This window comes from Mesocricetus auratus, unplaced genomic scaffold (genome assembly GCF_017639785.1).
Source record: "Mesocricetus auratus isolate SY011 unplaced genomic scaffold, BCM_Maur_2.0 Super-Scaffold_100003, whole genome shotgun sequence".
Lineage (NCBI taxonomy): Eukaryota > Metazoa > Chordata > Mammalia > Rodentia > Cricetidae > Mesocricetus > Mesocricetus auratus.
The window spans coordinates 40,559,473-40,703,651 of NW_024429188.1; the positions used below are offsets into that span (position 1 = coordinate 40,559,473).

The window sequence follows — 144,179 nt, forward strand, 5'->3', positions numbered from 1 at the left end:
TTTATTTTCACAATGAATGATTTAGAATAATTTTAGCCAGACTTTCTCGAACATTTGTGATGTCAGAGCAAGAGCATAAAATGGAGGACCATGTATCATAAGCCTATGTGCTTAAAAGTTAAGCTTATACACGTGTATATTATACATTACTATATATAACCATTATCATAACTTGACAAATTCACCTTATAAATAACCTAGGATGCCAAACTTGTAGGGAAGGTGAGAAGAGAAGCCAAGGCTCCCTCTCTGTTTAGACCACAGGATGGAAGTAGACCAAACCTCCAGGTTTTATTCAGCCATCCTGGAAAAAGTCTCTTCATCTACCTCATTATTGTGGACTATTATTTTAAGATTTGCTACATTCATTTATGCTATGGAACATGTGTTTAATGATACAAAGATGTGTTGCATTCTTTTATGCTGCATTTGTTTAACTCTCTGAAGCTGTGTTGCTTAGCCTGTCTAAAACATGCGATAAAAGAGCTGACTGTCTAAAAGCTAGACAGGAGAGAGAAATAGGTGGGGCTGGCAGGCAGAGAGAATAAATAGGAGGGGATATGGAGAGAGGGGAACACTCCTCCACTGCTGGTGGGAGTGCCAACTTGTACAGCCACTTTGGAAATTAGTATGGAGATTCCTCAGGAAAATGGGAATCAGTCTACCACAAGACCCAGCAATTCCACTCTTAGGCATATACCCAAAAGATGCACATTCATACAACAAGGACATCTGTTCAACTATGTTCATAGCAGCATTATTTGTAAGAGCCAAAACCTGGAAGCAACCTAGATACCCCTCAACTGAACAGTGGATAGAGAAAATGTGGTACATTTACACAATGGAGTATTACTCAGCAGAAAAAAAAACAATGGAATCTTGAACTTCGCAGGTAAATGGATAGCACTGGAAGAAACCATCCTGAGTGAGGTAACTCAGTCACAAAAAGACAAATATGGAATGTACTCACTCATATATGGATTTTAGACATGGAGCAGAGGATTACCAGCTTACAATCCATACTGCCAGAGAAGCTAGGAAACAAGGAGGACCCTAAGGGAGACATACATGGTCCCCCGGAGAAGGGGAAAGGGACAAGATCTCCTGAGCAACTTGGAAGCATGGGGAGAGGGGAGAAGAAGCTAAGAGAACGAGAAGGGGAGAGAAGGACATGAAGAAGTAGGAAGATTGAGTCGAGGGAAGAATAGAGGGGAGCAAGAAGAGATACCATAATAGAGGGAGCCATAACAGGTTTTTTGTTGTTGTTGTTGTTTTTTGTTTTTGTTTTTGTTTTTTTACGAGACAGGGTTTCTCTGTATTGTTTTCGAGGGTGTCGGTCCAGCCCAGCCTTGAACTCAGAGAGATCCGCCTGCCTCTGCCTCCGAGTGCTGGGATTAAAGGCGTGCACCACCACCGCCCGGCTGCCATTACAGGTTTAAAGAGAAATCTGTCACTAGGGAAATGTCCAAAGATCTACAAGGATGACCCCAACTAACAATCTAAGCAATTGTGGAGAAGCTACCTTAAATGCCCTTCCCCAATAATGAGATTGATGACTACCTTATATGTTGTCCTAGAGCCTTCATCCAGTAGTTAATGGAAGCAGAAGCAGACACCCGCAGCTAAACACTGAGATGAACTCTGGAATCCAGTTTCAGAGAGGGAGGAGTGATGAGCAAATGGGTCAAGACTAGGTTGGGGAAAACCACAGAAACAGCTCATAGACCTCAGACTGATTGCTGGGAAACCAGCATAGGACCAACACAGACCCTCTGAATGTGGTTGTCAGTTAGGAGGCCTGGGTAATCTATGGGGCCTCTGGTAGTGGATCAGTATTTATGCCTAGTCCATGAATGGACATTGGGAGCCCATTCCACATAGAGGGTTACTCTCTCAGCCTAAACTCACCGGGGAGGGTCTAGGCCCTGCTGCAAATGATACGACAAACTTTGAAGATCCCCCATGGAAGGCTTCACCCTCCCTGGGGAGCAGAAAGGGGATGGGACAGGGAGTTAGTAGGGGGCAGGGGAGGAGGGGAGGGAGAGGGAACTGGGATTGACACGTAAAACAAGCTTGTTTCTAATTTAAATAAAAAAAATAAATCAGACTGAATTCAGTCAGGGAAGCAAGCATTATGAGATGTGGGAAAATTATTTATCACAGAAACTGAGAGAGGGCAGTGAGTAGAATGAAAAAAACTACCCAGCATTAGTCTGAGAAAGCCCAGCACATCCAGATGAGGTAGAGAAGGAGAAAGTAGGTCAGAATACCTGTAGGAAGCTGCTCCTACTTTTGTGCATCTGGGGTTGCTCTTAAGAGTCAACATTTGGAAAGAGGAACTGGCCACAGAGACAAGAACAAATGTAAGCTGGGAGCTGCCATCACCTTGCATAATAATGTGTCTTGTGTCAGTCTTGCCTTCCAAATCTTCCATAAATTTCTCTTTGAAGGGGAGGAGTTGAGAGACAGGGAACTGGGATTGACATGTAAAACAAGCTTGTTTCTACTTTAAATTAAAAAATCACCATAAAATTACAAGCAAGCATTAAAAAAATTCTCTTTGTGTCAACTCTAATCCAGGGCCTTAAGGGAAGGCGATCCCAGGAATGTGATTCCAGTGACCAAGTTGGCACTCTACCACATTAGGAAACCCATGGAGAATCTCCCAACAGAACTCAACTAGCAAACTAGCATGGTACCCAGAAGGGTACAAGATAGACTATTGGACTGAAAGGCTAAAATGGATCTTTTAACAGATCCAGCAGGAGTACTGTTCTGGCAGCTACTAAGAGCTTTCCTGCTGGGATGGAACTGAGGAAGTTATTACTTTGGCTAAAGGAGACTCAGGATAACGGCTTTCATTCAGAGTTGAGGAGTATGAGTCAGCAGCCAAAATTCCCACAGTACTTTGGTAAAACCACACTGAAAAAAAGAAACCTTTTCCCACGTGGCCCAAGTATACACGCATCTTTATAGTTCTTTCCATGCACTGTGTCTGGGGGATGGGGTGTATCACCTTAATACAAATTAGGAAGGCTTCACATTGCTAAAAAGCACAAATTCATTATCAATAGTGCTTACGTGGATGCTGGTAAGGAGATAACTTCTTATAAAGGATAAAATCTTATTAGAGTCAATTAAAGTATATTTAAATGCTTTATTTTCCTTTTTAAAGAAAGTTCTTGCTGAATTGTACATCAATACTTCAAGGTTTTTGGTACTTTTCAATCTTTGGAGTGGAAAAAAGAAAGAAAATATTTGTCATTCCAGGAGCATAATCAGTTGAGCCAGCACACAATGACATAGTTAATTCACCAACGGAATTTGTTGCCATAGCTCCAGGGAGGGACAGGGTAGATCAAACAATGGCCTTCTTTACAACTAACTGCAGCTTTCACCACAACCTGCCTGTCCCCACACAACAGCCATCAGAGCCAGTCCTAAGCACAGCAATTGTCAATGAGCAACAGCCCAGAGGGGACAAGAGGATGCTTGTGACAAATCAAATAAAGCAAAGGCACTGGACAACTTAAATCTGCTTATCCAATAAACTAGACACTCCTAGTCCTTTGGAGCTTATCTGTCAGCACTGGGCATAGCAAGCTGCATTGACCTTTTAGTCAAGTGTCTCGTATACATATAGAGCCACAAAAATTTCACCCTGTGTCTTAAAAGAACGTGTTGAGGGGAGAAGACCATAGAGAGAAAAGAAAGTTTGGAATGAAATGCACCATGGACAAGGACAGCTGCACTCCCAAATTCTCACGCAAGGTAATGCCAATGCTTTCTTTTTGTTTTTGCTTTCTTGAATATAAAAATTGATTGGAAAACAAACTCCTATGTATGTGAGTGTGACAGATCTGTGTCACATTCACATTGAAAATGAAAGTAGTACCCTCTTTATCTTGAGGCGATTTTTAAAAGGGAGAAACAAAATGTGGCTAATGTCTGTTTCTCTTGCCTCTTGTAAGTTATTGTAAGACCCTTGGATAGATTTACACAACAGGACCAAGCTTGCTTCCTAGAAAACAGTCAGGTAAATTGGTGTGGTGATGGCTCATGCTGTAAATTGAAACACTCAGAAGACTGAGGCAGAAGGCTGACAGATTCAAGGTGAGCCCTGAGTTACATAATAAAACTCTCAAGAAGAAAATAAAAGGCAGGGGCTGGCCTTGCAGTTGAGTGTAGAGTGTGTGCTTAACATACATGAGGCTCTGGGTTCAATCCCCAAATCCAAACTCAAAATACAGATTAAAAAGTCAAATCAGTATGAGGAAATGTAGGTAGTTTGAGGCAAAAAGGATACCTAGAGAGCCTGGGGATATTGAAAAAATAGTTTAATAAAATGCTACCTTCTAAAGTTGCAATGTCATAAGATCTTTATTTTTTGAGGCAAAGTCTTACTAATAGCTCAAGCTGGACTTAACTTGACTATGACACTACAGGTGTGCCTCACAACAGAGGCTCTCACCCAATTTCTAAGGTATGTATTATTTATATCCTCACTTTTAAGTTAGAAAATTGAAGCTCCTTGAAGTTAATTGTCTAAGAGAGTAAAGGGAGACCTGGATCCTAGGATCCAGTTTCCATTATAAATAAAACAAAACAAAACCAAAATTTATTCTGCCAAACAAGGAAGCCAGCTACACGTAACTATGCAAAATTATTATTTCATTTGTTTTAATTTTGTGTGCATGTGTGTGTACCTGAGTGAAGATATGTGCATCACATGTGCGCAGGAGCCCACAGATGTCAGAAGAGGCATCAGCTTCCCTGGAAGTGCAGCTATAGATGGTTGTGAACCAACATATAGGTGCTGGGAACTGAACCAAGGCCTTCTGCAAGAGCAGTAAGTGCTGGCTCTGAATCTCTAAGCCATCTCTCCAGCCCTAGCTATTTAAATTTAAGTTAATTAAAGTTAACTATAAATTAAAATTCAGTTCCTCACCAGCACTAGCCACATCTCAAGTGATCAGTAGCTACATATAGCTCAAGAGACTACCTTTATTTGAACAATGTAATTATAGAACATTTCATAATCACAGAAAGTTCTATTAAATAGGAAGGTCTTAAACTATATACTTCTTTTAAATTTGTTGACCCATATTCTGAAAATACATTGCAGTTCTGTTACACGTAATATAGATTTTAAAATTTACATTAAAATCTCATTCATTTGAAGTCTCCTCATTTGCATAGTGCCAAGTTAACTTTGATCTGCAAATTAATAATATAGACAAGAGTCAAGGAGATTGTTAAATGCACTTCAGAGACCAAAGATTTTTAAGCACCATCAAATAACTCCAGAAGCACTCACTTAGTTGCAAGCAATTGATATGATAATTACACATCATTTTTATTTATTCATTAAAATAGGGATCCCCTAAGGTGCCCTTGTAGAGAATAATGTGGTTAGCCTACTTATTTCTAGTAACCCTTTTGCTGTTTCTTAATTCTGTGTAAAATCATTTTATGCTACTGACTTTGTTCTCTTCATTTGGAACATACAGTAAGTTGGTAACAAAAAAAAAAACTGTGCACTGACATTTTGATCACTTCAAGAACCACTTCCAAAACCCTTCTTCCATTATAACCCATGAGACCTGGAAGAGTGTTTCCAAGGGTCCAGTGTACTGCCTCTAACTAAGCAATTAAGTACCTGTTAATTAGGGACAGGTTTTTCAAGATCCCACTTGCTCAAGTGGTCTCTGGTTTTCCAAACAAAACGCATGAATCCAATAGAAAACTGCCTCATGTTTATGTCTTTTGTTTGTACAAATCTTTGCTTCCAGGAATTTTTGGGGGAGATAAGGGCTTGTTTATGAGAAAGAACTAACTTCTGGATATTAGGAAGGGAGAATAGGAGTGTGACTTGAAAGTAAATCGGCTGACCCCCTTAGAAGGGAGAATTGGATAACAAAGCGCAAAGAACTTCAAGATATTTTGTTTAGAAAACAGCACTTAGTCCTTAATGTGTGTGTGGGTGCGTGCATGCGTGTGCGTGTGTGTGTGTGTGTGTGTGTGTGTGTGTGTGTGTGTGTGTTTGCCATTCTAGGATCAAGTCCAAGGCACTGTACAATCACTCTGCCACTGTGCTTGCCTGAGGTAGTTTCTTACACCTTGGTAAAATCAGTAATATCAAACATTAATGCCTTTTTTCTTGTCGTATATTCATTGTACATTGTTCTGAATTTCATAAGGACATATCCATTTAAGTATATAATGCACTTTGAGCACATCCCTCTTATGCACCAAAGAATATTATCTGTTGTTTCTTCTTTTCCTTAGTGAAAATGTCTAGCCCACAGGCCATCAAGTGAGACAAGAAAAACTAATAGAAAAAATTTAATGTGATATGCACTAAATATTTATACTTTATATGGAAGCCATTAAGCTTTTTAGAATCTGCCAGATTTAGAACTTTTAAAATAACTGAAGATTTTTTAAAGCCACCTAAGGGAAAGTCTGGTGTAATGGCACAAACCTACATCTTAGCACTTTTGTATAGCATGGATAATAAAAACCCAGGGACAGGTATCAGGGGTAAAAGCTGGAGGTAGTAAAGCAAAACAACCAAGCCACTAGAGTTCTTATCTCTACCAAGGTACAGACCAAAGGCGTGATCCTGTCCTCAGTGTGACTGCAGACTGAATACACTGCACTCTGTCTTTGCCTACCTTATATTTCTCTCTAGTGCTGGAATTAAAGGTGTGAACCACCACCACCCAGCTTCTATGCTAACTTGTGTGGCTGCTGGGACTAAAGGTGTTTTCCACCACTTCCTGGCCTCTATGGCTGTGACTGGCTTTGCACTCTGATCTTCAGGCAAGCTTTATTTGTTAGATCATAAACAAAATATCGTCACATTTCACATTTTTGTATAATACAAAAAGGTTATAGCTAATATAAGAAAAACAATATACAATAAGTATAATAACTATATACAAAAAAACAGGCAATAAATACATCAACAATGTCTAGTTCATTTGACAAATTCAGAGAAAATACTCTGCATCTATCCTATCTCGGTGAGTCCAAAAGGATGTACCTAACACACTTTCTATTCTATTTTGCACTAGCAAATCATCTTTTAATGTCTCTCAACCTTATACACTTTACATTTCTTTTAGTGCATTTCTTTTCTGAATCTGGTAACAAGAAAAAATACAACTATAAAGTCTTCAACTCCCTCAGACACCTGAGAAGGAAATAATAACTGAATAAGCAGGAAGTGCAAGCAAGAAGCTTCCAGAAAATGTGAGAAATGAGAGAAACAGCTGACTTCCTGGACAGTCATTCAAGATTGCTCTGCAACATGGGGCATCCATCTTCAGCCTATAGGCTAGCAGATCTGACAGACTTTTCTATGAAGCAGGAGTTTTTAAAGACTGTCCCACCTTGTCTTGGCAAGGTTTGTCAGTCACTCTCTTTTGTGTCCTGCTTGTCCAATTTGGACAGCATGCTGTCAGCAGTCGAGGCAAGGGCACTTTTGCCACAAAGAAAGTAAACTCCATGTGGAATTTCTTCAGTGCCCAGCATCTTCTCTGAAGTAGATTTGTGCTGCCAGGAGCAGTCATGTCTCATTATCATAAAAAAGAACCTATGTTATTAAAACTCGTTAAATGCCAAATTCTGCCAGGCAGTGGTGGCACATGCTTTTAATCCCAGCACTTGGGAGGCAGAGGCAGCCTGTGATTTCGAGGCCAGCCTGGTCTATAAAGCTATACAGAGAAACCCTATATTGAAACCCCCCCTCCCTCAAAAAAAGACATTGTCTGTAGATCTCTGAAGTGCTTGAAGATGATCTGTCTATCTAAAATGTATCTCTATTTGACCTTGTAAACATATCTAATATGACTACAAATTTAATTGTAATAAGTGACTAATTACTAAACTGCATTTTCTATTATCCTATATAGTTGGTAATAATAATTTTCAATTTGCATTACATTGTTAAATGAACTGTATAGGTACAATACCTTCAACAAGATTAGAAACATATGAGCAGTATGTTTTAACAGAAGTAATCTCAAATGTGTATTAATATATAAAATTTGAATACAATATACAAAAGTCTAATCCAATGTAAAATATTTAAATATTTAAAATATTTAAAACTAGTAGTTGCTTTTTAGAATTCCATTCAATAATCTACCTTTTGTTCTTGTCACAAGTACAGCCTCCCTTTTTTCTTTTCAGAGTATATTCAATAATTGACCCTTTTATCCTATCATATCTGTATCCCCTTTTTTCTTTTCAAAACAAGGACCATGTTTAGCTTTCTTCTTTGTTTTGCTTTTTTTCCATGACTATAACAGCTTGTAGACAATCCCCACCTACATCCATGACATAACGCAATGAGTGACCAAAAACCACCTACCCCACCTCTTGGGAATGTGGGTGTCATGTTCTTAAATTTACTTCCTGCTTTTGGGGTGATAGCATATTTAGGGGATCCTGAAAAGAAAAATTTGGGTTAATTGTCAAATCCTGGGGGAGGTAGTTGTATCATTTGTTATCCAGTCTCTGCATAATGGGAAAGTGCATGACTTGTCTCAAGTCCTGGCTAGAGTAGTCTGAGGCTGGATCATCTCAGCTAGCCTCCTTGAAATCATTCCTAGCAGTTTGTAGTCCAAAGCCGATCTTTAGTGGGTGTTGTTCAGATTGTGGGATCCCATCATCCTTTGGAGACTTCAAAGGCTGCTGTTAGGCATTTTCTTGGTTTATCGCAGAAAACTGATAGAGACTCAAACCCGAAATCATGTACATTTTTCTAGAATTAGTTAGTATGCTATATGACCATTAATATCATGACAAACCTTTAAAATACATATATATTACTCTTATAAAATTTTAGATAATATTTATACCTTAAGAAAAGCTTCAATGAGTCAAAATAAAAGCAAAGGATTATGAGATTAGTGGCAATACAATACTCCTTTAATTTTTGTTTTTCTTCTGTCCCATATAAGGTGGCTATTCTGAAATGAAACAGAGATTTTGGATTTTCCTTTAATAAGAATGCTTGGGTTTAGAAAATGAGAGAGCCACACTCCAATTCCAAAGCCAGCATTAAACTTTAGTTGACTGGGACTATAAAAAGACCATTTGCATTATATATCTGTAGAGAAAGGAAAAACAAACATTTGTGAAGATTTATGAAATTTTATCATGTTGGAAATGTAATATAACAATAGGTCAATTTACTCATTTTCTTGGGACATTTATTTCTGAATGATTTGTCCTTTTTCTTCACATGTCTCATTTGACTAACAGTCTTCAGATTCCTTAGCTGGATGCCTTCATTCTCTGAAAAGACAAAAACAAAACCCTACCCCAATGATAATTTTGGGATAGTTCTCTTTTGGCAAGTTATAGCTGATAAAATGAAAAGTTTTTGTTAGTTTCATAGGTTAGTTTAGATTAAACAGCCATGATGCTTAATGAACTATCATCTCTCCTAATTAAGAGGTCTCTCTTGTTCAAATAGAATCTTTACCAGTTTTGATGGTATCCATAACTCAGAAGCAAAACCCCTTCCCCAACATAACACATGTCCTGTTTTCCATTTTGAGATCAGCACATCTTTAAAGTATGCAGGCTGATGTAACTCCGTAGTTTTTTCTATTTTCCAATGTCTCTCCACAGCTGTCATTCCTTTCTCATTAGCATTTAAAAAATTCAAAGTTAACAAGCTATTTAAAATTAAAATAAAAAAAGAAAAAAGAAAATTCAAAGTTAATAAGGCATTATGCAATCTATTTCTGAGGGGTCTTTATTATCCCTTTCTGTTCATTTAGCATATTCTGTAGAGTTTGGTTTGATCTTTCTATAACTGCCTGCCCTATAGGATTGTGTGGTTACCTATAATATGCTTTATATTATAATAAGTAAAAAACTGTTTCTTTTTCTTAGAGACATATGTTGGATCATTGATTGTCTTTATTTGTACAGGTATACCCATGATGGCCATAACTTCTAGCAAGTGTGTGATTACCAAATCAGCCTTTTACAAACTCAAAGCAGTTGCCCATTGAAAATCTGAATAGGTATCAACGGTGTGGTGTACATATTGTAATTTTCCAAATTCTACAAAATGGAACACATCCATCTGCCAGATTTCATTCCATTGAGTACCCTTTGGGTTACTTCCTGCAGGTACTGGAATTGTGTTATACAAAGAACAAGTAAGACATTTTCTTAAAATTTCCTTGGCTTGTTGCCACATGATGGAAAATTCTTTTTTTAAAAACCTTTGATATTGACATGATGTTTTTTATTTTTTATGAAATTCTGAGGCCTCCAGCACATTTCAATTTCTGCATTACCTTGTGCTAGAGGGCTTGGCAGACCCATATGTAATAGGATGTGATATATATATGGGATGATTCCTGTACCTGACTATATCTTGTGATTGAATAATTAATGAAGTCAATTCTGTATCATCTAGTATAAATTCAGCAGTTTCCATATGTAAAATAACTCAACATATTGTGAATCAGTAATTATGTTGAGAGGTTCTTTATGACCCATTAACACCATGAAAATATAATTCTGACTTGTGGACAGAATTATAAGTACTTAGATCCACTTTACTTAAATTTTCTGATTTGTAGCCTGCCTTTACTGATTTATTTGCATCAGTGTAGAATGTACGGCTCCAATTATTTGTGTTTCCAATACAATGTAAGGAAGAATCCAGTCAGTTCTCTTTATAAGTTGAATACTCTTGTTTTTGGAATAATTGTTGTTGACATTCCCCCCCCCAAAAAAATTACTACAAACTCTTTGCCAGGGTCACTTTCTACCCATAATTTGTCAATCCTATTCTTATTAAAGGCCCTATAATATCTGCTGGGTCTATTCCTACTAATTGACAAAGTCTCAATTTTCCTTTTAGAATTAACTCAGAGACCTTTTCCACAAGAGTTTTAAATTTTTTACTTGGTTTATATGGCAAAAAGATCCATTCTAAGATAATATCTTCCATCTGCATTAAAATTTCTGTAGGGTAATGCTTAGAGGGTAATATGACCAGAATGTAGTTAAGCTTTGGATCCACATGTACAATCTGTAATTTCTCTTCCACGAAAGCCAAGAATCTTTCAGCTTCAGCTGATAATTTCCTGGGACTATTTAAGTCCTTGTCACCCTCTAAGATTTTGACCAAATTACTCACTTCATCAGGACCTATTCCAATAGTGGGTCATAGATGGGAAATGTCTCTTAGCAATCTTTGAAAGTCTTTAAGAGTTTGCAATCAATCTCTCCTAATTTTCACCTTTTGGGGTCTAATTTTCTGTAAACCTATTTTATAGCCAAAATAATTAATAGATTCTCCTCTTTGTATTTTTTCAGGAGCAATTTGTAATCCCCAACAAGGCAAATTTTTATCTACTTCTTCAAACATTCTTTTTAAATTATCTACATTTTAATCAGATAGTAAAAAGTTATCCATGTAATAGTAAACTATTGAGGAAACTGCTTACACATCATTTCCAATGGCTGCCACACAAAATATTGGAACAGTGTGAGGTTATTTAACATTCCCTGTGGGAGAACTGTCCATTGATATCTTTTAGCAAGCTGTGAATTATTTTAAGTAGGCACTATGAAGGCGCATTTTTCTCTGTCTTTTTATTTTAAAGATATAGTGAAGAAACAATCTTTTAAATCAGTAACTATAAGAGGCCATGCTGTAGTCAACAGAGGAGACAAAGGAATTCCAGACTATAGAGAGCACATTACCTGAATCACCTTATTAACAGCTCTTAGATCTGTTACCATTTTCCATTTTCTAGATTGCTTTTTAACAATAGGAGAATTCCAAGAACTAGTTGATATTCCAGTATGCTGAGCATTTAATTGCTCCTGTACCAGCTATTCTAAAGTTTGCAGTTTCTCTGTTGCTAAAGGCCATTTCACAACCACACGGGTTAGTTCATCAATCATTTTTGCCTATGGCATCTTTGAAAGATCAGCAGCTGTTGTGCCTTGTTCTTGTACAACCTGAATGGCCAGTGACTGTTCTTTATAATGCATTCTAATATTTTTCCCAGAAAAATAGTTAATTTATGGTTGGTTTCTAAGATTGGGGGAATGTTAATATGAGTATTCCATTGCTGTAGAAAATCATGTTCCTACAAATTCATTGCTTTATTAGCAGCATATGACTTTAATTTTCTTCTCTGTCCTTCTGGCCCTATAAAATCGACCAATCTTGTGCTCTGTTGTCCCTGAGACAAAGTTCTAATCCCTAAAAGCAGAACATTTACCTCCTGAAGAGGCCAATTTTGATGCCAAGATCCTGGTGAAATTATTGTTATATCTGTACCTGTGTCTACAATAGCAACATCATTTATTCATATTTTTAATTTTGTTCTTTGCTCATTTGTAGAAGTTTGCCAAAATACTTGTTTATGGTTTCTCCTGAAATTTTCTCTCTTCTATAGCTGTTCTATTATCCAGAGCACTATGGTTTTTACAATAGGCATTAGGTTATTTCATTGTTCTGGGAAGGAGTTTCCTCTATGATGACAGGACACAACTGAACCGAATTTAGCATAGAGCCCTTCGAGAGACCCCTCAAGGAGTTTCCCTATGGCAAAGGGTTACCTTGAATGTCCCCTGTTGACCTACATTCATTAGTCTAATGCCTGCCTTTGCCACACCTTCTGCATAGCCCAGAAGGGAGGAGTGTTTTGTTTGGACTATGCTTAGAAAAGACATTGTTTCTAGGAATGCCTTCTTAACAGTCCCATTTAAGGTGACCTTGTGTGCCACAATTGAAACATTTGACATTCTGATTTTTCTTCAAAGCTCTTGAAATCAACTCTACTATTCAACATCATCATGGTCATGAGATTTAATATTGATTATATCTTGGACCAATTCCTCAAAAGGTGCTGACCTTGCCTTTAAAGGCCGAATTATCCTTTCGCATTCTCAAAAGCCAAATATTCAATTATTATTGGTCTAGCTTCTGAATTTGGCACCATTCTATTTACTGCTGAAGCCAATCTTTGTAATAAATCCATGAAGGCTTCCTCTGGGCCCTGTGCAACTTTAGTGAATGATTTAATTTTCTTTCCTACTTCTTCAGTTCTGTTCCAAGCATTCAAAGCTGCTGTGAGGCATAAAGCCAGGGTATGGTCATCATAAAGAGACTGGCTTTCTATGGTAGCATAATCTCCTTCTCCAAGAATTTGAACTCGGGAGATTTTCACCCCTCTGGCTTTACTCCATTATTTAATAGTCTCAGCCTCTTTTCTGAACCAAGTACTCCATTGTAATTGTGGACCATGCTCTAAAACAGCATTAACCAAGTCTATCCAGTCTGTAGGGATGACTCTATTACAAACTGACCACAAGTTTAATGTCTGCTTCACAAATGGTGAATGCATGCCATATGAGACTATGGAATTCTTGAATCTCCTTAAATCTATCATTGGCACAGGAGTCCAATTAGCTCTAACAGAACCTTTATCATTTGGCAATTCCTGTAAGGCTACTGGATATATTAAGTCTGGTTGTTTGAAAACCTTAAGCATTCCTCTCCAACCTTATAATGCAATGCTGAAATTGGTTCTCCTTTAAATTTCTCTGCCTGGGTTTAAATATCTCTATGATCTGCTTTAATAAGTTTTTCAAAGGCCAGCATCTTGGCACTCAACCAACTTTTTTAGAGATAAACAAAGAATTATCAAACTAACAACAAAGATTATCAAAATGATAATTAACAGTATGTCAATCCCAGTTAACGATTATTCATTCAATTGTTCCAATTTTAAAGCACCCATTGTATAATCATACAGAGCCCTAACTCTCTCCATTGTAAAACTGTTTCCCCCTGTTTTTGAGATTTTCAAGACAGGGTTTCTCTGTGGCTTTGGAGGCTGTCCTGGAACTAGCTCTTGTAAACCAGGCTTTGTCTCGAACACACAGAGATCTGCTGCCTGCCTCTGCCTCCTGAGTGCTGGGATTAAAGGTGTGCGCCACCACCGCCCGGCCTGTTTCCCATTTTTTAATGTGGGAAAAAGTCATTTAACTAATCCTTTTCTTTAAGAATTCCCAGTTGTCTTACCAAATCTGCTGACAGTGTCAGTGAACTGTGAGGCATAGCAAGTCTGATCAGAGAACTAGCATGTGGTCATGAGCTGAGAGGGGCTTTAGGGAAAGCTGTAACTCAGGGAGGTGGGGAGAGAGGGAGAGGGAGAGGGAGAGGGAGAGGGAGAGGGAGAGGGAAAGGGAGAGGGAGAGGGAGAGGGAGAGGGAGAGAGAGAGAGAGAGAGAGAGAGAGAGAGAGAGAGAGAGAGAGAGAGAGAGAGAGAGAGAGAGAGAGAGAGAGAGCTGTCTGAAAAAACCCACACAGATTGTGTGGAAAAAACACAGGTAGCAGGAGTTGGAGACAGCTGGTCCTGTGACATTTGGAGCCCAGGTGCTTCTAGAGTTTGGGTGGAAGCTGGAGTCTGTTTTAGAGAGACTACAACAGGAAAATCCCTAACTCGCTCAGAGGCTTGGGGAAAAAAACCTAGCCGTCTGGGCAGTGACTTCTGCAGGAGCACCACTTGCAGCTCTGGCCTGTGCCAGTGGCTGCAAAGCCACAGGCAAACGACATTTTCCTGAATTCATACCCCAAAAGTTGGATGACATCTGTAGCACAAATAATAAAAATTAGGGTAAAAGCTGAAGATCAGTAAAACAAAGCAACTAAGCCACTAGAGTGTTCTTACCTCTACCAAGGCTCAGACCAAAGGGGCGATCCTGTCCTCAGTGTGACTGCAGATGGAATACACTGCACTCCTGTCTCCTGCCTTATATTCCTCTCTAGTGCTGGCATTAAAGGTTTGCACAGCCACCACCCAGCTTCTGTGGCTAAATCGTGGGGCTGCTGGGATTAAAGGCATGTGTCACCACTGCCTGGCCTCTATGGCGGACTAGCGTGGCTCTCTTTGCATTCTGATCTTCAGGCAAGCTTTATTTGCTAGATCATAAACAAAACATCACCATACTTTTGGGAGGCAGGGGCAGGGAGATGTCTGTGAGATCTAGGCCAGCCTGATCTACATAAGGAATTCCAGGCCCTGTCAGGGACACATAATGTTACCTTGTCTCAAAGACAAACAAACAAAGCCATATGAAAAGAAAGAAACTTTTTTTTTTTGGTTTTACGAGACAGGGTTTCTCTGTATTGTTTTGGAGGCTGTCAGTCCAGCCCGGCTTCGAACTCACAGAGATCTGCCTGCCTCTGCCTCCCCAGTGCTGGGATTAAAGGTGTGCGCCACAACCGCCCGGCTGATACTACCTTTTTATTCTAAAGTATTATTAGGCCTTCTTTCCTCCATCTGTTAGTAATCCCTGTACATGAACCTTATTATTTCAGGAACAGTGAGTATTCGTACACCCTGCAGCTAACTCAGCACAGTAATGTGTTCTTTGGAGAATATGGTAGATTGCTCCAAGGGTCAAATAATTAGCAGATATAGAACCACTGCCATAGATTGCCTGGCGTCTACTTCTTCCTCTGAATATTAACAGGCTGAGAACAACCTGACTCTTTAGAGCTCAGTAGCTTCTCTCTATACCTCATCCATTGTGGTCCCCCAAGGCAAATCTTGGTGGGTCTAAATTTTCTAAATCCCCCACCCTGCTCACTAAAGTGGCCCAGGGATCAGGCAGAAAGACAGGAAGCCACAGGATCTAACCTAGTGACTAAACAGGGTTTTCCTATGTTCCCTGACACTGAGATCTATGAAGGAGAGTCTTGTTTTTCCCTCTTATTTTTCTTTTTTTATTCTGAAGGACCTGGAGTCAGCTCTTAAATATTCATAGAATAAAGAAAATGGCAGAATTAGCATAAAATTATGTTTTTTTATTTCAACCTTGCCTTGAGTATTAAAACAGTTCTCTTTTTGCCAAGCACAATGTAGCATGTACATAATCCTAGTACTTGGGATGTTGAGGAAGGAGTATTGCCACAAGTTGGGGGGCTGCCAAGAGTTCAAGGCTAGCTTGGGCAGCAACAGCAAGAGCTGTTTCAAAACCACAGCAAAAATAGTTTTCTTTGTTATTCCACAAATGACAAAGTCTCTCTCACATGTGTGTACAAGCATAAAAAGACAGATACACATGCTATACACCCAGAGAAGTAAGCAAGAAATTTCAAAAATTGGTAAGTATGGCTTAGGACAAAGAGAACTATATCTGTTTCAAATGTTTTTTCAAGACAGGATTTCTCTGTATTGTTTTGGAGGCTGTCCTGGAACTCACTCTGTAGACCAGGCTGATCTCAAACTCACAGAGATCTGCCTGCCTCTGCCTCCCGAGTGCTGGGATTAAAGGCTTGCGCCACCAATGCCCAGCTTCAAATCTATTTTTAAACACTGGTTTAAAACATGAATAAAAGAACAAGAGGCCAGGGAAATAACTCAGTATGTAGAATAACTTTTTATGAAAGCAAGAGGACCTGACTTCCCAGGAGTTTGTTAGACAGCTAGCCTAGACAATATGGTGAACTTCATGTTTAGTGAAGGGCACAGTCTCAAAAAATAAAGTGGAGAGCAATACAGAAAGACACATGATGCTCTCCTCTGATCTCTGCATCACACACACACACACACACACACACACACACACACACACACACACACTCTCTCTCTCTCTCTCTCTCTCTCTCTGAAAAGAAAAAAAATTGACAAATATAATTAATTTATTTTGAAATAAAAAACAAGTATGATTAGAGTTTTTAAAATTTTTACTAAAAAACTTAATCTTAAGTTTTTAATTTTTTAAAAGTTCTTTCCATTTATCCATTTGTGTAGTGTTCTGTCTGCATGTATGCCTGAATGCCAAAAGAGGGCGCCAGATCTCATCATGGATGGTTGTGAGCCACCATGTAGTTGCTGAAAATTGAACGTGTGTGTGTGTGTGTGTGTGTGTGTGTGTGTGTGTGTGTGTATGTGTGATGATAGAGATTGAATATTGGACCTTGAATTATACTATCTACCATTGAGCTACATGCCTCCAAAACCCAAACCAATATCTAAGTGTTTGTTAAACATAGTCTTGAAAATGGAGACTTTCATCTGGAATCATGGCTTCTGATAATGCTTAGGAAATTTGTGTTGAATAAATAAAATGAATATAAATTGCTGTTTATTCTATATACTTTTTCTTGCACAGGAAGACTCTGAAGTTTCTCCATCTAGAGATCATTCAGGAGAAAGAATCTGTTAGAACCAAGCCTTTGAGGCATAGTTCAATGTTAAGTAGACCAACTTCAACTAGACTGCAACCTCCAACTTGATTGATATTAACATTAGTACCAATAACCAAGATATTGGGATTGTTATTTACAAGGCTCTCCTCCTCAAAACCTGTGTGATTACAAGGGTTGCCATAGGAATATAATGTCTGAATACTTATAGCTACCACAGAGGGCAGACTCATTCATTTACAACTCCTGCTTGGCTGTCTCAGAGGGTGGGAGTGAGAGGGATAAGACTTGTACATATATGTATCCCATGTGGCTGTTATACTTTTGTCTAGGGTGGCAGTGAAGTACCTTTTTTGATACATTCTTGCTAGGTGGCCAGGCTGGCCTCAAACTGTCAATCCTCTATTCTCAGCCTCCCAAATGCTAGGCTAACTGCATGTACCATCAAACCCAGCTTGAAGGACTTTCTTAAACTATCACACAAATAATTCATGATAACGTCCATCAAAGTTTTGTAGGGTTTTCTCCATAGTACAGAGTGGAAGAGAGTTGCAATCACTAGGCTTGGAGTACATATCTTCTTACTCTATACAAGAATATATAATAGTTCAGTTCATTGAAAAATAAAATGGTTAGAATGAAGCCACATTTTGAAAATGATAAGTATATACATTAATCATTTATTGAAATACAAAAGCTACTGATTTGCCAGTGCTTTGATTGGGCCGCTGAGAAGTGTTCTAAAGCCTTGTCTTATTTTCATTAGGCAAGCACATGTGCACTGTCTGTGGTTTCTGGTTTTTATTTTATTCTAATTGGAATTACATCTTAAGATACTTCAAAAATATTTTGAATACAGACTCACTAGATAAGCCTTTTGTAATTTTATCTCTCAGCTTTTACAGTTGTCTTGGCCTCAACAAGCAATTCAATGGCAATTTTCCGAGTCATATAGCTACATCTTACTAATTCAGTTTAATATAAGTTTATTTCGCATATTTTCTTGCCTAGTAAATGTAGATTTATTAAACAAAAGCAAGAAAAGAAGGCCTGAGAACACAAGGGCCTTGAATTTTTTTAAAAAAAATTGTGACAAGGTCTCTGTAACCTAGGCAGGTGTTAAACTGAAGATCTTTCTGCCTTGATCTCCCAAATGCTCAGTGTGCTACCATAATTGGCTGGTTGTGCTATAGTTAACTAGACTCTAAGACAATTGTAAGTTCAGCGGGCATACACAGGTTTTAGGGAAAGTTCAGTCAAAGCAAAACTATCTAGTGATCAAGAGTAGCTGTTTGCCAGCTGTAAACTTTCAGACAGTTCTTGGGACTCCTGAAAGAAATGGTCAACATCATTGGTTAGTTTTGCAGATTGGTTAACTTGGCACTTATTTAAGAGAACCATGTCTGTTTTTCAGATACATACTGCTAAAATGCTAGTAACCAGGCAGGACAGAAAATGTTTTGTAGCTGACTTCTACTCTTTAGGTCTACTGTATCCTAAAGACCTATATGCGTTGTAGTAGGTCATTAAGAGATACAAATATGCTTTTTTTACACTTTTTATTATATATTTAAATTAGAAAAAAGCTTGCTTCCCATGTCAGTCCCAGCTCCCTCTCCCTCCCCCCAGATCCCCCAGACCCCCACCCAACCCCCACTCCATTCCGCAGGGAGGGTAAGGCCCTCCATGTGGGATCTATAGACTCTGTCACTTCGTTCCAGGGAGGGCCCAGGCCCTCCCCAAAGTGTCCAGATTGAGAAAGCATGCCTTATTGTGGGATGGGTCCCCAAAGTCCATTTGTGTGCCAGGGATAAATACTGATCTAGTACCCAAAACCCCATAGATTGCCTGAGTCCTCACTGACATCCACATTCAGGGGGTCTGGATCAGTCCCATGCTGGCCTCAAAGCCATCAGTCTGGGGTCCAAGATCTCCCCCTTGTTCAGGCCAGCTGTTTCTCTGGGATTCACCTGCCCAGTCTTGACCACTTTGCTCATCACTCCTTCCCTCTCTGTCACTGGGTTCCAGGAGTTCAGTTCAGTGTTTAGCTGTGGGTGTCTGCCTCTGCTTCCATCTGTCAGTGGATGGAGGTTCTAGGATGGTATGTAAGACAGTGGTCAAAATCATTATCAGGGAAGGGCATTTAATGTAGTCTCTCCACTACTGCTTAGTTTGCCAGTTCGTTTCATCTTTGTTGATCTCTGGAAATTTCACTAGTGCCAGATCTCCCCTCAAACATAGAATGGCTCCTTCTATTATGGTATCTCTCATCCTGCTCTCCTCAATTCTTCCCCCAACTCAACTTTCCTGTTCCCCCATGTCCCCCTCTCCTTTCCTCTTGTCTCCCTCTCTGTGTCCTGGCTCCCCTTTCCCTCCCCCACCCTGTGCTCCCAATCTACTCAGGAGATCTTGCCTCATTCCACCTTCTCTGGGGTACCATGTATATCTCTCTTAGGGTCCTTCCTGTTTCCCTGCCACTCTGGCCTTGGGATTGTATGCTGGCACTCCCCTGATTCATCTCTAAAATCCATATATGAATAAGTACATACCATGTTTGTCTTTTTTTGACTGGGTTACCTCACTCAGGATGGTTTCTTCTAGTGCCACCCATTTGCCTGCAAATTTCAAGATATGCTCTTTAAAGATTTATTTATCAGCCAGACGTTGGTGGAGCACACACACCTTTAATCCCAGCACTCGGGAGGCAGAGGCAGGCAGATCTCTGTGAGTTCGAAGCCAGCCTAGTCTACAGAGCTAGTTCCAGGACAGGCTCCAAAGCAATACAGAGAAACCCTGTCTTGAAAAACAAACAAACAAATAAAAACAAAAGGATTTATTTATTATATATATATATATATATGAATGTTCTATCTGCATATATGTGCCTTTATACCAGAAGAAGGTGTCAGATCCTACTATAGATGGTTGTGAGTCACCATGTACTTGCTGGGAATGGAACTCAGGACCTCTGGAAGAGCAGCCAATGCTCTTAACTGCCATGCCATCTCTCCAGCTTGCAAAGACCTATTTATTTTATTTTATCTTATCTTATTTGATTGACACTTTTTCATTTATTTTACATACCAGTCACAGTTTCCCCTCCCCTCACTCTCACGTCTACCCACCTCCCCATCTATTTCTCCTTCGCCATTCAAAAGGGGCAGACCTCCAATGGGCTTGAACAAAGCTTGGTACATCAAGGTGCCATAGGACCTAGCTCCTCCCCCTGCATCAAGGCTGGGAAATGTAATCCAGCGTGGGGAACAGGTTCCCAAACGTCAGCTAAGTGCCAGGGACAGGCACTAGGAGCCTCACTGTAGGCAAAAAACTGTTACACACATGCAGAGGTCCTAAGTCAGTCCCATGCAGGCTCCTAACTGTTGGTTCAGAGTCTGTATATCTCGCAATCTCAGGTCGGCTGTCTCTGTGCTGTCTCTGTGGGTTCCCTTGCAAGGACACCCTTGCAAGGACACATTTTTAAAGACACAGTTCACGCTTAAGGCTACACTGTTTGGAGGTGAATACATATTTAAGCTCTTTATTTCTGGGCATATAGCATTATAGTCCTCAACTCCAAGATACCTCACTTTATAACAGGGATGGATGGCGAATGATACATAATGGTTTCTATTTAATAATGACCTGGTAGGCAGCCAGCACCTAAATGGAGATTATCTTTTTGTTTCAAAGACAAGCCCTTGCTCTATATCCCAGGCTGGCCTTGAACTAATGGCAAGCCTCCTAACTCAGTCTCCTGAGAGCTAACATTGTAAGTATGCACTGCTACACCTGGCTGAAATGGGTTATTTAAACAAAAGAAATACAACCTTTGTGGAGATGAATATGTTTATACTAATTCTCCCCATTGGCAAAGACAAGGATTAAAGAGCTGTCAGAAAAAGGTGTATCCTCGCCACTAGTTACTTAAGAGATGCCCTGCCTTCACATTCTGTTTATGAAGAAGGTAGCCAGCATGAGCTTGGAATTTGGTATTTGAAACTCAAAGACAATAACAGAACACTACTCAGACTTTTGTTTCTCACAAAGAAATGAATAACAATTTAGGGCCACCAAGCTAAGGTAATCATATTTTGAATGATTTCTCCTGAGCATATCTCTGATAACCTGCTCATGTTTGGGTTAAAAAAAACAAAGAAAGGCAAAGTTAGTTACTAAGAAAAAGCTTTCTCAAAGAATTCCAGTCACCTTAACCCAGTGTTTCTTATCATTGCTGCTGCTGCTATGTGAGGCTAGATAATTCTGTATTGCAAGGACTGGCTGTGCTTGGTAGGATACTTCAAAAGATCCCAGGTTTCTAACCATTAAATGCCAGTAGTATCCCTCTCCTTCAAGTTGTGACAACTACAACTGTCCCCTGAAATTGTTAAATGTCCCTTCCGGGGTAAAATTACCAATGCATCACCTACTGAAATAATTGCTACCTTCCTTCTCACTCTCTGTCCCCTGGGGCCCTACAGGGTTTGCTGTTCTGGAAGCTCAAAACAAAACATTTCATAACAGGGTCATGTATGCTTTCCATGGGACTCTTGGAAACGAAATGGACTGGGTCAAAATTACTTGTCCAGACAACAAGCAAGGGCTGTTTGCATTTCTGTACTGGGGAGCACCAGACAGAAAGAACAACTGGATCTAGTAAGGTATTCATGGAAGATGCTCCAGTAAGCACTTGGCCTCTCACTAATCACAAGCCCTTCGGAGTTGGCATTGATAACCTCTTTGTATCTTGAGGGAACTGAGGCTTACAGAGGTTAAGGGATTTACCCAACAACATACATTTTAAGATTTGTTTGTATTTTATGTGTATGTGTGAGTACTACATATATGAGTATACATCATGACCTGGTGCCTGCAGAGGACAGAAGAGGGCGTTGGATCTCTTGGAACTAGTGTTACAAGCAAATGTACACTGCCATGTGGGCACTGGGAACCGAATCAGGGTCCTCTAGAAGAGCAGGCACTGCTTGTAACTGCTGAGCCATTTCTCCTGCCTCAAGTATTTACCTTCTTTAAAATTACTATTTTTTGTTCAAGAAAAGCTTCAAACTTCTACACATTTAGATAAAACTGTCTACTCCCATGTTTAATGTTTCTGTGCTCCTTACCTTGCTTCAGCATGATCAACTCATAACTCATCCTGCTCATTCAGGAGATCCACAACCTCTATATTATTGACATTCTGGGTGGAATAATTGGCATGCACATGCACACCACAAAGGCTAGGCCAAGGTCTGGTTGATTTGACTGGTCAAAATACAGTGAGCCACTTTTAGATTCAGAGAGTTTATCACTCACATAGTCAGCACAACAAACAATGGCTGATGTCACTAATTTCCCATAGCCCCTGTCTTCCACAGGAGACTGGATAATGCTGAAACAAAACAGGCCAAATGGCCTGACTCCCATTGCTGAGAAGCCCAATGAATACTGAAACTATGTATTTTGGCTTTTGCAGCTTTATACTGAGAGAGACAAAACAGAAAACACAGTGCCCAAAAGAAGGGAAGAAGTGGTTAGAAACCACCTTGCGACAGAAGCTGGTTTAAAAAGAAATAAGGATCCCAGAGGGAGACAGTGTGAAGGCAGTCCCTCACAGGTCTTCCAGTCTCCCAGCTAGCAAGATCACAAGGTCTTCTCTGATATTCTTACATGCTGCACCTCAAGCCTCTGAGTGATCCAAGGTCTTCAACAGCACAGTGGAGGACAACGTCTCTGTACAAGCTAGGATGATCAGGAACATCTGTACCTTCACTCCATAGACTCTTGCAGCACCATCCTCCAAGTTGACAGAAATGTCTCTAGAGACCAAAAAGGTGCAGTCATTATGAGGGAAAGCAGCTTTGTGCAATGGAAGCTGACTAGCAGAAGATAAGTCATCCAGGGAGGTTCAGGCAAGAAGGCAGCAGGAAAAACACTGTTTCAGAATGAGAGACAGTTCTTTTCCATCAAAGGTCTGTTTAAGTTGTGCCTCTTCTACATACAGAATATGCCCAAGCCACTTCCGATCTCAATTCTCAATCCTCTCTGGGCTGTAATATATACATATGTACAGCTCTTAAAAAAGAAAAGAACCAACAACAAAAACATGGCAGTTGGTATACTGGAGGCACTTGAGAAACAATTTTTTGCTAGTACCAGCTATTATCTTTTGGAGATTTCACGCCACTCACAGAGAAGAGGACTTAATGAATCCATTTCAGCTCATAGTGCAGAGTAACTTGTGTTGCAGTGATGGTAATGCCACTTTCTGAAAGACGTGTGGAAGATGTGAATACAGTTTTCTTTTCTGGCTATGGATAATGCTCAGAGGCTAGCACACACTCTGGTGCTGTACCATTGAGACAGAGCTGCACCCCCAGCCAGGGTATCATCTTCAATGTGTGTTTCCTGATGATGTTCTACAATGACATCTTCTAACTGAATAAAATAGGAGATATATGGGGTCCCTAAAAGCTTTTATGTGGCTAATTTGTATCATTAAATGTCATCCAAACTAAATGAAAAGCTTTCAATAAGAAGGCTATCCAAAGAGAGCAAACTGATCAGATCATTGCAAATGCTGAGGTACTGAAGCAGTGTAAGGTAAACGGAGGTGCTGAAGTGCCACAGCTCTGAATTTCAAACCCAGTTTTGCACAAGATCTGAGACCCCAGGACAATCATTTAATGTCTCCAAGTATTGCTTGTTATCTGCAAACTGGGTATAGTGCCTGCACCTGACACACAGTAGGGTCTCATAATCACTGAGTACTGAAACTCCAAGCAATATATTTTTCTGAATATCTCATATGAGATATCAGCTCAGGCTCCCGCTAAGGAATATACAGTAGGCAGAATAACAGGATAGTGGCCTCCCAAAGATATCTGCCCTATTCCTCAGAAGCTGGGACAACATTGCCATACATGGCAAAAGGGAGTCTACAGATGTTATTTAAGATTTCAAGGTAGGAAGAGTATCTCTGGATTATCCAGATGACCTAAGACATCACCAGAATCCTTCTAAGTGAAAGTTGAAGGCCAGAGATTTAGAAGACGAGATTATTGATGCAAAACTTCAATGATATTATTGCTAACTTGCCCATGGAAGAAAGCAGGCCAAGGAATATGAACAGCATCTAGAAGTCATCGAGGGAAGGAACCAGATTATCCCTTCAAGCTTCCAAAAGTGAAACATGTGGCTACATTGATTTTTTAATCCATGAGACTCACTTTAGGTTTCTGACTTTGATCCAGAACTTTAAGATAAATATTTGTATAGTTAAACCCATTAGCTTTCCGACAAATTGTTACAGCAGTTATAGGAAGCTAACAGAAGATTCAACCAACTCACTCTGTGGGCATTCAAAGATTCTGAGTACAGGCTTTTCGAGACAGTCACATTGGAAACCAGATCATTTAAAAATCTGTTAGTATAAAATCTAAGGATCATAATAACAATCTAATTGCAAATGAATGCATCTATCCTGGCCTCTGGTCTTGCTTGCTTATTTGCTTCTCAGATTCATCTCTGTCATACTTGGATGACTCCTGGGAAAACCCTCAGAACTCTAAAGTATATGTCGCAGTATTGGGAAACTGAGTCTGAGCATGGTAGTGCACATCTGTAATCCCAAACCTCAGGAATTAGAGTCAGGATATTTGTAAGCTAGTTAGTTCATACCTGAACTGAACAGTGTGACCCTGTCTTTTTCTTTTAAGAAAGAATAAAAGTCGGTGGTGGTGGCGCACAACTTTAATCTCAGCACTCGGGAGGCAGAGGCAGACAGATCTCTGTGAGTTCGAGGCCAGCCTAGTCTTCAGAATGAGTTCCAGAATGGCCAGGGCTACACAAAGAAACCCTGTCCCAATAAAACAATAAGCAAACAAACAAAAAGAACAGAATAGAACTTATTAGGGCAGATACTAACCAAAGAAGACAGATATTTAAGTGGATATAAGAAAATAAAAATTGGGGGATAATATGATAACAGTATCAAAAAAACGCATCTCTAGCCGGGCGTTGGTGGCGCACGCCTTTAATCCCAGCACTCAGGAGGCAGAGGCAGGCGGATCTCTGTGAGTTCGAGGCAATCCTGGTCTACAAAGAGAGTTCCAGGAAAGCCTCCAAAACAATACAGAGAAACCCTGCCTCGAAAAACCAAAAACAAACAAACAAACAAAAAAAAAACACATCTCTGACTTAACACTTCTACTTATAAGAAAAATCATTCATGTACTTCAATCCTTTCATGGCTCCCGTGGTTGCATATAGAATAACGTGGTGATGGTGGAGGAAGAAAGCAGTACACATTTAAGGTGAATAATGAAGACTAGCAGGTGATCATACCCGTTGTAGCTTTGTCTAGACTTGAACCTGGTTAAATGACCTCAGAGGTCCTTCACCCACTTATGGTATATTTAATTTTCATTGAAATCACTGAAATTGTTACTGTGATTAGAAGTTGCAATAAGCTGGTGTCTGGCTTTGTATGTTCATTGAAACTACCATTCAATTTTGTGGGTTAAGCAGGCAAAAATTTCACAGATACATGAAATTAAGCTATTAAATGTAGAAAACTCGAGTTTTATCTACTGTGGTGGTTTGAAAGAAATTGGCCCCCCAAAGGGAATGACCTTGTTGGAGTAGGTGTAGTCTTGTTGGAGGAAGTGTGTCACTGGGGAGACAAGCTTTGGAGTCTCATATATACTCAAGATACTGTCCAGTGTCTCAGATAATTTCCTGTTGCCTGCAAGATGTAGGACTCTCAGCTACATCTTCAGCACCATGTCTGCCTGCACACCGCCATGTCCCACCATGATGATACTGGACTGAACCTTTGAAATGTAAGGGAGCGAGCCATCCCAATTAAATGTTCTCCTTTACAAGAGTTGCTGTGGTCATGGTGTCTCTTTACAGCAATAGAAACCCTCACTAAGACATCTATTGACATTCACTCAGTGAATTTAGTATGTAAAAATTTTATATTTAAAGTATACTCAAATCCAAGTGGGGAATTTTTACCCATTTTTGTCTATAGAATTATGTGTTTCAGTCACGTTAGACTCAAATCCCATGAGGAAGGGACCAAAATTTACACAGCATCCTGAGTGTGATGGCAGCAGTACTTGGAGTTTTGATTAAACTGCACTACATGTGTGATTATTACTTGTAAACAGATGATTAGGTATTAATTAGACAATAAGTGATTGTAAAGCACTTAGAATATAAAAGTGTTTATAAATACCACCAAGTGATAGCAACAATAATTCTTTACTGACTACACAGCTGCTACTGTCAGTAAGAATGATTTTTTTACAGCTAATGGCAACTCTAATTTCTGCCCCAAATCCCTGTTATATCTAGTTTACAACAGCAAAACAAAATATATCATACTTCTACTGAGTTTAATCATCAATATTTAGATAAATGCATTGTATTTTGAGAAAAAATGTATTTCTTTTCAAGACTTTCTGCAACACAGGTACAGCCTGCTCTGCTGCCTGACAACGTGGAGTGTCAAATATTTTTTTAAGTTTTTAATTTACATTTACTTATTTATGTCATGTGTGTGTGTGTGTGTATGCACACACATGTGTCTGTCTGTTACTCACATGCCACAGCATGTGTGTGGAAGTCAGAGGACAACTTGTAGGAGTTGATTCTTTCCTTACACCATGTGGGACCCATGAATCGAACTCAGGTTATCAAGCTTGGCGGTGCCTTTACCTATTGAGGCAGCTGGCCAGCCTGCTTATTTTCAATATACGATGTTAGATCAGAGTCAGTCGGTTTGATGCTTGGCTCGATGCACTTGCTCCTTAGAGCTACAAAACTGTACTCAGAATCAGTATATTTTGGTCAAACAAATGAGTAGGCTAACTCTTTCTTGGTTACTGTGGAAGTCGAAAAAGAAGAAAAAATGTTTTTTGTTTTTGTTTTTTTGTTTTTTACAAGACAGGGTTTCTCTGTATTGTTTTGGAGGCTGTCGGTCCAGTCCGGCCTCGAACTCACAGAGATCTGCCTGCCTCTGCCTCCCGAGTGCTGGGATTAAAGGCGTGCGCCCCCATCGCCCGGCCAAAAATGTTTTAAGAATGAAGCAAAGCACTTTAGTTCTATCTTCTTGAACTTTTTTCTTAAAAAAAAAAGTTTTGAAGTTCTGTTATGTCCCTCCCACCCAGTAGCCTTTATGGATCACAGCCTTGTATGAACCTTGTTTTTAACAAAAAAGTTTGATTTTTCTGTCATAAGTCAATGTGAGTAAGTTCAGATCCATGGCTGTGCAGATTTGAAATGAACTTTATGAATCAAAGTGAAGAGTGCTGCATGTTTCATGACCTCAATAGAAAAGGAATAAAGGATATAGTGGATGAAGAGATATGCCAGAATCACCCACTAATTTTGTTAACAAAGTAAATCTAGTTATATTGGACAGTGAACCAGCATAGCTTAGTGGAAAAGAGTGTTCAACTTTGTTCAAGGAATCTGGACTTTCACCATTTACTGTGTAATGCTGGCTAAGTCACCTAATCACTCTGAATCATTTGAAATTTTTCAATATTGAATTTTGTGTTACATTGATATCACCTAATGAGTGAGAGCACCACAAAAAGGGTGAAATGCTTTCCATTGTGAAATATTGTTTATTACCATAATTTTCCCGGAGTCGATGAAAAGGATTTGTGTGTAGGTTTCATTACTTAACATAGTTGGTTTTTTCCAGACTGTCAGAGTTTTTAGCCCTTAATCTTGAGCCACAGAGGGACAAATGGAGATGTGATTCAAATGAAATTCAAAAAGAGAGGGAGAAGTTATAGAATCTAGGTGTGCCTCAGGGACAGGTTTCTTTTGGCGGGGGTGGGGTGGGGAGGAGGCAGGGTTTCTCTGTGGCTTTGGAGGCTATCCTGGAACTAGCTCTTGTAGACCAGGCTGATCTCGAACTCACAGAGATCCACCTGCCTCTGCCTCCCGAGTGCTGCGGTTAAAGACAGGTTTCTAAACAACCTGCCCCCGTATATTTCCTCTGCCTCTGATAATTACAGATAGTAAGCCTCACTCTCATTCCTTACTTCAGCTTTCTTATTTCTTTGCACTGAAATCGACATGCCTTTCTAGTTGCACATGTGCTAACCAGTCCTGCCTCACCCCTAGCTCTTGATTACTTTTAGAAGGAAGGTAACGTTCTTTTTCCCAATTACAAGAGTAATGCAGCTGCTTATGGTGACACGTGCCTGTAATGTCAGTTGTGAGGAAAGGGGATGGATAAAGCCAATACTAGGTTGGAATAGTATTAGTAGTCATGGTTATGGCTATACAGCTGACTCCCTGGACAACTAGAAGCCTAAGCTTAGAATGAGTAAGAGTCTGACATAGGTGACTCAATGAAGATCCGCATCTTGTGGAGAGGCAGCCTTTGGTTTGCTGGGATAGGGAAAGAAGTACAGGAGAGGGGAGGGGCCCATCTTGAGATAGAAAAGGCTGGGGGTACAAGGCTGTGGTCCAGGCTCTGGGACAAGAGTGCTTAGGAACCAGCTAGACATCAGAACTCAGCTAACTAAACAAGCAAACTTCCTACCCTCTGGTGAGCCTCCTATTCTAGAGAATTAAAGGACCAGTTAAGAACCATATCAACAGCTCAGTGACCCAGAATGCCCTGGGAGTTAGGTGCTTTCCAGTGTGAACATGTGCCTGTAGCTCAATGTTTCCAAACTTTAGCATATGGTACAACTCCTACTAAAGCAGGGCTTTCTCTTAAAGTCAGAGTCCTGGCCTTCACTACCTCAGTTTCCCACTCAGTAAATCTGAGACAGGAGAGAATGTCTGATGCATTGCTAGGATTGTTGCTGCTGCTCCCCAGGACACAACACTTTGAGAACCACTTCCAAATGGCCAAAAAAGAAAAAAAATCCAGATGGCAAATACCAAGAATAAGAATGACAATGGCACTCTCTCATCATCCAGCATAGGTGGAAAGGGGCTTTTGAATAATAATGAAAGTCTAAAAGCCTGGGTGAAGCCCCAGGGTTTCAGAATGCCTATTCTAACTGTATAGAAAAGCTCACTGAGATGTATAGAGTTTGGGACTCACAGAGTGGCTTCCTTAATCTAGTTGTACGATATTTTTATTTGTAAGTTCCCTACAAGAAAGTGATTTTTTTATCTTAAAATATAGTACAGGGTTTGCTTCTTACACACTGACCACCTCAGTAGAGCGAAACCTGTAGCTTGAAGTGATTTGTGCTTCTAGAAGGGCAGGTAGACTAGGAAGGAAAGGGCCCCTTTTGAGATGACCCAATAGTTGCTGGGGTTTTGCATCACTGGAGTTTTCTTTTACTCCAAGGTTTTTACAATTATGTGTGTGTACATGTGTCTGCAGAGGGGGTAGTATATGTATGTGAATGCTGGTGCTTGTGGAGGCCACAGGCATTGCATCTCCCTGTCTAGTATGGATGTTGGCAACTGAACTCATGTCCTCTGCAAGAGTAGCAGTGTGTCCTCTTAACCACTGAGCCATCTTTCTAGTCCCTAGAGTTCTCTTAAGCATAGGCAATATACTGTCAAGTGATGCCATCCTGACTTAAATGGCCAGGTTTTTGTTTTGGTTTGATTTTTGGAGACAGGATTTCTCTGTGTAGTCCAGGCTGTCCTGGAACCTACTCTGTAGACCAGGCTAGCTTCAACTTCAAGAGAACTGCCTGCCTGTGCCTCCTGAGTGATGGGGCTATAGCCATGTGATACCACATTGGCTTTCATTAGCAGGTTCTTAATGGTCAACTTAAGTAATACTCGGTTGCAGTATTCATTTTTCTTCTTTAAAGACACTAGCCCTTTGTTTACTTGAGGAGTAATAAAAGCAGTGTCTCTTTATGTTAGCAGTGCACATTCGAATTCATGGATGGTGATAATGTATCCATTTGATCCTCCAAAATTCTATGAAGAAGACAGGACTAGTTTTTTTGTTTGTTTGCTGTTTGTTTGTTTTTCAAGATAGGGTTTCTCTGTGTAGTCCTGCTGTCTGGGTACTCAATCTGTAGACCAGGCAGACCTTGAACTCAAGAGATCTTTCTGCCTCTGCATCCCAAGTGCTGGGTATTTTTAGTCTATCCTTTGAAGTACTATTTCTCAAATTATGGTCACTGTACTTTCGGTGCTAGAATTACCTAGAAGCTCATTAAAAATGCAAATGCAGGCCCCATCTCAAACCTACAAAATTTGGTTTCGGATCTGTCATGGGACTAATAATTTTCATTTCTAAAACATTCCCTAGTGGTGATTCTGATGTTATCACTACTGGTCCCAGACCACACTTGGATAGAAAGCATGGTTAGAAACAAACAGGAAAGATTCAGAAGCACAGCTTGTCTTAAGTGGATTCTCCCTTAGCTCCCTTTCTGCTATATTTGCTGCATCTCTGCTTCCCACCCTACATTCTTCAAAAGTCAGCTCCATTGCTTATGAACTGTGAGACCCTAAGCAATTACTCTAAGTTGCAATTTCCTTACTTATAAAATGGAGATAATAATAGGATCTGCTTTGTGTTCTTATGAAGATTAAGGAAGAGCTAAGTAAAGTACTTGGCACTGCACCTGTGCTTAATAAATACTAGTGATTTTATGTCTTACTAATATTAGACACTGCCTTTCACTAGAACAAATACCTTTACAATTCTTTCCTTTGAACATGTGTCTTCAGAATGCCCCCCTTAAAGTGACCTTCTAGGCCAGTGTAAACAAACACTAAGGCACATCATTTTGCGGTTTTTTTCAGATTGCCATAGGCACTTGGATGAGAGCAGTGTGCTTAGGAAAAGGGACTTGGAACTGATAAAATGAGAGTATAGGTCCTAACTATAGGGGTTAAGTGTACTGTAGACAAATGACAACAAGACTAAGAGGGAAAAACTGGCTGAGGGAGGAAAAGAAAGCAGTCAGACCTCAGAGGCCGGCTGTCAAAGACGACCTACTTCCTTCAAAGTTCCTCTTGTAGCAGCCTCAGGGATAGACTCCAGGGTTACAACGGGCCTTAGGTATCCGCCAGCATTCCTGTTTTATGTAGTTCAGAAAGTGAACACTCATCTGCCTCAGTGAATTCCCTGAGAAGCTCTCACAGGCAGCTGGCAATTGGACCAGTGGGTTTGGGGTTTTAAAGTGGCTCTGTAAACATTCATACATTCATGCCAGGGACATGATCCTCTATAGCTATGCTTTTTCGCGAGGCGTCTGGGGCACTTCAGGAAACAGCTTTATCTTATCTGCGAAGCGCAGGGAGTCCTTACCAGACATGGACAGAGACCTTCACAAGTGAATTAAAAGCAAAAAAACAAAAGCAGCAAGTTCAGGCCCCGTGGGTACAGCAGGCCAGCCAATGGGCCCCGGCATCTCCCAGGTGGAGTGGTACTATGATGACAGTAACCAACCAGAGCGCTCCATGCAAATGAGGATACTGTATCCGCACCAGAAGCTCCAGTGCTGTCTGGTTGTTATAGTGATAAACTGAGGCCCTGCCTCTGGGCTTCTCCGAGAAAGAAAGGGGTGGTGTGTGTGTGTGTGTGTGTGTGTGTGTGTGTGTGTGTGTGTGTGTGTGTGTGTGTGTGTGTAAGGGGGGTAACCTTTTTGCTTCCCCCCAGGGAAGACAAAAAGAAGGGAAGAAGAAGGGGGATGGGTAGGGAAGAGAAAAATACGTGACAAAGAAAACATTCTCTGCCTGGGAGGAGACTCCCAGAGGGTGTAGAGCTGGAGGGAGCATTCACTGGCCATGCCAGTACTTACCACTGATGCTGAGTCAGAAACAGGTATCCCAAAATCCCTTTCCAATGAGCCTCCCTCAGAAACCATGGAGGAAATAGAGCACACATGCCCACAGCCTCGACTGGTAAGTAAAGACAAAGGACGGAAATGTATGCGTGGCTATGGCACAAAAGAGTTCCTTCTGTGCCCGCAGCCGGCCAGGAAAAAAAAAGATGCTTTCAGGATTTTCATGTAAATGAGAATGGAGCGGCAGCCTAATCCTCCTCAGCTGTTTATACTTAGCTCCTATACCGGACACAGTTCTCAGCTTACAAAGCATTATTGTATTGGCTGGGTAGGAAACGGGCTTCTTGGGATATGGTGTGTTTTTTGTGCTTTGGGAGGAGAAAGAATGATCTTTTCCCCCCTTTTAGGTGCATTGTCATCTAGAGGTAAAAATGCTACAGTACAGTTTTTAAAATGGTTTTCTTCTTCACAAACCTTGGACAGCTTTCCTGGTGAAGTTCTAAATTCTAGCTCCGGAATGATCTGTCCTCAACCGGCTTTCTTTCTTTCATTTTCTTTTTTTTTAAAAATATATATCTAATGCCTGTTTTGGACAAAACGAAAAGGACATGGAAGCAAAACTCCCTCATTCCTTTGATATTTTCAAAATAAATAAATAAATAGTCCTTCGAGGATGCATGTGGAAATAATGTGCATTTAAAATGAAGCGTGAACCTTTCCGGAGGGTACTGAAGGTTTCTAATCAGGCTATGGCAACCTGGAGACGCTACATTTATTTAGAATAGGGACGCATGCCTTTAAGAATGAAAGTATAGAAACGGGGTACTGGTGCTTCCGTCTCAGCAACTGCAGCTCCATTGATCAGCTTCTCTGCCTCTGGTTCTGATCCTTTAGATTAATTAATGGGGAAGTTTCTTCTCCAACACTTCAGCAAAGTAGCCTCAAGGAATTAAAAGCATGTCAAATGGGTTGTGGGTTGACTGTGGCTTGGAGTCCTATAGAACTTGGGGAAACTGCTCTTTGAACCCCCAAATTCAGGACATACACTGGAGTTATCCTTTCTTCGGTGATTCTCCCAAGTTAAAATGTAAAGTGTTTTGATTGGCTGTGGAGTTTGACACGAGAGAGATGGTCTTTTTAAAAGGATTTTTTTTGGTGTAGAATTTTCTGTGAGCTTTCACATAATCTGGATTTTCAGATTTCAATGCTAGTCCATTATGGAAGTGTTATTTCTTAAAAAGGGGTTTGAAGGCAGGATCAACTTTCTGAAATCAGAAAAAGAGGGGAAGTTATATTAGAGCAGTTTCTGTGTTTTAAAGAATGTTTTAGGGTAGCTTAATATGAACTCTTCATACCCCTTTATCCAGTGACTGAATGACAAATTTCATGCAGCATCTGTGCACTTATGCCATGTCAATTGTTCTGATAAGTTAGTTACTTATCAATTCACGCTTAGCAGTGGGAACAAAGTGATCATTAAAGGTGTGTTATATATATAAAATCTTCCCTTTGACACAATGAAGGGTCATGGTTAGGCACTAAGCCCAGAACAATATACCTGAAAAGTAGAAGCTCATTCCTGTAGAACATACTCTTCAAGGGAGATATAGTCGCGTCTGTTTTTTATTTTCCCGAGGGGTATGGTGATACAAGCATAGTAGAGTTATGAGATGTATGTACCAAAAGTGACCTTTTGAAATTGGCTGTTTAAATACCAGCTTAAAGTAATTTTTTTGGTTTTTAGAGACAGGGTTTCTCTGTAGCTTTGGAGGTTGTCCTGGAACTAGCTCTGTAGACCAGGCTGGTCTCAAACTCACAGAGATCCACCTGCCTCTGCCTCCCTAGTACTGGGATTAAAGACGTGTGCCACCACTACCCCACCTTAAACTAAATTTTATTAAGATTCTTTTTTTTTAGGAGCAAACCTGGATAGCTGCAGAGTTGGTTATGTTCTAAATTTTGATTATGTTCTAATTTTTGATTATCACATCTAACTTTCCTTTGCCTGGGATTTCACTTCAGTAACTAAGGCAAATATTAACTACTTAACGAAGGGTGTTTTTTTTTGATGAAGAAAAAGAGTGGCACAGGAAATGTGAAATTACCATTTGGTGTTTTTTAGTTCTTTCTGTTGATCATGGAACATTGCTAATAATTCTATCATTCTAATGCTATAAAGTCTGTGTTTTTCCATTCACCCAAGATAATCATCCCTAATCATATGTGGGTCATTGATGAATGATACAGCCATTAACAGTGCATGGATATTGAGTTGCATAAGTAACTTTGGAAAGTTCGTGAAGGATTTGAGAGAGGTCTGCTTAGGAATAAAACTCCATATTCAAATTTCCCTTCTGATATCAGATCTTTCCTCCCAGTCATTGAAAGGAAGACAGAAGTTGACATTTCCTGAATAAAGAAGGCTTTAAAGCGATCTATGGGTGTAAATCTATAATATTGATGTTATTGAATCATACTTCAAGGTGAAATTTTTCTGAAGGGGAAACATCTAGTCTTCCCAGTTGCTTTATTCTATATTGTAGAAAATTTCAAAAGGAGAGAACTGAATAGAATAAACTAGCACTGCTGAAGAAATTACAAAAGTAATCACCAAAAACTATTTCACTTTTACGGTTGTTTATATTTTAGGAGTATACCCTTATTGTCTTTATTACTATGCTATCCATTTGGAGATGTTTCTGGGAACTTTTCATCATTATGATATTGACTCTTGACTAGTTTTCTGTCCCTTAATGTGACTCAGAAGCTTGGATGTAAAGAAGAAAAACTGAGTGGCCTTGTGTGATATGATGTAATAACCCTGCTTGGAATCCTAACTCCTAAGGGAGGAGCACTCCTTTCAGGCATGGACTGTCCTCAAGTCTCCCCAGCCCTCTGACCATGCCTAGATGAATCCTCTGGGACCAGTGGGGGCTCTATAAACCCTTCCTAACAAGGACCAGCTGTCCTAAAAGCTGTCTGCCTGAGGATTTAGTTAATGACCTTGGTCAAGTTCTTCTAAGGGTACATTCTGTTGTCAGAAGAAAGCTGTAATTCTAGCCTACAATAGTCACGTCCATGAAGATGGATGTGGCGCTGATCAACTTAGAAGGCCTTGGAAATAAAAAAAGGGCAGGTTCAATATGACACATTAGCAGGAGTTCATTTGGGGTTTTACTTCAAAGTGGAGTAGTGCCAAGAGACTGCTGTCTTGCAGAAGGTGTATTATGTCACTCGGGATGTAGATACTTAGCCACTGGTACTCAAAAAGATGAGTGGATTTTTTTTACTAGTACCATCATCTATTTAGCCACTTAGAGCAGCATGCATTTTAAAAGCAAGATGCTTTTAATGTGCTGTATTGGTGCAAATAAATGAACATAAGCTTCCTTGGTTATTTACTGTGGCCAATTGGAATTCTGCCCAAGGTTATTGTTAGACATATTCCTGCTGATCCTTGTCCAAATGCAACATCCATTTCTTACAGATTGATAATAGTCAGGTGTATTGCCCATGGAATCAATGAATTTATTCCTCTTACTATTCTTCCAAGAACCCATTTGTCTAATGCTAAACTCCTTATGGAAAAAAGCTTAAGTCAAATAAAAAAATCAGTAATTTGCTTTATTTTGGTGTTTGGGCATATATAAATCACAAGGTCATCTTTCAGACAATTTGGATTATTTATTTATTTATTTATTGTTTTTTTTTTTTGGAGACAGGGTTTCTCTGTATTGTTTTGGAGCCTGTCCTGGAACTTGCTCTGTAGACCAGGCTGGCCTCGAACTCCCAGAGATCCACCTGCCTCTGCCTCCCAAGTGCTGGGATTAAAGGCGTGTGCCACCAATGCCCGGCTTGGATGATTTAAATATCAAAATAATACAGGACTTTAGAAAGTAACTGAGCAAAAACTCAGATCTTACCAAGTAGATTCATGGCCAGCCAAGGGGTGACAACTTCTAAATACACCAATATACCAGGTGACATGGAGAGAAATAAAAGATAAGACTCCACAGCTCCCACCTTTAATGATCATTTTCTCTTAATAGAAGACAGTAGTCTGGTATGTGGATGTGTGCCAGGATGCGGAAATTCCTTAAGGGAAGCTTTTTCTAAGTGTGACTTTAATATATTGGGCTTTCTTAAAAGCTGTATTTTATCCATTGGGCAGAAGTACTTCCCAGCAGGGAAGAGTCTGTTTACCTTATCCCCAAGTTAAGAAAAGTCCCACCATTTGAAGGAAAGAATCTATTTTCTGACTCTATTTTCTTTTTTATTTAAATTATATATAATTATATATTAAATTATAAACAAGCTTGTTTTACATGTCAATCCCAGTTCCCTCTCCCTCCCTTCCTCCCCTCCTCCCCACCAATCCTCTATCCCATCCTCTTTCTGCTCCCCAGGGAGGGTGAGGCTTTCCATGGGGGATCTTTAAAGTCTGTCATATGGTTTGGAACAGGGCCTAGACTCTTCCCCATGTGTCTAGGCCGATAGAGTATCCCTCTATGTGGTGTGGGCTCCCAATGTCCATTCGTGGACTAGGGATAAGTACTGATCCACTACCAGAGGCTCCATAGATTAACCAGACCTCCAAACTGACATTCTCCTTCAGGGGGTCTAGAGCTGGTTTCCCAGCTATCAGTCTGGTGTCCATGAGCAACCCCTTGATCAGGTAAGCTGTTTCTGTGGATTTCTCCAGCCTGGTCTTGATCCTTTGCTCATCACTCCTCCCTCTCTGCAACTGGATTCCAGAGTTCAGCTCAGTGTTTAGCTGTGGGTATCTGCTTCTGCTTCCATCAGCTACTGGATGAAGGTTCTAGGATGGCATATAAGGTAGTCATCAATCTCATTATCGGGAAGGGCATTTAAGGTAGCTTCTCGACTATTGCTTAGATTATTAGTTGGTAAGCCTTAACTATATTTTGGGACAAGAAAAGCATCAATCTGGAGCTAGGGAAATGATTCAGTTGGTAAAGAGCTTGTCTTGCCAACATGAAGACCTGAGTTTGATATCTAGCCCCCAAGCAAAAGCTGGGCATGGTAGCAAACACCTATAATCCCAGCACTGAGAAGGTGGAGGCAGGAGGATCCCCCAGACTTGCCGGATAACCAATCTAGCTGAATTGGTGATTTTCAGATTCAGTGAGAGATTCTGTCTCAAAATACAACATGGAGGGCAATTGGGAAGGACATCCAATGTCAATCTCTGGCCTCCAAACTACACATGTGTACCCTCACATGTGCAAACACACACACACACACACACACACACACACACACACACACACACACACACACACACATGCAAAGGATCAGTCTGTTATTTAGGGTCTCTTAAAGACCTGTTGTGAGTGACACACTCCAACCATTAAAGTAGTGCTATCCAATGGAAATACAATTCAAGCCATATATGTAATTTAAAGTTATCTAGGAGCCACAGTTTAAAAAGTGAAGACAATTGTAACAATATATCTTATTATTTAATGTCATATGACAATTATGTCAATCTGCCATCTATATACAATTATTATTTTTATATATTTGTGTGCATATGATGTGTGTACGTAATTGTGTGTGAGGGTGCATGAGATGGTACATGATTACAGATACGTGCCACCACATCTGGCATTCACATGGGTTCTGGGGATCTGAACTCAGGCCATCAGGCTTGGGTGATAAGCCCTCTTACCCACTGAACCATTTTCTACTGTTTTATGCATACAAAGTCTAAAATCCAGTACATATGTTACCCTTAAAATCCATCTCAATTCAGAACAGACTTTCAAGTGCTCAGTGGCCATATATGACTTTAGAGGAAACTCAGACACCTTTTTGCTTAGTCCAGTTTATGATGAGCTCTGAAGATTCACAATAATAAGTACTTTTTATAGTGTACAATTCATGTAGGGTTGAGACTGTAACTCATTGATAGACCATTTGCCTAGCATCCATGAAGACCTAGGTCCAACCCTCAGTACTGCCAAAAAGAAGAAGCTTCAGTGTTTAATGCACACATACATACACACAGTCATAACAAATGTTGAACACCGCCTCCCATTTAGTACTCTTGTATTTTCTATGTTAATCTATTCTGTTTCAGTTAGTAGGCTATTGCACTAGTCTACATGAGAGTTAATGAGTTTAAGGTTATGGGGTAAGTGGGGAAAGAAAAATGGACAGAATTGGGAGATATTAAAGAGACAAATGCATGAGGACTTCATGATTTAGTCTGTGAGTGGGGCATGGTCAAGGAAGACTAGTTTTCCTAGCTCCAGCAAGTGGGTACCAGCACTGCAAGTGAGCATCAGGAAGGAAGAGTATGTGGGTGATGTGGAGGACACCATGGGGTTTTCCATTTACTATTATCTATTAGTGTTTGTGGAACTCAGGGGAGACTTTTAAACTGAAGTTAGAGATTGTAGAAGAGCATAGAAGAGATGGACATTACATTGATGACAGTGAAAGTGGGTCACTTTCTGGGTACAGAAGGATGTAGAATGACATAATCATCAGGAAAGATGCCTCAGGATAATACTAATGGTGGATGACTCACTCCTGTAATACCAGCACTTGAAGGCTAAGGTGGTGTCCTGACTAGATTTACTCCAACTTGACAAAAGCTAGAGTTATTTGGGGAAAGGGACTCTCAGTTGAGAAATGCCTCCAAAACGTTTGCCTTGGACTCGGTTTGGTGGTACATGCTTTTAAACCCCAGCACTTGGGAGGCAGAGGAAGGTGGATCTCTGTTTTTGATGCCAGCTTGATCTGCATTAGCAAGTTATAGGACATCCAGGATTATAGAGAGACCGTGTCTCAAAAGCAAAACAAAAACAAACAACAAACAAAAATCCCCAAAGATTTGCCTATAGGCAAATCTGTAGTGCATTTTCTTGATTGATGATTGATATGGGAGGGATGTGGCTCATAGTGCGTGGTGATAACACTGGGCTGGCAGTTCTGGTTTGTCTAAGCAACCAGTAAGCAGCATTCCTCCACAGCCTCTGCATCAATTCCTGCTCACGGCGTTTTATCACAGCAATAGGAACTCTAATTATGAGATGGGAATATTAACAAGTGTGGGTCTAGTCAGTATCATGTAGCAAGACTTTGTTTCAAAACCAACAACAAAAACCTCACATAAAACAAACAAAATCAGTTAGGCATGGTGGCACACACCTTTAATCCCAGCATTTGGGAGGCAGAGGCAGTCGGATCTCTGTGAGTTCAAGGCCAGCCTGATCTAGAGTAAGTTCCAGTACAGCTAGGGCTGTTACACAGAGAACCCTGTCTTGAAAAAACAACCAACCAAAACAAAAAACCCAAATCCAACCCAAACCAATCATCAGTCACCCCCAAAAAACCCTGTGACAAGGCTAACTCTAGGGATCTGTTTTAGTCAGGATTACTATTGTTGCGATGAAACACCCTGATCACAGGCAACTAGAGGAGGAAAGGGTTGATTTGGCTTACATATCCCAAGTCACAGTCTGTTGAGGGAAGCCAAAGCAGGCCCCAAGAGGCAGGAGCTGATGCAGAGGCCTGTGCTGCTTATTAGTTTGCTCAGCCTGCAGTCTTATAGAACTCAGGACCACTAGCCAAGGAATGTCCCAACCCACAATGGGATGAACCTCCCTGTTGCTGGATTTTCTGTCCTGCCAGGTCCCACCGCCCTTGAGCCCCAAATGAACATATGGATGCTACATTAATTATAAAACTATTGGCTGATGGCTAGGGCTTCTTACTGGCTATTATTAACCCATTTCTATTAAAGTATTTTCACATGGTCTTGGCTTACTGGAGAATGCCCGGACCTGTTTCTCCTTTGGCAGCTACATGGCGTCCTCTTTTCCATGCCTCTCTGCCTACCCTTCCCAGAATTCTCCTTGTCTCTTCATCATGTCTACCTTCCTGCCTCTACTGGCTATTGGCCAAAAAGTGTTTTATTCATCAACCGATAAGAGAAACACATATATAGAAGGACATTTCCCATCACCTCCCCCCATCAATCACTAATTAAGAAAACAAACTAGGTCCCTCTATATCAATCAAGAAAATACCCCATAGACTTGCCTACAGCCCAGTCTTCTAGAGGAATTTTCTCAATTAAGGTTCCCTTCTCTCAGATGACTCAAAAGTCAGGGCTCTTCCACTCCTCATATCTGTTTCGTTTTATCCATTTGGGACCAAGATAGGTTGAATGATCCTATGGTAAGACACACTGGCTAAATATGTGTAAGAAATGTTCACAAAGTACTTTGAAATTTTACATTAATCTTGTACAAACCACTCTGACTTCTGCTTTTTGTCTCAGATACCTCCTCAAAAGATTGAATGTATTCCAAATTGTATTTGTTATATTCTATTCATTGTTTAAAGAAAGCTATGTTGAATCTTCTCTTCATGTGAACAATACCCTCCTAATTTACCTGTTTCATAATACTGAAGTTTCAAACATTGGCTTTTTTGGAGCCTTGGCAGTATCACATTGAATTAGAGGAGTTTTCTTAACAGAGGCTGTCCATCTAAGTTCAGTGCTTGGGGTTAAAATCCAGCAATGGGAAAAATAATAGTCTTGAAGTTCCTGTGCCTTTAGCTAATGCCTGAGCAAAGCTTCTCAGTGACTCTTGGTGAGATAAACAAAGAAAAAGAATTATTCCATGGGATCACAGGGGGCAGGATGAAAAGCAGAATAGAAGGAAGGTAGGAATGAACTACCTTCCTTCCTGGCATTGCAAGCCAGGCCTATTTTCTTCCAATAATCTCCCAGGTAACAGCGTCTACCTTGCTAGGGTCTGATTACCCGTTGCTGGCCTCAGACCATAGTATTATTGTTTTAACATTCCTACTTTCCTCTTTATCCCAGCATGAACTGGGTTATAAGGAAGGCTGGAGAAGCTGACCCTGCTTGGGGAAAGACAGTTTAGCACTCAATGATCTTGAGGGCAGACTTGAAAACACAGTGATTAGAAAATAAAGCATTGAGCCCTGGTAGTGTAAGCCTGTGTAATAATGTGCAGAGCCGCACAGGGCTAACCTATTGAGCAGGATTCATTTTCATATAATCTCCTCCCTCCAGCCAAAGTCTTTGACTTGGTGTTTTTGTTTTCCACTCCGTAATTCATGCATGCTGAACCTGACATCAGTGTAAAAGGACGCGGAGGGTTATTTAAATGGGCATTAAAGAAAAATAACAACAGCAATAATAGGTTAATAGAAACATCATGAATGATGTGTAGAGCTTATTGCCAAATGAATGATGTTGAAAGACCATTCCTAGGACACACAGGTTTCTATGCTTCATCTCTAGTATGCCTAATAGTGACTGTAGGCACAATCATATAATAATAAATTGTATTGTAGCTCTAAATTGTTTAGTTATAAGGTAATTGTTCTATACTGGTTCCAGGCTGGATATCTTACTCATTTTTCTCTGTAGGTGATGGAGAAATGTTACAGCCATTCATAGTCACACTGTATTGGGCACTGCATTGAATGCCCTATATGTGTTAAACACATTTAAACAGGTCACAGACTCATGAAATAAGAACTGCCATTCCCCACATTATAAGAAAATCAAGAAAAATCCCAAACACTAGATACTAACCAATTAAGCAGAAGTTTCAAATTAGACCTATCCAACTTGTAAACTACATGCATGTCTCAAACCAGTGAGCCTCGAGTTACCTGCTCAAGCCCCCAGGGAATTCGGAAACAATATGTGTGTGGATGTGGTTTGAAGAATGTTGTATTTAGCCCGCCCAAGGAACATTTTTAATTTTCAGAACTAGAGCTGGAAAACAAATTTGATAGCTAGACTTTTGTAATAAAATTAGAAATTCAAGTAGGTACTATTTTTTGGAATGTTGGGGAATGAACTCTGACCTTTTTATGTTAGGTGTGTGGTCTATCACTGAGCTACATCCCAGTCTCAAAGCAAAGAGAATGAAGGAGGGCCATGGGATGGATGATAGCAAAGTCTATGACTTGATGTGGATACCCTGGATACCCAGGTTTTTAGAGGGGAAAACAAAAGAGCTGTTGTTAAGGCCATTTACTCCTCCCCCATATCTGCCTATCTCCACAGGAATTCTGGCTAAATTAGTCTTCTTCACCCCCACAGTCTCCCAGGATGGAACCCTGGGAGGCAGATTTGAAGGCTAATGGAGGAAGATTCCCATAAGGAAGACAGAATGATATTCTTCATATAGGTGGGAGATCAGGAGTCCAAGGACAACACCATCACCTCATTGATAATTCCATTGTTTCCCCATAAAATAATAACTTAATTTTGGCTAAAGAAATAATATATTTTGCAGAGTATATCTTCTTTAGAGCATATTTGTCCACTGCTCAGAAAAACACTTTTATTATTAAAATCCAATCTTGCACGTACTTCAAGCTGAAACATGTTAGAAATAGCTGTATTCAATCTGACTGCGTAGCAAACCTCCCACACTACATAATTTGTTCTAATGCTTGTTTCTTTCAATCCTCAGCAATGTTTTCTGTATGTCTTCTAAACATATTTTCTGACAAAAGAATGCATTTTCGTTTGACATCGGGTTTTTTCCCCCTCCTACCTGTTAGAGTTACTTGTTTTACTGTGGCAGGAAGAAGAGGTTTTTTTTTCTCATTTAAGCTACAGGAAACTGAAAAAATACTTCTAAATATTTATCATTACATATCACATTATTTTTAAAGTGTTGGGTGAGTATCCCATGACTTGAAACATGAAAATTAAAAGAACCATTTGTCTTCATGTTATGAATGCTTCATTTTAGAGTACTACAATAATTACAGTAGCTTTATATTGCCTCCATTAGCTGATATCTTGAGTTATGATATATGCTCAAACTGGAATGTCTTGGCATTTCTAATAGTCTCCTGTATAATCATTTTCATTGCAGCTGTCTTCTTGTTAGATGAGATTAAGTCGTCATTGGTTTTACCTGATCATGTGGCTGACGCAGAACTCATACAGGGTAAAAAAGTCAGCTCTGTCATTCTTCTTCCGTTTCTTCTTCCTCTTCCTCTTCTGTGGCTCATTATTTTTTGTTTGTTTGTTTCGTTTTGTTTCATTTTGTTTTGTTTTAAAGCAGGTTCCAAAATTGACTTCCAACTTGCTACATAGTCAAGGATGACCTTGGACTTTTGGATCCTCCTGCTTGTACCTCCCCAATTCTGAGATTATAGGCCTGTGACACCAAGCCTGATTTTGTGTGGTTCTGAGGATCAAATTCATGGCTTTGTATATGCTAGGCAAGTACTCTGCCAACTGAGCTACATCCCTAATCCAAGGTCTGCCATTTTTTGTTTAACCGTGCTGCTTTCCTATTTGGTTGTAAGAAATGTTTTTGGAAAGACTCATTATTTTTTTCTAATTATGTGAATGTGTATGTGTATGTCCAGGGGTATAGACACATGAATGTGAATGCCCTCAGAGGTCAGAGGCATGGGATCCTCCTGGAGCTGGAGATATATGCAGCTGTGAGCTACCTGGATGTGGGTGCTAGGAAACAAATTCAGGTCCTCTGCAAGAGCAGTATAAAATCTTAACCACGGAGCCATCTCTCCAGCCCTTCATTGCAGGAAATGTTTTAAGCCACTAGCCGCTCTTGTGAGTATCTGTCTAGTTAAAATTGGATATCACAGTCTACAAAGGCATTGATCAAAGCCTAGTCAGGCCACCCAATTAGGACTCTCCCTTTAGAACACTGACTTAGGTAGGGTTTCTATCGCTGTGAAGGAGCTACTTACAGTTCAGAGGCTAAGTTCATTATCGTCATGGCAGGAAGCAAGGCAGCATGTAGGCAGACATGGTACTGGAAAAGAAGCTAAGAGATGTTACATCTTGGCCTGCAGGCAACAGGAAATGGTGTCACACTGAGCAAAGCTTGAGCAAAGGATACCTCAAAGCCCACCCCCACAGTGACACAGTTCCTTCAACAAAGCCACACCTACTATAACAAAGCCACATCTTTTAATAACTCCACCCCCAGTGAGCTTATGGGGCCCTATGACATACGAACTACCACAGACACCATATATACTTTACCATGACAGGAATGGAGTCCAGTGTAAATCCACATGTTATAATTAGGTATAAGTAGGTGGCTGGAGAGGTGGTGGCTCAGAGGTTAAGAGCAATGGCAGCTCTTCCAGAGGTCCTGAGTTCAATTCCCAGCAACCACATGGTGGCTCACAACCAACTGTAATGAGATCTGGCAGAATACTGTATACATACTAAATAAATAAATCTTAAAAAAAGAATTATGTATAAGTAATGCTGCCTTTCTTGAATACTGAGGTGAAAAGTAAGTATAAATACAAGTGCAAGAGTCATGGTCCACCGCATTGAGCTCTTTTTGCATAAGTACCCAATAATCCATACATTCCAATTCTCACCCTTGGGTGCTGTTATAAAGGGGGGATCTGCATTTGTACACTGTGTGTTTTGTCCCTTATAGAAATGCTCTTCTCAGATTTGTGTGTGTGTGTGTGTGTGTGTGTGTGTGTGTGTGTGTGTGTGTATGGGGGTGGGGTTCTGGGGCTCTTCCTTGCATAGAGAGTGCTATGGAGGCAAACCCACAAAACAAAACTCTCTTTATCTAGGAGCTGTTATTGAACTTGTAGGGACTATGATGACATCATGCAACATATCTTTTTTTTCTTTTGGTTGTGCTTTTTTAAGACAGGTTTCTCTTTGTCACTTTGGAGTCTGTCCTGGAACTTGCTCTATAGTCCACACTGGCCTCAAACTTACAGAAATCTGCTTGCCTCTGCCTCCTGAGTGCTGGGATTAAAGGTGTGCGCTATCACCACCTGGTTGCAACATATCATTTTTTTGTTTTGTTTTGTTTTTTTGTTTTTACGAGACAGGGTTTCTCTGTATTGTTTTGGAGCTGTCGATCCAGCCCGGCCTCGACCTCACAGAGATCTGCCTGCCTCTGCCTCCCAAGTGCTGGGATTAAAGGCGTGCTCCACCAATGCCCTGCACAACATATCTTTTAAGGTAGTACAGTGCAGGAGATTTCTTCCAGAACTTGCCACCAGGAATGCTGGGCTCTTCTCGATGGCTTTTTTTCTTTAACATAAGAACAATGATGCTACCTGGTACCTTTATTCTCCTTGTTGCTGGACTGCTTAGAGTTAAAGTCATCTTTGTAGTCCACCTCTCTAAAATGCTGACGACTACAGCTCGCATGCCAGCACACCCGTGTGCTTACTTCCCTCTTGATCTTATCTTCTGATGTTTAGAGCTAGCACCCGCAGACTAGCACATGCCAGGTAAGCATTCTGTCACTGAGCTTCGCTTCCGGCCCGTACCCAGAGTCTATTAAAAATATATCTATTTATATGCCTTATTTCCCCAAATAAAGCAAGTTTTAAACTGCCAATTTTTACTCCTTTTAAGCCACTTGAAGATTTTAAGGGCAGGAAGTGGGATAAGAATATAATATGTGACTGATGCTCATCATTAGCTCCTCAAAGCTCAACTGCCTAAGAAAGCATAACTTAGAATAAGGAATTTCTTGCCTCCAGGTAAAGATTCTTTTCTTAGTAGCAATGCCTATCAATGCCAGGCATAGGAGGTCTGTTAACTGTAAGCTGCACTTGCATTTTAGAGCTGGGACATGGGAAACAACAGCCAACACTGATTATAAAGCAAGATTTATTGGGAGACACCTCTTAATCTTGAACCCATTAAAATGTGACGGATGGAAACAGACATTTTATAATCAGTAAAATGTGATTTCGGGTTTACTTCTAGGCTTCTTCATGCTATTTGAAAGTCACTGTTGTGTGTTCCAAAGGGAGCACATAGGAGGGGCTTGCAGTTTATGGGTGGCATTGTTTTTAGAAAGCCCACATCCCAGGGCTTAATACAGCTTCTCCAGAGGCCAGTGATTAATAGTCCAACTCAGATGCAGGTGCTTAGACATTCACTTTGTTTTCTTTTTAATTTGTGTTTTTTGTTTTCGGGACAGGGTCTTACTCTGTATCCTTAGCTGTCCTGGACCTCTCTATGTAACCCAGGATGGCATCAAAATCACAGATGTACACCTGCTTCTGCCTCTCAAACTGGGATTAAAGGCACACACCATCACACACAACTGACCTAATTGTTATGTTTTTATAAACTAAACTATCAAACCCACCCCTGTTAGTCATTCCCTCTTTTCTAGTGCCTCCCATATCCCCTTCAGCATGTTTCCCTCTAAACTTCATGTGCTTTTTTAAAGTTTTAAGCCCACGGAGTCCAGTTAGTACTGCCTGTATGGACACAAGTGTGGGACCATTTGCTGGAGCATGATCAGGCTCTCAGGTGTTGCATCCCTGAAGAAAACCGACCCCCATCTCCCAGAAGCTATTAATTGCCAACAGCTCCTTGGGTAGTGGTGGTATAAATGCACAGTCACTGCGTGTTTAGAGCTACAACAGCCCTCACACGTCCAGATGACTGCAATGAAGTAGTTGTGTGCATTTTTTTTCTTAATGGAGTTCTTACAAGGCAAATTTAAATAAAGTTGCAAATGCATTTTCAAAAGATATTTCAGGTAACTTTTTAACTGTGCTGTATTGTTTTGCTTTTAAACAGCTTCAACCTACTTATTCCCAACAACAGAAAAGTGGGCAAAGGACGGTATTCTCAGAAGAAAATACAAAAGGCTAATAAACATTTGAAAATGTTCAATCTTTCTTGTAATCAAAATAATGCAAATTGAAACAGCATGATGCCATTATTTGGTCTATAAAATTGACAAAGATAATGCTTAATGCCAGTGAGATGGCATTTTTTTATATATTGTAATGTGAGTGTAAATGATTCAGCTTTTGTAGAAGGCAATTTACCAATATATGTTAAAACATTCTTCAAATGTTTATGTTTAAAATGTTTACACCCCTGATCTAAGTAATTTAGCTCCTAGGCATCTATCCTAAGAAAATAATCAGAGATTTACAATTATGTTTAGAATGTTACTTAAATTAAGAAAGCAATTTTAAATTAACCCTTAACAATAGGGAACTATTTATGATTTTTCTTTTTCAAGGATTTATTTGATTTTTAATTATGTATATGTGTGTGTGTGTGCGTGCGTGCATGTGTGTGCACAGGTGTCCCTAGAATCCAGAAGAGGGTATCCAATTCCCTGCAGCTGGAGCTACAGGCTGTTGTGTATTGCCTGATGTGGGCGCTAGCAACTGAACTTGGGTCCTCTGCAAGAGCAATATGCAGTTTTAAACACCAAGCCATCTCTCAGGCTCTACGTATGATTTTCCTATTCAGTGTGATATTTTATCGCATTCCAAATTAGTGAGGTTGAAAACTATTTAAATGATATGATAAAATAGTCATGATGTGTGGGGTGAGAAAAAGGGCTTATGCAGTGAAATTCTTAAGTTATTACTGTGCGTACATGGCAACCCAGAAAGGCCAGAACTAGACCTCAAGAGTATTAGTAACAGTTAGTTCACTCTGGAGAACAGAATTGCGGGAGACTTGTTTGCTTCTCTTAACTTTCCCTAGTTTTCTAAAATATATACTGCGATGATACTATGCACACTTTGTTCCTGAGTTTAATGCCTGTTTCTGTCTTTATCAGTAATCACCTTTTCTAGTTACCATTCAACAAGTATTTCTTCAGGACCTGCTCTATGTCAGGTACTGCAGGGAAGTAGAGCTAACAACAAGCCCTTGTTTCCTTGGAGTTTCCATATAGGTAGGGAAAGATTGGCCACAAATTTAGTGTCTCCTAATCTGCCAACTTGGACCCTTCTTCTACCTGCATTCATGCTTTTAGATGTTATAATGTAAATTTATTTCAATTGCTTTAGATATCACTTATATTCATTCATCTTCCAGACTCCTATTGCCAACTTAGTCTTCTGTCCCAAACTTCAGAATTGTACACACAGACCTGACCTCCCTACTTAGAGATCTAACACGAATGTCAGAGTGAAGCAGAACAGAACGCCAAATCTTCACATCTGTCCTACCACAGATTTCCCCTTCTAGTACCTTTGCCATCCAAAGAATGGTAACCCAGGTGGTCCAGCTCTTCTGCCTAGTTACTTTGGAATTATTCTAGCTCCTTATTTTTCATACTTTGTATCTATTTAATTCCAAATTTTTTTTATCCAAAGTCTATGTAAAATCTGATTTCTTATTACGTCTACAGCAGTGGTTTTGTTTCTACCTTACATTTCTTAGTATTTTTTCTCAACACACCCACTAAAGTCCTGTAAAAGCACAGTCAAAGCTAGGTGTGGTGCTGCATGCCTGTAATCCCAGCATAGGAGAAGCTAAGGAAAGAGAATCAAGAATTCAGGCAGTCACCAGATAAATAGTGAGTTCAAGGCCAGCCTGAGGTACATAAGACCTTGTCTCAAAAAGAGAACCAAAACCAAAAACTAGACAAATGACTCATTGAGAAAGGGTGCTTGCTGGACAAGCATGAGAACTTGAGTTTTGATACCAGCACCCGTGTTTTAAAAAAAAAAGATGTAGTCACATGCATGCATAGAGCCCAGTGTCACAGTGGGGAGAAACAGGAGGATTATTACTAGCTGCCAGCTTAGCTCCAGGTTCAGCGAGAGACCCTGTCTAAAAGAAAAAAAGACAGAGAGTGCTGGAGGACACCCGACATCCTCCTCTGGCCTCCAGATACACACACACACCTACCCACACCTACACATATACAGCACACATACATAAAGATACCCACACCCACAGCTCCTCCACCACGTACTTAAACAAAAAGATTAGAACATGCTTGTTTGCTTGCTTCCCGCTTCTTTCTCCTCTTCTACCGGGAATTGAAACTACGCTCTTGCCCACCCTAGGCCAACACTACCATTGAGGTACATCCCAAGCCTCTTCTTACATTTGTTTGGAGACAAGGTCCCACTAAATGGCCCAGGCTAGCCTTGAAGTCACTCTGTAGCCCAGGCAGGTCTTGAACTTCAGTCTCCTGAGTAGCTGAAATTGCAGACCTTTTTGTTTGTTTGTTTGTTTTTGTTTGTTTGTTTGTTTTTTCGAGACAGGGTTTCTCTGTATTGTTTTGGAGGCTGTCCTGGAACTCGCTCTGTAGACCAGGCTGGCCTCACACTCACAGAGATCTGCCTGCCTCTGCCTCCCTAGTGCTGGGATTAAAGGCGTGCGCCACCAACACCCGACACTGAAATTACAGACCTTTAAATTTTCTTTCTATCTCGTTTACTCTTGAGCTTTCCTTAATTTTTACATAGCATGTAAATCACCATTTAATACACTATATATATTTTAGGGATTTTCATTTTGCATTCAGTGAAATTCTTAGGAATGATTCCTTGTTGGTATATTACTTCTTAATATGTACACACTATAACAAAATGAGAAAATGGATACTTCTTGGTGTTGAGCCATATTCTGGGCCTCATTAGCCTCCAGTCCATGGAATCCTGCTGGTAAGGCTTTCATATCAGCTACCTGATGTGGGATTTTACATAATCAATGACTCAATTCATGAATCTAGTGACTTGTGTATGCCAGACCTATGTTCAACTGTTAGATGCTTTGTTTTTCCTTCTATTTTATCTTCAAAAAGGCCAAACTGTTGTGACCCTAAATTAAATCTGGATTTTAAATTATGTTTAGATATGAGAAAACAGAATTTTTATGATGTAATTTTTAAATTCTCATTTTTGTTTCTCAATCTAATCAGTTCAGCAGTTGTCAGCCAGTGATGTACAGTGCATGAGTACAGTACTATGTGTACTTTTTTGCACTTGAGTAATAACTGTATCACATACTTTACATAGTACATAATAGCTCTTTCTGTATGCCCGTGCATGCGTGTGTATATGTGTGTGTCATTATGTGTGTGTACATGTGCACACACGTGCATTTATACATGTCTTGCAAAAGTCTTGATTGTAGCCCTAGCTGCCCTTGAACTCCTATTTGACCTAATCTGGCTGGGAACTCACGAGCCTCATGTCCTTGAGTACTCTCTTCCCTTCTTCCCTTCTGTGCCTGTATACCCCACAGCTTTTGTTTCAGGTAAATGTTTGACAAGTCTCAGTCAAAGAGATTCTACAAAAGCAATGTTCAATAAAGACTATCCTTTCCTTTATGGAGGTTTTTGGGACTATGGCTTTCTTATGGCACTGTGGTACAGTTTCCATAACTGAAGCACATGCAACAAATGGGAAACATTTTCACAAGTAATGTTTGGGTGTTCTGAGATCTTAAGTTGAGCAAGAAGAACTTTTACTGTGGCCTAGCACCAGCTCCTTAGTCTTGCAAGGCCCTTGCACATGTGAGGCTCAGGGCCCTGGGCCAGGGCTTCTTATTTATTGAAAGTCCTCACTCATGCTGAACAACAGTCTCCCGTGCTTCTCCAACTTTCAATTTGGCCTATGGTTCTCCAGAGAGGTATGGTGTATGGTTCTGATGACCCCCACTGTTCTAGTTACTCAGTTTCTATGATTTGGGTGTTGAAAAGCAAGTGACATTGGTTACAAATATGAAGTGACTGGAAATTCTGAATGCCTTTTGAACTACTATCTTCTGTTGTTCTAAAAGGACCACTCTTCGCTTTGGTGGGTTGCTGACCAGAGTCACTTGTCTTTGCTGCCTTTCTTATTTGTTCCTTTATTTACCTACCTTGCAGAATCTAACATCACTTAACTGTGTAGTTTGTGCCAATAAACACTAGAAAATATGATCTGGGTGCCTTAGAGCCAGTCCAAGCTGAGGCTTGCAGTGACTACATGTGAGACATCTGACACATGCTTCTCGGAGTTGGGGTAAAAATATAGGCCCATGCTTTTACTACTTCTTCAGTTAATGGTTTGGGTTTGTCCTTCCTGGGTATCAGTTAATGGTTTGGGTTTGCCCTTCCTGGGTATCAGGCGTTTCAGTTTTGTTTCTGAGGTCTCTTCGTCCTGTCTAATAATCTTGAGTATTTCCTCAGTTCAGAGGGAGCCCCAAAGGCAACTGAGTCTAAAAGATCTACCACTGCTGTGGCTTCTTGTCATCAGTTGACATCACTGTTGAAGACAGGTTCTGTATAGTTCACTGGGAATTGTACCTATTTTGCAGAGTTGTTGCACAAACTAAATGAGCAAATATATTTGACATTCTCTCTCTCTATATATATATACATATGTATATATATATCACTATGTGTACAATCAAGGATTTAGTTGTTTTACTGTGTTATTGGGTCCCATTTTTGTGTCTTACAAAATGCCTATGTCTGGAATACATCAGAGGATACGAGTAAACATTTTGGCTTTGCTAAATATTGAGGACTAGGTTGGGACTTTGATTCCTTATAGATATCTAGATAGTTCAAAGGCCAGGTTGGCCCCATCCTCTCTCCTCCTAGAAGATTCCAGGTATCTCATTCCCTATTTTTCTGAGGTTGGTCCATTGCTTATATGTGGAAAAAACAGAACCCAATGAGCATAGATTCCTTAGTAGTCAAGTGATTTGTTCTGCTCCTGAAAAGGTATTTCTTTTTAATTGTAATCTACAGTGTTCACACTGAAAAAAATATTACTTCAAGTCACAAGAGGTAGTTGGTATTTGCCAGGCCACCCCTAAGACTTGGTTAATATAGAATTTAATTATTTTAATTTAAAATTTATTATTATTAGTAGTAGTAATTTGTGGGTACAGAGGTCATACTTGTAGAGGTCAGGAAACAACTTTGTGGAGTCAATTCTTTCTGTCTACCTGGGAATTGAACTCGGGTTTCCAGGCTTGCATGGAAAGCACCTTTACCCACTGAGCCATCTCATTACTCCAATATAGTGTTTAATCCTCAACCCAAAAGCTATTCTGTGTCACTCTGAAATCTGCTGGAAGGCAGGGCTGTCACTTGTTTATTTTTACATTGTCCCCGATCCAAGCATAGTTGTCTTGTATATTACAGAAATTAACCCTTTCCATGACAACAGCTGTTACAGGGGCTCACACACAAGCACTCTCATGCACTTCGGGGTTCTGTCTGTCTTCCATCTCTTCAGTTTTCTCATTTCCCTACTTCCGGGTCATGAGAATCAACAGCAAGGTGCACAGTACGCATAAACTCTATCTTCAACTTTCAGTAAATATTACTATTTTAAAAATGTTCTCTCTGTTTTAAATGCCACCTTCCTTATGAAATGACAACAGTTTGTCTGATAAGTTTTGCGACTAGTACATAAAATATTTCTAAAGTTATTTATTTTAGATCATTTGCTAAAGAGTCACTGTTCATATATACACACACAATGAAACAGCTAGGTGTGGTGGCACACATATCTAATCCAAACATTTGAAGACTGAAGCAAGAAGTTTATGAGTTCCAGGTTAGCCTGGGCTATATAGCAAGCTATAGCTAACCTAGGCTAGCATGATAGTAAGACTCTATCTTTAAAAATCCCCACAATAACAACAACAAAACAGGGGGCTGGAGAGATGAGGTTAAAAACACTGGCTGTTCAATTCCCAGCAACCACATGGTGGTTCACAACCATCCGTAATGAGATCTGGCGCCCCCTTCTGGCCTGCAGGCGTATATGCAGACAGACTGCTGTATACATAATAAATAAATCTTAAAAAATAACAAAACAGAAATAGGTAATGATTTCTTAATAGAAGATATTCCCCTGTGGGTCTGGAGAGATGGCCTGGCAGTTAAGAGCACTGGCTGCTCTCCCAGGAGGCCTAGGTTTGGTTTGCAGTACCCTTGTCAGATGGCTCACAACCACCTGTAAGTCCAGTTCAGGGGATTGGCTGCCCTCTTCTGGCTTCTTTGGGTACCCACATGCATGTGGTTTATTCACACACAGACATGTGCATGGGCACAAGCACACACACATAAAGGCACTCTCATTTGTAACCACTACTAATTTGGATTGTGTTGTCAAAATGCACTTATAAGTCCTCTTATTTGTATGGACAACTACATTATCCATCATTGTAGAGAACACGGTGTCTTGGAGAACATGGTCTCATCAAGAGGGTACATGTCTGCTAGCCCTGTACCTGGGAAGATGAGGCATGATGAGTCTGGGTTCAACTTGGTTTGGGTTATACAACTAGCCCCTGTCTTTAAAAAGAAGATTTAAAAAGCCAAGGACTGGGCTAGTCTTATCTCTACATCTAGCCTCAGATTTTAGTATAGATGGCACTTGACACATATTTGAGTGAATGAATGAGTGACTGAAGAGATATGAATAAATGAATGGCAGAAGTAAATCACATCCCCTGTTCAGACGTGAAGATCCTTCCTCGGTTAAATCTTCCCAAGTTAAGGAATAGCATCTGTCTCCATCTCTAATAAGCAATTCATGCAGCACTGTGAGTAATGTTTACAGTGACTAGTGAACCTTAGCTTTAAAACAACAACAACCGGGGATAATGCGGTGGTGGCTGTGGTAATGACATAGCTCAAAGACTGCAAATGGACAACTCTGGATTGCCCTGTTTATAAAAACACCACCCGCTTTGTCTTCCTCTGTCTGGAGAGAGTGAGGTTTTCATTTTAAGAGGCTGACTAAAAAATGCAGGGCCACTTCCTGGGCAGGCTTCCAATTGACTACATCTTTCTCACAGCATTCCCCAGAGCGGCAGCCCAAGCTGCCTGGGGCGGGGCCTCTAGCCATTGGTAGCTGGGGAAGCTACCACAGGAGCAGTTATCTGCAGCCCGCCAGAATTACTGTGCTTTTAGGCTCTCTCCGGGTGCAGACACCAGCCTTGGCCTTTGCACTGAAGAGACGTCAGTATTTGTGATTGGTCAGGCTGGTGTGTGTGTGTGTGTGTGTGTGTGTGTGTGTGTGTGTATTACAGGAGATGTCGTGCCACGATTCCGAATATGAGGTTCCTTTCAGCCGAGTGTCCCGGGTGTGGGTGAGTCTAAATATCTGAAGACTGCCCTTGTTGGTTGGGAAATGTTCAAAGCTGGGCATTATGATTTTCCAAGGGCATGACTTAGCATATTTCTTAATCCTACTGAGCGTCGGTTGCCTTTTCTGTGAAATAGGCATAGGATGATGGCATCCTGTGGAAGGATAGGAATATGTGTGCAGCATAGCGTGTTGGGAAGCCAGAAAGAGATGACAGCTCCAAAGCAGTTCACCTAGCACCTGGCATATGGCCTGCACTGTGCAGCTGCTCTTTCTTCTTTTTTAAGACACGGTCTTACTCTATAGCTCAGGTTGGCCTTGAACTTTCCATCATCCTGCCTGAGTGTTGGGATTATGAGTGTGAGCCACCATGCCTGGCTCGCTCTTAATATTCCTGATGCATCAGTTAAAGGGGAGGGGGAAGGGACTGTGACCACGCTTTGTTTCCAGGAGTACACTGTTGCTCTGGCAGGCCCAGCAGATATTTTCTACTTCCTCCCTATCCCCTCGGGTCTCACTCTTTGAGGCCTGAATCAGTGTGGAACACTGAGGAACTCACTCCATAGCTCACGCTGGCCTGAGACACTCTGTGAGCCCCCCCCCCCCGACTTGGCTTCTTGAGTTGAACACTGGGATACAGGTGTGATCCGTCAAGGCCTGCTATATTATTCTTAGTCGTACTTACCTACCAAACAGGAAACTTCAAGGAAGGTTCACGGTGCTGAAGAAATGTTCATCAGAATGTGTTCATTTCCCTTCTCTGTCTTCCCTTCTAGACCCTGACTGCACCAGCTCCATTTGCAGATGAATCCAGCTGCCAGTGCCAAGCACCTCATGAAAAACTGACCATTGCTCAGGCCCGCTTAGGAACACCAGGTAAGGCTGCTGTTCTCATTTCTCAAATGGACTTTGTCTTGACACTTGGAGTATCACAAAGCATTACATGAGCAAGGCTCACTTTTAGAGTGGAATTTTGTGATTATAGCACAGCGCAAGAATGGTGAGCATTAATGTTGAGAACTATGGGTATGGTAGCTTGTAACTGTAATCTCAGCACTGAGAAGGCTGAAGCAGGAGAACTACTATGAATTTGAGGCCAGCATGGGTTACATCGGGAGTATTCCAGAACAGCCTGGGCTGTTGAGTGAGACCCTATAAAAAAATCAAAGCAAAAAATCAAAACAGTAGTAATGACTACAATCAAAGTAGCCAAGGCAAGAATGGAGGAGAATATAGGTGCTTAAGCCCCAGCCATGGCGTTTATGAGTTCTACAGACTCTAGCAATTCATGAAAAAAGATCTGGATTCATCTTCTCATTTGCAAAACAGGAGCAATATCTTGCTCTGTGTGGTTTTTGTGACAGGTGGATTCTGTTAAAAGTACATTTTTCAAGGTGTTGAAGAACTAAGCCACTATAATTGTAACTATTCTGAAATGCCTTCATTTTTATGTTTTAAGTGGGCCCTAAAAAAGATTGGGTTCTGTTCCAGAAGTGTATTCCTCTATTCATTCCTTTAGCCAATTATAAGAAGACCAGTGGGAAAGGTATGTAAAAGGAACTATAAAGGGCCATTTCTGCTTCCCAAGGGCTTTCACAATAATTAAAGAGACTAGACAGCTAGACATGAGGGAAAAGCCACAGGCACGTGTTTGGATGTACAACACTGATGATAAGTGGCAGTTCAGAGAATGGCACATTCATATGGCCTGGAGAGGTCAGGCAAGACTTCAGGGAGGGAGCAGAACCTAGCTGGTTCTTTTGGGAGATGTTTTGGACCATGTCTACAGAACATAATAACTTCTGGGAGGGTAGAATAGGAGCAGTGCAGGAAAGCACAGAGACTGACAGTTGTCTGTGAGTAATTGGTTAGGATGGAGTGCAAAATAAGACTCGAGTGGGTTAAGCTTTGAGACATAGGAAGCCATCACAGAGTGAGCTCCTACTGCCACTGTGAAACCAACCCAAGCTTAAAGGAATGCATGGGGCAGGGGCAGTTTATTACCTGACAGTAGTAGGAATTTATTTATTTATAAAGATTTATTGGGCTCTGAGCTGTGGATCAGTGTCTATCCCTGGTATACAATCTGTCTTCATGTGCCTATAGCACAAAGAGAGATGCTCTCTCAGCCTGGACTCTTAGGGGAGTGCCTTGACCCTACCAAGAGTAAAATGATAGACTCTAGACATCCCCTATGTGGAAGGATTTGGCAATAGGGTGGGAGGGAGGGTGGAAGGGGAGTGCGGGAGGAGGGGAGGGAGAGGGAACTGGGATTGACATGTAAAACAAGCTATTTAAAATTAAAATAAAAAAATAATGTAAATCATCAATTAAAAAAAAAGAAATAAATGGTAAAAAAAAGATTTATTTATTTTATTATGTATACAGTATTCTGCCCGAGTGTATCCTTGCAGGCCAGAACGGGGCACCAGATCTTATTACAGATGGTTGTGAGCCACCATGTGGCTGCTGGGAATTGAACTCAGGACCTCTGGAAGAGAAGCCAGTGCTATTAACCTCTGAGTCATTTCTCTAGCCCTGTAGTAGGCATTTATTAAACTTGTACAAGGTGCTAAGGTCTTTATGCATCTCTGGCCATTTTCCTCTCACAACTCAATATGGTCAGTACTTTCAGTATTTGGCACATAAGGAAAAGAAAAGAAGGCTTAGAGAGCTTGCAAACTGCGCAAGTTCCTTCAGTTGGTAAGTGGCAGGACTTCTCACACTGGAACCTGTATCACAATCACCAGGAAGACTTGTGGACATACAGATGGCCGGGACTCCCCACTGGGGTATCTGATTCTGTTCACATGGGGTGGGCCCCAAGAAGCTGCAGCTCTGACAGCCTCCCAGGTACTGCTGCTCTCTGGGAACACCTGTTGAGTAGAAGAGCTGAAGTCTTAGCTCCAGAATGCTGTAGAATTTGAGCCTCTGAACCCCGACACTCAGCTTCCTCTTTAAGGACATCCCTCAAAAGCGTTGAGGTCATTGATCCATTTTTATACTTAAGTGTGTAAGATTCAAGTATGTAAAGAATCACATGGAGGAGCTGGAGAGATGGCTCAGCAGTTAAAAGCATACATTGCTCTTCCAGAGGATCCAGGTTCAATTCCCAGCACCCACGTGGCAGCTCACAGCTGGCTGCAACTCCACTTCCAGGAAGTCTTCTGGCTTCCATGGGTACCGGCATGTACGTGGCACACATACAGACAAGCAGGCACACACACATATACCTTCAATAAAAAAGTATTAAAAATCCTTAAAGAAAGAGCTTCCCTAGTCTCCCCCATTCCTCTGCTATCAGACCAAGAATGGGGGATGGCCATCTGCATTTTTTTTGTTTTTTGAGATAGGGTTTCTCTGTGTAGCTTTGGAGGCTGTCCTGGAACGTGCTTTGTAGACCAGGCTGGCCTCGAACTCACAGAGATCCTCCTGCCTCTGCCTCCGGAGTGCTGGGATTAAAGGCGTGCTCCACGAATGCCTGGCTGGCCATCTGAATTTAAAAAACAGCCTGGATAATCTGTAAATTGGTGGTTAGGGATCACATACTGAGAAATACTGGCCCAACAATAAAGTCAAGAGCTTTCTAAATGCAAATTCAGGTGTCTATTAGTAAGCTTTCTGTCACGCTGATAAAATTCCCGAGAGGGAGTTAGCAGGAGGAAAGATTTAGTTGGGCCTCAACTCCTTGTTTCCATCTCCCAACAGAACTGTCACCGGGGGAACCAAGCCTTCAATATAGGAGTTTTGGGGCAGTGGAGGTGAGGGCCGGAGGGGTGAGATCAAGATCCAAATGAAAAGAAAGTGATTATGTGGAAAACAGAATTGAGCTGAAGTTAAAAGATAAGCTTCAGATGTGAGCAGAAAAGGACCTAAGTTCTGTAGATGTTAATACGCAGCTTCCCGATAGGCTGTCCTGTCCCCATCTCATTTAATCTTTGAAAAATCCCAGAAGACTAGAGAACTGGTGTCCTAACTGGGTAGACCTAAGATTTCAAACCCCTACTTTATGCAGCACAAGGACCTACCCTGTAGAGAGCTGTCCTCAGCCAGCCTTGGGGCTAAGTGAAGACATGCTCAGGCCCTGAGCTGGAGGGCGGGGGTGTGTGTGAATACAACGGAGAAACAGTATTTCATTGTAGCCATTTGCTGGGTGTTTGCAATGTCTGTCAATTCATAGTCTCTCTCCCTTCCACCCTCCTTCCCTCCCTCTCTGCTCCCTCTTTCCTTTCCCCTTCTCCCCCCTTGAAGAGACCAGGAAACCAGGTTCACTCTTTGCTTTAGGCCCTGCAGGAGTTTCCAAGTCTGGAAATTGCTGACACATTACAATTTTAAAACGTGATCTGACTGCTAAATCAACTATGCAGATAGTCTTCAAGTTTACTAAATGGCCTTTTCCCCAGTAATTATGTCATCTTTCTTTACTTTTCTTTCTCTCTGCTTCCTGAATTCATTTATCCTGATCACCTCTGAATCATTAACAAAAACTTTCACAAAACTACCATCTGCTTTCTTGTGAGATTTTTATATCTTAAAACAAATTTTCCTCAATTGAATTGCAATTGAATAAGAGCATTGAAATCCAAGATCCCTCATTAGAGAGTTTGTTATTTCAGAGCATTTTCTGTTTACTGCGTCTTATTTAGAATACAGTATAATCCTGTGAAAGCAGTTCTGTTTTTTTCAAAAATAGTATATAATTGAAAACAGTTGAAGTTCTCAATCTGACATAAAAATCTCCATATTTTTATTGGAGAAATTTAATTTATTAGCAACATTGCTTCATCTGAATCTATTAATGTAATATTTCTTTATGTTCTAAATTAATGGTGTTGGGTTGCATCAATAAATAATCACAATTTTAAATCTAAACCCTAAGTCGTTTAATAGAAGTTTTCAATTCTCCATTTTGGGGTTCATGGTGCTGAAGTTGGAACTCAGGCCCTTGTGCATGCTGAGGAGGCACTCTGCCATGAGGCCATACCCCATCCCCTAAACATTTCATTTTATAGCATTAATATAATACATGCATGCATTTTTAAAAGTCAGCAGCATTCCTAGGTTTATACAGAAAATCGGCATGCTGGTGAGATGATTCAGTGGATGAAAATGTTTGCTGCACTATCATGATGACCGACTTTGAGCCGTAAAACCCAATAGAACTGAACTGCTCTGATGTTATCCTCTGACTTCCATGTGCATACTGTGCAGGCATGCATGTCCTCTCTCTCTCTCTCTCTCTCTCTCTCTCTCTCTCTCTCTCTCTCTCTCTCTCTCTCTCTCTCTCTCTCTCCTCCACCTCCTTCTCTTTGGCTTTCAGAATGGAGATACCAAAAAACAACAACCCTCTTCCTCCATTTGTGCCTGCTTTATACACTACATTGGTGCAGCCCAACCACTCAGCATTTCTTTCTGATTAGAACGAAATGGGTCTCTCGTCTGGCTCAGCAATAGCATCCTGCAGGACTAGAAAGGACTAGAGTATGATTAGATGTTTCTAACCCAGAGCACCACCACTATATACAAAATCGATACATTGACTGACTTCTCTTGTGAGTCACATGCCGACTCTCTTATATCACAGAGTGACCTTGTACAATGGTATGCTGGGAAACATTTTGCCTTCCAAGATGAAATGAGCCTTGCATTTGCACATGTCTGGGGTGAAAACATCCCCCCTATCACAGCTCACTTCGACCACCTATGGACTTTGGAATTGGAAAGAAGAATGAGCAGCAATCTGAGCAGACACCAAAAAGCATTACTGTCTTTGAGAACAGGACTCGGGGCTTTCTTCAGTCCTGAGGCCTTGATGTTCCCACCAAGAATGTGATAAAGAGTAGGACTTTAAAAGCTATATCCATATACACGTGGCTGTATGTGGTGGCACATGCCTTTATCCCAGCACTCGGAAGGCAGACAGGCACATCTCTTTGAGTTTAAGGCCAGTCTGTTCTGCATAGTGAGTTCCAAGCCAACCAAGGGCATATAGAAAGATCCTGACTAAAAAAATTAACATGAAAAAGAGAGTTTGTAGATTAGAAGCCTGTTCTTACCCTGCCATTTCCATCATTCAAGGAACAGAGCCTATATGAAACAAAGCCTCAGATACAAATGCGAGGGCAGAGAACCTCAAAAAGATCACATGCTGCATGACTGGGTGCTTTTTATGTCTCTATTCAGCTCACTGGCTCACTTCCATTCTTTTTTTTTTAAATATTTTATTTGTTTTTTATGTATGCAGTATTCTGCCTACAGGCTAGAAGAGGACACAAGATCTTGTTATAGATGGTTGTAAGCCACCATGTGTTTGCTGGGTCTTGAACTCAGGACCCCTGGAAGAGTAGCCAATGCTCTTAACCCCTGAACCATCTCTCCAGTTCTTCCTTCCTTCCTTCCTTCCTTCCTTCCTTCCTTCCTTCCTTCCTTCCTTCCTTTTTTTTTCTTTTGGGTTTTTCCAGACATGGTTTCTGTGTAGCCTTGAAGCCTGTCCTGGAACTAGCTCCTATAGATCAGGCTGGTCTCGAACTCACAGAGATTTACCTCCCTCTGCCTCCCAAGTGCTGGGATTAAAGGTGTACACCATTACCTGGACCCTCACTTCCATTCTTGAGGATGATTTTTTCCTTTCTTAATAATCATCTATTTTTAGTTCCTGCCTCACTTAAAAGGCATGGCTATTTCTCCATCCATCTTTCTGGTGGCTGCCAGGATTTCTCCCTAAACTCTACATTGTCCTCAGGTCTCCTTCTGAGTCCATTTCTAAAGTCTTTAATTAACAAGATGAAGACAGGTACACACCACTGGCTCAGACATCTGGGGAGAAGGAGCTCTGTTTTTGTCTTCCTTGTTAGGTAACACTGTGTGTTGTGTTGTTGAATTCTTTTGTTGTTGTATTTTGATGCCTTTATGAGTCTATTTTTAAAAAATTAATTTCATGCACTAATGTTAAACTAATAACATGTGGATATTGTATCTTCTGTAGGTAAACTTAGCACTGTAATGATGGAAGGTAATGGGACTTCCTTATTCAGCAGTTGGGTTAATCGTGTCTCTTTCTTCCGCAGTTGACAGGCCTGTTAGAGTGTATGCAGATGGAATATTTGACCTCTTCCACTCAGGTCATGCAAGGGCACTTATGCAAGCAAAAACACTGTTTCCCAACAGCTACTTGTTGGTAGGAGGTAAGAAGTGCATTTTCTTTGTCCAGAAACTCACTTATAATATGCTTCCTGAAAAATATCCCTTTCAGATGTCTATTAATAAAATCTGACATTGTTAATGTTTCCAGTTCAGCTTATACCACCTCACTTGTTCACTACCTGGAATTCAAAATGACATTTAAAACCATAGGAGAAATGACATTATAAGACTGTGTACCATTGTGCCAGAGATGGGGGGTGGGGAGAGAGACAGATTAACGATACCACCTCATATTTTCCATTAATGCTTTTCTCCTGATATTTGTGACATGATGCAATTATGTTCCTAAAATTTTCTAGAGGATCAAGGAAAATGCATTACTCTGATTTCAAATCTTGGGGAACCAAAGGGGTTTAGGATGATTGGTGGTGCACAAGGTCGCTATCTACTTTATTTGTGTGCGACCTGTAGCACTTAGGAAGGTGTTATGCTAATAAGATAGACCTAATCACTTATATAACCAAGTACAGTGTGATAAAGAAATGGAGAATTATACATCCAGGCCCTCTTGGTTCATAATGAAGGAGATGACTTTCTTCCTAAAAGTATAGAAAGAGAAACATGGTTTGGCATAGACTGATGTTTCATCCTCCAGAAGGGTTACCTATTCTAATTTTGGTGAGAATATAGTAATTGACTGTGGAGACGTGCATGTCACTTCTGTAGCTCTGGAAGCAGTACACCCATCCATTGTGATTAGTTTCATATCTACCCACTGGGATCAGTTTCTGTGGTGATACATTGGACTAGGCACTATAAACCTTGAGATCCCCAAGAGGGAGAAAAATGCAGAGCCAGGACATTCCAGTATCTAATATCATCTTATATTATGCAAGTATTTTTTAAAAAGCCACTCTCTGGAAATTTCAGAGGGAAAACTTGCAGATTTTGCTAAGGGTACTAACCATGTGACTATTAAATAGAGTTCTTTGAGAATGACAAGATGATAAAAGCAATGGCTAATAGGCAAATCATATGAAGGGACCCAAAGGAGAAACTACTTCTTGCTTTCTTTCTTTTATCCTGTCTCTAGAGTGAGTACTGCTACCTGGAGTCTTCTGGGCTACTGGAGACCTGGGAAGATCTCTGTAGCATGTGGGTTTAAGTCATTTAGGTGATCTGAGCTCAGAGGTGGTTTGGTATGGGCGGGTCACAATTAACTATGTGACCCAGAATTTTAAACTCTTACATGGGCCCACATGAGCCTTGGCAAGTTGTCACTTTACATTTTGCTGCCACCGGTGCCTTGAGGTTTCTTCCTGTGGATTTCTGGTCCAGTAAGTTGTGAGATAAATATATATAAATATAAATATATAAAAATATATATTTATATTTATATATAAATATAATATAAATATTATAATATATAATATAAATATATATAAATATATTTATATTATATATTATAAATATATTATATATATAAATATATATAAATATATATAAATATGTATAAATATGTATAAATATAAATATATATAAATATATATATATATATATTCTTCCTCGCCTTCTCTCTTCCTTTCCCTCTCTTCTCTTTCTGTCTCTCTCTCTCCCCACTTTCTGCCTTCATTTCTCTGAAAACATGCCGGTTTTTCAGTTATTTCTTCCCTTTTACTTTTCACAATGGTGTAGTGATATTTATGCTCTTTAACATGCCACACCAGAAGCCAGAAATACAACACTGAAAATTTAAAACAAAATTATAACCAGATATGCTGGTACATAACTGTAATCCCAGAACTGGGGAGGTTAAGTTAGGAGAATCTTGAGTTTTAGGCTATCCTGGGCTATATAGCAAGATCCAGACCAGTTTGAGCTACACAATAAACCCTGCATATCCAAAACAATTAAATTAGTTACTTCAGTTAAATAAAATTGTTCTCAGTCACTTAAATGCCTCCAGTGGCATCTAAAAACTTTGAAATATGCCATTATACATTTACAGAATACAAAAAACTTTTAATTTTTGAATACTTTATACATTTACCCTTTTCTCCTCAAATTTGTTCTTGCCTATAATTTTCCTAGTGTGATACTTTAGTGCTTGTAAATCTTTTAGTTGCTTTTATCATAGTCTCTAAATGAGAAATACACCTGTAAATCAACACACAACCAAGTACCACATTATGCATTTTGATAAGTGATTGTTAAACATAAAGATAAATGTGATCAGCAATTTCTCTCTTAATAAAATGACTAGGATAGTCTTATTTATGGATGTGCCTGTGGGTGAATATAACATATTGCCAGATTGAGGCAAGTTATAACAATAATTTTGTTTATGTTTTCATTGCTGTAGTGAGTACTGAAATATTTGTTCACACAAATGTACTGGTGGGAATGGAAGAAGTTAGTTAAAGTGATATCACTCAATTCCTTGAGTTCTTTCTGAATTATTTGCCCTAACTCAGAAAACCAATTTATTATTATTGCCACTAAAACAGTCTTACTTGTTTGTCAGGTGGAAGTTTGATAAGATCTTTTGCACAGAATGGATTGAAAATGGTCTGACCTGCAAAGAGATTTATTATAAGCTTTTAGAATCATTTGTTCCTTCCCTTTCTGGGAAATTATAACAAAAGGTTTTATCAAGATTTATCAAATGGCTCTTAATTATCACCCTTGCTTCTTTACTTGAAAGCAACTTATTCAAGCAGATACATGAAAAAAGAAAAGATACATGAGAAAAGAAATGGAAGTATTGGTAATTGCGTTAAAACATTACCAATCCAACAATCTCTGAAAAAAATGTTTTTGGCATTTACTTTTAAAACAAAGTGCTGGGGCTGGGATTTTAGCCTACTGAATTTGCAGAACATACCTTCTAATTTAATTAGCAAAATGAGTCCTGTAGATGGATTTTTCTTCGTGCTGCCAGATCACAAACAATGATGTGGAGACCTCATATTAATTATGAAAGCTTGGCCTTAGCTTAGGCTTTCCCCCAATTAACTCTTATAATTTAATTAACCCATATTTTTTAATCTACATTTTGCCTCATGGCTTGGTTACTTCTGATCTACACCATATATCTAAATTCTTTAGAATCTCATTGGCATCTTTCTGCCTCTCTTCTTCCCAGAGTCCTCTCTGTCCCCGGAGATCCTGCCTAACCTCAGCCAATCACAGCAATATATCTTCACAGAGTATACAAATATCCCACAACCGAATAATTATTGTCAGATTTACTAAAACCCGGAAACCAAAAAATGGCTTTTAATGTAGCTATATTAATACAATTCCAAGAAGCTTTATGAAAAATACTGAGAAATTATTATAAAACATGTTATATAAAATAGAATCATTCAAGATTAAAACAATAAAATGCAACAAATGTTATAAGCAAGACAATGAGCCAGTATCCTTAATTTGTTGCAATGTGGTACAATTCATGGATAAGATTATCTGGTATTTATAAGAGGAATACAGATTTTTAAGAATTCTTTTCCTATTTTTAATAGCGTGTGCGCATGTGTGGAGGGGAGGCAAGCGCATGCGAGTGCAGGGTCTTGCATATCCCTAGAGCCGAAGTTACAGGTGTTTGTGAACCAGGTTGTAAGCCAACTCATGAGGGTGTTGGGAATCGAACTCAGGTCCTCTACAAGAACAGTACTTGATCTTAACTGCTAAGCCATCTCTCCATCCTGCCCCCCTCATTCCTTGAGACAATCTCACATGAGAAAAAAGTTTGATTTTGGTTTTGGTTTTTGGAGACAGGGGTTCTCTGTGTAGCCCTGGCTGTCCTGGAACTCACTCTGTAGGTCTGCCTGCCTCTGTCTTCCAAGTGCTGGGATTAAAGGCATGTGCTACCACCATCCAGCAAGAAATATGTTTTTAAAGGCATATTATTCTGAGCTAGGCATGGTGGCACACACCTTCAATCCAAACACTTGGTAGGTAGGTGAGTCTGTGAGTTCCAGGCCAGCCTGGTCTACAGAGTGAGTTCCAGGACAGCCAGGGCTTGTTGCACAGAGAAAACCTATCTCCAAATAAATAAATAAATCAAAATAAAATAAAAGGCATGTTATTCATTCTTTAAATAGTGTGCGTGTGTATATGTGGGTGTGATTGTAATGTATGGCTTTCAGGAATAATAGCATAAAATTAAATATAAAAATCATAAATAACTCAATTATCTTTAGTGGGTACCATGATTAAAAGTTCCCTATGTACTTAAAGAGAGAAAGAGGCATATTACTAAAAATTAATTGTAGGTAACTTTATTTTTCATCAGGAAGAGGTAGAAAACAAACATTTTAGAAGATGAAATTAGATATGGTCTATCTGTAAATGAGATATTTTATGATGGGAATTTATAAAATAGGGTCTCATCTTCCTTTAAAATAATGCATGTAAAATATAATGTAATGCATATAAAAATAATGTGAATGTTTTACCCAGGCCTTTATTGTAGTGTATCTTAAAAATTTTATAATTCTGGAAAATATTTCAGATATATTTTTGAGATGCAGCAGTACCAGCCTATACAGCTTTGGCTTATTAAAGTGATTTTGAAGTGAATAGCTGGAAAAAATGCTTACTCTTAACTACAAGAGAAAAGCCATTTTTAGGATTCAATATGAGTGTTGAGAATAGCTGGAAAAATGCTTACCCTTAACTACATGAAAAAGCTATTTTTCACATTCAATATTTCTTTCTAGTGCTCCTTTTGCTTTGAATTCCTGGACCTTGCCCCTCAAGATCCATGCGTTCTTTGATAATACACAAGAGAAGCAGAAGCAAAATTGTTAGGCCAAAATTTGCATCATTCTCCAGTCTACTCTGGTTCCTAACACCAGCTTTCACCTGTAACAGAAGTGTGTGGCGGGGGGGGGGGGACAAGGAGGCACTAGAGTGGTGATTCTCAATCTGTGGGCTGTGGGTTGTGACCCCTTTGTGAGTGGAAGGACCCTTTCACAGGGATCGCATAGCAGATGTCCTGCATATCAGATGTTTACATTGTGATTCCTTACAGCAGCAAAATTACTGTTATGAATTAGCAATGAAAATAATTTTATGGTTGGGGTCACCACAGCATGAGGAACTGTATTAAAGGCTTGCAGCATTAGGAAGGTTGGAAACCACTGCCCCACAGGTTCATGGTGCTCTACATGATTTTTAAGGTTTGTGTTTAAAGTGTTACCCCTCACCCTTTGCAATACTCCACAGTGAGGTTTGCACGGTGCCTCTTTTGGAAACTGCGATGAGTGAAGTTGCAAATATAAATAATTTCTCGGGTATATCAAGTTGAAGAAATTATACTGCTAGAAGTTGAGGCTCTGGACATTGTTCTCAAGTACCCTGCCACCTCTGCATGCCCTTGGGGCTATGTGGACCCAGTACAAGGAGACCTTTGTCTTAGATTATCTTTTCAGAGTGTCCCAAACTAACTTAATAGCAGACAGCTCTGGCCTGAGGAAAGTCAGGACACATTTAAAGAAAAGCTATTCTGTCTTGTTGGTTGAATGGGTGACTCGCAAGCGTATGTGTGAACAAATAAAAATGTTTGTGCTGAACTTAATGAAGGGTGTGTCATACTAATTACATCTAGGAGTAGATTCAGTGTAGGAATTTCTCTGGATGATGCTAAGCTAAGTTTTCACTCATAAAGACACTGTTGTTTGTCCAAGTACATGGACAGGTTCTTGGTGGAAGTCCTTGGTGTTCAGCCGAAATTATTTATTTAGTGTGTGTGTGTGTGTGTGTGTGTGTGTGTGTGTGTGTGTGCAAGTGTGGACATGTATGTGCCATGACACATGTGTGGAGGTCAGAGAATTCTTGGAGGAGATGCTTATCTCCATCTACCATGTAGGTTCTCAGGACTCGAACTTGGCTGCAAGTGCTTTTCTGCTGAGTCATTTCGTTGGTCTCCAGAAAAAAAATTAGAAACTGTGGTTTACTTTTAAACTTTAGTAACAGACACCTCCATATTTCCATTACGATTACAATACTTGCATGTATGATTTTAAGCATGCAACCAGTAATGATTTGAATTTTTGTCCTGTACAATCTTACCCTGTTGGCAGCATTTTAATGAACTGAGACTATGTACTTACAAAGTACTTTTATCCATTTTAATATTAAGGTGCAGCTCAATACATTGAAATTTTATAGCAGAAAGGATTTTTTTAATCCTAAACATTTTTGTTCTTTGATTTAAGTATTTTTATTTTATGTGCATTGGTGTTTTACTTACACATATCTCTGTGTGAGGGTGTCAAATCACCAGGAACTAAGGTTACAGACAGATGTTAGCTGCAGTATGGCTGCTGGGAACTGAACCTGGGTCTTCTGGAAGAGTAGTTGGTGCTCTTAACCACAGAGCCATCTCTCCAGCCCCAAGCCTAAACATTTTTTAAAGGATAAGTTCCACCAACACCTACCTCTACTTCAAACAAAGGGAATAAAATAAAATAACAAATAAAGTATTATTACTACTATAATGGTAACTTCTAGTATACTAGATGTAAATATTACTTCACAAACTTGAGTTTATGCTTTCTTGTATTTTTACTAGTTAAAATTAAGTATTCCTCTATAGCTAAGGGTATTTGGATCTATGGTAGACCACTTGCCTAGTATACAGGAGGCTCTAGATTTGACCCTCACTTGTCACATGAAAATGTAAAGAAAACAGTGAAAACCATTCTTAAAAAGTATTCTTCTAATATTCCACTTTGCATGGCAGATGGGAAATTAAATTTCTGTCCTTATTACTTCATTCTGCAATCAAGTGTCTGAAACGTCTGTACAAAAAGGAGAGGGAGTTCCTACTCCTCTCTTCCACTGTCCTCTTTATCCAGCTCCATACAGTTGCTAGCAGAGAGTGACGTCATTCCACCTTTCTCAGCTGAGGGACTTGAAGTCTGCACCCAGATGTGAACTCCAATTACTAGAGACATCCATTCTTCATCTCATCTAAGGTTCTGCCACTAGCCCTGATTCCTGTGGTTTCTATAGACATTTGACCTTTTGTCCACTGCTTAAAGGAATCTTCTCTTTTGCTATCTTCTCCCTTATACATGTTTCCCAAGGAGCTCTAGCCAGGAAGCAAACTGTCTAACAGCATCTTGAACATTAGCACTTCTACAAGAAGTTTGTAGCAAGAACCCCGGACAAGCAATTGGAGTTAGGGTAAGGAAAAGACAGCACAAAGCCCAAAGGAGTATTTCCACCAATGCTCCTATATTATTACTCTTATTAATAAATGGCTAGTTTTTAAAGCATTACTCTTCATTCATGTGATTCATCAAAAGGAACTCTTAAAATTTCACCCTTGTTCAAAGACCAGACAATTAGAACAGCTTTCCCAGTAAAAGAGGAGCAGAATTGGTATTAGAATCTGAGTCTTTGGGGTCCAAAAATTCAAGTCCTGTGCTATTTTTTCTCTCCTGTAGGGTGCTTCACTTTGAGCACGGTGAGCTGCCAGGATAGGTTAGCTGCAGCACAAGCACCCAGAGTGCAATGAATTCGTCCATGGAAGGCCACTGCTAGGAGTGCTCCATCTGGTTGTCAGAGTGCATTTGCCAACACTCAAGAACAACAATGCTGCTTTGGGCGTAATTAATGTTTAGACAATGCAGGTCAGCATGTTCAGCTGCTTCTCGAGGTCACTTCTGAGTATGAAAGGAGCTGTGTGTTGCCGTAAACTGTAAACAGGATGTTTGTTTTCTCTGCGGTCTATTAGGAGACCGTTATCTCAGTCATGTAAAAGTCCTAAGAAATTGCTCAGGTGCAGATTCAGTAAGGGGGAGCATATAGGCTGGACCTGGTTTAGTGCTCTCTGAAATATAGAACTGACAGATCTGAAATCCATTTCTACTCAATATGATTCCTGATGTAGTATCGTAATAAAATTTTTATAGACCATCTACAAACCCCTCGATCTGTTTTTAAGTAGAATAGTGTGGCCCATACATGGCTCCTATTTATGAAACCAAAAGCTGACACAATCAGTGAATCACTGCATAGTCATTATGGCCCTACTACCTGCCCTACCTCTGACCATGATGGATGATTTAGAGACAAGCAGGTCTCTTTATTCAAGCTGTTCATATTATGCCTCAGGAGACTTGCAAATGTTGTAAGTATCAGAATCACCATGTATCTTGTCAAAGACAGAGCTGTGTGGACCTCACCAGAGATACACTGAATCAAAACCTCAAGGAGCAGCACAAACAAACAAACACACACACACACACACACATACACACACACACACACAGAGAGAGAGAGAGAGAGATCATCACATACACGCAGACACACATACAGAAATATTTTTTTAAAAATTCATTAGATTTATTTAACTATTTAAAAGGTGCTCACTCTAGGTGATGCTGGCCAGATAAAGAACATTCCATGACACATGCAACCATGGCAAAATATTCCAACAGACAGCCATTATAGACCAGTTTTTACTCCAGGTGAAATTTATCAGGAGTAAGGATGAGTTTTTTTTAACTAAAAACATTGATAATATGCAAATAGTTACCCGCCTTTGACAAAGGAAGCAATGTAGTCACATAGGTAACACTTCTGCTAACTGCTTCTACTTTACTTCCTCTGCTGCACGTTCGGCTATACAATTTTCTAGATTGCACCATGGTTTTGATGCCGGCATACTGTAAGTGACTGAAACAAAGTGGTTTTGGTAAAGCTGACATTGACTCCTGTGTAACCTTAAAAATAGAAATGGCTATGGGAGCCATTGTGAGTTAATGTGAAATAAAATATCACACACTTCCGTTTCTTTTGACACAGGGTCTCAATATGTAGCCCTAGCTAGCCTAGAACTCACTATGTATTCCAGGCTGGCCTGGAACCCATAGAGATCCCCCTGCCTCCAGAGTGCTGGGCCTAAAGGTGAGCACCACTATGTATGATTCAAACATCTTTCTATTTAATAAGCTCCTTGGGTGATTCAGCTATGCAGGTGATGTTTTGATAATTTAAACTGCTACAACAGAAAGCATCTCAGGAAGTCTTTGTTGAAGATATATGTATAGGGCTGGAGATATGGCACAGAGGTTAAGAGCCCCGGCTGCTCTTCCAGAGGTCCTGAGTTCAATTCCCAGCAACCACATAGTGGCTCACAACCATCTATAATGAGATCTGGCGCCCTCTTCTGTTGTGCAGGCATATATGCAGGCAGAATACTGTATACATAATAAAATCTTTTTTTTAAAAAGAAGATAAAAGTATATAGGCGCTATATAGTTTGTGTGTTTGTGTACCTACAGATTCATTTGTCTCATGTGCATATGTGTTGTCAAAGTGTACCTGCTGATAATTTATTGATTTAAAATAATAATTAACATTTATTGAGAATCTTTATACATCACACACCATTAATTCACTCAACAAATCTTTGTTAAGAACCTACTACAGGGGAGCTGGAGAGATGGCACAGTGGTTAAGAGCACTGACTGCTTTTCAGGAGGACCCAGGTTCAATTCCCAGCTCACAACTGTCTGTAACTGCAGTTCCAGGGGATCTGACACCAATGCACATAAAATTAAAAACAAATAAATTAATAAAAAGAACCTACTATGGTCAGGAACTATTCATCAGAAAATGAAAACAGCCACACTGGCCATGGTGGTGCACACCTATAATCCCAAAACTTGGAAAATTGAGGCAAACAGATCTCAAGTTAAAAGTCAGCCTGGAGCCGGGCGTTGGTGGCACACGCCTTTAATCCCAGCACTCGGGAGGCAGAGGCAGGCGGATCTCTGTGAGTTCGAGGCCAGCCTGGTCTACAGAGTGAGTTTCAGGACAGCCTCCAAAACAATACAGAGAAACCCTGTCTTGAAAAACCAAAAAAAAAAAAAAAAAGTCAGCCTGGGCTATACATTGAGTCCCTACCCCCCCCAAAAATACAGTCTATACAATTATATGCACTGCACAATACTTGGTAATGATAAGAAACAACTATCTTTTTTAAGAAACAACTATCTTATTGGCTTAAATATTTATTTTACTATATTATTTTGTGTTTGAGGCAGGGTTTTGTTATGTATCCTAGGCTGGCCTCAAATTCATGATTCTCCTGCCTCAGCTTCCCCGGTCCTGGCATTGTAGGTATGTACCACCAAACCCTTGTTATACTCTTATTTTCTATTGTTAATTTAGAGTATACCTATTTATTTAAGTAGCTTACTGTAAAACATTATTCATTCTTACATGGGTAGCATGTCTGTGCATCTTGTATTTACTTTGTCTCTTGGTTTTGTCAAAAGGCAACAGCTATGGACCTGGACCATCTAAGTTTGTATAGATGCATGCTTCACTGTTTGTATAGTCAGGAAATCAACTAGCAATGAACTTCTCAGAACTTGTCCTTGTTATTAAGTGGCACGATTACTATTATTGATGTAATACTTGCCTATATTTATTAAGTACAATTTGATGTCTTGATCTATATATACACGATAGAAATCAAGGTAATTGTATCCACATGATGACATATCCACCACCTTACATATTTCACTTTTTTGTTTTTGTTGTGAGAGTGTTTAGAATCTGTTTTAGCACTTTTAAAAGTATACCAAGCTTTATCATTAAGTGGTCACCATGCAATACACTAGATGACTAAAGTGTACTCCTCCAGTCTAAGTGAAACTTTGTAGCCTTTGATCAAGAGCAACCAAGGCCAATGGAATATTTCCATAAATGATAACTTGGTTGTTAGATTGTGAAGGGGCTCTAAAGGCAAGTTTTCTGGATGCTGAGCATATCAGTTGGCTACACTTACTCTGTGGCTAGATTTGGTTCAGGGGATAGAACATAATTTAGTTCCAGAAAAAAAAAGAAGATAGTCTTGTCTGTAAATTCTACCTTTTGTCCTTAAGATCAGAGTTTTTACTATGTGTACATAATACTTCAAAGGGAGGGGAAATCTCCTGGCAAGAAAGTGGCAAGGGCAGCTCTGACCTGGTTCAGCAAGATTCTCAGCAGGACCTGGGTAAATAAATACTACATATAGGGACCTTTCATCCTGGCACACAGGGAATACTAGGAACTCTGCCTTAGTCAACCAAAATGTAGGTAAGTATGATCTTTGTTTAGTTCATTTTAGAACACTATTAAGTAAATCTTCAAAAAAGAAAAGACTCACTTCTTTCTAAGGCTGAATAGTAAAGGAAATTATTATTCCTAACTGAGGGCTTTAGAACCTGTGACTTGACAGCACAGGGTGTTATGGGAAGGTTGAACTCTGTTAGATCAGATTTTCTATTGTATAACTCTCACCTCTTCGTTGAGCGGCCTAATGTGTAATAACTGGATCTCTATCTCCATCCATGAAATAGATCTCTCTCTCTTCCCTCTCCCTCCCTCCCTTCCTCCGTGTGTGTATGTGTGTGTGTGTGTGTGTGTGTGTGTGTGTGTGTGTGTGTGTGCGCGCGCGCATGTGTCCCACCCTGGTTACTTAAGTACAATAATTTTGTGCAAGAATTGGAATTGAAATTGATTGGTTTGGCCCTGTACAGTACAGGCCTCTTGGCTCCTCTTCTCTCTTTCCATTGTCCCTTCATCTGGTTTCCTCTGGTCATTTCACTTTTGAATGTTATTCACCGGAGTGAGCCAGCAGGATGAAAAGATATGAAAGTCACATTAGATAGTGTGCAGAATAATTTTAATAAAAGCCTCAGAAGAGAATGCAGCTATAATTAACCGTAAAAGGAAACTCCAAATTCCTAGTGGATTTAGGTTTGCTCTCTTCTCATACTCCTTTGTTCCTGAAAAAACAAAAACAAAAACAAAAACAAAAAAAAACCCTGAGCTCAATTATGCCAAGCACCTAGTGAAAGCACACTCCTTTTGCTTTGCCAAAGAAACCAGATCTACCGCAGGGTGAGTGGCAACAGTATTTAATACCTTTGCCCATTTCAGTTTGCAGCGATGACCTCACTCACAAATTCAAAGGTTTTACTGTGATGAACGAGGCAGAGAGATACGAAGCCCTCAGACACTGCCGCTATGTGGACGAAGTCATCCGAGATGCACCATGGACTCTCACACCAGAGTTCCTGGAAAAACACAAGGTACTTACTTGTCTTTCTCCCACATTCTTCCTGTAACCGGACCAGGACTCTGGCTCTGTAGCTGAGACTGCAGGAAACCAAGAGACTCTCCCTGTTTCTTACAGGGGAAGTTTTAGGGGCTAACATGTGGCATCACTAGAGGTAACAGCTCTCTTTTGCCCAAAACTAAGGACTTGCCATCTTTTCCTTGTCTTGAGTGCAGGTATTAGAGCCGGGCTAGCCAGGTCCAAATATTGCTTCCATCTTCCTCTAGCTAGAGAACCATGAGCAAGGTTCTTAATCACACTAGATTCAGTTAGACTATAGAACTGGATGAGACTGCTGTCCTCCTTGTGGGACCATTTTTAAGGAGCTAATGAAAGAATCTAAGTAAAATAATTGGAAAGCTGGCTGGACTGTGACAGGAGCTCCAAGGATGCCATTGTTCCTGCCAGTACCAACATCATTGTTGGTCCTCACAGCCTCACAGGCATCCTTAGGCATGGAACAAATGAACACACATCTTATCTGGGAGGTCAGGGGTGAGACTTTAAGGAAAGAACTTTATAGCAATGATTTTGTGACTCTGAGATTCCTACTGACATAAGATTTTTTATTAGTTGAAAACATGAGACATTCTTTTGATCTGCATCAAATTATGCTCTTTGTATCTGCCTACCAGCCCCACACTAGGAGCTATTCTTTCCTTTTATAAGCAGTACAAAAAATAAGATTAAGCTGTTCTAAGAATTTTCTTTTCTATTTTTAAATTAGCAATGCAGAAGAGAATAGAGAACACTGATAAATGTGCATGGGTAATAGCAGAGGAGACAATTTCCTGGTGAGAATGAAAAGAAAAGAAGAAAATCTACAATATGATTTACTACCAGTAATCATACTTTTTTTTACTTAGCATATATTGTATATTCAACATATGATAGGCATTTTAGAGGATACTAATAATGACCATGATGAATGCCATTTATTATTTACCATATGCCCAGCACTTTGCGAAGGACTTTGTTATTATATAAAGTGAGTTCAGTGTCATGGCTACCCTGAGTTGTTATTATTATTATGCATTGAAGAGGGAGAAGTAAGCTTGACTACTGAGGACAGAATTAGTAACAACAATAATGAAATATATATTGAGTATTTACCATGTATCAGTTTCTATTTTTAAGCAATTTTACATATCATTTAATTCAAAAATTCTTTCTTGAATTTGCACCCCAAAGGGTATTGTCTGGAAACATTTTGGTTGCCATTGCTAGAAAGTGCCACTGACATCTAGTGGGTGGAGGTATGAGATGCTGTTCAGTGTCTTCCAATGTACAGGACCCCTAGACACACATACCCAAGATTATCTAGCCCCTATTGTCACTGGTATTAAGAATCCTGATTAAATTCCTTCTTCCAGTTTATGATTTTATAACGTGTAAGTGGTAGGTAGCAATGCTACCCTGGCAAATTAAAGTGTTAATCTAAACGGCCTCTTGAGGTGGAATAAAGGCTGCCTGCAAAGGCCTCTAAAAGCTGTGCAGACAATGTTTAGCTGGTGTAGTAGGAAACAGGGGTGAAGATAAGCAGGCATCAAGACCAGAGGAAAATGGTTCAAGAAGGCATATATGCTAGTTACTTATCTCATTGTTGCCACAAGATACCTCAGCAAAGCAACGGGAGGGAGGACTGATGAAGGAGGGAAAGAAGGAAGGAAGGACTATTTTGTAAGCTCCAAGGGATACAGTTTATCACGACAATGGATGTGTAGAAACAGAAGCAAGGAGCATCTGGTCACACTGCATCAAGAGTCAGGAAGTTGCTGGGCGTTGGTGGCACATGCCTTTAATCCCAGCACTCGGGAGGCAGAGGCAGGTGGATCTCTGTGAGTTCGAGGCCAGCCTGGTCTACAAAGTGAGTTCCAGGACAGCCTCCAAAGCCACAGAGAAACCCTGTCTAGAAAAACAAAAAAAAAAAACACAAAAGAGTCAGGAAGCAGAGAGCAATGACAGCTTGTGCCCTGCTCACTTTCTCCTTTTGATTTGGTCCAGGAGCCAAACCCGTAGAATGATGCCACCCACATTGAGGGTGGGTCTTTCCCCTCAGTTATCCTAACCAAGAGTTCCCCACAGCCATGCTCAGAGATGTTTCCATGGTGAGTCTAGATCTCAGTGATTTGATAATAAGATTAACCATCCCAGGAGGTCAGCCCACCTGACAGTAGGATGGCTTGGAGAGGAAGTCCAGAAAGACGTTGGTATCATAAGTCAGATGACTGGGCCTGCTTCTGTGAGGCTGATTGTGAGGGGCTCTTGAAAGTTGTCACAGCTGCTCTGATGAAGATGGTTAATGGCTTGTTTTACCCAGAGGACAGCATTTTACAACTGCTTTATTTTAAAAGGCACTGGGGGGAGAGTGGGGGAGTCGTCAGTCTCTTTCAAATCTACAAACCTGCCCATCCATGCCAATGGTAATGTCCTTTCTCTCTTTCTTCAACAGATTGACTTTGTGGCTCATGATGACATTCCATATTCCTCCGCTGGTTCTGATGATGTTTATAAGCATATAAAGGAAGCAGGTGAGGCATTTTCCTCTCTAGCACAGCATACAAGCATAGGATGATAGCTGCTCTAGGCCTACAACATGTATACATGGAGTGTTCTAAGCCTACAAAATATATACACGGAGTGTTCTAGGTCTACAACATGTATACACGGAGTGTTCTAGGCCCACAATATGTATACACGGAGCGTTCTAGGCCCACAACATGTATACATGGAGTGTTCTAGGCCTACAACATGTATACACGGAGTGTTCTAGGCCCATAACATGTATACACGGAGTGTTCTAGACCCACAACATGTATACACGGAGTGTTCTAGGCCTACAACATGTATACACCGAGTGTTGGAATGCCCACTATCACTGGAGCAGCCAGGTGTGTACAGTCCTCTTTGCAAGGACTCGCTCAGAACTCAGGAGAATTTGGTAAGAACTGGGGGCCTGACACTTTTCAGTCCCAACCTTGCTTGTAAGGAGTTCGAAGAAAAGAAATCTCACACATTTCCAACTTTGGAAAAGCTGAGCAACAATGTGCGGAGGGGAATGAGAAAAAACCTGGTTGGTGCATGAGTTACATCATGATGGGTCATGGCATGGGGGATGAATATCTTCTTAAGATCGGAGCTGCCAGCCAACATACAGATTCGTGAAAATAGCAGCAGAGACAGACCAGGTTAGAATCAGCTAAGAGACCCCAAGGTGAACTGCATTCCTGCTCAAGAATTCCTTAGCTACCTTGGAGATCTGGTAGTAGTTTCCTCCCTGAGTGAGTAGTCTCTAGTAAAGGAGGAATAACAAAATGACTCCCAAGGTAGTGATTTTAAAAGGCTGATTTTGCTCATGACTTTTGTGGAGCAGGATTTTAATGGGGAAATTGTCGGGGTTTCTTTTTTTTTTTTCGAGATGGGGTTTCTCTGTGGTTTTGGAGGCTGTCCTGGAACTCGCTCTTGTAGACCAGGCTGGTCTTGAAGTCACAGATATCCACCTGCCTCTGCCTCCCGAGTGCTGGGATTAAAGGTGTGTGCCACCTTGCCCAGTGTGTTTCTTTTATTTTTTTGTAACAGACTCTTACTCTGTAAATCTGGCTGGCCTAGAAATCATTATGTATATTTGGCTGGCCTGGAACTCCCAGAGATGGCCTGCTCCTGCTCCCCAAGAGCTGGAATTAAAGGCATTTGCCACCTTGCCTGTTGTGTGTATGTTTGCTTATTTGTTTTAATGTAGCACTGAGAATTAAATCTACAGCTTCTTATATACTGGACAAGCCCTCTACCGCAGGCTGAGAGCTTCTTGCTTGACTCTTTGGAACTGCCGTAGCTAGATGCTGATAGGAACTGCAGTCATCTACCTGTAAGGCAGGAACTCAGTTGTGTTTGTCACTGGGGCACCAATACATTGTCTCCATGTTGCCTGGGTTTCTCCCAGCATGAAAGCTGGGGGCAACTATCTAGAGAACAGGCAAATGTAACAGATTCCATGAGGCCTCCTGTGGCCTGCCTTGGGAATCACACACCATCATCTATAGAACCTTTAAGTATAAGCAAGTCACTGAGGCTAACCCAAATTCAAGGGCAAGGTAATGTGGGCCTCTTTGAAGAGTTCTTTTTCTATATTCTTATTTTGTGTATGTGTATGTATCTCTTTCTAAAACATTTGCTTTTTAAATGTATTCCTTGAGGATTTCATACATGTATACAGTGTATCTTGATCATGGCCAACTCAAATACTCTCTGCAGCCTTCCAAGCCCCCCCCCAATACCCTCATCTTCTACCTGCATGGCCTCTTCTTTTTTAAAAAATGCAATCCACTGGGTCAAATTACTGCTGCCCATGGGGCCATGCAATGGAACATAGACAACTTACCGACGTGACCCTTCACCACGGTTCACTCTCTAAAGTAGAGTCAGGTGGCGGTTTGTTTCCCTGGAAGTGCAGGCCTAAAACTAAGGGTATGTGACTTCGTTTGCCCAGCGATCCTTCCTTATGGTCCATGAATCTGCTCTACCGAGTCCTCACCAGGAGGAAGTCACTATAAAGATGGAGTTGGGATATACACAGAAAAGGCCACAGAGTGGCCACTGTGGAAGAGAAGTCTCAGAAGTGATCTGAGCACCCATGGGCAGCTTTTATACTCTGGTTTATTTGGAAAGTCAAAAATCACTTTAAACGAAGCCAAGGTATCATGTGTATAAATTAAACAGTGCAACACTGAGCTTGGTTTGTCAGAACCGAGTGTCAAAATCCTCTAGCAAAGCTGGATGGAAAGATGGAGCTGAGATGAAATAGACTGTAAGGTCCACGTTACTCATTATCATTCTGATAGTGCCTACTACTGTTGAAAGTTGCTTTATTAACATGTGCTTTGCTGCATCTTAAAATAGCTCCATAACCAAATGCTGCAATTCTGAAAAGCATGATAAAAAAGGTTCTCTGATCATGCTCATTACTGAATATTTTTAGCAGAGCAATAATTAGGATTTGGAGGAAGCTGGGTGCCTCATTATGTCAGCAGAGGGCTTGGCTTCTTTCAGAGACCTACCTCTCAAGCAGCCAAAGCAAATTTCCCCAGCTCCAAATCTGCTTTCAGTCACTCAGCCATAGAGTCCCAAGTCTCTGACTTCAGGCAGGGCAAGCTCGTGTCCCCTGTGTCTAAGTAACTTGCTAAAATCAATTAGTAGCTAAAAACCCTTCACATTTCATCAAGCCTGAAGAAAGATAGGATGGAATTTTCACCAGGAAGTCTTCAACTGTTCCAGTTAAGGCTGTTCCAGACCTGCTGGCTTGTGGTCACATGGGAATCCAAGCCCTGCTCCCATACTTGGTCTAGTCAGGGTTCTCTTTGCACCCATGTGGCTAAGTGTTTGCATTTCCCGCCTTCCATTTCATTTTTATTCGTTAGGTTTCACCCTCCTAGAAGATGGTCATAGACATTTCTGACCTAGTGGCCAATGCCAACTCTATCCTGTGAGGCACAGGCCAGAGTCATGTGCTCTGTCTCCAAGATCAGCAGTACCATCATCGTACTGCTGACACTGTGAATGTGCAGGTGGCATGCTTTCAAAGGTCCCAAAGGGATACCTTGGGGCAGCAAGAAAGAAACGTTCAGAGAGAATTGGATCGAAGGGTGTTCAGCATCAGCATTCATCTTGTCATTCATTCAGCAAATATTCTGATAGTGCCTGCCTGTCACCTGCTGCGAGACTGTAGAAGCAAACAAGAAGGGTGTGGTCTTATCCCTCATACAGATCATAGGCCTGAAAGGCAGTTGCTAATGGAAGTGTTCATCAAAGACCTTGCAGTATCTGGAGGAAAAGAGCAGTGGGGATGACAAACAGGAAGACTTACTTTGGGAGTTGAGACTTAATTTCCTTGACACTAAACCTGAAACCCAGTGGGTGACCAAGAGTTAAGCAGACAGAAACTGTGACAGACAGAGGAGAGCTAATAGTTTTAGGACACTGAAGAAGTCCATTATGGCTAGGTACAGGCCCAACGTCATAGGCCATGTCTCACTTAGGGTTTCTATTGCCGTGAAGAGAAGCCATTATTACCACAGCAACACTTAAAGGTGAAAACATTTAGTTGGGGTGGCTAACAGTTTCAGTGGTTTAGTCCATTATCATCATGGCAGGACATGGTGGCCATGGAGGCAGACATGGTGCTGGAGAAGGAGTTGAGAGTTCTACATCTTGATTTGCAGGCAATAGGAAGTGAACTGTGTTCCACACTGAGCATAGTTTGAGCAAAGGAGATTTCAAAGCCCACAGTGAAATACTTCTTCCAACAAAGCCACACCTATTCTACTCCTAGGCCATGCCTCCTAATAGTGCTACTCCTTAGGAGTTTATGGGAGTCAATTACATTCAAACTTCCACAGACTATGAGCAAAACAATTCCAGTCCTTTGTACAGTACAGGAGCCTCACCTGAGGGTGTAAAGACGAGAGGCTGGGAGATGAGACTAAGACTAGAAGGAAGTGCAGGAAGGGGACCGTGTGAGCTGTGGTAGAAGCAGGTTAAAGGCTTTTTCTAAACATGGGAGGAAGTCAATGAAGAGGAATGGGCAGGCATGCATGCAACTTGCATTTAGAAGGATGACTGTGGATCTTGGCTGTGCATGTTTAAGTGGGCAAAAATGACATCACCGGAGCTGGAGAGATGGCTCAGTGATTAAGAGTGCCTATTGCTCTTGCAAAGGACCTGGGTTCAGTTCTTAACCATCTATGCCAGTCATCTCACAACTGCTTGTAATTCCAGCTCCAGGAATCTGATACCCTCATTTAGCCTCCCTGGGTGCCTGTATTCATGGCACACACACACACATACATTGTGACATTGCTAAGGACTAATTTTGAGGCTCTTGATGTAATCTTTGAACAAGTTGGTCTGGGTTTGGCTAAATATGGAGGAAAGTGGTTGAATTATGGAAGCATTTGAGGAACTGGTTTGTGATTAGATATGGTCAGAGGGGAAGAAAAGTGGACCAGATGTGTCTAGCTAACTTCTTAGTTGAGGGAAACTAAGGTCCAATAGCTTGCCTTCAGAGGTTTAAGTGACTTGCCATAAACTGAGAACACAGTACCCTTGTCCTTGGGCTTCACCATGCTAATGATATAGGACAGACCTAAGTGGTCAGAATGATATGGACTAGAAAGTTCTCAGTTGCCAGCACATGATTTTGCTTGACAACAGAATTTTGAGCATGAATTCAGTTCTTACTGTGTTTTCATCTACGACTCCTGTATAGCCTGTGTTTGCTGGTAAACACCGATATGTCTTTGACTTTAAGGACATCTAATAGAAGCATCAGAACTTTGCATCCTTGTGCTTGATTATTTTCACTCTTCTCCACATATTCCAGATGAAAGTGTCTTGGAGTGGTGAAAGCTCCATGTAGGAGAGTATTCTTAGAGGAGATAAGATCATCTAGCACATCACACACATACCCTTAGACAGCGACAACACAGGACCCTTCTTTTCCTGTGGGGATAATGTGATGCAGACTTCCAGAGGGAAGAAGATTGGCTGTGATCTGACCCATTCATTGCCTCGATTGTTATTATTCATTCACTTACGCATTCCCTTTGCATTTATTGAGCACCTTAGATGTTCACTGATCTGGACACTGGCAATGCAATGGCAATCAAGGCATAACTGCATTAAAAATATCCACTTCTGTTTTTTTAAAGAAACAAAAAATTTAAAAAATATAAAAAACACACACACACACACACGTGCGCTCGCGCCATTTTTGTACAGAGACAGGTAACAGACATTTGGTTTTGTTAACTGAAGATATACTTACGTCCAAAATGCTATGGGGTTTTGTGTCAACTTCAGGAAAGACTTCACACAGACACAACCTTGAAGGTAGATTCATTGAGGGTGAGGAAGAACTCTGTGGATGACAGGGGTGGCAAATGGGTACCTAGGATAGAAAGGAAGAGCTAAGCATGAGCAAATGTCAGGAGCCAGGTGAGCAGATGCTGTCTCCTGGACCAATCCTGGGATGATGCTTATCAGCTGGGGCCAGAAAAGAGGGACTCCCTGACTCCCGAGAATCTCCAACTTTATCCAGCAAAAAAAAAAAAAAAAAAAGGACCGTTAAAAGAAAAGAGGCTGACTGAGGTAATCCCATCTTTATCTTCTTATTCTTACTTGAATAGGCATGTTTGTTCCAACGCAAAGAACAGAAGGCATCTCAACATCAGACATCATCACCAGAATTGTCCGTGACTATGACGTGTATGCCCGGCGCAATCTCCAGAGAGGATACACAGCTAAGGAACTCAACGTCAGCTTTATAAATGTAAGTATGCCTTCCTATGTACTCTGAGGGTCACCACATTATGTTATCATGACTGCTAATTACTGTGCGCTGTATAGCGCTCTTAATGCTTTTCATTATTGTCTCATTTAATCCATATCAAAAACCCAATGGTGTGTTTTAGTTTTTGAGAGAGGGTCTCGCTGTATTACCCAGGCTGGCCCCGAAATCATGACCCCCTTGCCAGAACACCTGGCTCAGTGATGATATATATATTTACAATTGAGGAAACCAGTGTCCAAACATGACTCAACCAAAGAGCATAGGCAGCTTCACATTTTATAATGGAGCTTCCTTGTTTCCCTCCCCTGCCCCCAACCCCCCTCTTTAGTTTTAGATGTGGCAAAGGGTTTCTGGAACATCTGCCCCTTGGGAAAGGCAAGTGTTGTCTTCTCAAAGGAAAGGAAGGCAGGCGGAAGCAATGAGATGCTAAGCCCAGAGAAAATGCTTTCTTGTTTTAACGTTTTACAATTTTCATTTTATTAAGGCCTTACAGATGCTCATTAGAAACCTTAACAGCCGTTTTTTATTGTCCAGAGAAATTACAGCTGCTTAAATAAAGCCTGAAGCCTTTGGCTTCCTTTTGTATTTCTACCTTATTGTTCCCACAGAGCTGCTGTTAGTTTAATAATAGAGCACTGTTAAAAACAATCTTTAAAACAAGCAAAACAAGCTGTTACAAGGCAGAGAGAGTAGCTGGATGGTTGGGGGGTGATGTTAGTGAGTCTGGACCACTGAGGTTACCAGGCTTCCAAGGAGCCCATGATTTTGATCCAAACAAACGTTCTCCATGCATACAGAATTCCAGCCCCCCAAATAGATACTGTATTCTCAAAGGGTGATTTGTCTGCAAAAGTAGGCATTTATAATTATGTGCAGCTCTAATTATCTAGCATCTTGCACAACTGATCATTGGTACCTTCAAAATAGGAGGGGCCCATTAATCGTAAGTCAGTGACTATTCATTGTCCCGATAAAACAGGGAGTGTTGGGATCCAGGCCCCTCTAACTTCATACAAGCCAGGCAACAAAATGGAAAATGCCGGGTTCGAGTGGCACCCGAACACGTGGCTGAAAAGAATTCAGCTAACGTGATGATTTGGTATCTTAGAGAGAATAAAGCCCTGGTTATTTCAATAAATTAAACTGTCTGTTCTTTTAAATTGAATTCAGTCAACCATCCAAGCATAGCAAGCCATTTCCAAAAGTTATTGCTCACTCTCTTTAAATGGTCTTTAGATAAGCCATTTAGCTCAGGGAACCGTGAGGACAGTGGGGGTGTGCTTACTGCCTTTCTGTGACAACAAGTCTGGCTGCAGCTCAGTGAGGAAATTGAATGTGTTGGATGGGCGTGTAAATGAATCACAGAACCTCCGAAGTGGCAGAGACCTGATGAAGACCAGTCATCCAATCCATGTCCTTTGACTTTGAGATAAGGAAAACAGAACACAGAGAGTAGACAAGGCCAACGGAGGGTGAGAGAGAGGTGGAGGTGGCAGTACCCCTCCAAATCTTGTGACTCTCAGCCCAGTGCTCTCTCTACTGTTATGTGCTGTCACTGAGCGCGAAAGCAAATATCCTTTTCCAGTGTTGAACAGAATGTGGACGAGCATGATATGAAGACAACAGCTACACTCATCCAGAGCCCGTCACATGCCCATCTAACTGTCTCGCCTGCATTATCTCCTGTGATACTTGTGATAAGCCTACTGGGGGCGTGTAATGACACTATTCAACTTATAGGGGGAAACAGAAGCCAAGAAGGTTAAACAACTCACCTCAGACCACACTGTAAATGCTAGAAGACAGTACCTTCCTCCTGTGGCACATATGTATGATTATATATCCCAGTAGCAACACACCCAGCTCATATCCAGCCCCACCCTGAGGTTGCAATACAGTCTAAATTGGGGGATCTTGACCTAGTTTCATAATATTTGAGATATTTTACAAAATTCTAAAGTACAAAATGAGATTGACTTCCACAGTCAAGAAAAAAAGTATCCTATGATTCCTTTAGAGAGAATATATTGAGATTTCAAAAGAGAAGAGCCTTTGTGTGATATTATGTTCATTGTGTAGATAACATGTTTAGTAGGTAGTGTAGATAAATGCCTGTGGTGCTTTATGACAACAATGTAGCTAATATATGTGGAGCAAATATCAGACTTTGAGCTACACATTTGCAAGCATGACCTTACCTGGTTGTCAAAACAACCCTGTGAGGTAAGGATGATTATCATCCCCATTTTATTGATGAGAAAACTATGACTTAGAGGTGACTAGTGTTTTGCTTAACACAATGTTGCTTCCTGGAATACAGGTAGACAACATCATTGTATAAAGTCTGTAAGCACAAAAATCCAGAGAAGTGATCAAAATAAATGCTTTCTTTATATCCAAGGAAACCAATGCAGTTTAATTAGCCTCATTACAAATTAAATAATGAAAATTTTAGCATGAGACATAGGTCCTACGCTCAGTCAGTGGACAACTCAATATAAACAGTATTGGTTTTAGCACTACCTCAGTAAAACAGAATTTTCAGACAGACTCTGAGCAGCCATACTATACACAATGCATCATTTTATCTAAGTTCCAGAAGAAATGAGTAGGGTTACTTGCTCAATAAAGGGTAGTTCTGTAGTTTTATATTCTGTTCTCAAAATATTTCAAGTCATAGATGTTGAGTAGATTAAACATAGTACATTTGTACTTTCCTTTATATATCCAAAGAGACTGATGTGCAAGACATGTGCTTTCCCATCAGTCTAGCCCATGGGAAACAATGATATCTACTCTTTACATTAGGAGCAAACCCAAGTTGATATAAAATATAACCAATTGAGATGGACTTCTCTGCTGTTCTCTTGAACCAATCTATTCCATCAATTTTAACCAGGAGAAGAAGTACCGTTTCCAGAACCAAGTAGACAAGATGAAAGAAAAGGTCAAGAATGTGGAGGAAAGGTCAAAGGAATTTGTTAACAGAGTAGAAGAAAAGAGTCACGACCTCATCCAAAAGTGGGAAGAAAAATCAAGAGAATTCATTGGCAACTTCCTGGAACTATTTGGACCAGATGGTGCATGGGTATGTAGTTATTTAAATTGGTGTTGAAATGGTGGGTATTTTCAGCATATCTTCCTTTCATGGAACTACTCAAGAATGTTCTTTATCCAGTGGCCTCTCCTCGAACATCATTTCAAGTCACTCCAAGTCCATGTCCTTATTCAGTTACCGATTCATCCCTCAGTATGGTACTAAATGGCACACTAAGTAGGGTCTTCTTCCATTCTGTTTTCTTGGCTATCATGGAAACTAGAAAGCCCCAGCAACCCTCCTGTCTCAGCCATTAAAGTACTTGAGGGCCTGGGTTTGGAGCACAGCTCCTGTATAACAAGCCAGCCAGCCTGTACACAGCTGTAGCCCCACATCTAAGTGTGGAGAGATGAGACAGGCTGATGGGTCTTTCTAGCTCCAAGATAGTTTTCTTTTTAAAACACAAAGAAGTTATTTGCTTTCCTTAATCTTAAACAGCAATATTTCCTGTTATGATATGAGGACTCTAAGGAATCTGCGTCCACTTAATGATTTTATTTTTGGGTTGTCACCAGTGTCTTTGCTCATTTGAATTCATTTGTTATAGGATTATCTAGAGTTAAAACACTCAGTTATTATAGAGAAAGAACAATGTTCTGAGAGTCGGAAGAGATGCTAAAAGCCTATTGGCCTCTACCGTGTTATAGAAGGTGTTGTAAGCTACCTATATCTGTAGGCTGAGTTTGAAAGGAAGGGCTAATTGAACTATTAAGACCTCCCAGTTAGGACTGGCAGGAGAGCAGAAACCCTGCACTGGGTCCCTCCTTACTTTTTTGGTTCATTTTCAGTTCAGATGATTTAATTCATGGCCCATTTATTACGTTCTTGTCTATACCCGGCACTACGGAAGAACACAAAGACAGGCGAGTGAATACCCCGTTCTCTGATCATTAATACATGAATTCTGAACTGGCCCTTTTGATCCAGGGTATGTCTCAGTACTTTGCTTCTTCACAATTTTCTGACTCTGAAGAAACAGCGAGTGGTTTTTTAATGAAGCCACATAACAGCTCATTTGGTTGCCGTGCTTCGGGAGTGTGGCTCTGTCAGAAGTCTCCAGATTGTAGCTCACTGGGCAGATAACTGGGTGGATATTTCCCCACCTGGGGTGAGCAAAGGCAGGAAAAGGATATCATTTCTTAGCAACGTTATACCCTCAGGCTTTCCAGGCTCCCACCAAAGGCAAAAAGGCAGCTGGAATTGTTCTTAGGAAGTCTGGTGACAGCAAGCGGAGGTGAGTCTTAAGAAATGAAACTCAGCTAGAGACTGGAGGTTTTTCTTTTAAAAACTTGCTATTAGTGTCAAAACTGTTATTAACATTAATTTACTGTATCAGCCAGACTTAGACATTACTTTTTTTCTGTTGACATTAAAAGTACAGGAATAGTTACAAGGATGTTAAACGCCAAGATAAGTAATTTGCTTTTCATGAATATGCTATTATTATAATAATTCTTTATTTGTGGATTTGTGACTGGAACTCATTTCTTAAAACAGGGGATCTGCATTACCTGCAAGTACAGCACTGATACAAATAATCTAGACGTAGAAAGGCACAGAATAGAAAGATTTAAGGTCCAAAATTTGGTACTGCAGGATTGGTATGCAGCTTTGCATGCACCTTACAAATGTCTCTCCATTGACTGAGTGCATGAAGGAATGGATTATGAGGAGTACCTATTTACACACCCTCCTCACATCCGCACAGGTCACAGTGAGGCCCACACTCTCCAGATACACAGTCTTCCTTAGTTTATGGCACTGGATACAGTTTAGTGTTTGCAGGATCAAATCCAATAGGCAGAACTTGACAATCAATTCCAAGGCAGCCTGTGCTATGTGAAGTCCAGGCCAGTCTAGGCTACACAGTGAGGACCTGTCTCTAAAACCAACCAAAACGAAAGCAGACTGACTTGATTACTCGGTTTTCTTGATGTTTGTGTTTCTTTGAGGAAGAGCTTGGCTTGCTACTACCATGGCCATATCATTGTCCTTGCTTCCTCTGCCTTTCCTAAGCACTCACATGTGTATGCTGCTGAGGTGGGCCAAAGGAGTATTTGAGTTTGCTTCTTATCTACTGTGGGACGGCACTACATACAGATGTTAAGAGCAGGAGTGGAGCCCTACGAGGCTATCTTGGAAGCTGTCTGCCACAATGACAATTTTAAGAATTTAAAGCCAGCAAACTATTAACTGCTGTAATCGATTTTCCAATTCCTGCATATTCAGTCTAACTGGTGGGATATCAGGGCCCAAATCATTATTTCTTTTACTTACACCATTTTATGTATTTAGCCTCTATTAATTGAGTCTTCTAAGTTGTCTTAAGACATACTCAGAAGGTGGCCTAGAATCCATCCCAAATGGCAAAGCAAAGCTCTCTGTGATAATGAGGGTTACATTACTGTAACAAAATTCCTAAGGCTACTTAAGAAGACAAGTCTATTTTATGCACACAACTGAGGTGAGTTTAATGTAATATGTATGAACACTTAGGTAGTAGTTGTCTTTAACATGTGCATCACGTGTAACACAGTGTTAGGATGTGTGTAGTAAAGAAAGCTTTCTTTATGAGAGAGAACGAGAAAGAAAAAGAGAGGGAGAGGAACATGAGAAATGGTTTGGGCTCACTGTCTGGGAGAGGCTTTGGGACTTGGGGTGGGGCAGCACATCATGGCGGACGAGTGTGGGAGGAAGATACTCTCCTCATGGCATCTAAGGGAAGGGAGAAAAAGGAAAGAAAAGGGGACAGCATTCACCTACAATGATGAGAAGACTCCCCATTTGGCCCCTCTTTCGAAAGTTTCTGGCTAGCCTCCCAACAGAGCAGTCGGCAAGAACAAGCCCATAATACACGGACACCTGGCAGATGGGCCAGATCCAAACAGTAACATCTTTTAGACAAAGACCCAGTATTACCTCTCCGTGTGTGCATTGTCTCTGAATGACCCATTGTCTCAAAAGAAGAGCTCTAAATGAGCTTAGTGTTGAAGCATGATTGCTTATGTTGGGGCTGATGCTGTTTGCCTCCAAAATGGCAGTTAGTGAAGGATGCTGGGTTAAGGGATGTTGGCTCAGCATGCAGGGTTTGCTTTGGGTATTGGTCTTGTTAAGGCAGCTCTGTTATTTTTGTTTGAAGCATCTGAATTCACCGACTAGAAGCATTCTATTTAAATATTAGCACCTCAATCACAGGCTGGTGTTATGATATCAGTTTAAATGATCTGCCACTATATTCCTTTATCCTCTAAAAACAAAGTTCTTTTCTGTTGTTTAGAATGAAATGAGTCCATTTTATTTTACCAAACATGGGCCCTTTCCTTTACTACCCAAAGACAAAGATCTCAAGTCCAATGGAAAATTTTAGTTCATTTTAGACCAGGTTTATTTAAACCAGTTTATCATCTTACCCCAGACTAGTGCAATAGATCCCATGCCAACCAGACAGACATGTGCCATTTGTTACGTGCAATTACTTTGTTTGTTTTTTTAAAAAGACTGTGGAGCTGAATTGGGAATGGGGAATTTATGTAATGCAAGGTCCGCTGCTGTTTTTTAAATTGTGGCATACTCATTTATGTACATCATAAAATTTACCATTTTAACTTTCCCCCAAGATACTCTTTCTGAGTAGCTCTGGCTATGCTTGGAACTCACTTTGTAGGCCAGGCTGTCCTTGAACTCACGGAGATTCACCTGCCTCGGCTTCCCAAGTGCTGGGATTAAAGGTGTGTGCCACCACAGCCTAGTTTAACTTTTATTTTCAGGTCTGAATATCAAAACCAGGACCTCATTCATGCTAGACAAGTGCTATACCACTGAGATACACTGCCAACCCCCATTTTAACCATGTTCAAGCAAAGGGTAGTTTTAAGTACATTCATACCAGCATGTAAGCATCACCACTGTCCATCTCCAGAATGTTTCCACCAAATCAAGCAGATACTGCTCCTTATAAGCACAAACTAACTTCCTACACAGAAGCTGCTGGAAAACACCCTCCTACTTTCTCTCTGAATTTGACTGATTACTCTAGGTAGCTCATATAAGTCAAATCATACAGTATTTGACCCTGTGTCCTTGCATCTGACTCATTATACTCAGTACATTCAAGGGTCACCCATGTTGTAGCATAGATCAGTGTTGTAGAAGCTTTGAAAAGCTGAGCAGTCTTCCCCTGTGTGCACGCCATATCTGCTTTATCCATTCCTCTGTTGGCGGACACTTGGGTTGTTGCCTGTGGTGATAGCTTGTTTGTACAAATAAAGTCTGTCTGAAGGTCAGAGATTGGAGCTTGCCACTACCTATGGATTCCTTCCAGACTAATATGGTTTGATCAAGCAAGACCCCCTGAAGCAGTGGCCTGGGTTATCTAACATCCGAAACAACTAAAAATCATACAGCCCCACAGAATACTACAGCCAGGATTTGGCCAGTGTTCTGGGTTTTCTCAGGACCCCCTTGGGATTTAATAGCACCCCACATTGGGTGCCAAATTATAAAAGAAATTATTAATTGGTCTAAGTAATAAAAAACCAGAGTCAGACATAGAGAAAAATACTAAGAGATAAGAGAAAAAGAGCAAGCCACCACCATACCTTATATCCTTAGCATCTCAATAGACAAGAAAGTGAGTTCCTGTCTCCTCCTGCCATCTCTGCCCAGCCATCTCACTTCCTGTCTGTCTGTACAGACCTCTATTGTTAGCTAGTGGTAATCTCCATTCTCTGACCTTCAGACACGCTTTATTTGTACAAGCAAGATATGACCACAGTTGCTGCTTTTGGCAGTTGTGAATAATGCTGCAATGAACCTTTTGGTGTTCTGTGCATAGCTGTGTGAGTTCTCGCTTGGGCGTATACATAGAAACAAAAGTGCTAGGTCATATGGTGCCTCTGTTTAACGGTCTCAGGACCTCTCATAACCTTTTCCGCAGCAGCTGTACTGTTTTACACCCCCACCCACCAACAACGCACAAGAGCTCTACCTTCTCCACATCCTCGCCAACATTTACTGTTTTCTTTATAAAATAGTCATCTTCATTTCAGGCACACAGCTAATTTGGGGGATCATTTTTATTTTAATAAAAGAGATAAAGATGAAGTCTGTGTTTCACTAGATTGGAACATTTTCCTTTTTGCAAGCTGGGGACTGAGCCCAGAACCTGGGAAGAGCTTTACTGGTGAGCCATATTCCCAGCCTTTCCACTTAAGACTCTTTGACAGCTTTAAAAAAATGAATCTGTAATGCACACAAATACAAGTAAAGAATTAGTAAACATGAAAGCCTATAACTCTGAAAGAGCCTAATTCCAGGAGAGTTGGTCATAAGCATGGACTCACTTCTTAGCTGTGTGGCCTTGGGCAAGTTCTTTTGTTGTTGTTTCACGAGGGGTTTCCTTTTTTGAGTTCTTTCGCTAGAGGTACATTCAGTGCCTTCCATGCTAGTCCAGTGTTCCATCACAGACCTTAGCCCCAGCACTAGCCCCAGCCCCAGCTCAAGCCTAGTCCAGACCTAGCCCCGGATCCAGCCAGGCCCTAGGCCCAATCTCGGCCTCCGGCCACCTTGACAAATTCTTCTGTGTCACTACGCATCAGTCATACCACCTGTAAGGGAAAAGGAAGCTTTATTGCCTCCTAGGTTTGTCCCGAGGGTTAAATCAGTTGGTAACAAAGTCCTCACACCAGAGCCTGGCACCAAGACCACGCCAGCCACAGTGAAGGCTTAGTCACTATTGACCACGTTTACCGATTTGGCCAGAGTGGAAGCACCAAACCCTTCTGTCTTCTTGGGTTTCATCTTCCTTACCAAATCACATTACTTGTTTTTTCTTCACCTCATTTTAACTAATGTGCCAGGCTGTATAAGAAACACGAAAGCCTTTAAAGGAATTCATCAAGATATTCACAGCTTCACTAGATGTTAAATACTTCTTAAAAGGGAAAACTTTGTAGGAGGGAAACAGAAAATTACTTTCACATGGACAGGACTATAAACGGGATTATTTTCTTGGGGAAAACTTTCTAAATGGAAACCTCTTAATACAATAAAAGATTGAATTTAAATACCCTTTCTCTTGGAAAATGTCATGCCATGGTCTTCATTATTTGTTATATTTCTAAAGTGCTTTTCTTCCCAGGAAGCTCATTATGAACTGTCTCCTGATTGGAGTCAATTCGGCTCCTTTGTAGGGGAACAACCCTGGAAAGTCCAGCAGAAACAGATCGGAGAACCTGCAAGTCCAGGCCCGGCTGCTTTTGTACGGGTAGCATATTTTGTGAAGTGTGACACCATTGTTTATCATTAAAGAGTCAAATTCTTTCACCCCTTTAGGCAGAATATTCTCAAGTTATGAGCTTGATTCAAACTAGAGTAGACAAGATGTAGATTTCTTAGAAAGTGGGCTTCTAATGGAAATGCTGACAATCCATTAACAGCAGGAGGGCTAATGGCTGCCACTAAAAATATGCTGAAAGATTATAGTAATAAAAACACATATTTTAAAGTGCCTGCTAGAAGTTCAAGGATTTTTTTAATGTTACTGTTAATAATAGGCTACCCAATCCTTTTGGCATTTGATTTTGTCTCATAAATGGGCTTAATCTCAGGTAATGCTGTTGTACGGCACTATTTTTTTTTTTCTGTTTGATTTCACGGGGGTTGGCTGTCTTTTGGCAGAATTATCAGTGCTCTTAATGGAAGGTAAATAATTGCTGTATTTGTAGACAGGTGGAATTTTCAATCTAGGAGGAATCTCAGTGATCAGCAAGGTTTCTCTATTATAGTTTCCAGAGGAAACTTCAGGTTCTACAAAGTGATAGACTAGGGCTTAGGAAGGAAAGTGAGTAATGGAGGAGTTAATGAGGTGCTTCAGGCTTTAATGTTTCCCCAGCTAAGTCACTGTTGAAATGCCTGCCTGATCTCCATATCCACGCTATTTGAGTGTCTTTCTTCCCATCAGAATATGTTTTAGGAAGGCAAAAGCAACATGCAACAGCAATGGCTTTGTGTTTGTTGGGGATTGGTCCAGGGCTTCCTTCAGATACCAAAGCCTGTGGCATAGCGTTGCCACAAAAACTACACACAAACACCCTATATACTTTAAAGGATCTTGATGACCTATAATAGCTAACACGATGTAAATGCATTAGGCATTATGCTATTTTGTTCAGGCAACTATTGCTAGAAAAAGTCTGTCCATATTCATTGTAAATGCCGTGTTCAATCTGCAGACAGTTGAAGCCACAGATGTGGAACAACCACACCTGAAAGGCTGAGTGTATTCATTACAGAACTTCTAGAAGGCAATTACTAGATAGGCCTGGAGGCAAGTATTATAATCCCAGGTATGTAGGAGAGCAAGGTGGAAGACCACAAGTTCAAGGGCAGTCTGGGCAGATTAGAGAGACCCTGTCCCAAAAAGTAAAATTAAAAAGCCAGGTGTGGTGTCACACGCCTTTAATCCCAGCACTCAGTATGCAAGGTAGGTGGATCTCTGGGAGTTTGAGGCCAGACTGGTCTACAGAGTGAGCTCCAGGACAGGGCTACATAGAAAGACCCTGTCTAAAAAAAATAAGGGGATCTGGGGATACAAATTAATGGCTGTGCACTTGCTTCACATGTGTGAGCCTCTGGGTTTAATTCCTAGCACACACACACACACACACACACTCACACACACACACACACAAATACACACACAGAGACTAAGAGACAAAAAATTCCTATTGCACAGATCTTCTCCGTCAACACTATGTCCATTTCTTCTATAACACTGAAGTCATGCAGACCATATGCTCCTAAAATTATTTTGAATTATCAAGAGCATTCTTCCTGTTATTCAGTATTCTTTAAGAAACTGACTTTCGCCTCGGGGTGGTGGCACATGCCTTTAATCCCAGCACTCGGGTGGCAGAGGCAGGTGGATCTCTGTGAGTTCGAGGCCGGGCTGGTCCGACAGCCTCCAAAACAATACAAAGAAACCCTGTCTCGTAAAAACCAAAAAAAAAAAAAAAAAAAAAAGAAAGAAAGAAAGAAAGAAACTGACTTTCTTGACTGGGAAGATGTCTCAAAAGTTAAGAGCACTTGTTGCTTTTACAGAGTACCCAGGTTTGATTCCCAGCACCTACATGGCAGCTCTCTTCTGACCTCTGAGGGCACCAGACAGTCACAAGGCACATAGACATACATGCAGAGAAACACACATTAAATAAAATGAGTATTTTTAAAGAAGAATCTCTTTTTTTGTCAGCTGCTTAATATATCTTCTTGAAGTTGTGTGGCAGTTCTCTAACTGATTTCAGAAGCTTACACTTTTGTCTGTTATAGTACAATATCTATACTCATAAATACTTACTTCTCTAATTGGTCAGGGCAAAAGCAGCTTTTGCTCTTGCTGTCAAATGAAGGAAGGTGCTGTGTGTTATCGGCCTCCCAGCAGGAGCAGTGTGGCTCCTTCCCATGCCCTCATCCATACTCATCATCACAAATTAAGGAAACTTTTGCAATCTGATATAGTAAAAAGTGGTTCATTCCCGGGCTGCTTAGTTCAGGTATTGGAGCATGGTGCTGATACACAGTGCCTGATTCTTAGCAGTGAGGCTGGCCACTATCCCTTTTGAAATCTTTTCTCCTACCCTTCCCACCCTCTTTCCGCTTCTCCCTTTCTTTTTTTCTTTTTATGAGACAAGGTCTCCCTCAGTATCCCAGAAGAAAACACCATACAACAGTCACCTGATGTCTCAAGGACTGGAAAAGCACACACCTATAATTTTTAGCCCATGGGAGGCCAGGGCAGGAAGCTCAGAAGTCCAAGGACAGTTTCAGTTAGTAAGTTTGAGGCCAGCTCGGGCTACATGATTATATGAGACTCAGCCTCAAAAATCAAACCAAACTAACCCCCCCATGGCAAAACAAGAAAAAATTAACTTTACCACCAACCCCACTCTTTAAAATTTTATTATTTTCATTTTAAATAGCTTGCTTCACATGTTAATCCCAGTTCCCTCTCCCTCCCCTCCTCCCGCCCCCTACCATCCCCCCCAGCCTCCCACCCTATCCCCACTTCCTTCCACATAGGGGATATCTAGAGTCTGTCATTTCACTCAGGGCAGGGTCCAGGCACTCCTGTAAGAGTCCAGGCTGAGAGAGCATCCCTCTCTGTGTTATGGACACACGATGTCTGTTAGTATGCCAGGGATAAACACTGAGCCACTGCTCAGTGCCCCATACATTGCCCAGGCCTTCTCGCTAACACTCACATTTGGGGGGTTCAGATCAGTCCCATGCTGGCCTCCCCACTGTCGGTCTGGGGTCCAAGAGCTCTCCCCTGTTCAGATCAGCTGTCTCTGCTGGTTTTGCCAGCCCATTCTTTGCCAATTTGCTCATCGCTCCTCTCTCTGTGTCACTGGGTTCCATGGGTTCAGTTCAGTGCTTAATTGTGTGTGTTTGCCTCTGCTTGCATCAGTCACTGGATGAAGGCTCCCGGATGGTTACAGACATCAAGTTCATTATCAGGAATGGGCATTCGAGGTGGTCTCTCCACTATTGCTTAGCTTGCCAGTTGGTGTCATCCCTTTAGATCACTAGAGGTCTCACTGGTGCCAGGTCTGTCTAACTCAGGCAACCCCACCTTTTATCACACAGTCTTCCTCATCCAGCAAATGCCATCACCACTTTCCAGTTTCACCAGCCAGAAAGTAGAGTCACTTGATATATTTTCCTCCTATGTGCCACATCCTATCTGTTAGCCAGTCCTGTTGTTTCTGCAGCCAGACAACATGCTATAGGGTTCTATTTAAATGCCATTCTGGTAAATGTCGAAACTTAAGGGACAGAAAGCGGGTCTGTGTTGAGAGTCTGGGACAAGAGGTGATAACAAAGGGCCATGAGAGCGTTTTGGAGCTAAAGAAGTCTCCTATGCCTCGAGTGTACTGGTAGTCACACAACTACGACTACTTGTCAAAGCTCATACAAGTGCACACAAAAAGGAGGGTTTATTAAGCATGAGTTTTCTGGCTTGTTAGGGTCCCGCTGCCCTTGAGCCCTAAATAAACACACAGGAGCTATATTAATTATGAAACTGTTGGTCGATGACTAGGGCTTCTTATTGGCTAGCTCTGCCTTAATTGTTAACACATTTCTATTAATCTAAGTATTTCCACATGGTCTTATCGGGAGAATGCCTGGTGTGTCCTGTCTTCCAGGTCTCACATGCTGTCTGCTGTCTGTCTACACTTCCCAGAATTCTCCTTGTCTCTTAGCTCTGCCTATACTTCCTGCCTCATTGGCTACAGCGTTTTATTCATCAACCAATAAGAGAAACATATATACAGAAGAACATCCCCATCAGACCTTATTTTTAATGTGGGGAAGGCTTATTGTGTGATTTCTCCTAATATTCACGACGACAAAGGTTTTTGTTTTATCCAAAAGACCCTACCATTACTTAGGACATTGCTACTCTGCCTGGCAGTTAAATTGTACAGATGAAAGAAGAGGAAAGTCCAATACATCAGCAGGGATTGTAACCTTAGTGATAGACTTCTTATTGGCCCCAGATTTCACTCATTTCCCCCCATTTATAGTGGTTGACAACATGGAATGCCATACAAGTCTGTGGGTACAGGTGTTTTGGTGAAGCGGCCCTCCATTCTGCTCATTCTTTCTCTTTACCTGCACGCAAAAGGGTGTTAACAGATATCTTCTCTCAATCTTTCCTCTAGAAGCAGATGTTCCAGGAGAGGAGTAGCCGGATGCTACAGGCCTTATCTCCGAAGCAGAGTCCCGTGAGCAGCCCAACCCGGAGCCGGTCCCCTTCCCGCTCCCCATCCCCCACCTTCTCATGGCTCCCAAACAAGACCTCTCCCCCCTCCTCACCCAAAGCAGCCTCAGCCTCCATCAGCAGCATGAGTGAGGGGGATGAGGATGAGAAGTAAAGGTGCCTGGCCAACAAGAGCCACACCACACAGGATAGGAGGGGGTGCCTGGATGCCTGGGTGGTGTTGAGAGCGGCAGCTCATGGGGTGATGGGAGTTCTGCCATGGGAAGGTACTGGGGCCAGCTCGTCTTCCTTCTCCAGACAGCCTGGCCGGGGCTCAGCATGGAGGTTCCCAACCTGAAAACCCGTACAAACCTTAGCCTCACAGAATCACCCCACTTTAGCCCTGCTATGGAAAGGTGCAGAGCACTCCATGAAGTGGGGTGACTTCTGCTTTGGTCCACACGTTCATCCGTATCAAATAAGCCAGCCGCAGAAGTGGCTGCTGCCTCACCCTGCTCTCTCCAGCCCTCTAGGAGCCTTGCACGTTGCCTCCTATCTCCCACGCTCTCCCAGAATGAATACCCTTCCAACTGAGGTGGCTAAGTACTCCCGAAATGGGCAAGTGAAACACAGTCCTGCCTTTCAGTTCTGCCACTAAGGCCTGATGATGCCATTGTCAACTCTTTCCCGTTTCAGGACCATGACTCAGACCCAGCTTTGCTTTGGCCAGATAGAAAAATGTGACCCTTAACTTCTCATTCAAAGGACAGTTGTGTCAATGTGAACTCCACCTAAGGCCTGACATGCTTCTGGCTATACATTTCATCACTGGCATGATGACACCGTTTTTCCCAGAAATGACCCAGATGGATGGGAATCACAACAAGGAAACCTGTCTTGTCTAAACAGAAATAATCAAACCAACCAGGAGCTGCTTTGCTTTGGCTCCGTGTGTGGAAGATAAAAATATCTCTTGGAGCTTCTTAAAGGAATGGCTCTTTCCATTTCTGACCACATTTCATAGACCTCGAGTAACAGTTTGATGTAACACTTAGTATACCGATAGGGGGTGCTACCTGCACGTATCTGTTCTATGTATCCTCCAAATATGCCACCCCAGGGTGTGTACCATATGCAATATGAATATACGGTGGTGGCATTTCACTCTATACTCCTCTTCTGCTCTCCCCATACCCCGCTGAAGCGCTTGATCCAGAGAATCACCTGTCCTCATGCCTTGGGCACTTTGTCAGAAGCTCAATCAAATGGTAGATTCCTGGAGAAATGTTTTGTCCCATAACATTCCTGTTCTTCACGTGTGACATTTTGGGTAAAGGGAAGCTCTGAAGAGTCTTGCGAATAACTGAAGGCTCAGTCCTTCAAATGATCTGAGATGCTGAAGGTATTTCTGACCCTACCTTCTCTGGCTGGGGCGGAGACTCTCAGATTGCTGTAGAACTGTTTGGGGCTACTGTCCCCTAACCACATGCAGGGAATGAGCAGGTGCAGGGAAGGTGTACAGCCAATCTCCTAGGTACAAATAGAAGTTCCTGATTTTCCTGGTAAAGTCCCACAGTGCTGAGGCTTGACAGAATGAAGGCTGTAACTGGTGGGCAAAGCCCATCACCTCTGGTGGCAGAAGCATCCCTTTGTTCAGAGGCTTTGGGGACAAGCCTTCTGGGTGGCAATCAGTGGAGAAAGCACCCTGTCTTTCCCCCTTTGTGTTGGGGTTGAACTACCTGAACATCAGTGGTGATAGTTGCAAAACAAAACTGTGAGACTCAAGCAGCTCCGAGCTTCCTTGTTCCTGGCAAGTCTTCCAGAACTCTGTAGAGTGCCCATGAAAGACAGGGGATTGGTGGGACATGGCTCGGGAGACAAAAGTTCTTTTCAGAGTCAAGGCCCTCTCAGAGTGTCACTCTTCAGAGGCAAGGGCTTCCATTCTTCCATTGTGCCCGTTTAATCACAGCCATCCACCATGCACCCAGGACAAACCGTGCACGATGCCTTCCATTTCAGCCAACTGACACTTGGAGCAGTGAAAGGACAAGATGAACTGAGCAAACGAAGCCAGTGAGGACGAGAGAAGAGGAGAAGAGAGGATCCTAGAGAGAGGAAAGAAAGATGAAAGAGAATCTGCTCTCTTAGGGCACTTCAGGTTGTATGTGGGGCACTCTCTTTGATGAGGCCTTTTGAAAATGCCCTGACTCCATGGCCCAGGGCAGAGAGATCCACTTTTACCTAAGTTTTGCTCTGAGGCTGACAGTATAGGGTGGATATATCAGGTGACTATAATTTTGCAGGCTCTACACAGCATCTTGAAAAGTACCACAAACAATACTCACCAGAGTGCCATTGTAGCTGTGAAAGATGACAGATGACCAACACCAGACTCATTCCAGGTACAGACCGAAACAACTCAGAAGTGGGTTTAAAACTCCTTCTCATTCCCACCAGCACCTCCTCACTTTCCTAAAGCCACAGCCTTCCGCAAACAAATGGGGCACCCCACTATCCCCCCTTTAGCCCTTCCTGGCATCTGTCAGTCTTCCCCAGCCTCCCCCACCTAACCTCTCATGCTAGCAGGAGCTGGGATTGAATCATTCAGTCATTTCTCATGGCCAAGAGTGAGGTAAGGATGTAATGAGAGCATACAGCATGCCACAAGCTTAGAGAAGTAAGCTGAAATGACAAAAAGGAAAAAGGTTCTTTTTGCTCCAGAAAGCAAAAGAAGTAACTTAGGAAATGGGGAAGGTTGCGAATGGGAAGATGGAAAAAATGAGACTAAGTTGGTGAGCATGGGAAGATTTGTAACTCGGCTTTCCTTCCAAAAGCATCACTAGGGCCCTAACGAGTGAAGAAGGAAGCCTTCCTATTACTAACTCCCATGGTTAGTGGATCCCTATGCAGCAGGTGGGGTCCTGGCCTCTCAGGCCTCTCTGGCATATTAGCCATTCCCATACCTCACCAACCAAGTGCTGACTCCCTTCATGTAAGCCAGGGGTGGAGCTATAATGTGATAGTCACACTGAGTGGCCCATTTCTGTCAAGAAACTTCACTGTCGGGGATATCCCAGAGGCAAAGGTGACAGCTGAAGTGTGGCTTCTGGCCTGCTGTGGGTTCAGGAAACTCAGCCACTGTACGACCTAGGCTACGAGATACTGCACTTACACTGGTGTGATGTGGTTGCAGGAGGAACACAGCTGATTTTCCCTCCTTCTTCAGGACGTACTTTAATGCCCAGTCCTACCCCACAGATGAGTTTCTTTTTCAGGCATCTGCTCAGCACCAGTCCTGTCCTGACCATATGATTAGGAAGGAAGGAAGGAAGGAAGGAAGGAAGGAAGGAAGATGAGTGAGCTCATCAGGCATATTTTTACTTCTCCTCTTGTCTAGTTTTCTGTTGTGTCACTGCAGTGTGTCTGGGGACAAAGCCATAAGAACAGCATACCTACTTAAAATTCTGCTGTACATATATATAAGACGATGACTCATCTGGATTCAAGAATGACCTTATGCCCAAGCATTTGCTCTGGTGCTGAATAGTGCAAACTACTGGAATCACCCCGCCCCCACCACCAAAACTCCTAAACCCTCGTCCCTGCGCCCGAATGAATCACAGTATTCACAACTTGTTTATAAATAAAGGGACGCAGAGTCACACTTTTGTTGTCCTGTTTATTGTGTGTTGCCGTGTGGAGCTCCAACTGAATGTGCCTTTTAGCAGCTGTCCTGGGCCACGTGGAAGGCTCTCGCCTTGCTTTCTGCTAAATGGAGGCAAGTCTTGGAGTTGACAAATGACTCACGTCTTTACTTACAACATAGGCACAGACCCACCCGAGGAGGTCAGGACCGCATTATAGATGTCACCACTCACTTGCTTTGGTACCTCGGTCCCGCCGCTTCACTTCTCTAGTCTCAGTGTCTGTTCTCATCAAACGACAGGGTTTGAGGCAATAGCTCCTGAGGTCTCCTTTGCCAATAAAGCACTATGGATCTGTGAGGTAGCCTGCATTGTCCCCCAGCTTTCCGAAGCTACCACACTGACCAGGAAATGGGGTTACTCCCCACAAAGTAGAAAGCCCCCTGGGACTTCCACAGACAGAGCATTGGTGATCTTGCTTCAACATTTGTGGCATCAAGATAAAAAAGACGCTCTGGTTCCACCTACCTTTATTACCTTGCCATTCTTCTTTGATTTTTAAAATTAGCAAAAGATGGATTTCATTATAGCATTTACATTTTGTATGTAGTGTGTGAGTGTTCACTTGTATGTAGGTGCACGTGCACATTTGTGTGCATACATGTGGATGCCTGAGGTTAACCTTGGTATTGTTCCTCAGGTGCCATGAGCATTGCTTTCAGAGGTAGGGTGTCTCACTGCTCTGAATCACACCAGTAGGCTAGACTGGCTGTCTTCACCTCTCCACTGCCAGGATTACAGGTGTGCACCACATCTGGTTTTTGTTGTTGTTTACCATGGATTCTGGGGGTATCGAACCCTATTGTGCTGTCTCCCCAGCTCCTCGTTATAACAATTCTATACATATATGTAGTTATCCGTTGTCCTTATTTGTCCCCTTCCCCTGTTCTCCTGTCTTCCCTCTCACTTGCATTAGTCCCCTTCTTTCCAATTATTCTTCTCTTTTTTTCTTTTTTTTATTTAGGTTAGAAACAATCTTGCTTCACATGTCAATCCCAGCTCCCTCTCCCTCCCCTCCTCCCTCACCCTCCTCACCAGGTCCCCCAGTCCCCCACCCAATCTCCACTCCGATCCCCCGGGAGGATGAGACACTTCATGGTGGATCTCCAGAGTCTGTCATTTCATCCAGGGCAGGATCTAGGCTCTCCCCCAAGAGTCCTGGCTGAGAGAGCATCCCTCATTGTGGCATGGGCACTCAAAGAACTATTCTGCTCTTACGTTTTCATGTCACATGTATTTCCTTCCCCTCTCTTATTTCTCCTCTCCCTTTTATATCTCTTTTCCCCCTGTATGGGCTCCAAGTTCAGTGAGAGACCCTGTCTCAAAAAATAAGGTGGAAAGCAATTGAGGAAGACACGCAATGGCAATCTCTGGTCTCCATATGCACACGTACACACAGACACTTATGTAAATTTACTAACATTCTTTAAGCCCCTTGAGGCACACGAATGGCCAGGCCTCTCCCCTGAGGACCTCCAACTGCCAGGTTCTACCTACAGAACACTTTAACTGCCTTAATGACTGGACCCAGCCCTCACCCTACAGAGTAAAAAGCCCAGTCTCAGAACTTTAAATCCCACCAATCCCTAAGCTCGTTCCAGTTGAAATCCTACCAATCCCCACCCTGGAAAGTTCTGCCCCCTCCCATACTGACCTGCCTTCTGCTCAGTTCTCTGCTGCTTCTCAGCCCAAGCTGATGCAGCCACTCTCCTGGGGTTTTTCCCTCCCAATAAATCTCTTGTGTGAGGTTTATTGTGCAGTGTGACTTTGTGGTATTCTTTGGCTCCCAACTGCCAGGATATTTTTCCCCTCAGAGCTGTAACACAGATTCTGCATATAAAAAAGAACACATGATGTTTGTCTTTTTGAGCGTGAACACACCCACACACACAAAATCAAATATGAAACCCTAATCATCCAATCAATCAATGGGCTACTGAATTAACTGGACAGTTCTCAAAATAGATATAAAAATGGCCATTAAATATTAGAAAAAGTTCCCAACACTTTTAGCCACAGAGAAATGCAAATGAAAACTTCTTTAATACACCATCTCACTTCAGGAAGAAGGGGCTACCATTAAGAAAACACAAAAGCAAATTCTGGTGAGGATGTGGGGAAATGAGAACGTGTCTTCACTATTTGGTGGGAATATAAAGTATAAACTGGTAAAACCACTATGGGAATCAGTATGTTGATGCCTCAAAAAACTGAAAAATAGAATGTTTTTCCAGCATAGCTGGACTTTGGCAAGTAGCCAATCCAACCACTTTCCCGTTTTTAATCAATCAGAAGCACATAGATGGAGACAGATACACAAAATCATGACTCCAAGTGTCAATACTGAAGGGAGGTGTGGCTGTTCTTAAGAGTTTTGTGCTACTGCCCAACCAATTCAGGAGCTGCCATTAACACCATCTGGAGCTGGTTAGCTCTGTGAAATGACTGCAGTTAACATTAGCATATGTTCTAAAATAAAGCAAAGCTATATAGTCAGTAAGGGAAGAAATTTTAAAATAGGCCATAATACATGGATTTACCACACAGATAAGATATATTCTTTTTTAAATTGAGTCTTATAAATATATACCTATAGTTTTTTTTTTTAAATTTATTATGTAGCCAACTTTCTGCCTGCAGGCCAGAAGAGGGCACCAGATCCCATTATAGATGGTAGTGAGCCACCAAGTGGTTGCTGGGAATCAAACTCAGGACCTCTGGAAGAGCAGCCAGCGCTCTTAATCGTAGAGCCATCTCCCCAGCCCCAATCAGATACATTCCTAACAAGCTGTATTTAAGTAAGTTCTTGGCTTCTAAGATACCTTGGACAAGTTCCTGAGGGAGAAACAGTACATTCTATTCTATCATAAAACTCATGTACACCATCAAAATATTTATATACACACATCTTTGGCATTGGAGTCCTCACTGGCTACTTAAGTTGGATATTTAAGAGACAACTCCAAGTGTTCAGACAGCCATAGTGACACTTTTCTTTTTTGTAACTTTTCATCTATTCTTTGTGTCTGTCACATCATGCATCCCTATCCCATTCATTCCCCTCCCTTCATATCTGCCCTCTGCCCTAGCAACTTGTGCCCCCTGACCAATTAAACAAATACAATTTAAGAGAAACGAAAAAAGAAAGAAAAATCTCATCCTGGAAGCTGTAGTGTGACATGGTAAACCCTTCAGTCCATGTATCTTTACTTGTGTTTTTGCAAAGGGTCAGTGGTCTGGTTCGAGGCCTCTGTTTTCTGCTACACTGTCGATGCTGGGCCCTCACTGGGACTCCTCTTGGATATCCTGTTGTTGCCCTGTGTCATACAGATGCAGCAGCTTTGAGTCTGCAGGGACTGGCCTCTTCCTGTGCTCCAGCAGATCACAGACGGGGTAGATGTTGGGATGGGCCAACCCATAGTCCTGGTTCTGAGCCTGGGTGGGTTGCTAGGTTGGTCAGCCCTCCAGTTGTCCCCCACCGTCACCACCAGGGTGACCTCTCACAGGACTGCCCGGGCTAGTTCGTCCTATGTAGCAAGGAGCAGGAGTGGGATGATTGCTTTCAGACTCTCAGAGTCAACTTACCCACACCTACACCAGGGCCAGCTCTACTCTGCTGCCCAGGGGAGGTGCAGGACCCGCTCTCCTGGTGAGGGGCTGGGTCGGCTCCCCACTTCCCACAGGTGGTGAGGGGTGGGGAGGAAGGGCATCTTTCCCTCACTCATGCCACCCCATTGGCAGACGAGGGTGGTGGGACCAAGGCTCCTACTCTCAAGCCCTGAGGACCATCGCACCCACACCCCCAGAACAGGATCAGGTCCTTTGTGCTGCTCAAGCATGGTGTAGGGTCCGCTCTCTCTAGTGCTGTAGTCAGTGAGAAGCTGGACCAACTCTGTGCAGTCCTATCCTCTCGGCCTTTGGTTGTAACAGGAGCTACAGACATCAACATAGACTGTGCTGCATCAGGGCCACAGATCCAGACAACAGTCCGGGCCTGGGCATCACCATGGCCCCAAGGGGCAAGCAGGCCACCAACCTCAGTCCACTCCTCAGCACCTTCACGTGTTCAGATCTGCTTATCTTCACAGGACATGAAACATTCTGTCTGTCTCTCCCATACCCCACCATATATTTGGTCACCGTACTAGTGCCCGACCACCTGGCTGCAAGTCACTAGGTCAATCCGTGTTTTCTCCATGGAACCCAAGGCAGGGGGGTGGGACTCCTCCCACTCAGTCATAATGGCACTGGGCAGGGTTGTGCTTTATCCTCAACATCTGAGGCAAGGCCTCTTTTTTGTTAGTTTTGTTTTTGTGTTTTTGAGATAGGGTTTCTCTTTGTAGCCCTGGCTGTCGCGGAACTCATTCTGTAGACCAGGCTGGCGTCAAACTCAAAGATCTGCCTATCTTTGTCTCCCAAGTGGTGGGATTAAAGGAATGCACCACCACCCAGTGACACTTTTTAAATTATATGACAATTCACATATATCAAAGTACACTCAGGGAATAAATTCATTAAGAAACTACCAAATGCTGGGTGGTGGTGGTGGTGCACACCTTTGATTCCAGCACTTGGGAGGCAGAGGCGGCCAAATCTCTGTTTGAGGCCAATCTGGTCCACAAAGTGAGGTGAGTTCCAGGACATCGAGGACTGTTACACAGAGAAACCCTGTCTCGAAAAACCAAGGGGGGTGGGCGGGGAAGAAACAAGAAACCACCAAATACCCAGAAGTGGTGGCCTTGAACTCACAATCTCTCTACCTCTGTCAAGAGTTGGTACTGCCATGATACACTGCTATGCCTACTAACTACTAAATCTTTTTTTCTCGTTAGAAACAATAGCAGAAATTGTCTTCTCAGCAGCCTTATTTAACAGCTACCAGTGATGACCTTGCTTAAATGTTTCTTGAATCGTGATGTTCACAGACAAAAGTGAATGGGACAGGTATAAAGGGAGATGTCTTAGCCAAGTAAGAAGCTGTCAGTAAACATTTGAGTGAGTGACTAAGTGTTGGGGACATAAAAGCCCAAAGGCATATAATCTTTGTTTGTGGTTTGTTAACTTAAATTCTGTCCCTCCTATCTGTCCTTACTTTTAATTCTTAATGAGCTCTTAAGGAAAAGTTCATGTCTAGAGCCACACAAACTTCTGATTCATGCATTCCTGTAATGCCAGCACTTAGGGGCTAGCAGAAGGACTGCCACAAATCTGAGGTCAGTCTGGGCTATAAAGCAAGCACCAGGTCAGCCTGAGCTGCATGGCAAGAACCTGTCTCCAAACAAACATATGAAAAACTATTCTGACTCCATTGAGTAAGATTTAGAATCATCTCACCAACTTACCAGTTGTACTAATCTCTTTGGTATAGAGCACTCTAACTGTACAGTGTGAAGATTTCCAATTTTCACTTAGAGTGGAGGAAAACAGAAAAACTTAACTTTAAAAACATTTCCTATTTGAAGTTATTCTTGAGTATGTTGAAAAGAGACTGGCAATATTATCTCACATCTAGGCCCATAAATAGCAGAAAGGTTACAATGTCCTCCCAAAGTTACCATTGACATACACAGTTTCCTTGAGGACCTCGAGAAAGTCTAGGCATCTCTGAGAATAGCCCAAAGTCTCTTTTATGGATGAAATGCACATCCAAGGTCTCATCCTAGTTGTTTTGTTTTTTAATCACAGAATGTTTGAAAGACTCCCTCAACTGAATAACAGGACATTCATTTACCTTTACAAATCGTTTCATTACCAGTTTTAGGAAGAGCAGTTTTCATATTAGGAACCTCCACTCCCATTACTATGCTAAGATAACAATAAATAGAAAAGACGACACTAGCTTATTAAGCCATTAAAAGAACTGCTGAGGAGCTGGAGAGAAGGCTCAATACTTAACTGCACTTGGTACTCTTGCAAAGCACTGGAGTTTGGTTCCCAGCAACCACGTTAAGTGGCTCACAGCTCCCTGTAACTGCAGCTAAAGGGGATCTGATGCCCTCTTGTGGTCTCCTTGGGAACCTGCACACATGTGACATGCATTCATAGAGACACATATACACACATTTAAAAAGCAAATCTTAAAAATAATGTCGAATGCTTCAACATCTAGTTGAAGTTGTTGAAATCACTAACAAGTTTACTTTTACTGAAGGCCAACAGATTCTGCTTGGACAAGATGCAGGGAATAGCGAGTGAGTAATGTCAGCCTACCTTAGACTTCTATGCACAGAAGGAAGTAGTCCCAAACCAAGCCGACAACACCCTTTCTTCTTTTCAGCTTTCCAATCACCTGTTAAATGGAGCATCAGCAGTGTTGCTTGCCAGAGGTGGGTTTGCTACCAACACTGTAGCTGCTCTCGAAGGCCACACTCTAACAGGCACTGTCTATCAGTGTTCTGCAACACGTGAGAGTCACCCAAAGGTGCTCTTCCAGTGAGTATGGAGTGAAGACCAGACCTCAGAGATCTGGACATGGAACCAGGTCAAGAGCCTGTGGGCTACAGTAATACTTCATTCATCTCAGGGAATGTGAGCCTGGGAGGAGCTGCCTTACAGACTGTGGGAAGCAAAGATGAGCCTTGTTCTGCTGCAGGACAAAACTCAGTATCATTTTGTTATTTTCTTATCCAAAGAGAGACTGTCATGCTGATGATGTCATCAGTGCTCAGGGAGGCCAACGACAAACCAACAAGTGGGAATGACAGTTGCCATCAAGCCCCTAAGCCAGTGACTGATAAAAATAGGTGCTTAATGTTGTTTCTGAAAACCCAATAGACGAAATGGCTGCAGATGGGTATTTGTTGCCACTAGCGATGAGTGGCTACATTTTAAAAATAAGGAAAATTAAAAAATGCTTTTCAGTTGCAGTAGCCACATTTTAATTGCCGAGGTGGCCAGTGTCAACAGTAGCTGACATAACAGACACAGAGCAAGGGTGCCAAGGCAGAGTCTGAGTGGTGGAGGTTAGTCTACAGGAAGTGCTCCCAGAGGGCAATCGTGTCTACACAATGCCTTATGATTTATTCATGTGATCAAAGTGTTAATCTGTGTATTGTTATGAAGCGAACATCTGAAAACATGATCAGCAGATAATCACTTGCAAGCATGCATTATGAAGTCATTTGGGAAGGATTTGGAAACGAAGGACAAGAAAATAAAAACACAACACACTGCAGCATAAATCTTGGTAAGAACTTCACAGGGGACACAATGTTGAGCGGAAGACCCTCTTGGGTCTGAATTCAAAACCAGGACAGGAGCAGCTGCTATGAGAGCGCAGTTCCCAAGGCATGAGTGACGCCTAGTACAATGGCTGACGTTGATAAAGTTCAGATTTAAAAATCTGAAAACTGAAACTCACTTTTAAGAGTTTTGCATTCTTTTTTTATTTAAGTTAGAAACAAGCTCGCTTCACATGTCAATCCCAGCTCCCTTCCCCCTTCCCCCCCATCAGGCCTCTCAGCCCACCACCCAATCCCCACTCCGTCCCTCCAGGAAGGTAAGGCCCTCCATGGGGATTTCCAGAGTCTGTTGTTTCATTCAGGGCAGGGCCTAGCCCCCCCCCCCCAAGAGTCCAGGCTGAGAGAGCATCCCTCCATATGAAATGGGCTCCCAAAGTCCATTTGTATGCCAGGGATAAATACTGATCTACTACCCAAGGAAGGCCCCATAGATTGCCTAGGCCTCCTCACTGACACCCACATTCAGGGGGTCTGAATCAGTCCCATGCTGGCTGGGAGTTTTGCATTCTTAAGGCAAAATGGGTAACATGTAAGTGGTTGAATTTTATTTGGTGTTTTGAGACAGGATCCCATCTATCTTAGGCTGACCTTGAATTCATCATGTAGCTGAGGATGATCTTGAACTCTTGATCCTCTTGTCATTACCCACCCAGTGTTGGAATTACAGATGTGTGCCACTGTGTCTGGCCTAAGTACTGATTACTAACCACTTAGGTTTCTTTTTAAGGTAAGGGCCTAAGAACCCATGTAGTCCAACTTCATATTTTTATAGAGGAAACAAACCTCACTTAACAGAACCAACTAGTAACAGATTGTGATTTCCAGATATTAATCCCCTTAATAATCAATTGTAACTGGTTTCTATTAATATACAATAGAATGGCTATGTGGCTTTCGTATTAAATTTGAAGACAACACCCCTTCACTACCAACTCCTAAGTATGACTGACACACTACTAAGCCAAATGAAGAATCCATCTTTTTATCTAGGAAGCACATAATTGCCCCTAAATATATTCGGGGGCGGTGGCATTGCTACTGCCACGTTCCCACAAGACACCATAGAAGAAATGGTCCTTTAATTGAAATCGTCATGTCATCTTCAGAACACCATTGCAGAAGCTCCCAAATTTACACTTCTACAATCATTCTCCTGAAGCATTTATCACTATTTCTGGGCCATAACTCCAGGAAATCTGAGTGGAGATAGTGAAGAGAAAATCTAGGGTTTCATATTTAGTCATTGCACATAATTCTGGTGTGGGTGGTTTGTCCAGAACAATCCAGTTTATACCCATTTACACAATCTACACCATAATAGTGCTCCTTTTGCTCAAAAGGGTCCTGACTAGACATCATATGGTTCATTTACCCACACATGTGGACCATATTTAGGAAGATGCCATGGGAACATTTACTGATATGCATTTTCTGTGTTTTATACATAGGATAGGTATCCCCTAAAAATGGGATTTCAGTGTTCTTGCTACAGAGAACCCAACTAATTGATTTTTCCCTTTGACCAAAAGAACTTGCCAGTGTCCTTGTACATTCCAGGCACCTTGCAAGGCGCTTGCTGCTGCTTCCGTGTTAAATTTCAGAAACAGAAGGCAAAGTTTATCTCCACAAGAGTGATGAGAATACAAAGCACAGAGAGCTCAGAAACCACCACACTAATGAGCTGTGAAAAGCAACTGCCCTTTTATTGTTCTGGTTACCAGGGTACAGAATTGCCTGTGAGGCAGCATAGGTCTCGTTATGACAAACAACAGATTGCTCAGCAACTCATGAGGAGCATGGTCCGAGCCACACAGGTCTCTGGTTGTGTTTTTCCAACAGTCACAACCCACTTCTCTCTGTGGAACACAGAGTGACAAATGACCCCATCTAGTCATTCTTCATTCATGACAGCATAACTTATGGGGCCATGCTTCATTCTGTGAACCACAAGGTTGCTCAGGAACTGTGGACATGTGTGTCCATTCATCACTGGGACTAGGTCAACAGAAGCACAGAGTGAATCAGGTCAGACTTGAACTTCGGGGTACAGGCTGTAATGGACATTTATTACATGTGTAAGTTAATATTTGTCCCTTATCAAACCAGCAATTACTTCATTTAGACAACACTAATAAGTCAAGGAGTTACAAAGAGAACCTGGCAAAACGTTGAACTTTTCACTCACGCCTCTTCTGCCTAGTTCAAGCATCTCCTAGGCATTCAAAGTTGTGTTCTAAGGAAACAGCTCCATTTCAAGCACTTGGGTGGGAACTTGGAAGAGCAAATGCTCTGTTTACGTACCATAAGCAGCAGTTATGACTTCAGATTCTGTCAAAGCACAACTCCCGCAGAGATGAGGGATAGCCATCCCTTTTTCCTGAAAGTGTCATTGTCCGGGACTGACAATTTAAACTCCAATCCTGAGTACAGCATTAGGAGAGAAGGGTCTATAGCAATACCAAAGGGGAAACTGTGGAGACAAGAGGACCCAGTTCCTGCTACTGCTTTCAAGGGTAGGGGTCGAAGCCAGGCCTCCACATATGCCATGAAAGTACACAACCGCTGTGCTACATCCCCAGCAAATCTGAAATCACTGACTGCTTTATACATTACAGGTAAACTTGCCTTTGCTGCCCACCTGAGTTGGTATACTTAATAGTCTCCAAAACTTGAATTGCTCTAAATCATGTCAGCTCTAAAAGGAACCGTATTTATTTATTTATTTGTTTGTTTGTTTGTTTGTTTATTTACTGGATTTTCGAGACAGGGTTTCTCTGTATTGCTTTGGAGCTTGTCCTGGCACTCACTCTGTAGACCAGGCTGGTCTCGAACTCACAGAGATCTGCCTGCCTCTGCCTCCCGAGTGCTGGGATTAAAGGTGTGTGTTACCATTGCCCAGCCTAAAAGGAACTTTTTGATGTGTAAAGAAGCTAAATGACACTGTGGTGTTGTCCCTAGGAAGTTATATAAACACCTAACAAGAGAGGGAACAGATATAGGGCCTTCTAGGCTGTGCCTTCTATTCTCCTTTTCGTGCTGGATAAAGAGCTGGGAAAAGCTGCCCCCTGAAAGAACTTGCCAAGTGAAGCTGCAGGATCGACCCTGGCCCCTCTATAGTGATGCGCAGTCTCAAGTCTTCTCATATCCCTATAGTGACAGGCTGCCGTGGTCAGTACGCTCACACATCCTAATTAACATGTGGGATCATAAGCTCAACATTTACGTTAAAGGCATGAGCCAGATCTTCCTAAAAATACATAATGATTTTTAATTAAAAAATAAAGATTTAGGTTTCTCAAAATAGGTTAAATGACAAAAAGAAAATGGAAACTATGTGAAAGGGATGCTACGATGTAAACAGTATCACTTTTGATACTTACCCTGACTGACTTCACAAACTTTCTGAACACGACATTCAGCATGGCTAAATGCTGATTGTCATTGACTTACCACTGTTAACTTTCACAAAAACAGAGTTCATACTGAACATTAATGTGTTTTCTCCTCTCTCAAGAATCTGAAGGTTTTAAACATAAAGTAGTTTTGTTATTATTATGCATTCTGTTGGAACTGTAGAACACTTAGACCAACCCCACCTACTAGACTTCGGTATCTTTTTACTGATCAAATTGCAGGGCAAGTACTGCTTAGTTACCAGACATACGGGATCTTCAACTTTTGCAAAAGTTATCCAGAGCGTTTAAATTAATAGGGCACTTTTAAAGGAAGTCAGAATTACTTAATGAGATGCTCTTTTAAGTGAAAGCTTGTACCTCAAAAGGAGTTGGTTCCAAAGGAATATAGAATCTTCCCTGAAAAACCACTATACAAATGACCAAATAGAACCAAACTGCAGGAGATTTCTATGAAAATCTCAAAGGGTGTTAGACCCATCTCTGTCCTACACAAAGGACATTTGGGTGTCACTTCTTTCTACAGCGACAAGTTCAGGTTTCCTGGTTAAGCCTATATTGCTGAGACGATACCTTTGAAACTCTCACTGTGAAATTTAGACAAGTACCAAAATCTGAACAAAACAGTCATAGATCTTCTCAGATCCTGTTCCCTGAGACAGGCAAGATGAAAGAAAAGCCTTTACTCAAAAAGAAAGAACATCTAAAATCAATTTAATCTAAGGTTTCACTTCTTTTTTTCTTTAAGTGAACACTTGCTGCAAAGGCATGCCTGGGTTGGATGCTTTCACACACTCTCCTGATACTTCACTTAAAGCCACCAGTTGGGAAAGAAATAAAAATATAGTTCTCATCATTTACACAAATGAGGTAGAATCCTAAGAGGATTCACTGGAAGGAAACTGTAATTCTTCATTTTTGCAAACTATAATAGGAAAAGTTAGAGCATGCTTAATGGAAGCCTGGAGTGATTAGAACTTTTAAAGAATGCAAGTATAATTTGGTACTTTTGAAAAACAGAATGTGAAAAACAAATCCAAAATACCTCTCTATGTAAATTAAAGCTCAAGCCATGGTATTGAAAATTAAGATGATTTACATAATCTACTATCCTGTGTTTTTTAGTAATTAACCTTCCTGAAGCTGATTCTGTTCTCCTTGCTGTTTGCTTAGCTAAAATGCTTAATAAAATTTTTACAGAATATATTACCCTCTCCATAGATGAATACTATTTTGAACTACAATCTGACAAAAACCTAACTACATTTAATTATGCTTGATTAATCTAAATGTCACTGAGATTTATAGGAGACTTTTTTCAGGTTAAGTTCATACTCCTCTTCACTGTACACATCCCGGATCTACTCTTCTCAGGCTTCCTAGCTCAGCTCTCTAGTGGTTTTTAAATTTCAGCAAAAACCTCCCAGTCCTAACTGAACCATGAGACTCCATGCTTCAGCTTTCTTTTCCTCACTTCCAAGGGACCTGTGGACACACTCCATCAAAGGTCGATGCCATCACTTTGACTTGGTTGGTACTGTGCCTGTTGTCACCTACACTTAGCAAGACTGCTGAGAACTAGGGTCAGTTCTGCAATTGGGGTAGATTTCTGTGCAGTGAAATGCACATATGGGATATCTCAACTTCATTAAAATGCTCAAAGGACATTGTGACACAGGTCCAGAACTACCAAATATTCAGAGACTTCCAGTACTGATGCTCCGAGATGATTTTGTTGATGGAAAATCAGGCTGTTTAAACGGTGAGAAATTGGATCTACTATGGACACTATTAAAGCCATTCTATCCCCTTCTCCAACCAGTCAAAGCTCTCACTGCTGGCTTACTCAGATCTGTCCCAAGAAGGCAGAGAGCTGGGCATGGAGAACAGGTTCCCACTGAGGCTCCAATATTCCCTCTGAGGGAAAGTCAATCTTCGGCCAGGAAGCTGTGTGGTATACACCAACTGTCAGCCCATGTTCTGGCCACTTCAGACTCTATCATGAAGATAGGAGGAATTCATGGACATAGAGGTTTCTCCAGACTTCTGTGGCTGGAATACGGCCTTCATTGTGGCAATTGAACACAGCTGTTATCAACTGTAGATGTAGACTTCAGAGGGAAGCCTTCTTGGATACCCTTCCTCCACCTCAGAAACTAGCTGAAGTGTTAAACAGGGCCCCCCCTCCTGACCAACAGTGATTTGAACTCTCGTCTCATTATCCAGCTACTTCTAAACTTTGGACTAAAACATTATTACATGGCACGTGCCACAGCGTATTGCACAGGTTCGTGGACAACTTGCAGCAGTTGCTTCTTTCCTTCTACCATGTGGGACCTGGAGATTGAACTCAGGTCGTGGTCAGTCATGACGTCAAGCACCGTTTCTAGCTCAGCCATCTCACTGGTCCTTAAATGAAGTCCTAAAACAGAAATATCCAAACCTGTAGAAGTCTTTGTTACAAAGAGTCAAATGGCAGCTCTTATTATTCCATGAGAAGTTGATTGTGCAAGCGGGCCCCTCCCTGTTGGCCAGGGAGACAATGACTGGGATGGGCTCAGTCCTGCTGTCTAGCTACTGAAGCTGTGGTCCAAGGACCTTGGCAGGGACCGTGGCAGAGTAGAGTGAAGAGCCAGGCACAGAAGACAGACTCTCACACTTCAGACTGATAGACTGGGAAATCATGAATGCTTGCTTCTCTGAAGACTATATCTGTCCTTTATGAAATTGAAGTCTTTCACTTTCCCCACAGTAATTGTTTCCAAAGTGAACCAGGAAATTACTCTATTTTGTCCCTACTAGAACCGGAGTTCACGAGTCAGGGATTCCACTCTGCGTTGATCACGGTCACATGCCCAGAATTGAGTACAGTTTCTAACATGTGGTAGGCACAATGTATTATTGAAATTGAAGACCTAACCCGATTTTCCTTCCCATGACTCCTCTGTCTGTAACCTTTGCATGCAGTGTGTTAGCTGAGGACTGCTGTGTCCAATTACCTATTTCACAGCAGCACAGCCCGAGGCAGAGTGACCTCAGGGAAATGCCCTGCCTCATGCATGGTTTGGTAGATACTGCAAGGCTATCATTTGTGGTCCTTGCTCGTTGTATGGGAGCTCTGGTGGTGACAAAGTCTGCTGCTGGCTGTCTACTAGAATGTCTGGCTACTGAGGCAAGGAAGTTTAAGAACTACAAGCATCCCAAATAAGCCCTTACCCCATGATCTACCTTTGAAAAAATATACTTTCCAAAATAGCATCCCATGTTCTTCTATGGTAGGCCCCAGACCTACAAACTGTTTGAATGTGTATTCACAAATACAAGAATAAGCCATAATGAAGCCTTCATGCCTCTTTCCTTACATCCTTCCCTCCCTTCTTTACCCTGTGTTCTTCCTCCAACGCCCTCCCTCCTTCCCCTTTTCTTCCTCTCCTCTTCTTTCACACAGGTTCTCAGGGTGGCCTTACATTTACTCCTGCCTTCACCGCCTGCATGTTGGGATGACAGGACGACATCAGTAGAACCGACAGAGACTTCTATCTCTTAATGAATCACATGTCACAGTGAAGCTCTTAGAATGGTCAACACCCTCGGTGAGGTTGTCTACAAACTGCAATTAAACAAGCTTACACTTCTCTCGATAACTCTGATTATGCCCTAGTAATAAGTATTCTACCATATTTAATTAACAAATTAATCACTGTCAATGGCTGATAACGTCTCAAGTTCATTAAAATTTCACATGTCCCTCTATTTTCAAACAGAAGGTGCTGATATCTCTAATCAGTGTGGCAGGAACTGGAGTTAAAAGTTATCTTTTCACCCAGAACAGCAAACAAAAATCTTTTATTGATTAAATCATTAACGGTGCTCTCCCGCTGGCAATATTGGTTCCTTCTGTTTATTAACATATAGATTATGAAGGACATTATCTTTAAAGTCAATGTTTAAGCATCTGGACCACTGGCAAAGGCAGCAGAATAAATATATGTTTGTATAAGTGTTCTATCCCCCCTGGACAGCACACATGTCCAAAAAACTGAGCAAAAAATGATTTATGATGAAATTAGTAAGAGCCACAATCCCACAGCATAGTCCCCGGGAGTGTGTCTGACAGAGTAAGCAAAAGATACGCAAATTAAATCTGGAAAAAGAATGATTTCAAAAACCCTGAAAAATTTAGATAAAAAGGTTTGGTCCTCAAAGAAATAAGGCATCAAAGAGGACTAAAATAATGACTAAATTCTTTAAAAAAAGGCAAATATGACAGAAGTGAAAGCAACCCATTAGGTTTAGAAAAAAAGAGAAGCCAAATTGGTGAAACAGAGGATAAGACTCAAGGGTGGAAAGATCATGAATGAAAGAAGACAAGGAGATGAAAGACATAAAAAAAAAGAAATGTAGAAAATGGGTAACACATCAGCTGATAGAGAAACACATTTCTGAAGAACAGAACAGTACAAAATGATACAAAATGTAATAAGGCTCAATATGTGGTTAGTTACAGCTCCCTGTGGACCAGAGAAAGCCAGCAGACAACACCAACCCTTAGCTATACTGAAACGAGGTTACAAAATATCAAGGAGAAACATGCAACCATGCCAAGCAAGCAGGTTGTCTACAAAACTGAAAGAAAAATCCTTCTGTACTCACTGACTTTGGAGCACCAGATATAGAAAATAAAGTCTCTAAAGAAACTAGGGAGGACAGAATGTGATCCGAGGTTTTGATAGTCAGCCGAGCTATTATTGTAAGCAACGGCAATACAAAGAATGTGTAAGAGCATCTAATTGAAGCTGTAATTGAATCTACCAAAACACAGAACATCAGCTTCCAAATGTAGAATCTTTGTACAAAAGGGCTGGCAGCAGGCACTAATCTCATTCAAATATCAACTCTAGTCATGACCTACACTAGTCTAAAGTTGTTCATTTTACAAGGCAAAAGCTGCCTAATCCACTTGTCTCCTCTAACTGCCAGAATGGAAACACACCAAAGAAAACCTTTCCTGAGTGTAACTGCCTTGCATTACAGAAAACTGTTGACTTACAGATCATCCTCGAAGATTAATATGCCCTAGAAATTCCTCTAAAGAGATCAAGTTGTTCAGAACACTGGCCTAGAAACAGGAAGCCCCAAGCACCGACTTTGGTTCTGCTACTCACATTGCATGTCTCCTTGGCAAGTCACTTAACTGCTTTGGAATTGACATGACAAATAAAAGCTACTTTGCATAGTCCACCTCCTGGCATTGTAAGGATCACATGGGGTGCTGGATGTTAAGTTCTTTGGAATCTCTAAGGAGGACTGTGAAACCACATCACTAGACAGAAAGAAGCCCTTGTATTATGAATCCAAACTAGATATTCCAAGACAGGCAATGACTCACATGGCTCATGTGGATCCATTTCTAATTCCTGTCACTTCATCACATTTTAAAGCCATCTCTTAGCACTATAAAGAGAAATTCAGTATACTGCCCCAAATCATTACCAATTTGAAGTTAGGGGTATCTGAAGAACTTAGAAAGATGTTTCCACATCCACTATTGCAAGTTTCTACCAGTTTTAATCCATTGAATCAACAAATACATATTAAGTACCTACTACATGCCAGGTACTGTTTCAAATAGTATATACGGCTCCCAGACACTTAAGAGTATAAACTGGAGGGCATTATGGAGAAATGGGGAAGTATTCAGCTGAAAACAGGGGTCAATATTAATTTGTAACATATATAAAAATTCACAGAGCGAGAGGGACATGCTTAACCATCAGTAGAAAGGATACACAAATGTGCCGGTCAATGGGAGAATAAACGATGAGAATGCAGGATGTTCCTGAAACTCTTCTTGTGGTTGGTTTAGGGCTGAGGTTAAATTACTGATGACAAGAAGACAGAACAGCTGGAATGGACTAGGTTTAGATGGAGAGTTAAGTCCAAGAATGTTAGTGAAGGCCTGTGGATTAAATCCTTACGACATTTAAACAAAAGCTGGCTTTTCAAAAAAACTTAAAAAGAATATGACAAAGCTTTTCTATGCTATAACCAGCCCTTATATGGTATTTGTTGTGGGAGTACGGCAATCAGTAGGCAGCCCTCAGACAATAAAAACAGTGCTGAAGCAAGACAACTGATACTGCAATGACTCTGTTGCCGCCTTTCTCCTACAGTCAAACTTGCAAATGAGAATAAAGTCAGACTTCTATCTGACTTTATTCTCATTGTGAGGTGTTCTACTTTCATGTTAGAGCCTATTCATCTGTATTAGTTTTACTTTAAAGTTCATTTGCATACTTCTCTTCCAATGATTAAAGCACTCTAAAAGTTGTCTTTCAAACCACGGTGTTAAGTGAGAAATTCCAAGACAACTTTTAGAGTGCTTTAACAGAAACACACACCTGCACTTGCCACTCTTTACAAGTCCGATGTTGACTAGAAGTCAGCAAAAGTCTAAATCAGAGATTGCATGTACGGGACGGGAAGAACCCTGGAGCTATATTTCAAGATATACTCCACTGATGCCTTCCACTCCCAGACTTCCCAGGTCCTAGCGGGAGGTCATAGACCACAAACCGAAACAGTATGATCTGGGGTATCTGGAATGAGGAAGCTCAGAATCTTGGGAAGACTTCAGACACTAAACTTCATGACAAGATATACAGTATAGGGTAAGAGTGCTCTTTTGTGAAGGGTACAAATGATGCCACAGAAAGACTCCATGAAAAATTGCTCAGGTTACAACTTTAGTGGAAGATATGAGTGGATTAACTACAGGAAGGGCCCCATGGAAACACTGAGCCAATATAAAGGAAGCAACATATTCAAGCATTGGGAATAACAATAGTGCCGCAGTTAAGAGTTGATACAATAAGGGTCTCTGGTTAACTTGCAGAAGAAGATAATCTTTCTTCAGTGACGACCACAGCATCCGGTTTTCTATAAAATTCTATTAGTCTTGATATTGTCCCTATGAAGAAAAGAATCCATAGAGAGCTCATGAGTATAACCCTTCTCTATTTTAACTAAAACTTACTCAGAAAATTAATAGTGATAATTCCAAAACCTTTGCCTTAACTCAGAATTATTTTCTACAGTTACTACAGAAAAAGCAGCAGCTTGTTACTTACATAAACTTTATAAAAGTTCTTTTTTTTGAGGCAGGGTTTCTCTGTGGCTTTGGAGGCTGTCCTGGAACTCGCTTGGTAGTCCAGGCTGGTCTCGAACTCACAGAGATCCGCCTGCCTCTGCCTCCCGAGTGCTGGGATTAAAGGCGTGCGCCACCAACGCCCGGCTTTATAAAAGTTCTTTACTCACAATTAAAAGTTTCATTAGGAACTGGACATGGGGGGTGCATGCCTTTAATCCTAGCACTCAGGAAGCAAAGGCAAGTGGACCCTTGTGAATTAGAGGGCAGCCTGGTTTACATAGTGATTTCCAGGACTGGTAGGGTTCTATAGAGAGACCCTGTCTCAAAAACAAACAAAAAATAAATAAATAAGAAATAAATATTCAATTAGAACCATAAAATGACTGCTAATGCATATGGAATTTCTTCTTGGCCTGAGAAAGTCTCAATTTACAACAGTGGTGAGGGTTGTAAACTTGGAATATACCCCAAACTGAACTGTATACTTCAAAAGAGCAAATTGTATGGTATGTGAATTACATTTCAATACAACTGGTAGAGTTAGATTAGGGATAGGGTTAACTCAGGGTTACGGGTTAGAGTTAGGGTTAGTTAAAACTCACTAAAGAATACACTTTTTAAGACCTCTTTCCATAGAGGCACTCATTTTCCCATTCCCACTCCTGTTCTAAGATCGTTCCTCACGTGTTTAACCAGTATTGTTTGTAAAGCCTAACAATTTTAACTTGCCAAGTTAACTACTTTAGTAATTCATTTTTGCTAAGATTTGTTTGAAACATGTTGAAAATTAGGACTGAACCTTATTAGCATACAATATATTAAGTTATTTACTGCGGGTTTCACTGTGTAACTCTACCTGGCCTGGAATTTGCTATGTAGATGATGGCTGGCCTCAAACTCACAGATTCATCTGCCTCTGGCTCTCATATCCTGGGATTAAAGGCATGAGCCACCATGCCTAGCTAAAGTATGGCTTTGAAAACAGCTTTCTGTTAAAACCACCATTCCACACCCCAAATGACTCTTATGAAAGATGGCTTATAGTACTACCCAAATTCCTCCATGTAGCTGAGTAACAATTCGAATTAACTGGTTACACGGATGGCAAACATGATATCTGGCTTACATACAGACTGAAAATGGGATTGCAGTAAACTGATGTGATACAGTAAACTGATATGATACAGAAAGAGATACAATCCAGTCTTGTGTAGCTGGTCAGAGCACAACTCTTCCCTGGGAAAAATCACCCACTGTGGGAGCAGCAGAGATAATTTTCTTGCTACTATCATATGACGGATGATGAGTGACTTAATCCCTTTAAAATTTCATGCTTTGAGATGAGCTACATGGAAGCCCACTATGTGTTTCTTCAGGAAAGATTAAAGAGCAGTACAGATGTGTTTTATGCTTTATATGACTCATTAGAAAACATCAGCAGAGTCCTTCACAGTTGATGGCTTCTGGTGGGGGTTAGGGTGGGGAAATGAAAGAACTCAGTTATCTTTAATGGTTTGGCCACTGGGAGTTTGACCAGGCTCCAATGTTTATATGGGCAACACAAATTGGACTTGATGTATGTTTTTCTTTTTTGGGGGGAGGGCTCAAAGGTGAGAGGTTGGACCTGGAAGGAATGGGAAGTGAGTATGATCAAGGTGCATAGTATGAAATGCCCAAATAATCAGTAGGTATTTATGTTGGGGGAAAAATAGAGAAAAAAAGAATTTACTATATGGTATAATATTGCAAAGTTATGTAAATTACACTTGCCCACAAATGTTTCTGTTCTGCCATATTAAAGATGTTAAGAGTCAAGGTTTGTAGGAGAGGTTAGGGAAAAATAATCAATGTTAAAATAAAAAAATAAAACTATCAACAAGAACTTAGATATCTGGGTATATAGATACGTACATGTATGTTTGTGTTGAGAACCTCTATCCAGATAAAGGGCTTAGAAGAGGTGTAATGAGATCTGTTAAAGGAAACTATATAGTGGCTGATTCCAGGACAGGGGCATAGAAGGTGAAGCTGAGCTTAGGAGATCATGTTAGGCAAGAAAGTAGGACAACTTTCAAAAATTAATGTACTTTTGTCAACAGAAGACAGAAAACCAAGCTCAAAATAACTCTTATTATCCAAAAGTGTGCCAATTTAAGCAGCAAAAACAATGATTGCTGTTGTGATTTAAGAAAAGCAGCAAGAGAAAGATGCCATGCAACAGGGTTCAAACAGAAGGACTTTTTTATTAGGGAAAGGGATCATAAAAAGGGGAGGGGAGAGACTGGCCTCCAGGGACAGGAGGAGCAGAAGAGGGGAGAGAGGAGAGAGAGGAGGGGGGATGGTGGAGATGATGGGAGGTGGGCAGGGCCTTTTAAAAGGGAACATAGTGAATGTGTACTCTTAGTAGCTGCAGCTGAAGGTATATCCTATCAGAACCCCAAGGACAGGCCAGTACAGATGCCTGAACACTAACAACTGGGACATGAAATATCATGAATGGATTTCACAGGGAACAAAGATGACAAGAGTGAATGCTCTTTTGTTCTATGATAAAAAGAAAAACCTCCAGTGGTGGTCAGAAAACATGTTCTATGGTAGAGAGGAGAACAATCTGGCTAGAAAGGAGTCTTTCAGTATATCGGAGAGAGGAACATATAAATGTGTGTCATGCCATAGACTTCAGATTTGTAGACTTTTCTACTATATGTTATACTTCTATAAAAATAAGTTCTGGGGCTGGAGAGATAGCTCAGAGGTTAAGAGCACTGACTGCTCTTCCAGAGGTCCTGAGTCAATTCCCAGAAACCACATGGTGGCTCACAACCATCTACATACAATTCAATCTGGCGCCCTCTTCTGGCATGTAGACAGAACACTGTATATGTAAGAAATAAATCTTTAAAAAAAATAAAAAATAAGTTCTGAGTATAATGTATAAAACAATAAAACACTATTAAATCTACAATGCTCAAAAAGACAAGGCAAAGCTGGGTGGTAGTGGCACACACCTTTAATCCTAGCATTCACAAGGCAATGGCAGGTGGATCACTGTGAGTTCAAGGCCAGTCTGGTCTACAGAGTGAATTCCAGGACAGTCGGGGCTGTTACACAGAGAAATCCTGTCTCGAAAAACAAATAAAAAAAAAAAGACAAGACCCAAAACTCTTGTAACATCCTTTAAGGCAGATCCCTAGGTGACAAACCAGCCTTTCATAGGGGTTACATATCAGACACACTGCATATCAGATATTTGCATCATGATTCACAACAGTAGCAAAATTAGTTATGAAGTAACAATGAAAATAATTTTATGGTTAGAGGTCACTAAAACAGGAGGAACTGTGTTAAAGAGCCGCAGCATTAGGAAGGTTGAGAACCACTGCAATAGAGGGATCAGATAGCTATCACCTAAATTATGATCTACCCTTAGCATCACCAATAATGGATGAACCAGAAGTCATGTATCTAAACATATAATTTTGCACTAGTACTGATGGAGTATTCCAGCAGGGAAAAAAAAAGCTCCACTGAGAGCCATTATAACAACTTTGATTTCCATAAAATATGGGACTAAGGAACAAACTAAATGATACTTCGGAGAAGAACTAAACACATCAAGATGGGGATGTTTTGCTGGCATGATCTTTCAACAGCAACACTTTCTATATTAAGAACAACTTGAGACTATCCAGATATGGCATGTGGTCCTGCAATTGATCCCAGTTTGGAGACATGAAAACTATTGACATGGAAAAGTAGAGATAGTTAAATGAAACAAATGCATGTTGTTCAACAGTATAAAAAGTGATCTCACTTGGAGAAAATGCATATATATACATGAATATATATATGAATAGCAAATTATTTAAAATAATATACACAAATCTATACCCATAGTAATGTCTGAGTTGAGGAAATACAATGATTTTTTTCTTTCACTTAATATTGCCTAGTTTTTTGTTTTATTTTAGTTGTAACATGCAAATTAATAAAAGATTATTTTAAATTGAAAAATGGAGTCTATCACACAGTGAAGCATTATGGGAAACCAAAAACTAGGATGTTTTATAAACATATATAGTGTCACTTTACTAATATAAAATAGTAATAGCTATTCTATGAGTAACAACTCATTTTTAATAATTTACTCTAATAAACTATACATAATACAGAACTCACTAGCAGCTACTTTTCAGTGAACAGCTTAGTTACTTGGGCATATCCATACTGTTGCACAACCATCACCATTACGTATATCAAGAACAATTTCATGATCACGAACAAAGTTTGTACTCATTAGGAATTCTTTGTTTCACCTCCCCTGAAGTCTTGGCATCCACCCTTCTACCTTCTGACTCTCTGAAACAATTGCTCTAGGCATCTCACAAAAGCGGGACAGCAGCACTATTTATGCTTTTGTGTATGGTGTGTTCCACATCTAATAATGACTTCAAGATTCATCTACATTAGCTGGGCGTTGGTAGTACACGCCTTTAATCCCAGCACTCGGGAGGCAGAGGCAGGAGGATCTCTGTGAGTTTGAGGCCAGCCTGGTCTACAGAGTGAGGGCCTGGACAGCCGCCAAAACAATACAGAGAAACCCTGTCTCGAAAAACAAAACAAAAAAAAAAGACCCATCTATATTGAAGCATGTTTCAGAATTCCCTCCTTTTTAAAGACTAAATAATGCTTCACTGTGTAGAGTCCATTTTGACCCACAAAAATTCTGTAAACATTTTTCTGCCACTCTCTAAGACTAACAACAAACTGAAAACTTAATTGCTTTAAAACAACATTCACACTAGAACAAGTCCCTGCTCACTGTCAATACCTCCAAAGCATAAGGAATCCTAGGACAGTGGGCATTCCATTTACACGATGATTCTAGCTACCCAATTCTTGTTCTCCTTCTCAGCATGAAAGCCTTTTCTCCAGTCTTTCTTTCTCTAAGGATCACTTTGCTTTTCCAGTGATAAAACCACAGAGAATGTATGGCACAAAATATTGGTCAATTGTCTGCCTGGCACTTTCTGGAGACAAATCAGATACTTCATAATGGGAATCAAAGTGGTTTCTTACTGCTTAGCCTTGTATTTTGATGCATCCCTTGGCTCGCTGCTGGGATTGCTCCAGTCATCAGCTTCAGGAGTTGTCTTATAATGGCGCCATGCAGACTTATTGAAAACCGGCAGCCTCTCAAATGATTCACTGGAAAGGGCCTATTAGAAAAAAGTACATACATCAAAGGTCTACGATACTATTTTTCTCGTGTGAAAATCACAGAATGTACTCTTTTAAACGCCAGTAACCATGTTTGTTTTTGAAATATTAAAAATTATTTTTACAGAGCCTTGCACATGCTAGGAAAGCTCTACACCACTGAGCTATATTCCCAACCCCTATAAATATAGAATCAACTCTTGGAGGAGCCATAAAAAAGTACCTCTTGAAGAAAAGTGTGGCTTAGTGCCAGCAGTGAAACACTTCATTTCTCATTTTGAAGTTTTTAAATGTTACTCTATGCCTCTACTACCTATTGAAATAATATATCAGAATTCTAGAATTCAGAAATAGAAGTCTAACACCATCAATAAATGAGAAAAACTGTGTTATAGAGAAGCTAGTTATTAGATGAACGCTTTAAATGGCCATTATTATGATTTTGTTGATTTAAAAACTAATGTACAATGTAAAAGCTCCATTAAGGCATTTTTGTATATAATTTGTTTTGCTGAGTCTCCTCCCATCTACCTTTTCTCTTCCATCCCCAAGTCTGTCCCCTGCGTAGCCTTTCATCTCTGGTAGTTTTCTGCTTTTATGTGCTCTTCTACTATCCTCCCACCATCCTCAAAATCTCTTCTCTCACAGACCTCTTTATAGTTTTGCGAACTATATTGATGCTCATTTCCATATATGTATGAATATGTACATATGCATATATACACATATACATTTCCATAACATATACAAATTAAAAGCTAAAATCTGTATGAGAGCAAGTATTCAGTATTTGTCTTTCTGGGTCTGGGTTACCTCACTTGATATAGAGATCTACAGATCTTTTTTGTATAAACATATTATCATTATTGAATTCTTTTTTATTTTTGTTTTTTTTTTGAGGTAGGGTTCCACTGTGTAGCCCTGAATATCCTGGAACTTGTTCTGTAGAGCAGGATGGCCTTGAACTTAGAGATCCATCTGCCTCTGTCTCCCAAGTGCTAGGATTAAAGGCACATGCCACCAATACCCAGCTTCATTACTGAATTCTTATAACTTGAGAAATTAAAGTAAAATACTACAAAGCTTCAGATTCTTGGAAATTTGTCTCCTTTTAAGCTAGTTCTTTCAATGAACATATAATTTTGAAAAAACACAATTTAGATCTATGGTTGTAAAATCAAAATTCTAAGTTTTATACCTCTATGCTTCATATTTTGTTAGGTCTTGGCATAAAATCAATCACGAGCATAGCATGGTTTCATAAATCTGATCTCAAGGTAAGAGGATACAGTGCTCTTCTCGACTACCTATGTATACTTCCAGCTTTAAAAAAACAAGATACCTTTACAGTAACAGAAACAAAACACAGTACCTTCAGATAAATGACAGCATCGGTACCCACTCCTTCCATGGAATACAGTTTTAGATCTCCCTGAAAATATCTGGCATACAGCCGAGAAATTGGCAAGCCATAACCAAATCCAGCCTATTAAGAAAAGAAAATTAACAGAATGAGAATGGCACAAATGCTTCATAAGGGACCACTTATAGAAGATTAAAACAAATCCTTGACCTGAGTTTAAATCATATGAATTAGTAACTCAGTCTTTATAATGCTGTGTGTATGATCTATGACCAAAATTCCCTATTTCTGTTTAAAAAAAAACCTTCAAGTTTGGGTAACAAAAAAAATTCCTCTTTGATTAACTTTTTAAAAAGCATTTAAAATAAAATTTTACCTATGTCTCTCTATATAGCCCTGATTGTTCTAGAACTCACTCTGTAGACCAGGTCAGTCTCAAACACAGGGGTCCTCCTGTCTCTGCCACCCAGAGTGCTGGGATTAAAGGTGTGCGCTACCAATGCCTAGCAAGAATTGAAATTTAGCAATAATAAGACTAGACCACTGAAAAAATTCTCTTGGGGTTCCTTCCTAAGGCTCTGGAAAAGTTTTACAGTATGTTGATACAGTAAATGGGGATTTTTAAAAATAAAATTAGTACCTTTCTACATTTGATGTCATCACACCGGCAGCCAATATTTCTTTTAAACTAAAGATCACAGATCTTGGCAAGAATAAGAACAATGATACTAAAGGCAGTGACTTTGTGGTTGGCCACAGGTGGGTATGGGAGATGCTATCCAGTAAGCTTTAGCGCTTTGGATTAAATCTGGATCAGGAATGGGGCCCTAAGAAAAGAGGGCTCTGATTACACAGGCTTCTGACTCTGATAGATCTAAGTTGAAATCTCCATTCTGTGTGACTGAGCAGTTCATTCAACTTCTTTAAGACTTTTCTCATCATGAAATGAAAAGCTTATCTCCGAGCTGATAAGGATTCCATAATATAACAAATGCTGCCTCTGTGCAGTATCTAGCACAGTAAAACTCAGTAATATAGCACAGTTTTGCTGACAAATGAGGACCCGAGTTCAATACTGGATCCACATGGAGATAGAAGTAGTGAATTGACTCTACAGATCTAACTTCTGACCTCCCGAAGTATCAAAGAATTAACAGGCATAATAGATACTCCCAAAACAGGAAATTTGGACATGTGGAGATCAGACTGTACCATGCTCTAAGTCGTTTGATGCTATGCAAAACAGTACTTTCAGGCTGTGCCTTGTCACGGACAAATCTGCTTTACAAAGTATCATTTGGCTCCATTGCATACATGCAAAGGCGGGATGGTTCCATACCTCACAGTGCACACAGACACCATCAGCACCATCCACCATCAGTGCACATTCTGCACCATCAATATGACACAGACTAGTAACATTTCTAGTGTAAAAAAGGACCACCTATAAATTTATCTAAGTATCCAGGGAACATATGGATACATTGGGTATATTAAAATCATTCCAGGAGCTGGGGCTGTAGCTCAGTGGGTAGAGTACCAGCCTATCAACCGAAGGCCCTGGGTTCAGTTCCACAGCACCACCTAACCTGAGGTGGCACACAGGTTTATTCTCCAAGCAGGAAGATCAAGAGCTCAGGGTCATCCTGGCTTCAGCCAGCTCTCAGCCCACCTGGATGACATCAGCCTCTGCCTCAAAACCACCATCACTTGTGCTAGTGAGAAAGGTCAGTGCGTCAAAGCACTTGGTGTGCAATCCTGACAACCCGAGTTCAATCCCTGGTAAAGGGAGAAAACTCAACTGCACAAAACTCTCCTCTGACTTTGACACACATACAATAAATCAAAATGTAAAAGTCTATCTTCAGGGCTACAGCAATGGCTCAGCAGTTATGTGTACTTGCAGTTCTTGCAGAAGACCCTGGTTCACTTCCCGCATACATGTGGTTGCTTACAACCATATGTAACTCCAGCTCCAGAGGATCCGATGCCCCCTTCTGATCTGCACTGATAATAGGCATGCATGTGGTACACACACATACATATATGCAGGCAAAACACATATACACATAAAACACTTTAAAATTTGCTCAATTAAAAACAATGTATAAAGGAAAACACAGATATGTAAAACTAAGCCATCTGGAAAGAGAATTCTTTTCTAGGACTACACAGCCATGTGCCCACTTTAAAGTTGAGGACTGTTTATTAACTGGGAGAGATGTCGATGGATGCATTTCTTCAAGAGCAGACACAACAGTATACTAGAAGTTCACAGCCAGTCAGCACCAGCTCTACCATTAATTTGCTTTGACCCTCTTTCCCTCATCTATATAATGGGAAGGTGGATAAATAACAGTCTCTTGTAGTCCTGTTCCCCATCCCCCCAAAAAACATAAAGAGCTATCTTCAGGATGCTATTTTAAGACCTGGAATAGATAATCCATATTCTTTTAAACAACTTGTAAAGATGCAAAATTTTTACCAGACCCTGGTCAGGGTAATACTGTTCCAAATTGATCTTTTATGAATTTTCGTGAATCCTATATAAATGACTTCCTTAGTTTTCCACACGCTGAGTTAACAAACTCTGCCTCAAATAACAATGCAAAGTGTTTGATTTTATTCATCCAAATAAAATATAATCTTATGTGCTTATCAGTCAGGTAGGTCTTTAAAATGAAACTTAATTTATACCCTGAGCCATTTTGAAGACTGATAGATACATTGCTGTGTTTAATGACAAAGGGCTCAATTGTTGTTTGTCAATTAGAAACACTCAGCAGGGGAAGAAAGTGTGGCCCTACCAGGGATAAATGCTACCATGGTAACCAGAGGTTTTTCCCACTGACTGAACAGGGCTGAAGGTTATTTCAAGAGTGCTATAGAGAGACCTCTGAAAATATATACATCACCTATATGTTTTTTGCTTACATTATGAAAATTTCAATGCTTTCTTAATTCCACAAAATAAATATTTTAATTATATAAACAAATTCGACAGTGGTGACCCAAAGGCTCTGGGTGACTCAGGCAGATAAGGTATGCAGCACTAAGTATCTCCTACTAAGCTGTAGCCAAACACTGCACAGTCCCTTTGCTCACCCATGGATAATGCCCACCTCTCTGAGGGTGTGGCATGATGGTAAGTGACCCTCTGACAGTAGTCTTGTCACAGGAAAACAATTTTTCACCGTGTATTTGGGAGTGAAACACTCATCTTGGAGTGTTTCTTAGACAAATGAGAAAAGCACTCTCAGTCCAAAGAACTTGTAAACTAAATAGCTAAGGCAAAAAAGGTGCCTCTGATCCCACCCATACCAGAAACGTCCTCATTCAGGTAAGGCTAGTCCAACCACCTGAGGAGAGGAGCAACTCTCTAGGCCTATGCTAAAGACCTTTCCTTCTGTAGCAGTTTGCCATGCTTACCAAGGGAGCAGCTCTTGTAGGCTCCAGGCTGGGTCGAGGAGCAGTGGAATACATGTAGTTAAAAAGACGGTCTATTTTTCGAAGTGGGACTCCACCACCTAGGTCACTTATCTACAGTGCACAAAATGTTAAAAATAAAAGGAGAGTCAACCTGTGCTTAGGGAGGTAATGAGAGTTCATTAAATAAAGCACATGCTAGAAGGCTCTAAAATGACTATGGACTTTGAGCTGCCATTGAAAAGTGGTTCCTCTGGCGTACAAATAGACTTTGAGTTCCCATCCCACAATGAGGGAGGCTCTCTCAGCCAGGACTCTTGTGCAAGGGCCTAGGCCCTACCCTGGATGAAATGACAGACTCTGGAGCTCCTCCATGGAGGACCTCACCCTCCCTGGGGATCGAGTGGAGTTTGGGTGGGAGACTGGGGGACCTGGTGGGGAGGGGGGAGAGAAGGAGCTGGGATTCAAATATGAAACAAGCTTGCTTCTAACTTAAATAAAAAAAGGAAGAGAAAAAAAGAAAAGTGGTTCCTTTGGGGATGGCATAAACAAAGGAGACAGAGTAGTGCAACTAAATCAGACAGGTTTAGGATTGAGGTCCTGCTCATAAACATTCAATGAGGTAACTTAATCCAAGAATCCAGCACAATATAGTCATGGTTCCATAAATGACAGGGACACATCGAGAAATGTGCCACTAGGCAATGTCATCAGGCAAACATCTTAGAAGGTGTTTATACAGAATAACTACAATGTCACTAGACAATAACATCTTACGGGATGACTACTATATATGTGTTCAGTTCATTGTTAAGAAAGCACTGATACATGACTTTACTTACAAATAACATGCTTAAGAAATGCCAATTTTCTTTCCTTCCCTCTCATACTATTAAATACATACTATTAAATCAACTGATGATTGAAGAAAAATGCAAATAAAAGGTTACCTTAATGGACAAGTCTTCTTTACCCAGAGTAACGAGAGTTTTAACAGCAGGGTAGCCCTCTTTTCTATTTTCATGTAGTTCAAATGTTGCTCTCATCGAGTTCTAAAACAAGAAGCTCTTTTTGAAAACCATGCTTCTGACTCATAAAGTAAAATTCAATTCAATTAAATGTATTGATTATTTTTGGTGCTGAGAAGAACCGATAGCAATGTACATGCCACGCATGTACTCTACCACTGAGCTAGGCCTAGTCCTGAAAAAAAACCCACAATTTAAAAAAAATAAGCACAAGATTACTTACATATGATAATTATTTTGTGGAGCTACTACAAATAAGCTTTATGTGGATTTTTTTCCTCTACTGAACCCGGCTATCCATGGATTTCTATCAAAGATGGTTTTCCTGATATTCTATTTTGCATTTAATTGTTAAACCTTCTTTCCTTCCTTTTTTTGGCTCTAGGGATTTTTGAGGGAGGGGAATGGTTAAGACAGGGTCTCACTATATAGACTGTCTGGCCTTCAATTCATAGGCAGACCTGTCTTTACCTGTCCAATGATGGGATTAAAGGCAGGTTTCACCATGCCTGGTGGTTTTAGGGTTTAAAATTATTCAGCCCAACTGAAAAAAAAGTCTGTATCACATGAAATGGGGCTGCAGAGGCTAATTTGTGCACTTTAAATCCTATTTATCAGTTGCTTTTATAAAGTACCTTTCCTCTAATGAAGGCAGAAAAACTGAAGGGATTCATACTTCCCATAAAACTGAATCACTTTATTGGAAAAAAAGGGTAAAATATCCATTAAAAAGAAATTCTGAAAGGTCACAGATGACGAGAAAGCTCTCAACTGGTGTGTTACACCAGTAGCATTCTGGCTCTTAGGAACAAAACAGCACAACTGATTCTTTAGGTGTTTACTTTAGGGTTTTACACATTAAATGTGATGAACTGTTAGCTCAGATACCCTTTATGCAAAACACTGCTACCATAAATATCACTGGATACTTGGTAACAAAAGCAACAGCTGAGCCCATAGTCTAAAAAAGGGTTTCGTTTTCTTTCCTTTCTAGCTCAGGCTCTACATCTTCCTCTCCTGCCTCTATCAGGTCTTCTGAAATTAATCAAATTATAAAATGGTTAAGCATCTCTCAGGACTTGAATGATTATTCATTAGCACAGTTAATGCTCCAGAATCATAGATACACAGAAATGTGTTTTTATTTGGGTACAGTAATAACCAATAAAACCTTTGCCAGGTTTGAAAACCTAAAAAGCATCTCTAATCTCCCAAATGAAAGAAAAACAGTGTGGATTTGATGTGAAGTTACAAAAGTACAATTAAGTTTCAAAATCAATATGTACTAATATTCACAAAACTATACTGTACACAGCAATTTTTCATCTCACAGTGTACAGATTATAAAGCCCACAGGATATCAGAAATAGAATTTTAAAATGGTTATGCAAAATCTTTTTCTCATGCTAATCTAATGAATCCATTATGCCCAGAATCAAAACCATTTAAAGTGAAGATATCTTCCCAAGCTTTAAAATTCCACTTACCTTGAACAGTTCAAACAGCATGTGAAACAGATGTGACGGCACATAAACTACTTGAATAGGTTTGTTTGGTGCTTTGGCTAAAAACAGAGACAAAACCATCAATGAACATGGACCCAAAGTAGGAGAATATAAAAAAATATTCTATTCTCCAAGTACATAAAACGAACTTCCATAAAAGACTAATAATACAAATTCCCACATTTAATGACATAACTAAGCAAAAACACATGCTTCAGAATCAAGCAAACACATAGTGAACTACACTTCATTCACTGTAGCTTCATGACCTTGAGAAATCAGTCAAGTTCTCTGAAACTTTGTTAAGCAAAACAAACATCATATGTGCCATGGTAGTCTGAGCATCACACAAGAACACACAAACATCACTTGGAATTTTTCAAATCAGAAAGACAGATCTGCCATCAACCCCAGGAGTCATTTGTGAGAATGTGAACCAACTGAGAAGGGGTGGTAAACTGGACTCAACAGCACTGCCATGGTTTGAATCTCACTGTTCACTGAAAGGCTCAGCTGAAGGCTTGACTAGCTGCCAGATGACAGGCTGTAGGGAAATGAATTAATGTATCAAGAGGGCTCTGACACAATGAATACTTAAACCACTGATACATTCATAATTTAATGACAGTATGGAGAATGGCAGAAAATAGGAGGTGGAATGTGGTTGGAAGTAGGTTCCTGGGGCATGTCCTTGAAGAGGGTGTCTTGTCACTGGTCCCTTCTTTGCTCTTTCTTGCCTGCTGTGAAGGAGCAGTCTCATCTTCCACTTTCTCCTGCTGCCATGATAGTCTGCCTTGCCACAGGCTCAAAGGATGGGTTGAAACCTTTCATATTGTGCGCCTAAACCAACGTTTTGGATTTGTTTATCCATTGTTACAAAGGAAAAAACCAAAACACTAACACTGGCCATGTGTGGTGGTGCACACCTTTAATCCCAATACTGGGGAGGCAGAGGCAGGTGGATCTCTGTGAGTCTGTGTTCAGCCTGGTCTACAGAGCGAGTTCCAGGATAGCCAGGGCAGTCAGAAACCCTGTCTGTAAAAACAAACAAAACCAATACAAATAGTTAAACAATGATAAACAGGACAGACTATGAGGTTCACATAACTTTCTACTACAACGAAATCCTTGAATATCTACAGTATTCTTCTTGAACCAGAATCTTTGGAGAAAAATCAAAGAACCTGAACCTCATGCAAAGCACTAAGAACAGCATGTTAAAGAGAGATGCTCAGCATGAAGTCCTTCTTCCTCCTTGTGATCTGCAATCAGGTGAGACACTGAAACCTGATCTTTCTCAAATATAGCAGATAGGATGTGAGGGCGATCTGGCTGCGACATCTGTCACCCCATTGATCGCCAGGGTTGATTCGGCTGATCTGGCTGGCTAGGCGGGTGTCCCCTTCCTCCCTCACCGCTCCATGTGCGTCCCTCCCGAAGCTGCGCGCTCGGTCGAAGAGGACGACCTTCCCCGAATAGAGGAGGACTGGTCTTTGGTCAAGGGTATACGAGTAGCTGAACTCCCCTACTAGAACCTCCAAACAAGATCTCAAATATAGCAGATATACCTCATAACTATACCTCATAACTTCACCCTAAGGATTTCCCCTAATAAAGTAATGGACAATAATATAAGCTAGAGGTAATTATTTGGTCCTTGGCAATTTATTATGAGCTTTTCTATTCACCATGAAATTAGAACCCTATGACAATACATAGTGGTCATAAAATAGTTGGTATGAGTTATAGATGAGCAAACAGGCTTTGGAAAAACTGATGTGATCAAGGTAACAGAAGTGCTGCTGAAATTGGACACATGGTGCTGCTGGTTTGAATCTCATGTATCACCCAAAGGCCCTACATTACAGACACAGTTTGCCAGTCTGTGGTGCCAACAGGAGGTAGGTGGCGAAGCCTAGCGTGAAGACAGGTCATTGAAGGCATGCCTCCAAAATCAATTTTGATTGGGCTCTAGTTTTTTCCTCCTTCTCTTTGCTTCCTGGCTTCTATAAAGTAAGCACCTTTAGCTCATCACATATTCCCTGCCATAATGCTGGATCCTGCCATATGTCCTACAGGCATGTCCAACCTTTTGTCACTGCAGCACCTACAAAGTTGACACAAGAGAACCACACAATTGAGTTGTTCAAACACACACACACACACACACACACCCTTCAAATGTTTTAAATAGTTCATGATTTTGTATTGAGCCGTACACATAGCTATTCTGGATTGTTGATCAGACACTTGCACCTGTAACAATGGAGCCAAGCTATCATGGATAGTAAACCATTGTTTAAGATAAATCTTTCCTCCTTTAGGTTGTTACCTCAGATGTTACCTCCAATACAAATGGACTACAAACATTTTTGGCAGGGAATAGGAATCAAGTCTAGGGCCTCATGTTTTTAGATAATAACTGCTCTATTAGGGAAATATGCTTCCAGCTCCCAGTCCCTTTGTTATCAGTTCTTTAAAATATTATTTAGTAACACATTTAAATGGCTGAAAACCTTCTAAAAACAGAAAGCCAAAGTCCTTTTACCCTTTCCCATCTTGTCCCTCTGTACTTCGGCTGTGATATTTTGAAAGATGCTTACATTCTGTTCTGTAATCCTCATTAGTTATTCTATCTGTTCCCTTTAGGCTGTTAAGAAAGCTAAAACCCAGTAATGTTGGCAATACTTTATGTAAGTACCAATCACTGCAGGACAGCCACAGAAGTGCTATTTCCTTCCCTGTGAATCCAATGACATAACTTGTGTTACTTGGAGAAAATACTTTCAGTCTTAGAGTGAAATGGATTCTTTCTATAATTCTTCCAATTGGCCGTCATCACATCACCTTTTTTAGAAATGTATCACATTCAGTCTGTGGTGGTTTGAATGAAAAACGTCCCCCAAAAGCTCATGCATTTGGATACTTGATCGCTCAGTGGTGATGCTATTTGGGGAGGTTATGGGAGGTGAGACTTTCCTACAGGAAGTATTTTATTCCTTGCTTGCTTTTATCCTTCTCACTCCCTCCCGTCCTTCCTATGTGCTAATGAAAATGTGATCAGGTAGCTTTCTCCTCTTGCTGCCATGGCATGCCTTCCCCACCATGAGGGACACTATCCTAAAACCATTAGCCCAAATGAAGTCTTTCTTTTTTAAGTTGTTTTTGGTCATGGTATTTGATCACAACAAAAAAGTAACAGTACACGGTGCATGGATCTCTTCTACGCTGTGCATTTTCCTATTATGCCCAATCACTTTTCTCTTGAGTATCGTCACTGTATTACCAAGATCTTCCAGCTTCTTCATTTGCAGGGTATCCATGCTATTCTTTAGGAAATTTTCAGATCAGATTGAGCTGCTTTTTAAACATGCTACATGAACATCTCTGGGGTTCCACAACGTCTCATATATCTTTTCCATCTACATTATACAGCCCATTGACTCAGTTATATAACCCACCTTACTAAATAGTGTGCATGACAGACACATTTCTGAATCCTGATAACCATGTCTCAGTTGAGGGCTTAGCTAGATATAGAATTTGGAGTTTAAAATCATTCTCAGAATTTGGTAAAGAGAGCCTATTCTGAGCAAGAACAGCAGAGCAATTCAACACCAGTTAGGTATTGTTCATACTACTGGGTTTTGTCAAAATCAGACATACCATGGTTGTGATTTTGTTTAGGAATTAAGTTTAGAACTGAATTCATCACTTGAGGTAACTAGTCATCCTTTTCCTTTGAAGACTGCCCATAGTGAGAAGGCTGCCTTGGGAGTTTTTAAAACCTGATCAAGATTCCACTGGCTTTAAAAGGTAGACTATGACCAGAGAGGACTTCAAATGCTAAAATGAAGAAGGCTTTACTTTGGAGCAATATTCTTCACATAACCTTCCCAGTAAGTTGTTCTTGAACAGTATCCACTCACTTTGCTGTTGGTAGCAGAGCCTAGACCAAGTAAAGCTAGTCCCTATCATCTCCCCAGGCTTCTTTCAGATGAGCTCTGAGCTAACTAATCTCAATCCTTTAGTTTCCTTTCTGTTCTAGTTGTTTGCACCACTAACCACTGCTCCCAGAGTCCCTCTCGAGTCTAACTGGAAAAAATGGTTGCTGTCTCCTTTTTGGTTGGTCCTGCCCTGTCCTATCAGTCAACATAGTTCTATCCGGCTGTGTTCTTCCAGGAGTTGGCACTAATGCATTCCCAGGACTCAGTGTCTGTGTCTGCCTCAATTCACACCTCAAATCATAATTCCTAAAGTGATGGTACTTAGATGTGGGCCCTTTGGGAGTTGATTATTCATGAGAGTGGAGCCTCATGAATGGGATTAGTGTTCTAAAAAAACCCAGAAGTCTTTGGCCCCTTCCTACGTGTAACGGCACAAGTCATCTGTAAGTCAGAAAATAGGCCCCTTCATCAGACACCAATCTTGTACTTCCGAGGTTCTAGACCCATGAGAAACAAATGTCTGTTTTTTAATTCACCCAGTCTCTGATGGTTTTGTTTAGCAGCCTGTAGGGACTAATACAGAGGTCCACTTATAACCTCCTTGGCTTCTTTTGCTGTTTTTATGGATTCTTTTATTATGGTTGTAATTGGGCCTGAGAATCAAGCTGAGCGCTTAGTCTATCTTGTGGAAAACTGCATCATTAGTTATATAATCAGCCTAAGAATTCAATTCAACCTATTCAGTCCAAATCTCAAGGAAATGAAAAACATTTTACAGTTCGTTTTCTTCTTTTAAGTTTAAACAATATTCTCTAGGAGTCATCTAAAGGTTTGCTCCATTATGTGTACTTTTCTTTGGGAATATTACAGTTGACATTTCTTTTCTTCCTTTTAAAACCATGTAAAATGTTTTTGACTATGATTCATCCCTTATCCTTGGCCTAGTGGCTATAGTGGATGATTACTATAGGTTTGTTTGCTTTCTAAAATGAGATGAACAAAATATGAATATTCCCTCTAATAGTACAGTTTTAAAAGTCAGTGAAAAAATGGGTTGAGTTTTTTATGCTTGAGACTCAAGAAATAATAAAGTCTGTTTTGCACAGTCATTACCTGAAACACCATTAGTTGAAGCAGCACTTAATAAATTTCAACAGAACTCCATACAGACCAAAAGGAAATTTATTTTCAGATAGCTTTCCTTTAAGAATGAAAAGTGGCAACTGGAGTCTAAGCAGAAAGAAACAAATACAAAAGAAGAGGGAGAGGTACAAGATTAAAGCCTGAAATTAATGGAAAAGGCTACTGAACACAAGACACACTACACATTCCTATCTAAGAGTGACTTAGAATAACATCCCCGGCTGGCTAAAGGTATAGCAACAATTTTGAAAGAATATAAAGATGGAAATGTAGTACCATGTTAGGAACTCTTGGAAAGAGAGCACGGATATAATCAGCATTTAAGTCACCTTCTTTGTAGTTAACATTAAAATGCTTTTTTCTTGCCTATGGCCATCCCACCCTGACCATGTCTGATCTCATCTAAAATGCTCTGTCTTTTACCATTGAATTCTTCCACTTCCAGCTCTGGAGCTACCAGGTAATACTGTTCACAGAGCATCTTAGCCGTTTCATATGCATCTGTAAGAAAAAAAATTGAATTGTTGCATTAATTGCATAGAAGTAAACATGTGGGTATGTATACATAAATAAAGTCAATTTGTCAAAACTGACTTTAAATGAATCAGATACTATCTTTTAAAGCAGTCTTTTGCGTTCAACACATTACTATGAGTAAAATATTTCTATTTCCTAAGTTTTAACAACCATGACCATATCAAAATCATAGACTAGCAACAATAAAGCGAGGTTGATGCCAAGCACACAACTGTTTAACTTTTAAACACTGCTAAAAGATATTTTTCATGAAAATTTGTAAACCCAGGACTATACTTCTGAACATCACAAAATCTGATTAAATTGTAGCAAAACAATACTTTGTGTAATTAAAAAACTGACAACAGTCAGCCCTGCTACTGACTGGTGACCTGCTACTGACTGGGCTCAGCAGTTTAGAGCACTTTCTGCTCCTACGGAGGGCCCCTGTTCAATTACCAGCACCCACATGCTGGCTCATAGGCATCTGTAATTCAAGTTCTATGGGGATTTGATGCCCTCTATGGCCTCTGTAGGTACCAGGCATGTACATGGTACATACACACATGGAGGCAAAACACTCATACACATAAAACAAATCTTAAAAAAATTGTCACAGCCATGATTTTCCAGGTATTAGCAAATGAAACATCAACAAGAAGTTATTGAGTAAAAAGGTTTTCATGAAACACAGAATCACCAGCTGTCTTAAGTTGGTTAAAGGTCTAAGGTGCAAGAGTTTGCTTTTCAACAGGGGAAAATGGACGTAAGGTAAGAAAATCAAGTCCATTACAAAAATAGCTAGAAGACGGATTGTAGAAAGTTAAAAAGGTAAGGATTGAATTAAGAAAGCAAAAGTGCCTGACGAAATAATGATTTATTAACTTCTCTTGAACTGGAAACCATTCTTAAAAAAAATACAATCCGAGGAGAGGATTTGGGTTTTCATTTGCTTTATAATGATACATAGAACTTAGTCTAGTGCCTATTTAGATGATCAATTGCTATCTCTTGGTTCAGTATCAAAACCCTTTGGGTAACACATTTTAAAAACTTTACTGACTAGCAGGGCAGTGGTGGCACATGACTTTAATTCCAGTACTTGGGAGGCAGAGGCAGGCAGATCTCTGAGTTCAAGACCAGCCTGGTCTACAGAGCAAGTTCCAGGACAGACTCCAAAGCAATACACAGAAACCCTGTCTTGAAAAAAAAATGACCAAAAAAAAAAAAAAAAGAACTTTACTGACACAAAATTCATACAATTCACCCATTTACAGTAAACATGCAATTCAGTGATATTTAGTATTATCTGCCAAGTTGTGCACCCCTTATCATAACTAACATTTTTATCACTGCAAAAGAAGTCCCACGCTATTAGTGGTCATTACTCTCTACCCAGCCCTTTCTACTTTGTTTGATTTACCATTCCAGACATACCAAATAAACTGAATCCTGTAACATGTGGTCTTTTGTGACTGGTTTCTTCCCTGCAGCATAGTATTTATAATGGTTAGCTCTGTCAGCTTGACATAATCTAGGATTACCTGGAAAAGGAGTCTCAATGGGGTGCTGGTCTATTGGCATGTCTTGGGGGGAATTATTTTGAGTATATTAACTGAGGTGGGAAGACCTGCCCAATGTGAGTAGCACTATTCTCTAGGAAGGGGATTGAAAACTAAGAGTAGAGAAAGCAAGCTAAACATTTGCATGCATACATGCATGCATTAATTCATTGTTCATTGGTGCTGATTGTGGATGTAATGTAACTAATTCTATCAAGCTCCCTCTATTATGAATTCCCTGCCATGATGGAATGTAACTTGAAATTTAGAGCCAAATAAATCCTTTTTCCCTTAAGTTGCTCTCATCGGGGCATTTTATTATAGCAAAAAGAAAGGTTATCTATATTCTAATATGAACACCATATTTTCTTCATCCATTTATCAACTGATAGACATTAAAGTTGTTACATTATTTTGTTATTATGGATAATACTGCTATGAATATTCATGTCTACATTTTTGTGTAAATATACTTTTGTTTCTCATGTACCTAGGAATAGGAAAGTGATAAACTATACGGTAACTGCAAATAAACACTTGAGAACTGCCAGACTACCAGAACAAGATTTTTAGTGTTTCCTTTACAATTTCCAAAAATCAGATGGGTGCATTTACCATATCCTCAGCTACATACCAAGTTCCTGAGATGAAGAAACACTGTGCATAAAGAATATACTTGCTTAAGATTAGAGAGGTGAGAGAAGGAAGAAAAGGAAGAGAAATAAGCTCTAGAGGATTTAAATGTTAATATTTGACATTACCATCTTAAAATAATACAAAGGTAAGAACAGGGTATGTTTAGACTCTAAGTCCATTTACCTTGCACTGCTAACAAATTAGAATTTTATATTCTAATTATTTAATATTATTTGTCCCCACATTAAAAATTCACATGTCATTAAACTTTTAGAATTAAACACCAAAGACAGACATCAGACTAATTGTAACAAGATACAATAAAATGAAAACAAAAAGGGAATAGTAGTAAGATCAGAAAATAATTTTAAAAGAATTAGAAGTGTGAAAATAGACATTAAAGTGGGGTTGAATTTTGGCCCCCCAAAAATTAGAAAGAATTTAATCTATACTGAATTTGCACGTTTTCCCTAGGACATAACAAGCCTCATCAATTATATGTAAAATATTATTTTGAGAGAGAGAGAGAAGAAAGGAGGGAGAGAGACAGAGATAGACAGACACACACACACACACACACACACACACACACACAGAGAGAGAGAGAGAGAGAGAGAGAGAGAGAGAGAGAGAGAGAGAGAGAGAGAGAGAAATCAAGAACCGGTTCTTTTGCTTTGGCTGGTCTACTAAACAATGCTCTATCTCCACCTAGTGACGTGATAGTACAAAAGCTGACCATGAACTTGTAAGACCCCAAATACTGAAATATACAGTGCTTCACTATCTACATACAAAGTCAGTACACCTCAACTCTCCAGGTACATGGTAATTTTTAATATTGAACTTTCTTTCACTGTAAAACAGTGACAGAAACCAAACCTACTAAATGTTCCAATATCCATGGCATTAGCTTTGCTATTACTGTAAATTGTACTGAAAACATGCTAGGCATATACAGTGTGTGGAGGACACTGGAGTTCAATTAAAAACAGCCAACTTCAAACTCAGTATAGTTCCTAAAACCACACGTGGATAAGAATATTTTAGTTTCAATATACACTGTCCTGGATCAATGATATAATTAAGAATTACTTTATTATTCTTGAAAATCTTAAAAGTTGCAATATTATTAATATTATTCTATTAATTATATTATTAATAAAAATTTATATCAATATGCATAAATTCGCACAGGATACTTAAATGCTTTGGACAAAATATATAAGTATTAAACATCTGATTAAGGGCTGGGAGTGTAGCTCTTTACAGTACTTATCTAATTTATGCTTGCAATGATAATAGAGTATTTCCAGCAGATCCATCTTTAGCCATGAATCGGTTTTCATAAATATCACATAGAAAAATTTAAAAGCTTATGAAGCTAATAATTCTGTACTCCAAATCTATCATATAACTCTTCCATCAACTGTCAGATTTTATACTTAATCCATTGGATCACTCATTTGAAACATAAGGAGCTAGAATTTGAGTACTGAAAATTGTTAAATTAACACATAACAGTCAATAACTGTAAGTCTAACAGAATAAAGAAAAATCTTACAAATTCAAGTTTAAGATTCCTGTCAGAACAAAGTACACATAAATAGCCATTAACAACTGCAAAATCCACACACTATTTTTATTTTTTTTTATGTGTGTTTCTCTACCTTGTTTGAGACAGATGCTTTATGTAGGTTCTGGGAACCTCACTTATATCTTTATAATTGCATGGAAGGCACTTTTATCCACTGAGAAATCTCTCCAGCTCTGATTATTTATTTTATTTTATGTGAATGGGTCTTTTGCATGTATGTCTTGTGTGCGTGTGCATGCAGTGCCCATAGAGGCCACAAGATCCCCTGGAACTGGAACTACAGACAATTGTGAGCTGCCATGTGGGTGCTGGGAATTGAACCCAGGTTCTTCTGGAAGAGCAGTTGGTGCTTTAAACTGCTGAGCTATCTCTCCAGGCTCAAGATTATTTTATTATTTTTATTTCTAAGAAAAAAGCCACACCATTATTTCCATGTGGTAATAACGTAAGGGCAATCAAAACAACATAAGCAGGTTTTTTTCAAACTACCTTGCCAAACCAAAGGCACCTAAAACCTCCAAGTATTACCTTCCTAACAATGCACCATTTTATCAGTTGTTTTCAGTTGGAGATACTTGGTAACAGAACAATATTATCTCCTGTTAGCATATTCTAAGTAGTTGTTTCCGTTTAAATTAATCTTGGACTAGAGAGGTGTCTCAGCAATAAAGAGCTCTGGCTGCTCTTCCAGAGGACCCAGGTCCAATTTGCAACACCCGCACAGCAGCTCATCACCCACCGTCTTTACTTCCATTTCCAGGAGTTCCAACACCTTCTTCAGACCTCTGAGGGCACCAGGCACCCATGTGGCTTATGTGTAGACAAACACCCATAAACATAAAATGAAATAATAATAAAAATTTTACAAATTCAAAACAAATTTGTTCTGAATAATCCTATATGAGCCAAAGAGTCAGAACTGGGAGTGGTAGAATACACCTGGAGTCCCAGTACTTAGAAAGTGAAGGGGATCAGTAGTTCAAGATTATCTTTGGCTATACCAAGTTGAGGCCAGTCTTGGTTACATGAGATCCTGTCTGGACAAACCTAAACAAAGAACAAACAAAAATGCATTAGCCCCACCTAATGTATATGCGCTTGCTCACTGAGCCACACCTGATTAGGGATCTACTCTGCAAGTATCTGAGGATAAGACTGATGGGTTATTCACACCTTCACCTTCTGCACTTTTTTGACCCTGGTCACCTATGGTGTTTACAAATATCATACTGAACCATGTGCTCCCTTAGAAAGAAATTTCTAGAACTGATATGCCAATGTTTATAAACCCCTTTAAGTTACAAAGAAATATAATACAATATACATTATTAGCCTTCCGAATCCAAATCCATCCTAAGTGGAATTTTCTAGTTTTCCAAAACAGTAGATCCTCCAACCCTCATAAACATAGCTGACTGGGGAAGTGTAGACAAAACATGTAATATAAAGACAATGAATATCCAGGGTAGCCATGGCCAGGCTATAAAAACTTGCAATGAGCCGGGCGGTGGTGGCGCACGCCTTTAATCCCAGCACTTGGGAGGCAGAGGCAGGCGGATCTCTGTGAGTTCGAGGCTGGGCTGGACCGACAGCCTCCAAAACAATACAGAGAAACCCTGTCTTGTAAAAACAAAAAACAAAAAACAAAAAAAAAACTTTCAGTGACAGGCAAAAACAAGACTAACTGAAGCAATGAAATCTACCTTTTGGAAACTCAAGATGGGCATTCAGGATGATCATAACTCAAGAGTACTGAGGAGTATCAGAATATAGGAAGACCTAGAGTGCTTGACATTGTCTTAAGTAGGCATCGGTCAAGATAACTAGGGCATACTGAAAAAGAAAAAAGGCCAAGTAGAGAGGCCATAACTTGGCAACTCCAGTTGCAAAACATCCAGAACACAGCCTGGTATTTTTGTTTCCCAATTCTAGCATCTATAGCTCTGACTATAAAGTGTTTCATGTCCTGACCATAGGGCCTACTCAGCTATTTTAATAAATCTCTATCTGGAGCTAGAGTGAGTCTGTTACTTGCGACCTGAGGAGATCAAATTGAGAACACAAGATATTATTTCTGAGCTGAAATAATACTATGCACTCAGAAGGCCATTTGTATGCTATCATGCTAAGCAATAATAACATAAAAAACGACATGACAAAGTTACCATGACTGAAGAAGTCAACTTTTGTACCAAAGCAAAGATTTAAATTTGTATCTTTAAAACACTCTCATCACAGGATTTTCCATTTGATTTTCTGGTTTCTTACAAAGAAAGCAGGGCAAAGGGTGACCACGGAAGGCTCCTCCCAAAGGATAATAGGACTTGCTTTACAACACTAATTCTAGCATTCATTCCAGAGTCTATAATTTACAGATGTATAAAGGTAGAAATTAATGTGCTGAATAAGCCACAAGGAGGCATGCTTAAGAGAGTTCTGTATTCAGTTACTGTTATGCTGGATGTACCCCTACGTGTACACCTTTATACAACTGTCTAGTAAAAAAATAAAAATGGTACTCTTACTTTCCACGTAAGTTTTCTGTAGTCTGTTTCAAAAGGCCTAAGTATGTGATCAGTTTTAGTTCATTAAAACGTGCGAAAGCTGTAAAACCCGTGTGTACACACTAGTACATGAATGCACCTACATATAGGATCGTTTGTGATGGACATTTCACTCTGCAAGCTCCTCACAGCTAAAGAAACAAAACCATGGTCTGGGAGTGCAGGGCTGTAGTAGCAACTATTCTGGAGGCTCATGCAAAAGGACAAGTTCAAGGGCTACTTAGGGTAAAGAGCTGAGTTTAGAGAAAGCCTGGAAACGTTAATAACAAGATCCTATCTCAAAATAAAAACACGAAAAGAGGATGAGAATATAACTCACTTCAATCACCAGCCTTATACAAATAACATTTTATAAGCGTAGACACTTGGAAAGCACTTTGATGTGAAGGAATGTTGCCATGAAGTCGATTATGCGGTGTGGCTTTGGCTTTGTAGCAGTGCATACTTGTGGATGGAAAGCCACCCTCGAACGCTTTTGAACTTAGGGAAGGAGACTCTGAGAGATGAAAAGTGCTGAAAGGGTCACGGAGGAACAGAGAATGCAGCAGTCTTCCCTCCTCACCTCCTAAGTGTGGGGCAGGATGTGTATGCATGCACGTGTGCATGTGTGCGCTGTGTGTGTTGGGGGAAGCGGGGAGTGACAGGCACTGCATAGTGCTTCACCAAGAATCTAGGCTTTAGCTGTGTTCCCCCTCCCCAAATCACACAATAGAATTTAGTAAACTGCATTTATAACACACTAGGCAGACGATTTTTAAAAATGGCAAGAGTGAAGATAAACCTGTGAGTGGGCTATGCCTGTTAATGTAGGCCAATAATCCTAGGTTCTGAGAAGGCCACAGCAGAAGGATCACAACAACTTCAAAGGCTACATGGGTTACAGAGTGAGTTCAAGGCCAGCCCGGTAGACATGGTGAAACTCTATCTCAAAATAAAGGATTGGAATAAAGCGCAACAGTAAAGTGCTTGCCCACCATGTCTAAAGCCCAGGGTTCAACCTTTAGCACAGCAAAAATAAGCTGTGAGTATTGGAAGAACAAGGAGAAAGGAAGAGACTGGAACTGCGAATAAGATGAACAAAGATAGTTGGTGCTTTATGCTTTATGTCTAAATGTGCCTTAAAGGCAATGTGTTAAATGGCCTCCAGCTTCTGGTGCTATTGAAGACGACAGAAACTTGAGGAGGGGGATAAGGGTAAGGAAGCTAGGTCACTATCTTGAAGGGGATATTGGGACTCTGGCTCCTTTCTCTTTTTGTTTCCCAGCTAGCATAAAATGAATAGCTTTGCTCTGCTCCTCAGTATTCCACATTGTTACAGGCCCACAATGACGGCCAAGCAGCAGTGCACTGAAGCTTTGTACACTGAACCAGCATACATGTTTTATCCTATAAATTGATTTCCTCAAGTACTGTGTCACATCCACAGACTGACACCGCAAGACTATGAGACTTGGACATAAACTTTCAGACTTATTTTCTTTCAAATATGTGTTGAACTATTCTGAATAATCTGCAGTTAGTTTCTGGCATAAAATCTGTCACTAAAAACAGTGCAAAAGTTTTTGACACACCTTGAAATTTTTATGCACAGGACAGAGATCAACATAACAAGATCCACAGTTAATACATACTAAATAGTAGAATAGTGCTGACAGTAACTGTCATAAAACTTAAGTTCTTTCAGTGTTAAGAGCCAAGTCCTGGGCCACTTCAGCGCACACTCAGGTTGACTCGCCCCCGGGCTGACAACCAAGCGACCAGGAGCCTGCAGAGAGAGATGGTCCACTTCCGCCCACACTCAGGGCAAAGGACAGAGGTGAGCTCTGGATTCCGATCTTAGACACAAATTCCTCCTGCTTGTCCCCTCTCGGGTCCCCTGACCTGGGGAGTGCAGCCAGGTCGACTCGAAGCAGACTGACAAGCAAAACGACCAGGAGTCTGCAGAGAGAGTGGGTCCACTCCTTCCCGCACTCAGGATAGAAGATAGAGGGCAGAGGACAGAGGACAGAGAGCAGAGAGCAGAGAGCATTGGATTTGCTTGCAAGCACCGAAAGGGAACCCTGGTTGCCTACCCAGCAGGAGAGGAAGAGACTCTTTCTACACCCACTGGAAGAAGTGATGGAAAAGAGGAGATATAAAAACACACTCAGCAACAGAAAAACAAATATGACACCACCAGAGTCTAGAGATTTTACACCAGCAAGACCTGAAGACCCCAGTGCAGATTAAGAAGAGAATGACCTTAAATACACCTTAATGAACATGATAGAGGCCCTCAAAAAATCCCTTAAAGAAATGGAAGGAAATAACAAACCAAAAAATTCAAAAAATGCAAGAAAGGGAGGAAAACACGAAGCAAAAATTTCAAGAAACAATTCAAACAGTGCAAGGGTTGAGAGCTGACATGGAGACAAAAAAAAACACAGTCTGAAGGAATGCTGGGAATAGAAAAGCTGGGGAAACGGTCAGGTATTACAGATGCAAGCATAACCAACAGAATACAACAGATGGAAGAGAGAATCTCAGGTGTTGAAGACACAATAGGAGAAATGGATTCATCGACCAAAGGAAATCTTAAATCCAATAAATCCCTAACACAAAACATCCAGGAAATATGGGACACCGTGAAAAGACCAAACCTAAGAATAATAGGTATAGAAGAAGGTGAAGAAACCCAACTCAAAGGGGCAGAAAACATATTCAACAAAATCATAGAAGAAAACTTTCCCAACCTAAAGAAAGACATGCCAATGAAGGTACAAGAAGCTTACAGAACACCAAATAGAGTGGACCACAAAAAAGTTCACCAACCAAATAATAATCAAGACCCTAACCATACAG

General features: G+C 40.8%; 2 protein-coding genes across 4 annotated transcripts; one reads left to right on the forward strand and one right to left on the reverse strand.

The window, feature by feature from the left end:
• Nucleotides 1-3,717: 3,717 nt before the first annotated feature.
• Pcyt1b (phosphate cytidylyltransferase 1B, choline) lies at nt 3,718-98,990 on the forward strand. Of its 3 annotated transcripts, none has more exons than XM_040744198.1 (8): nt 3,718-3,771; nt 54,624-54,723; nt 60,915-61,031; nt 72,946-73,097; nt 75,576-75,654; nt 81,304-81,446; nt 84,367-84,555; nt 95,289-98,990. In XM_040744198.1, the coding sequence occupies exons 1-8, from the start codon at nt 3,721-3,723 to the stop codon at nt 95,499-95,501; spliced, it is 1,044 nt and encodes a 347-aa protein (XP_040600132.1). In that variant the 5' UTR covers nt 3,718-3,720; the 3' UTR covers nt 95,502-98,990. The 3 variants fall into 3 exon arrangements, with proteins under 3 accessions (XP_040600132.1, XP_040600129.1, XP_040600130.1); XM_040744195.1 differs by lacking the exon at nt 3,718-3,771 and adding an exon at nt 31,670-32,080; XM_040744196.1 differs by lacking the exon at nt 3,718-3,771 and adding an exon at nt 53,714-53,851.
• A 17,427-nt stretch (nt 98,991-116,417) lies between these two features.
• Pdk3 (pyruvate dehydrogenase kinase 3) lies at nt 116,418-134,994 on the reverse strand. Its single transcript, XM_040744199.1, has 7 exons — nt 134,890-134,994; nt 129,359-129,435; nt 127,794-127,895; nt 126,847-126,957; nt 123,427-123,540; nt 121,914-122,053; nt 116,418-116,654 (listed from the first exon to the last, which is right to left on the reverse strand). The coding sequence occupies exons 1-7, from the start codon at nt 134,945-134,947 to the stop codon at nt 116,624-116,626; spliced, it is 633 nt and encodes a 210-aa protein (XP_040600133.1). The 5' UTR covers nt 134,948-134,994; the 3' UTR covers nt 116,418-116,623.
• Between the last annotated feature and the right edge of the window lie 9,185 nt (nt 134,995-144,179).

Coding starts and splice junctions, on each gene's coding strand:
- Pdk3 (XM_040744199.1), bottom strand. CDS start 134,947: ATGCTCTGTGAACAGTATTACCTGGTAGCTCCAGAGCTGGAAGTGGAA. Junction 127,896..129,358: donor TGCTGTTTGAACTGTTCAAG/GTAAGTGGAATT, acceptor TTCTTGTTTTAG/AACTCGATGAGAGCAACATT. Junction 116,655..121,913: donor TCAAAATACAAGGCTAAGCA/GTAAGAAACCAC, acceptor TTTTCTTCATAG/GGACAATATCAAGACTAATA.
- Pcyt1b (XM_040744195.1), top strand. CDS start 31,964: ATGCCAGTACTTACCACTGATGCTGAGTCAGAAACAGGTATCCCAAAA. Junction 54,724..60,914: donor GGCCCGCTTAGGAACACCAG/GTAAGGCTGCTG, acceptor TTTCTTCCGCAG/TTGACAGGCCTGTTAGAGTG. Junction 81,447..84,366: donor TCAACGTCAGCTTTATAAAT/GTAAGTATGCCT, acceptor AATTTTAACCAG/GAGAAGAAGTACCGTTTCCA.